Here is a 115,225-nt window from a genome sequence, read left to right on the forward strand (position 1 = left end):
ATTACCAGGAAAACCCTCCTAGAACATGAATGAAGACACTTCCAGTTGATTTCAACCCTAGCTGTTGAATCATCTCCAGCCTTTGAGTCTTCCCAGCTGAGGCCCCAGACATCATGGAGCTGCCTCCACTGTATTCTTTCTGAATTCCTGACCCACAGAATCTGTGAGCATAATGAAATGGTTATTTTACATGACTAACTTTGGGGTGGTTTGTTACAAAGAACAATAATTGGTACACTGAATATAGGCACAGCCAATAAACTAAAAAAAAAAGAGAGAACTTTTTATTGCAGCATAATACACAAAAAGTGCATGCATTTTAAGTGTATACGGTGAGTTTTCACAAACTGAACACCCCTGTTCAGAACATTATCAGTACCTCAAAAGCCCCCCTTGGGCTTCCCTGGTGGTGCAGTGGTTGAGAGTCTGCCTGCTGATGCAGGGGACATGGGTTCGTGCCCCGGTCCGGGAAGATCCCACATGCTGCGGAGTGGCTGGGCCCGTGAGCCATGGCCGCTGAGCCTGCGTGTCCGGAGCCTGTGCTCTGCAACGGGAGAGGCCACAACAGTGAGAGGCCCGCGTACCGCAAAAAAAAAAAAAAAGCCCCCCTTATCCTTCTTTCTATAATTAATAGTAATCTTTTAAAATATATATTTATTTGACCGTGCTGGGTCCTAGTTGTGGCACGTGGGATCTTCGATGCCGTGTGTGAGATCTTTATTTGCGGCATGCGGGATCTTTTAGTTGCAGCATGTGAGATCTAGTTCCATGACCAGGGATCGAACCCGGGCCCCCTGCATTGGGAGCGCAAAGTCTTAACCACTGGACCACGAGGGATGTCCCATAGCCTTCCTTCTAATCACTAACTCTCCCTCCCCAAACCCATCCAAGTGTAACCAGTATCCTGACATTTAATAGCATAGATACATTTTGTTTTTCTACCACATGTAAGTGGACTCACACAGCATGTAGTCTTGTGTCTGCCTTCTTTCACTCGACATTAAGTGGGTTTTGTCCATATCGATGTATGTAATTATAACTTGTACATTCTCGTTGTATTTTGTTTGGGAAATACACCATAATTCAACCATTCTGTGGCTGATGGGCATTTGAGTGGATACATTTTTCCTTGAACCATTTTGACTTATGGTTTTCAAAATTTGCAACCAAAAGAATCCTAACTAATATAAGCCCGCAGCTTTTTACCAATCAGACCCTTTCCTCTTGGGCCTCACGCCTTTTGGACTCTGATCAGTTGCCTCCTGTGATCTGGCTCACAGTAGCTCCTCCCACTTCTCTCTCACCACTCTATGATGTGGACTTTGCACCTCTATTACTTGTGACCACAAATAGCTTCAGACATCTCTGGTCCTTAATTCGAAGTCAGGATGGGGTGGGTTGGACAAGGCCTGGACAAGCAGGGCTACCAAGAAGTTCCATGATCATTGCTGTTTGTCAAGAACCTTGCAAATGATTGCTAACTTTGCAATGCTCACTTCTTGCCAGGCACTCCTCCATGAATGTCATGCGTGTTGAGTCATTTAATCCTCACAACAATCCTGTGAGGTATTATCTCCATTTTACCGATGAAGAAACTGAAGCATAGAGAGGGGTCAGTCACTTGCCCAAGGACACACAAATGGAAGCTCGAATTCCAGTCAGGCAATCTGACTTGAGTCTAGGGATTTCCCTGGCAGTCCAGTGGTTAGGACTCCATGTTTCTACTGCTGGGGTGTGTGTGGGGGGTGGGGGGACAGGGGGGCGGGGGGGGCGGGTTCGACCCCTGGTCGGGGAACTAAGATCTCGCAAGTGGCAGGGCATGGCCAATAAATAAATAAATAAAACTCAAGTCCACAGTCTTAACCATTATTTTACACTGCTGAATGTGAGACCTCATTTTATCCTTCTAAAAGCCCTCAGAGATAGGAATGATTAGTATTCATTCCCATTTCATGGATAAGGAAACAGGTGTGGGGATTTTAATTAACTTACCCAAGTTCGCTCAGCTAGTGAGTGGCAGATTCTCCAAACTGGAAGAAACTCGAAGAGTGAAAACATCAATTTGACTAGAACACAAATGCTCTGCCTGCACTTTAAATGTGGGGAAATCTTGCTGTGCTCCAAAACCCTGACTTTCCTCACCATTTGGTCACCACCAGCAAAGTTGCTGTCTACTTTGAGATTCTTGCCTAATTCTTCTGTATATTAAAAAGAGCAGGTCTTCCCTGGTGGCGCAGTGGTTGAGAGTCTGCCTGCTGATGCAGGGGACACGGGTTCGTGCCCCGGTCCGGGAAGATCCCACATGCCGCGGAGCGGCTGGGCCCGTGAGCCATGGCCGCTGAGCCTGCGCGTCCGGAGCCTGCGCGTCTGGAGCCTGTGCTCCGCAACGGGAGAGGCCACAACAGTGAGAGGCCCACATACCACACACACACAAAAAAGAGCAAATCAGTAAAGATATCTACCCTAGTTGATTTAAAAAATTCCACACAATAGGAATTAAATCTCCCAAATACTGTAAGTATTTGTTTGATATTTGTGCCTGCTTTTTCTTTGTGGGGGGTGGGGTCAGCACTTAACAGTAAACCATTTAATTCTCATAGCTCTGAAGGTTGGGAAGTCCAAGATCAAGGTGCTGACAAATTTGGTGTCTGGTGAGGTTGCCTTTCTTTTTTTTTTAAAGCAGGTATTGATATATATTGCTCTTTAAAACTTTACTTCCTCATCAGCTCCTGGTTGCTCAAAGAGGCCTATCTCTCCTCATTTTTCCTGGCACGTCAACTGATAGCAGATGATGCTCCATTTTTCTCATTTTACCTTAACACAAAAACTCTTTGGGTTTCCTATTTCTTAGGCTGGGATCATGTGCATATGTATAATGCAATGCCTCCTTCCTTTCCTGCTTATCTTTCCTAAAATCTGATAGCGTTTCAGTCCCACTAAATTCTAGGTCAACGCTTCCTCATTTCAGATGCACCTTGTACTCATTGGGCTATCAAAACATTTCAGGTAAATATGGCTGTAATTTCAAGCGCCATAATCTCCTACTCAGAAGTTTGGAGCTAGAGATCAATATATACTTTGATTATTAGAGTCAGCCCTGGGCAAAACTACAAAATAAGCCAAAGTTTGTCCTTGGCAAGCTCCTTCCTTGGCTTCTGAACTTTCTCTCCACCTGTTCCTCTTACTTCTCATGTGCTCCTACTTTCTTCACTTGCCTTTTCAAAACTTGCTCTCAAGAAAGGATTTGGACTAATTCACACTAAGGTACTAGTGACAGCGGAAACTCAATATGATCTCTCTTAGGGTATTTGCATTTTAACAGGGTATAAATCATCAGCTGGGCTTCCCTGGTGGCTCAGTGGTTGAGAGTCCGCCTGCCGATGCAGGGGACACGGGTTCGTGCCCTGGTCCGGGAAGATCCCACATGCCGCGGAGCGGCTGGGCCCGTGAGCCATGGCCGCTGAGCCTGCGCGTCCGGAGCCTGTGCTCCGCAACGGGAGAGGCCACAACAGTGAGAGGCCCGCATAGCGCAAAAGAGAAAAAAAAAAAAAAAGATACAAAGTGGATACAAAGCATTCTGAGAGTGGGCACTGCCAATGTCAGAGTCATTACAATACTGTGGATATGTTCAAAGTCCTTTAGCCACATGGAGCAACTTTGGTCCACTCACCATAATCAGCAGTAGAACTGTATGGGGCATAGACCATTTATTTATTTCTTCAACAAACCATTATTAACACCTACTGCATGCCAGACATTGTTCTAGGTACTAATGGTACAGCAGGAAACAAGGCAAAGTGCCTATCCCCATGGAGTTTATGTTCTAGGAGGGGGTGGCAGACAAAGAACATATAAAATGTGTTAGGTGGTGATAAGTGTTATATAGAAAAAAAAAACAAACAAGCAGCAAGCAAGTGTTCGGGAGGGGTGGGGAATTAGGGCACACAGTGGTTGGTACTTTACACATGGTGGTCAGAGAAAGCCTATATTACAAGGTGACACCTGAGCAAATGAATGACGTGAAGGCATGAATCATGTGGACATCTGGGGAGAATACTCAGCACAGGTAACAGCAAGTGTGAAGAACTAAATATGGAAGGATACTGGCCCTGTTGAAGAAACACCATGAAGAACAGAACTGGAGATTAATGAATGAGGAGAAGTGGATAGGAGCCCATCGGACCAGATTATGTGATAAGTAATTGAAAGGACCTTGGCTTTTACTGACTGAAATAAGAAGCTACTGGAGCATGTTGTGCAGAGAAGTAACATGAAAAAAATCACTTTGACTGACTTGTGGAGGAAGGCAAAAGTGGACTAGTTAGAAGGCTATTACAAAAACTCAGGTGAAAGATCATGGGGGAATCTAACCAGTGTGGTAGATGTGCAGGTAGAGAAAAGTGGAGATAGTCAGATTGTGAACTCATTTTGAAGGTATAGCCAATAGGACTCGTTGATGAATTGGATATGGGGTGTGAAAGAAGACCCAAGGATAGCTGCAAGGCATATGCCAGTAGTACTTTATTTTATTTTTTTGTCATACAGAACTTCCCCGACGAGGGATCGAACCCTGCAGTGGAAGCACGGAGTCTTAACCATTGGACCACCAAGAAGTCCTGCCAATAGTACTTCAAACCCCTCTGCTTGCTAGAGGGAAATTTGTTAGAATGAAAGGATTGCCAACAACCTCCTGGGCAGTTTGTAAAAAGAAGAGCTGGGCCATCCCAAGTTCTCTCTTCAAATTCCTTTCAAATTAGATTTTTGTTTTTTCTTTTTGGCCAGGCCTCACAGGCCTGTTGCAGGGTGCCCACACATCCTGGTCTGCACGCTGGGACCTAGACTTCATGAACTGACGTGTGGATAACTAGGCTCCGCCCCCTCACTCACGAGAAGCTGAATTAGTTCTCTAAATTCACAATGTAAGTTCTACCTTTTCAACAACTACTTCAGCAAGACAGTCCCTCTACCCGCCCCCGCCCAAAAAAAACTCCTCTCGTCCCAGATGCAGTATCTCTCTTTTAGCCAGCGCTGAATATACTGCCCAATTCAGTATCCTTTATATCCCTAATTTTCACCCCTTATTTGTCACGAAACTTCTTGGCATCCTAACATTTGCTCGTGTTAAACCGGTTGGTCAGAACTGTCTCTGTTTCGGAAGGCAAATTTCAGCATCTGACGAGTCTTATTCTCAGGAAATGCTCCTGCACGACCAAACTAGACTCTTGAGCCCAATTCAGCACCGTTTCGTCGCTTCGCTATAGCCGGCGCAGAAATGCCTCAACTGCCGGCTGCGTTTCTCTTCGGTCAAGCCAGCCAAAGCCAGGACTTCTTACGACTCCAGGGCGGAAACCCCAAGAAACGCCCCTCCAGCCCCATCACCACGCCCGCCGTCCCAGAGCCTTGCAGAAACTCGCCTGAGCCGCATCACGTGCCTGCTTTGTAATCTCCCAGTGGGCAGTGGCGTCTGATCACCTGACGCGCGTGACCAATGCCTTGCGTCCGCGCTCTGGGCTCCTGGTTGCTAAGTGACCCCAGCTCCCGCTAGTTTGCGCTGCTTGGCTTTATCCCGGGAGGTAGTGGTGGAAGCTTCAGACCCGGCCCAGGCTCTTGGACACGCCAGTGGAGGGTCTTTTGCGGCTGCTGCCTTCTCTCTGGCGGAATCCCCGATGGTGGCCCCCACACCCTTGCGCCTTCAAGGCTTGAACCTGGGCTTCCGGGCATCCGCGATCAGGCGGGCTCCGGCTCCTCTGGGACTAACCCGGCGGCTGGGGTGCCGCAGGGCCGCACTGGGTGGACCCGGTCCACACTGCCTTGGCCACCTCAGCCTAGAGAACCGGCTCAGACTCTAGTTCCGGCAAGGATGTGACTGAGGCAGTGGCTGGCTGAGAGACAAGTGCCTGTTAGTAGTCCCTGGCGTGGCTTCCTGTAGTTTCCTTCCTTGTGGCTTATGTGAAGACTTAGGCTTGATTGCTTTGGCCAGAAAAGAGACATAGGAACTCTGTGTGCTGTGCTTTCCTGAAACGACTGTGTCTTGAGTACTTGTAGACTGAAGGATAACAGATTTCGATTAAAAAAAAAAAAAAAAAGATACTCCCAGAAGTCAAAAGAGTCAAATACTTAAAATTTTTTTTTTATATATTTAGCAATTTTTTTAAAAAAGCCTTGTCTTTGGGATATCTAGTAACATTGGCAGTCTTTTTGCTGTTCAGCATTTTTGTTTGTTTTTGTTTGTTTTTTGCGGTACGCGGGCCTCTCACTGTTGTGGCCTCTCCCGCTGCGGAGCACAGGCTCCGGATGTGCAGGCTCAGCGGCTATGGCTCACGGGCCCAGCCGCTCTGCGGCCTGTGGGATCTTCCCAGACCGGGGCACAAACCCGTGTCCCCTGCATCGGCAGGCGGACTCTCAACCACTGCGCCACTAGGGAAGCCCACTGTTCAACATTTTTAATCCAGAAATACCGTGTTGTGCCTGGGACTTGTGTGCACTGCTTGTTAGAAAGTTTGGTATTTCATGTGTTCCTAACTTATACTTGGATTGGGTTTCACTTATTTCATTCTAATCATCAACTTGTGAAATAAGGTGGGCAGGTTTCGCTTTTTTTTTTTTCATGCATAAGGAAACATGATCAGAGAAACTATTTGCCAGACACCAGTGCTTCTCGAAGTTGAATGTGTATAGCAACCACTTGCGGATCCTGTTAAAATGCATATTATGAGTCTTCAGGTCTGGAGCAGGGCCTGAGAGTTTCTGTGTGTCCAGGAAGCTCCCAAGTGCAGAAGAAGCTGTTGGCCTGATGCATTGCTCAAATAGCAGTCGTCCTAGGTAATTGCTATTCCTAGTTAATGGCACAAATGCCTCCTTTCTGTATCTGATTTTATGCCCAAACAACAATTTCTTAACATCTGTGAACTTTCTGTACATATGAAGGGAAAATCATAGGATGGAAATGACAAACAGCAGATAGTCTACATAGAATTTGTATCCAGTACTCATTTCAGTTATTCTGTTAGTTTGATCTTCTGAGGATTTAAAATATTTGAGAGAAAGGGCTTAAAACTATCAGCCTTTTTGTTGTTAAAAAGGCTTTTAAATAGAGAAGGTGAAATTTCCCCTGGCATTGAAGGACATATTTAACTAGGAGGACCCATATTCGGAGTTGAATCCCACTGAATCCCCGCGCATTCCCAGTCCTTTGTTTCTTTAAAAGCTTCATCAAGTTAGAACACATGTGCAGTTCTGAACACAGAGACTAAGCATTGAAGACTAGCCAATTTATCCTCTGGTTAAAAGAGAAGAAATTTTAAATGGAATAAGAAAAATTAGATATCCAGGAACCTAGCACAATGATTTTTAAAATTAATTAATTAATCTATTTATTTATGGCTGTGTTGGGTCTTCGTTGCTGCGTGCGGACTTTCTCTAGTTGCGGCGAGCGGTGGCTACTCTTCGTCGCAGTGCGCAGGCTTCTCATTGCAGTGGCTTCTCGTTGCGGAGCATGGGCTCTAGGCTCACAGGCTTCAGTAGTTGTGGCACGCAGGCTTAGCTGCTCCATGGCACGTGGGATCTTCCTGGACCAGGGCTCAAACCCATGTCCCCTGCATTGGCAGGCAGATTCTTAACCACTGTGCCACCAGGGAAGTCCCCACAATGATTTATAGAATTGATGGTGCTTCATATATATAAAAATTAATGAAAATCATTATGTTGTCATTAATGAAAGATTTGAATGTCCCAAGTAGGCTCTTTGACTCAGGTATGGTGCTGTAGTTTTCTTAATGTTTCTTGTGCTTGGGGTTCATTGAGCTGCTTAGATCTACGGTTTTCATTAAATTTGGAAATTTAAAAAAATATTTATTTATCTATTTGGGATTTAACTAGATCCCTCATGCTGCAATCCACTAGTTGCGGCATGAGGGATCTAGTTCCCTGACCAGGGATCAAACCTTGGCCCCCTGCACTGGGAGCTCGGAGTCCTAACCACTGGACCGCCAAGGAATTCCCAGTGCTGTATATGTTTGTATTCCTATAAAACTTGAGGTTTGTTCTGGGGTGTTGTTAAATTACTTTGGAATTAGTTTGATTTTTTGCGTCTTGCTTTTTTAAAGATTTGTTAGATAGGATGAGAGCAGTGCTGACTCGAGGACTGATTATTCCCCCTCAGACAAGACCTCTATGAGTACTCTTCCCAATGCTCCATAAATTATGAATTTTTCTTTTTTTCTTTTGGCCGTGCCACGCAGCTTGTGGGATCTTAATTCCCCGACCAGGGATTGAACCCGGGACCCTGCAGTGAAAGCGCCAAGTCCTAACCACTGGACTGCCGGGGAATTCCCAAACTATGAATTTTTCTAATCTGCCTAGTGGGAATAGGCACTATTCCCAGCCGGGTATAAGAGTCAAGAACCTTTCCCTCCAATCCTTTCAAGTGGTTCTTTCCCCAGCCTGGGGAAGTTTTCTTGTGCACAGGTGCTAAGCAGTACCTTGGTGAATACTAGAAGAAATCTCTGGGGTTTTTTCTTTCTCTGAACTGCTCCCCCATCTCTGTCATTCCGTCCTATGAACTCTAGCTGCTTTGGTCTCCTTGGACTCAGCTCTGTATGCCGGACTCAGGGACTCCACTGAGCTCTGCCTCAGTTTTCCATCCTTGCACTGTAGCCTGGAAACTCAGGTAGTTCTGGGACAGTAACAGGGCTCGTCTCATTTGCTTCTTTCTCAAGGATTACCATCCTTTGTGGTCTGATGTCCAATGTATAAAGACCATTGTTTCATAATTTTTTGTTCCTCCTTTGGTTGTTGTAGGTGGAACAGTAAGTCTGGTCCCTGTTTCTCTATCGTGACTTCTGGAAATGGAAGTCCAAATATCACACCAATTTTACCACTTTTATCACTCAAACCCATTGAATATTGAAACTCTTAAGTTAGGTTGCATACTGTTGAACTCACATCCAGTTGATTCCAGGAGAAGACAGCTATTCTCGTTTTTATATTCCTACAGACTTAACCAATAGCCCGGCACTTGGCTGACACTCAGTAAAAGTTGGAGTGGATGAATAAACTATTTTGAGCAAACAGCTGTCGATCAGCTTGTGGTGTTTTCTTCCAACATTTGTTGATGGGCTTTTGCAATTTTCTTCTTGCCTGCCAGCAGCAAATGAAAGCTAGGCAAAGTGGAAATTTCTGGGACTTGTTATTCATGATTGTAATTATCCACAAAAATGTACCCTTTAAAAAAGTTTATCAACAGGCATGAGGGAAGTTTTTGGGGGTGATGGACGTGTTCTAGAACTGAGTTGTGGTGGAATGGTTGCACAGGTTTAGAGAAGAAATCATTGAATTGTACACTTAAAAAGAGTTGATTTTTGTGGCATATAAGTTACACCTAAATAAAGCAGTTAAAAAAAAAAAAAACGCTTATCTTGAAGATTCCCAAGGCATCTTAAGGTGAAAAAAGGAAGTTGCCAACCATTTTGTATAGGCTAAACCCAGTTTTGATATTATCTTTTAAAAAAATATTTATTTATTTATTTGGCTGCACCGGGTCTTAGTTGTGGCACTTGGGATCTTCATTGCGGTGCGTGGGATCTTTAGTTGTGGCATGCGGGATCTAGTTCCCTGACCAAGGATGGAACCCACGCCCCCTGCATTGGGAGCTCAGAGTCTTAACTGCTGGACTACCAGGGAACTCCCAGTTTTGATATTTTCAAAAATCTCATATGCATTGAAATGTAACCTTGAGCAGGTAGGGATAGACTATGGTGGACTTTCACTTTGTACCCTACACATGTATTAGTTTTGTAATCAGAAAAAAAATAAAGATTTTAAAAGGAAGATTGTATTTTTTCATTAAAGGAGAGAGAAAATCAAGTAAAAGGCAAGAAAAAAAAAATGTGTATTTGACCCACCCACAAGGCAGTAGACAGATTAGAAATCAGAAAGCCTGATGATGATTCTTGTTCTGTTTTTGAACTCCAAGCTAGGACAGATTACTTAGCTGCTGGCTATTGTTCCAGAAACCAGGTTTAAGTAATGAAGTGCATTTTTTTTTTTTTTTTTTTTTTTTTTTTGCGGTACGCGGGCCTCTCACTGTTGTGGCCTCTCCCGTTGCGGAGCACAGGCTCCGGATGCGCAGGCTCAGCGGCTATGGCTCACGGGCCCAGTCGCTCCGCGGCATGTGGGATCTTCCCGGACCGGGGCACGAACCCGTGTCCCCTGCATCGGCAGGCGGACTCTCAACCACTGCGCCACCAGGGAAGCCCTGAAGTGCATATTTGGAGTCTGAATCTTAAGTGTCAAAAGTGGAGCTCTGAAATGAGTTTGAAAGTAGCTATGGGAATAATGTCAATGCAGGGGAATCCTTTTATCCTCTTAGCTATCCAATAAATTATGAGATTCCCTCCCTCCCAACCACTCTGACCAGAGCCTTTGACAGGTAAAATAATCTCTAATTAGGGATTCTAGGGAGGAATTTGCTTTGTAATATGCAGTAACATCACTGGCTTAGCACTTCGGTTTCCTTGTTAAATATAAATAATATGTCATATTTATTTTATAGGATAATTGGAAGGACAAATGAGATAAAATATAGCAAGTGTTGAATTCAGAAGGAAATTGGAATGTAAAAACAAGTCATCATGAAACAGAACAAATACTGATTTTATTATACTACAGGAAATAGTGTATCACACATGCTGTATTTGTATGAGATCTCTATCTGTACTTCAAGCATTGATCTTTATCCTCCAAACACGTATATGAAGATGTTCTGGGTCTTCCCTGGTGGTCCAGTGGGTAAGACTCCGCGCTCCCAATGCAGGGGGCCCGGGTTCCATCCTGGGTCGGAGAACTAGATCCCACATGCATGCCGCAACTAAGAGTTCGCATGCGGCAACTAAGAGTCCGGGTGCCACAACGAAGATCCCACGTGCCTCAGTGAAGACCCCGGGCAGCCTAAATAAATAAATATTAAAAAAAAGAGAAGAAAAGGAATGCATCGGAGACTGACCGGGGCTTTGAAAAATCTAAACCTTTTCCTCAAGAAAAACTCAAATGGTGCAAAGATTACATTAAGATAGCCTATTGTATTATCAAATTGTTGAGGTGTCAGGATGAAATCTGATTGACTAAACCATCTAAACTGTATGTCACCTGATTGAGCGATTGAATGAGAGCTCTGTCCATTTTCTGAATTCTCCTTTCTTTGTTAGATGATCAAGCAGAAGTTTTCTGTGCCCTCTCCTGGTTTGACTTTGAAACTGCATAACAGTGATCTTTAAACTTCATTGGGTGGGGCTTTTCTTCAGTAAATTCATGCTCTCCCTCCCCTTCCTCTTGCCTTCGAAGGCTCATTTTGAACTACAGAGAGACAGGGGGCCGCAAGAACTGTTCATCATTCACTCACCTACTAAACATTTATTATATTCGTTTTTTTTAAACAAAGCACTGCCCTTGGAGGTCAGCCAAAAGGAAGAAGGAGATATTGGAACTTAAAATTTACTAGAACAGAGCTTCGGAACCTTTTTCCCGTCACGGCACACATAGAAAATTACACAATTTTAAGAAAGTAAATGGGAAAAGAATTTGAAAAAGGATAGATACATGTATATATATAACTGAAGCAGTTTGCTGTACACCTGAAACTAACACAACATTGTTAATCAACTATATTCCAATATAAAATAAAAATTAAAAAAAAATTACACAATTTGTATGTCCCACTGAGGTAAAGGGGAAGAAGGGGGAGGAGGGATTTAGGGGCATCTATATGGGATTTGGTAAAAAAAAAAAATTCCATTTTCTACATATTGTATCATTATGATTTGAAAAATAAAATGAAAGTATTAGAGACAGCATTAAATATTGAGCTTATATAAAGTTTCCAAATAAAATATTTTCCAAATTTTCACTTTCTTCTGTGAATGTAACTATTTTTTCTCTTTTTTAATTTTATTTAAAAATTTTCTTTTGAATGTAACTTTTAAATATCAGGTTATGCTTAAAATGGTTACATGCAATAATGACCAGAACTTTTCAAGAAGGATCTCTTCAAGTTCTTTTTTTTGTTTTTGTTTTTTATTTTATTTATTTGGCTGCGTCAGGTCTTAGTTGTGGAACTCAGGATCTTCGTTGAGGTGTGGGGTCTCTTCCTTGTTGTGCTTGGGCTTCTCTCTAGCTGTGGCGTGCAGGTTTTCTCTCTCTAGTTGTGGCACGTGGGCTCCTGGGAACATGGGCTCTGTAGTTTTGTGGCACGCGGGCTCTCTCATTGAGGCACAAGAGCTCAGTACTTGTGGCCCGTGGGCTTAGTTGCCCCGCAGCATGTGGGATCTTAGTTCCCTGACCAGGGATCGAACCCACGTTCCCTGCATTGGCAGGTGAATTCTTTACCACTGGACCACCAGGGAAGTCTCTCTCTTCAAGTTCTTGATAGCCATGAACAATTAGAAACTCAAATAGATAATACAAATTTAAAATTTTAACATTAAAAAACATAAAAGTTAAAATATTTAAAGAGGGCTTCCCTGGTGGCGCAGTGGTTGAGAGTCCGCCTGCCAATGCAGGGGACACGGGTTCGTGCTCCGGTCCGGGAGGATCCCACATGCCGCAGAGTGGCTAAGCCCGTGAGCCATGGCCGCTGGACCTGCGTGTCCGGAGCCTGTGCTCCGCAACGGGAGAGGCCACAACAGTGAGAAGCCCGCGTACCGAAAAAAAAAAAAAAAATTAAAGAAATGTCTATTTTCTTTCATTAACAATTGTACAATTGAAATTTCTTGTGATAACATTAATGGATCTTGAATCCAATCAAACTCTTTTGTGTCAAGCATTTAAAAATAATGACACGGGACTTCCCTGTTGGCGCAGTGGTTATGAGTCCGCCTGCCAATGCAGGGGACATGGGTTCGAGCCCCGGTGCGGGAAGATCCCACATGCCGCGGAGCAACTAAGCCCGGAGCAACTAACCACAACTACTGAGCCCGCGCGCCTAGAGCCCGTGCTCCGCAACAAGAGAAGCCATCGCAGTGAGAAGTCCACGCACCACAATGAAGAGTAGCCCCCGCTCGCCACAACTAGAGGAAGCCCACGCACAGCAACGAAGACCCAACACAGCCATAAATAAATAAATAACAACAACAACAAAAATAATGACAGCTCTGACTTAAAGCACATTCCTTCAGGGGTGATATCCACCTGGTATTCACTGTTAATGGCCAGCTGGCATATGTTCTTTTTTTTTTTTGGCTGCATTGGGTCTTCGTTGCTGCACACGGGCTTTCTCTAGTTGTGGTGAGTAGAGGCTACTCTTCGTTGTGGTGCGCGGGCTTCTCATTGTGATGGCTTCTCTTCTTGCAGAGCACGGGCTCTAGGCGCGCGGGCTTTAGTAGTTGTGGCATGCAGGCTCAGTAGTTGTGGCTCGCGGGCTCTAGAGCGCAGGCTCAGCAGTTGCGGTGCACGGGCTTAGTTGCTCTGTGGCATGTGGCATCTTCCTGGACCAGGGCTCGAACCTGTGTCCCCTGCGCTGGCAGGCAGATTCTTAACAACTGTGCCACCAGGAGAGCCCCTGGCATCTGTTCTGATTGGTCAATATCTGTTCCGTCTCAGATGTTAAATATTTTTAATGTCACCCTGCCCATAAGCATTGTTAAAGCAGTCACACCCTGAAGTTAGCTTGGACACCAGCCAAAAATGGACAGAAATATCTGATACTATGTGAAGACAGATTTGGGTCAGCCATCTGGGGCTGCTCTGGCCAGAGCCCTCCAACCAGTGTCCTCGCCCCTCCAGCCCTGACCAGCTGCATCTCGGGTTGCTGCTGCTCCCCCTTGGCCCCTGGAACTCACTTCCTCTAGCAGGGCCCTGGACGTTTGTCTGTAACGTGCAGCGGTGCACTCTGCAGCTGGCCTCTGAAGTTGATGGCCAGGTGGTAACACATGGCAAGCAGCAAATGCTGCTGATCCTTCTGCCTACTTGTAGAGATTGAAAGGCAGGATGACAGACTCTGTTCTGCTTGGATCATATCCGCAGGAGCTCCCCATGGGCTGCATGCACCCAGAGGTGTTTAGTCTAGCTGGCAGCCCCAAGGGCCATGGGATCTTTATGTTGTATCCAACCTGTAACCCAGTTGCAATATACCAGTGTACTATGACCATGGTGAGGAAACTCTGCAGTAGAGGAAATAAAACATGCAATGATAACGCTACCTATTATTTATCAATGGATGGTTTACAGTGCTTTCACAGTGGACCTCATTTAACCCCCATAAGAACCACCAGTAAAGATTATCATCCCATTTTACAGAGTAGGAAATAGTTTCAAAAGGGTGAGTTGCTCAGATTGACATGTTAGGTCCACCCTTCCCTGACTGGGGTGTCTTAATGATGTACACATTGGTGGGCTAGGTTAAATGATGAGTTATTGGAGTGACAGATTTACTTGAAAGTTTTTGGGTAAGCTGTTTTTTTTTTTTGGGCTGTGCCACACAGCTTACAGGATCTCAGTTCCCTGACTACTAAGCCACCAGGGAACACCCTAGGGAAATTTTTTTTTTTTTTTTTTTTTTTTGCGGTACGCAGGCCTCTCGCTGCTGTGGCCTCTCCCTCTGCGGAGCACAGGCTCCGGACGCGCAGGCTCAGCGGCCATGGCTCACGGGCCCAGCTGCTCCGTGGCATGTGGGATCCTCCCGGACCGGGGCACGAACCCGTGTGCCCTGCATCGGCAGGCAGACTCTCAACCACTTGCGCCACCAGAGAAACCCCCCCTAGGGAAATTTTAACTGGTAAATTATATAGGTGTTTCTTTGTTTGTTTTTGTCTTGTTTTGTTTTGTTTTGGCCGGCGTTGCACGGGATGCGGGATCTCAGTTCCCCGACCAGGGATTGAACCCATGCCCCCTGTAGTGGAAGCTCGGAGTCCTAACCACTGGACCGCCAGGGAATCCCTTAACTGGTAAATAATATAAAATATTTGGAAATTCTGCCAACAATGATTGAGATTCACTGATAGTGGACCCAAGATTTAAGTTGTTTCTTTAAAAAAAAAAATTATTATTTATTTATTTTGGCTGCTCTACGTCTTAGTTGCCACACACGGGACCTTTGTTGCAGCATGCAGACTTCTTAGTTGCATCATGCATGCGGGATCTATCTCCCCGACCAGGGAACGAGCCCGGGCCTCCTGCACAGGGAGCGTGGAGTCTTACCCACTGGCCCCCAGGGAAGTCCCAAGATTTAAGTTGTTTCTGATTCCAGATCCCAATTTATCCCAGGTAGAAAAGTGTTAAGGTTTTATGAGAGTTACAGAGAGAGTCGTGTAAGCACGGGTTTCAGCTGAACATTGGACATGTGGAGATGGGAGCTAGGGAGAGAGCATTCCAGCAAAGGAAAGGAGGCAAGAAAGTGGGGCTGTGTAAGGTGAACAATGGCTGGAGAGATAAGGGCGTGAAGATGCATAACTGGAAATACGATTAGAAAGTGGATTGGCTTCAGGAAGCTTTATCTGGCAGGAAAGTCTATGTGATACTAGCTGTGGTGAGACCAATTGGAAAGCTAGAGGTGGGAAGGCTTGAACCAGAGTAGCCGTGGAGAGCTTTCACATGGGAAACCATCACGACTTACCAAAGGATGGTGGGGGAGAGGGGCAGGATCAAAGAGAGGGACGTGGGAAGTTGCTGGCTGAACTTGTAGCCCACCTGAGGTGTTGTCAAAACATCCAGGTAGGGCTTCCCTGGTGGCGCAGTGGTTGAGAGTCCGCCTGCCGACGCAGGGGACACAGGTTCATGTCCCGGTCCGGGAGGATCCCACATGCCACGGAGCGGCTGGGCCCGTGGGCCATGGCTGCTGGGTCTGCGCGTCCGGAGCCTGTGCTCCGCAATGGGAGGGGCCGCGGCGGTGAGAGGCCCGTGTACCGCAAAAACAAAAAAAACATCCAGGTAGGGAGTTAGCAAATGGGTGACTGGAGCCCAGGGCTGGGATACGGGTTGTGAGTTATCTGCCTCTAGGTGAAAATGGTTACCTTGCTATTGGAAGAGACTGCCATCAGAGAAGGGGCCATCGGAGAGCAGGGGCACAGCTGGTCAAAGAAGCCACCTGCGGAAAATTGAAAGGAAGGGCGTGTTCGGCAGCAGCGAATGATGAAGAGGAAGGTTGGAGCTGCTGTCACATAGTGCCTGGCACATAATAGGCACGCAAATACCTGTGAGAAGAATGAAAGGAAAAAAAGACAGTAAGAAAATGATACATTCAGGACAAACCATATGAAAGAAATAGTGGTAGAATCTGGGCATAAGGGTGTTAAACTAGTAAGGACCTACCGTATAACACAGAAAACTCTACTCACTCGTCTGTAATGATCTATATGGGAAAAGAAGATAAAAAAGAGTGGATAGATGTATAGGTATAACTGATTCACTTTGCTGTACACCTGAAACGAACACAACGTTGTACATTAACTAGACTCCAATAAAAATTAATTAAAAACTAAAAAGGTGTGAAGGGAATAACCAAGAGATTCTTGCATTTGCTCCAGAAAATGGCAGGGACCTGCTCGGCAGCCTGTGGCCACACTGAGTACCTGTTATTGATCTTTAGGAGACTTTGCCTCACCCTGCAGGGTGGTGTGAGTTCATGTGTGATTTTATATAAAGGGACAAATTTAATGCAAACTCGGGCCTTTCCCATTCAATCTCAAGTTCTAGAGATTAAAATATATATAATACCACAAAATGGCTCCCATAACTACATTACAGATCACTTCTTCCCCCCCCCCCAGGGATAAAGAGGACTGCACATGTGGGCTCGCTTCTAAGTCCTTTTTAAAAAAGGTTAGTTTAGAAAGACTCTGCTTCCTGAGACTCCCGCCCAGATATTTCTTGGTACATTATTTTTTAAAAAGTGCTCCAATTTCTCTCGCTTAGAGAAAGGTCTTTCCTCTTCAAATCTTTCAGGTTTTTGTGGAATCTCAGTTCCCCAACCAGGGATCGAACACGTGTCCCCTGCAGTGGAAGCCTAAAGTCTTAACCACTGGACTGCCAGGGAAGTTGCATTAGGTGTTACTCTGGGAGAAGGAGCTGCCAAGGGCCTGATTTCGGTGCGGAGGGACCCACCTGGGCCAGTGCGGTGGACGTCGGTAGGGAGTCCCGGGCCTGGCTCTAGTTATGAAAGGAACTAGAGGCCGAAGTCCAGGAGGGTGTGCAGGGAGAGAGCGGCCCGATCCCTGGGCCCCCCCCCCCCCGCCCGTGATCTCCAGGCGCCCCTGCCCTTTGAGCCCGGGGCGTCTCGGGCGCTGGCACAGTCGCTCCGGCCGCTACGGGGACCAGCGGGGCGGGCGGGATGCTGCGGCTGCTGGCGTCCGGCTGCGCCCGGGGCCCGGGGGGCGGCGGGGGCGCGCGGGGGCTGGTTCTCGGGGGTCGCGTGCGTCCTGCGGCGGGGCTCTGCGATCCCGGCAGCAGCCAGAGCCGCCAGGCCTCCGACGCCCCCCGGAACCAACCTCCCAGCTCCGAGTTCGTGGCTCGGTCAGTGGGCATCTGCTCCATGATGCGGCTGCCCGTGCAGGCCTCCCCCGAGGGGCTGGATGCCGCCTTCATCGGGGTGCCGCTGGACATTGGGACCTCCAACCGGCCCGGGGCGAGGTAAGCCCCGAAGGACTCGGGGACACGTGTTGGGACAGCCTGGCGGTCACTGCGCACACAAAACTCATGGAGAGGCGCTTTCCCTCACCCAGGGTCGAGTTGGAAGCCAGTGCCTGGCTCCAAAGTGCCCCAATCCTTTGAGAGACAGCTGGTTTCCCTCAAGCAACCCTGAGGGCTCAGCCGTGTCATCCATTGGTAAAGAAATGGGGTTTAAGGACTGAGCCTTCTCCCTGCCCCGTTCCCTGGCCTAGCTGGATGGTGGCTGTGGGTACCCCAGTTTACAGAAGCAGGGGACATTAAGTTTGAGAACAGAAGCTGGTTGCCCTTCCCCAAACCTCTAGATGTCACGTGACTCAAGAATTTGCTCCAAATAAGGCAATTTTTTCTTCTTTTTTTGGTCGCGCAGCCTGCGGGGATCTTAGTTCCCCCACCAAGGATCATCGCATGCCCCCTGCAGTGGAGATGCGGAGTCTTAACCACTAAACCGCCAGGGAAGTCCCCAAAATAAGGCAGTTTTCCTAAGATCAAGTTAGAGGAAGTAAAATCGATTTTTCTAATTATTGAACATCAGCTATTTACGATTCCGCAGCAACAGTTTAGGAAATTGAGGCTCAGGGAGATTAAGAAATTATCTAATGCCATTTAGTAAATTGGTGATTGGTGGGCTTCTACGTCTGTACCTTTAACCTCTTCACTATATAGGCTAGATCAGTGGTCCTCAACGTGTGTGGGACGTTTTCCCCCCAGGGGACATTTGGCAGAGTCTGGAGGCATTTTTGGTTATCACAACGTGGGGGAAGGGCTGCTACTGGCATCTAGTGGGGAAAGACCAGGGTTGCTGCTAAACGTCCTGCAATGTATAGGATGACCCCTACCCCCTGCAGCAAAGATTCAGCCAGCCCCAGCGCAGAGCCTGGGAAGCCCTGGCCTAGGCAGAGCCTCTGAACCTTTAGGGATGGCTCACAGGCTGATTCTTTCTCCTCCAGATTTGGACCCCGAAGGATCCGTGAAGAATCAGTGCTGCTTCGGACAGCCAACCCTAGCACAGGAGCCCTCCCCTTCCAGTCCCTCATGGTTGCAGACCTAGGCGATGTGAATGTCAATCTTTACAACCTTCAGGACAGCTGCCGCCTAATTCGAGAGGCCTATCAGAAGATTGTAGCAGCTGGCTGTATTCCTCTGACCTTGGGTAATGTCATCTGCAAGGGAGAGGGTAGTTCTCTGAGCTCAGGGTCTATTTATCATGAGCTGGAGTACGGTTACTTCTCCAGGGGGAGCCACTGGCAATATGGAGACAGTAGGAAAGGGAACATTTTTAGTTCATTTATTTTAACCCCTGGGGAGAGGATATTTACATTTTTGGACTAATGTGACTGACAGGGATGGACCAGGGTGAAGCAAGTGAGGCACTCACCTTGGTGCAAAATTTAAGGGGTGCCAAAAAGTCAGCAATACATATTACTGATTTCCCTTTCTTTTTGCCTCAGGTTCCAGTATGGCTCAGAACAGCACAGTTGCTGATCCTATCTTTATTTAGAGTTTATCATGGGGGACTTCCCTGGTAGCGCAGTGGTTAAGAATCCTCCTGCCAATGCAAGGGACGTGGGTTCAAGCCCTGGTCCGGGAAGATCCCACATGCTGCAGAGCAACTAAGCCCATGTGCCACAACTACTGAGCCTGCGTGCCTAGAGCCCATGCTCTGCAACAAGAGAAGCCACTGCAGTGAGAAGCCTGCGCGCCGCAAGGAAGAGGAGCCCCCGCTCACCGCAGCTAGAGAAAGCCCGTGCATAGCAATGAAGACCCAACGCAGCCAAAAATAAAAATAAAAAAAAAGGGACTTCCCTGGTGGCGCAGTTCCCTGGGACTACCCAACGCAGCCAAAAATAAAATAAAATAAATTTATAAAAAAGAAAAATAAATAAATAAAATAAAGTAGCGTGGGCTTCTCATTGCGGTGGCTTCTCTTGTTGTGGAGCACAGGCTCTAGGCACACGGGCTCAGTAGTTGCAGCATGCGGCCTCTGAGGCACACGGGCTTCAGTAGTTGTGGCTCTCGGGCCTAGTTGCTCTGTGGCATGTGGGATCTTCCCAGACCAGGGCTCGAACCTGTGTCCCCTGCATTGGCAGGCGGATTCTTAACCACTGCACCACCAGGGAAGTTCCTATCATGGATCCTTTTTTTTTCTTTTGCATTGATTTTGATTTTTTAAAATATTACATTAAAATAATATTTATCTTGATTACTTAGTTTTTTTTGTTTTGTTTTGGCCACACAGCTTGCAGGATCTTCGTTCGTCCCCTGGCCAGGGATGGGACCCAGGTCCCCTGCAGTGTAAGCGCAGAGTCCTAATCGCTGGACTGCCAGGGAATTCCCCAATCACTGAGTTTTTTTTTTTTTTTTTTGGTGTCCCTTCAATTTTGCATCCGGCAAGTGCCTCTATCCACCTCACCTTGTCCCAGCCCTTGATGCCAGGCCCGAGGAGGCTGCCAGCAGGGGCTTAGTTGTGACTTCTTAAGTATTCAAGGACGTTGTTTCAATGACTTTATTTGAGAGAACTGCAAGGGGGTCTTTTCCTCTCGTCAGGGTCTATGTCAATCTATAGAGCAGCTTTCCTCTTACCCTCCCCCACCCCGCCCCACTCTCACTGTAGCAGTTCTTTCTCTTCCTGTTCACCAATAGTCAAAATAGTACCTTTTTCTAAATATCCAAATTTATTTTTGCCAAATGAGAGGGCCCAGCCCGCAGAGCATAGTGGTAAGGAGTGGGGTTTCTGGCTGACGTGGTTTGAAATCTCAGCTCCACCTCTCACTAGCTCTTGATGTTTCATTTCCTTATCTGTAATATGGGAATAAAAATACCACCACCTACCTTCTTATATTGTGTCAGGGGCATATAACAAAAGTGCATATAAAGTGCCCAACTTTGTGACTGGCATGTTTTCAGCTTCCATAAATATAGCTGTTGTTGTTATTAATAATTATCAATGGTAATATTTTTCTAGGCCTGTGCTGTCCATTGGTAGCCCCTAGCCACATGTGGCTATTTAAATGAATTACAATTAAATAAAATAAAAAATGCAATTCTTCAGTTGCGTGAGCCACATTTCAATAGCCAATGGCTAGTGACCACCATGTTGGCCAGTGCAGATACAGAACATGCGTGTCACTGCAGGAAGTTCAACTGGACAGAGCTGGTCCGAGCATTTTCCCTATAAGCCTTAATTTAATTTCCTCTTTTAAATGACAATGTAATGTCAAACATTTAGTGGCCATTTCTCCACCACTGAACAAGATCATATTTTAGCTGGGGTTATAGTTCTTCCAGTCTAATCGAAAGGGTGGCAGAATTGGGCAGATTAAAGATCGTTCTAGGTGATACACGGTCTTCGAATCTTATCCACGTTCCAGATGTTTTCTTCTTTTTTGTCTCCTTGAAGGTGGAGATCACACAATCACCTATCCTATATTGCAAGCGATGGCAGAAAAGTAAGTCCCAAAGGCCGGAGCTGGGGAATGAGTTGCTTTCTGCTAGATGGCGTCAGGTGACCTCTGCTGCCTCAGGTTATTGGGGACGATAGGAAATTCCCCACTGAGTTGCTTCTATGGATCAAAATTAAGGTCAAGCTCCAGGTGTGTCTGTCAGTCAGCAGATGGGAGCCAAGACAATTTATTATTAACACCCTGGCCACCCGCCCTTGCCCTAGATCTGCCCTGGTATGCAGCCTCAGCATTTGCCTGTGTTTTTGGAAGATGAGCCCCTAGTGAAATACACAACCCCAGTTAACTTCAGTTTCTGTTTTGCTTCAGAGGCCAAATACAAATACTGACAGGCACAATGGTGTTGCTTGCTGAGGAGAGGCCCTGTTTTTTCCTGAAAGGGCCCCTTTCCCAGAGGATGAGAAGATGAATTTTTCCAGTAGTGAAAATCTAGCAGGGATTGACTAATTTTGGTTAGTTAGTTTGAGAAATAGACAGATGGGCCAAGGTGGTGAGCTCCAGAATTCATATAGAGGAAAGCTATGTGGGTGGCATTCTGGTTGGAGGTGGGTGGGTGGGTACAAGGCTTTTCTGGAAGCTGTGTTTGCCTGGCACTGATTTGGATTGTCTGTTTTTTTGGGGCGGCTGGCAGGGTTGATGGGGATTATAGAGAGAGAGCTGAGTAGAAGCTGCTTCTTGGTTACCGCAGTTGGAGAAAGGGTGGTGCTGATTAGTTGAGCCTTCAGACGAGCTCACCTGAGCCGCCACCCTTTACTTTCATCCTCCCAGCCCTCTCCATCTGTAAGTGAAGAAAATTCTGGGTGATAGGTAGGGAGTGTCAGCTAAAGCACGTGACTATCTTCTGCTTGACTTCTCTGAGCTTATTGTCCTTCTGAGAAGCTAAGTGGTTTGAAGACAGAAACCAGTTGCAAGGCTGGTAACTGATGCCAGGTCCCCCCTCCACGGCTATGAATCGTCATCAAGTTTTGGCGGCCTGGAGGGTGGTGGTGTTCAGGCCCCACCGGGAGGCCTGGCTTCTGAGCCGCCCTGTTGTCATCAGGCATGGGCCTATGGGGCTGGTGCACGTGGATGCACACACGGACGTGGCGGACAAGGCCCTGGGTGAGAAGCTCTATCACGGGACGCCCTTCCGCCGTTGCGTGGACGAGGGACTCCTGGACTGTAAGCGCGTGGTACAGATCGGCATCCGGGGCTCTTCCATGACCTTGGATACCTACAGATACAGCCGGAGCCAGGTGACAGGCCGAAAGCCCCTCCCTCTGTCCCCGGCCCCAAAGTGCCTTCCTCTCCATTGCCCACTCAGTGGAGGCTATGGATTCAAAGGGACTTTGCTAATCAAGCTCCAAGTGGGGACAGAAGGGTGAGTTTGCGTCATGTGGAGCAGATAGGAGCGGGGATGATAGTTCACGAGGCAAAGGAGGCCGCTTATCGCTGGGGAGGGGGACAAGCAGAAACAAACCAGGCCCTTGGATGCTGCTGGCTTGGAAAAGAGTGGAGGAGGTCCAGACCCAAGGCGATGGGTCTGATATGGGGATGATAGTTCCCTCCTCATGGATATTGGGGGTCAACTTTGAGGTGCACATAAGCTGAGCACGGGGTAGGCCTATAGGAAATGCCCAGTAAATGCTGCCAGGCCCAAGTGTCAACTTTCTGCTCTTCAATTCTTTCTCAGGGCTTCCAGGTGGTCCTGGCTGAAGACTGCTGGATGAAGTCGCTGGTTCCTCTGATGGGAAAAGTGAGGCAGCAGATGGGAGTCAGACCCATTTATATAAGCTTTGATATCGACGGCTTGGACCCTGCCTATGCCCCAGGGACAGGGACACCCGAAATTGCTGGTCTCACCCCTAGTCAGGTAAGGAGGCTCCACCAGCGACACTTCCTGTGGGTGAGGACACTTAGCTCCCCACTTTCCTGGGACCTGAACTGAGCCTCTAGACATCAGGATGGGCTTTTAAAATCAGAGCACCTGGGCCTTTATTGTGCTCAGGGCCGATCACACGTTTGGATTCTCCCTTATTGATGAGTGACTGATTTTGGCAAGGGCCCTCATTTCTTATCTGGGATATAAGAGTCCGTTATTTGGTCTTTCTGCCTCTGGTCCACCTGTTCATGGGGACAATACTGTAGTGCCCCCTGTTCAGACACCAAACTTACCTTTTCGGGGTTAAATTTTAAAGGTATGCACAGTGGGATTAACACCTCCTAGGGTAGTTCAAGAGTTTTAGAAACCCCCAAAGAAAGCTCCCATGGTATGCTGAGCATAGCACAGGGAGGCAGAACTGGAGGGTGGCTCTACCTAGAAGGAAAGCTCCAGGGGTGGACCTTTGTTCTGTTCACTACTCTCCGAGCCGAGGAGAGTATCTGACATATAAGTAGGAGGTACTCACAGATACTGGAGTAAATGAATGAAGACTGCTTGAACTAATCAACTATCTTCTATCCTCTCAGAAAGGAGGATGGTCATAACAGCCTCTCTAAAGCCTTTCCCAGTTCCCGTCAGTTTTCTAGAACACACTCCTCATTCCTCGGCTTCGCATCCTTCCTGCTTTTCACCTGCAGAACGGAAGCAAAGTGATGCTCTTCCTGCCACGCCCCTCACTCATCCTATCTCCAGCCACGTCTGACTACTAGTACTTCTTCCGTCTTGGCGCCTTTGCATGTGTCTTTCCCTCTCCCTGGGCTGCCCTCTCCCTACTCCTCTGCTTGGTCAGTTCCTTGAGCTAAGTGTTTCCACCTTGGAGGAGCCTTCCCCAGCCTCTTCAGGCTGCGACACGTGCTCAGATTATTCCTGAAGCCCTTCATGCTGGCATTGAAGCGATTGGTTTGTCTCTGTGATCCCACCAGGGTGCCTGGTGGTCAATGAATGTTTATTGAGGGAAAGCGACAGTTCCAAGTCGAAGGGCAGGACCGTGTTGGGAGAAATCCATGGAGGCCTCTACTGGTTGCTTTCTGTTGTCAATGATTACCTCTCTGGACAACTCAAGCTTCATCTTGGACAGGCTCTGGAGATCATCCGGGGTTGTCAAGGACTGAACGTGGTGGGTTGTGATCTTGTGGAGGTTTCACCGCCGTACGATCCTTCTGGTGAGTAAGGGAGACAAATGTGATCCGTAGGCAGCGGCTAGTTTATTTATTTGTTTATTATATTTTTTATTTTTGGCTGCGTTGGGTCTTCGTTGCATGCGGGCTTTCTCTGGTTGCGGCGAGCGGGGTCTACTCTTCGTTGCGGTGCGTGGGCTTCTCACTGCAGTGGCTTCTCTTGTTGCGGAGCACTGGCTCTAGGCGCGTGGGCTTCAGTAGTTGCAGCACATGGGCTCAGTAGTTGTGGCTCGCGGGCTCTAGAGCGCAGGCTCAGTAGTTGTGGCGCACGGGCTTAGTTGCTCCGCGGCATGTGAGATCTTCCCGGACCAGGGCTTGAACCCGTGTCTCCTGCCTTGGCAGGCGGATTCTTTTTTTTTTTTTTTTTGCGGTACGCGGGCCTCTCACTGTCGCAGCCTCTCCCGTGTGGAGCACAGGCTCCGGACACGCAGGCTCAGCGGCCATGGCTCACGGGTTCAGCCGCTCCGCGGCATGTGGGATCCTCCCGGACCGGGGCACGAACCCGTGTCCCCTGCATCGGCAGGCGGACTCCCAACCACTGCACCACCAGGGAAGCCCGGCAGGCAGATTCTTAACCACTGTGCCACCAGGGAAGTCCCAGCGGCTAGTTTAAATTGTATTAATCTAGTTAATAAGTAGATGGATGGGTCCCTTTATGTAACTCGGGAACCGGCTGAGTATGTCCTACAGTGAAGAAAATAAACCTATTACTGTACACCATACAGATGTGAGCTAATGAACCCTAACAAAACCCCTGGGAGGCGGCTAAGGATTGATAGCTGGCCCACCCGTCAGCAGAAGAGAGAGAAACCAGCGTGCAGTTCAGCGATAGGGCTGCCCAGTGCCATCTGCCTTGGATATTTCATTGAAAAGTGAATTCTCAAGGCATAAATGGTATTTATTAATATTGATAAAGTGGGGGAGTTAGCTGGTTTAGGAGAGAGATTCAAAGCCAATGCCATCCCAATAATTTTAATCTAGAAAAACTTACAGGGTTAGGCCCGTTAGCCTTAGAGGATAGATAGTAAATACGATACACACCAATATGATAGGTTTTCCTTTGGGGGAAATCTGTTCTCAGAGTAAACAGAGAGCCTTCTGAATTTTAAAATACCTTTTCTGAATGATGCTTGATAGAACGCTGGGGAAAGCATGTCCACGGGGCGGTGGGGAACCGCAGAGGAGCGCGCAAGGCAGGACTCTGGGAAAGGAAGCACAAAGGGACAAAGGCTGAGGAGCCCGAGGGGCTCGGCCTCAGGAGGCGGTCTGTGTGGTGTTCACGCTTGGGTTTTTCACTGCTTTGTAGGAAACACAGCCCTCGTGGCGGCTAACCTGCTGTTTGAGATGCTGTGTGTTCTCCCCAAAGTGACAGTCGCCTGAATGTTGTGCTACGATGTTCAAGATAAAACAAGAGCTTACCTGGATGACAAATTCTCCAGAACTTATGTGCAAGCAATCTGAGTACTAAAGAGTTTATGCCAATAAAACGTTCTGCTAAAAGTGTCATTAGTGGCTCTACAATCTGGGCTTACAGTAGAACTCTAATCCAAACAGCTAATATTCCTAAGGTGTTTGAATTAACTTAAAAAAAATGCACTTGTGCTTTTTTTATTTTTTCTTTTGATGAATGATGATGGAGGATAAAGGGGAAAGGGATGGAGAATTTAGTTTATCTATAATCTGGAGGAATGAGATGAAAAAACCCTATGAAATAATACTGTAGAAAAACATTCCATATTTCTATAGTATCTTCCTTTAAAATACAGCCCCTACGCTGAGGAGCATCTTGGTTTTAGGACCATCGTGAACACAGAAAAAGTTTGAAAGAAAAAATAACAGGCAGATCCTAATAAAGAAACTTCCCACTCAAAAGCCCAGGAAGATGCAGGAATGTCTTCAAAACCAGGTGACATCAGCTGGCTCTTAGTGGCCTTGCCTTAACCCGCTCCCTCTGAGCCTGTTTTGCATTATCTTCTCTTCAAGCTGACCCACCCTCTATGACAGCAATTCCCCAAATCTGCAGTGGAGGCGTGATGACCTTAAGCATGTGTTGAGTTACATGCGAATTCAGTTTTGTTGATAATGTGTCCATGGTCAAATCATCATCTCGTGACATAAGAGCTACCCATAATCATCACACATTAAAATAGTTTATTTCTGTTTCCAGTCTGTAATATTCTTAAAACAAAATAACATCAGCTTCAGTGCCTGTTCACAATACAAAACAAAAACAACATAAAAAAGACACCATTTGCCAAATAAGTTATTTGTTCCTAAGAGTATCAAAAGTGCAAAATATTCACCTTCTTTTCAGGTCTGTCTCGAAAGCATCATCATCCTCCTTGACAAACTGAACAGATTCGGCAGCAGACACGCTGCGTTTGTTTCAAGGGACAATGTCAGGTATTTGGACATGACCAGCGTTTCAGCTGTAAAGAATGTTTTGCATCAGCTTTTCAAGAATTTTACTTAGAAAAAAATGTTTGAGTGTTTGCTCCTAATCCCTTTCCCCAAACAATGCAAATCACTTAAAACACATTCAGATCCCACTTCTTTTTATAGCAGGAAAACATTTACGTACTGAATAAGGAGGGAATCAACCTATTATTTGAAACCACAACCAAGTTTTCATGGTCAATAAGCGATGGCAGCAAGCCTGTGGCGCCCAATGGGAGTTAGGGCAGGCCTGCTCGCTGACATGTTGCCTAGCTGGAGGTGATGAACTTGGTGGTAGACAGATTGTGCCACTGACACCTGGGCTGATAAAAAATTTTTTAAAAAATGGGTGCGTATATCTACAAAGGCTTGCTTTAGGCCAGTTGTTGTCCTCATCTGCTAAACATGATGCAGAGTCTGTATCAATCAGAAAAACCTACCTCTGAAAACATCAACTTTGTCAGTTTCAAGACACTCGAAGACTAGGAAGTTAACTTAGAGCCAAAATTGGGTCTGTGTGATTACATATGTAAGATAAATGGTAGCGCTGGCTGACCAGGACAGTGGCTCATACATTTGACACAAAAGTAAACAAATTCATGGAAATGACATTCAGGAGGAAAGGCTTGGGTGGTCAAGGGTAAAGGTCAGTTTAAAAACTTCCCAGTTTCCTCTTGGGGGACACAGATAGCTACCAGCCCCCAAACGGATCTGTAGATGATGTTTTTTGGATTGAAATATTTCCTAGGAACGTTTTCACTATTATCACTTTCCTTTCTTTATACAAATGAAAGGTGCAGCTGTCTGAAGGTGCTTTTTATTTTAATGATACAATTTTTTTGTTTGTTTTTGCGGTACGCGGGCCTCTCACTGCTGTGGCCTCTCCCGTTGCGGAGCACAGGTTCCGGACGCGCAGGCTCAGCGGCCATGGCTCACGGGCCCAGCCGCTCCGCGGCATGTGGGATCTTCCCGGACCGGGGCACAAACCCGCGTCCCCTGCATCGGCAGGCGGACTCTCAACCACTGCACCACCAGGGAAGCCCACAATTTTTTAAAGTGAACGAATCTGGGGTGTTTTTGGTTTTCAGAAATTAAGGTCAGGAATCCCATTAGTACCAGAAATTAAAAAAAATAAAAACCTACCACTGAACCAAAACACGACTCGTATAAGCAACTTGGCCACAAGAGATGCAGAAAATAATCTTGAGGACTTGGTGCATCACAGAGCCAAAAATGAATTCCTTGATCAGTTCTACCTGGGCCAGATGCCACGAGATATGGCAATAAGAATAAACACCCACTTTTAGAGGATCATGTGGAAAAATAAAGCCTGGCAGTGATTTGTTTTTTTAAATAAAGCTATAGATTCCATGAAAACTAGGGATTTCTGGGCTCAAATAATTTGTTACTTGCCACTGTAGCTCAATCCAAATGGCTTAGTTTAAAGCAATTACGATTAAAGACAATATTAACCTATTTTGTCCCATCACTGATTTTGACCCTTCACTTTACAAAAAGGCAACTTGTTTTGACATTTGAACTCTTTGAGGTTGTCCAAACTCCACTGGTGGTGTGCTCTAAAAAGAAAAGGTAAGCTCTCTTAACTGGCTGGTAGGGCCCCGCCTGGGGTCCATCGTTCACTGGAGCTCAGCGAGCTGGGGTGCTGATGACAGGTCTGACCCTGTTACTGGTGAAGCAGTTGTAACTTAAGAGTGAAAACAGTTAAGATGAGACATCAAAATATAGGCCAGAAGCTCAAAGTGAGCAAAACGGAAGCCTAGAACGTGTCTTGGCTCACTTGTCACCAAAGAGGACTTGAAGATACAGCACTTTTGGGGTAACAGTATTCAAAATACAATTGCTGAGAAATTTTAAGTTCCTTGATACAAAGATATGTCTGATAGTTTACTAAAGAGACATCACTGTAGGGAAGAGGTTCCTTGAGCCTGACTCACGGCAGGAATGACGTGTCGTCAGTTTAACATCTACTGGCTTATAGCAGCTTACCTCTACGTTCAGAGAGCAAGATTACAAGTTATGGCTCCTAATATCCACACCCTAAAACTGACAGAGGCAGAAAGGCATCTGAAAACATACAGGTAAATGGCTCAAGGTCATTACAGTACTTCTTGCCACGCGGATCCCTCCCCAGCTACTCTTAGTGTTTGGGAGGGGGCTGATGGGATGCTCAAGAAGGCATCGCTCAGGCACTGCCCAGCCCTCCCTTCTCTAGTCTCGGGAAGAAAACCAAACAGACGTGCAGAAACCCCCACGCAGTTCTAACCTTTTAAAACCGTGGCTGACAAGCTGTTGTAGGAGGATACCCCCCAAATATACTTTTAGCCATTTACTACCAAAAAAACCACTAATGTAAGATCGCTTGGAACTAGGCCTCTTTTGAGACACAGGGCCCAGAAGCTGCGGTGGCTTGTCCCACCGTTACAGCATGCACCGCGGCAGAAGCACGGCCGAGGCGGGGCGGGGGTCAGATGGCCCGACCGGCACACCAGGCTCGCGAGGTCCCCCCAGGCTCTGCTGCAGGGTCCAGCCCTGTGCTTGTCCCACAGCACAGAGACAGGACAGGGGAGGTGGGGGGCGAGCACGGGGCGGGGCGACAAAGGAAGAGGGAATGAGCAGTCTATTTTAAATAGTGTGGCATTCAAATGAGGAAAAAAGACCCAAAGGAAAGTATTCAGATCTGGGGAATTCAGCGTTTGGTGTTTTTCACTCCTAGGTTAGAACAGGACAAAGGAAAGATTCTTCTAGCCACTGTTCTGGAAGAATAATCTAAAATCTATACTCTGTCCATTGTGATAGTTTGAGTCCTGAAAATACCTGTTCACAGGGGCCTGTTAAAAAGTCTGAAGAGTTCGAGCCTCTTTTAGAAATTCTCAGTCTAGTTCAGGCCATGACGGGATATAAAACCTCTGTAAGGAGCCTTCCAGCAGCCGTTCCATCCATAAGGACAACTTGCTCAATTTTCCTTTGATGGGCCTGGATCCAAGGCCAGAATATTTCCCTCGAGATTCACCCAGATGGAGGGAAGAGTCAAGGTCACTGCACGACCCCATGGCTTCCTCCTCTTCGACTGTTTTTTGGGGCTTGAAGAGGCAGAAGTATTTCTTGTGGCCATTCAGAGCCAGTACATAGCCCGTGTAGTCGCGTTCCATGAAATGCTTGTCGTATTGGTTTGGGATCGGGGCCACATCTTGAGCAAATTCTAGTAAGTATTCCAGCCATTCTCTGTGTTTATCTAGACTCAGGAAGGAGAAGTGCAGGCAGCTGCTCCTGTAGGAAGGGCAGAAGGAGGATTTAGGGTATTCCCGACACATTTAGTCGCAGGGAACACAAGGACCTCAGTCAGATTTTAAATAATAGGAAAAGGCTTTGTGCTGGGTGGGGCCTGAATACAGAAGAAACGAAGGATTTCTGCGGGACCTGGAGGGCTTCTACAATGGCAGCAAGAGCCCCTCATCCATTTCCTGTCCCTTGCTGGGCGTCACTCACATCACTCTCGGTGTCTGGCTTCAGGAAAAGGCACAAGAGCTAGAGAAGAGAGTTTCCTGAAAGGACTCAGGGAAGACTGAGTTCAAGCTCTTCTGTTCAGAACCAACAGTCAAGGGGAAGAAAGGTCCCCACACGATGGCTTAGAGGTCTGGGTTGGAAAGGTCACAGCCAACATGCACGGAAAAAGCCCCTGCAGCTCCCTCCTTACCCAAGGGTGCAGGCTCTCCCCCTCCTGCTTCCACAGCCCCTGCCCTCTCTCACATGCACACAGGAGCTCACCCAGTGAACGTGTAGACCTCCAAAGCGAACTTCTGCAGCAGGCCGGTCTTGGTGGAATTTGACAGGATGAGGACCACGTTCATGTGGCCTGGCCTCAGGCGTACCAAGTTACTGGTGTATGTTACATCTGTGAGCTCGGTCACCTCCACAAAGCCTTTTTTAGGAATCTTGCTGTGGAGAAAAACTGAGGAATTAACATCTTGTAGGATAAGGGAATGCCACGACTTTTAAAAGGAACAAGTGGAAGAAAATGATACGTTCTAACCAGACTAGATATGTTATTTACTAGTCTCGAGCCTGGCGCATGGGCAGGGCGGGACTGACCCCCGTCTGGTTATCCCGGGACCGTAAAGAGCCTTGCCGGGGCCGCCGTGCAGTTGGTGCAGAAGCGGCTTTAGGACAGGATGAAGGCCGTCAACACAGTTATGGTGACGCACCGTTCTCTGCTTCTGGCTCATCTAGCATCTCCCTGACATGCTTCTTTGCTTGCTTCCCGCCTTCATGATTAAATCTGGGATTGAGAAACTCAGGGTACTGAGGAGAAGATAACTAGTCCTGCGTCTGAACGCCTAGGCAGTCTCAGTCAGCGCTCGTCAGCTGCGACTCTTGCCTAAATCCACATCTCTCACAAGGGGGGGAGCCAGGGCTCTGAGCTGTACTAGCCCCTCGGACGCTGCTTATCAGACCCCGCGGCGCGCGGGGCTGCTGCTGAGGGCGAGGTGCTGGTGTTTGGTTAGGGCGACCTGCTGGGCTCCTTGGTGAAGCTTGGCTCTGTCCTCCCGGTCTTCTCGTGGGCTTCCTCTTTGTCTGGAGGGCTTGACTCTCGCTCCTCATTTGAGTCACTGAAGTAAGAAAAAGGACTTTTCCAGAAGGTTTGTACGGTCCGGGGCTCACCCTTCAGACACGGCACTGAGCAGACACGGAGGCTCTTACCTGAAAGCCTGGATGATGACGGTGCCGAAGAGGATGAAGAGAGCAGAGAAGACCAGGGACAGAAGGGGCATCATTTCCCGCCTACAATGAAGTTCACAAGCTCTGGTCAGCTCTATGTGGGCTGCTGTGACGTGCCAATGAATGGTTGTAGGTTTCTCCTCTCTGGCTTAAGAGAAAAACCCTAAACAGCCCCAAACCGAAAAGCTTTCACATCAACAAACACCTTTTTTTTTTTTTGGCTGCGCCGTGCAGCTTGTGGGATCTTAGTTACCCAATCAGGGATCGAACCCGTAACCCCTGCATTGGGAGTGCAGAGTCTTAACCACTGGACCGCCAGGGAAGTCTGACACTTTCTAATCTCATACAAACAGAGGTTTTTTTGGGTGGTGGTGGTGAAAGCAGAGGTTTTTCCCTCACTGTTCTAATGCACAGATCACTTATTCAAAAAGCTTTTGTGTCTCAGGCTTGGTGACTAAATTCTGCAGAAGGAAACAATAAGATGGGTAACAAACGATTTAAGTTGTAAACATGGAGGAACATTCTAATGTCAAGGGTAGTATCAGGTGACTAAAAAGGTCTGTGGAATTATTTCCTTTATTTTGATTGATTGATTTATTTTTTCTGGCCAGAATAATTCAGATGTGGCCCAGAGGGGAGGAGAAGGGAGGCAACGTTGACTTCTCAAGATCTCCACTAGGTGTTCTGAAATTTTATTCACCCACAAACACCCATCAAAGGCCTGATGTTTTTCAGGAGCTGGGTTGGCGGCCAGGAAGCACGAAAATGAGTGGGACATGGTCTGTCCTCAGGAGCTCATGGTCTCATTGGGGTGGGAATGGTATAGCCCTCCCTTCTCCAATTAATTCACTGATTCATTTGTGCATCTATTCACTGGACTCCATGTGTGTCAGGCCCTGTGCTGGACACCAGAGGTGCTCTGATGAAGAGGATGGTCCCAGGCTCTGCTAGCTGGAGGGGCAGCCAGGGGTGATCCTTTCTTTCCCCACCAGTGGGAAAGGGTCAATCAGCAAATATAAAAAAAAGGGAAGTCACGGAAAGAAAAAGGGGAACAGTTGTTGAAAATATGTAAACACTCTTCCACCTGCCTATGGAGTCCACACTGAAATCAAAGAAGAGTGGACTCTTCGCAAAAAAAAAAAGCGGTCCTGGTAGTTAACAGAGAGAAAGAAATTCAAACTTGGCAATACTCCTACCAGTTGCTGTGAAATATGCCGTCCCAAGAGTCTGAGATGTAGTCAGAAGCAGAATAGAGCCACCGAAGGAGAAAAATCTGTTGAGGGAGAAAATGGGTGACGGTCAGGCCTGGACCCCGGAGCCCCGGAGGGAGAAGACCCCTGCCTCCAACATGGCACTGTTGCTCTGGGGGCTCAGGAGCCCTGCCCAGTGCCCGCTCTCCTGGCTATGTGCTTACAGGGGCAAGTTCATCGGTCAAGTCGGGGAGCACAGCTTCCGAGGACAGAAGAGCTGGGTCTTTCCGCAGTTGGTCAAGATAACCCAAAAGGATGAATTTATCGCTCTCACTCCCGGTCCAGGGATCCTCCAGGGTTTTATACACCACCCTCCCTGCTGTGTTGCGCCTTTCTAAGATAGACACCTGGGAGAAAAAGAGAGCAAAAACCATGAGAATTCTCAAAAGAATGCGAAGTTACTGTTGCTTGGGTTTTTTCCAGGGAGGATGGAAAAAACGGGTGTAGCGAAGCTCAAACACAGGTATGGATGAGTATACAATATCTGCAAGAGACTGACATTTTTCTAACAAAAGAAATTAGTTTTGTGGTGACTTTCCAGAGCTTTTGCTAAAGTTAAAGCTCCTTCTTCTCAATAGACTTTGTTCTATAACTTCTGACTTAATGCCATAAAGAAGGAAACCTTTGTTTTTTCGAGAGATTTTTTTCCATAATTACCAAGATGATGAAAAAGACAGAGAAGAATTTCATGCTTCTGCAGAGAGTGATGATGAAGGAGGGGAAAGGAAGGTGAAATCAGTTAGGATGAAGTAAAAGAGGCAGAAGCACAGAAGGGAGACATTTGGAAAGCCTATTACTGGTAGCCTAAGGAAGATTCTACAAACTAGGTACTGTAAGACTAGACCTGCCAAGGGGAGAGACTGGTGAAAGGGGCTGATGCTCTTTAATCTTTACCCAGAGGGAAGATGCTTTCTGTGAAGGTCCAAGGCTAAAAATCTAGGAGGTGAAATCAGCATGGTTAAAGACTAGTTTAGGAGTGCTTTCAAAACAGGCTTTGGACAGCACAGCGAACTATACTCAATATCCTGTGATAAACCGTAATGGAAGAGAATATAAAAAAGAATGTATATATAACTGAATCAATCTGCTGTACAGCGGAAATTAACACAACATTGTAAATCAACTATACTTTAATTAAAAAAAAAAAAGTCAAATGGCTTCCAAGCACTCGGAAAACATAAGGCAAAACAAAACGGAACAAACAGGCTTCAGAGATTCCTGGACTTCCTGGAATCTATACTGAAAACTCCTGAGGAAGGAGGACACAGAACTAAGCGTCACGTGCTTGTGAAGAGCTCGAGACCAGGACAGCATCCGCGACTCACCGCTGATTTTCCTTGAAAGGTGTCGCTGTCTGGCAGTAAGGTGTTGGCAAACTCCTGCTGCCGATTGCTGTAGACGTGCACGAACCTCACTGTGTCCTGCGTGTTTGCCAGAGCAAAGGACAGGAAAGCCTCGAAGGGTTTACTCAGCTTGGTAGCCTCCGCGGTCAGTAGAACCACACAGTACCTGCATGTCAACAAAAGAGAAGACTTTAATCCCTGAGGCCACGGCTAGAACCTGAATGGCAAGTGAAGGTGAAAGAGAGGAGACGCTCATTTACAAAGTGAACGAGCATGTTTTAGGAATGAAAGCTTCATGGGGGAACCTCTAATGAGAGAAAATGTCCAAGGCATTAAGGACCCGCTTCTTTCTAGACTGGTGATGCTCTCCCCAAACCAAACTTCACGACATTTAGAGATGCCTTTGAAGGCAATGGTCACTGAACCCTTGATGCAGAAGGGCCTTGCAGAAGGCACCTGTTCTAGTTCTCCCACCGTAGGCAGGGCTGGTTGAGCCTATCTGAGGCCAGGGCCACTGGGCCTCATTCTGAAGGGCTTCCTTTGTAGTGGTGCCAAGGGAAAGTTCATCTAATCATTCATTCATGCATTCATTCTCTCAAATACTACTGAGCACTCAATAGATGCCAGGTAAGACAGACAATGCTCTTGCCCTCATGGAGCTGATATTCCAGTGTGGAAGGCAGATAACAAATAGACAGATGGACAGATCGTGACAAGTAGTGACAAGGGTCATGAGAAAAAAAAGAAGTGAAGGGGAGAGAGTCAAGGGTGGGCTGGGAGTCACGATCCATCAGGCTGGCTGCGCAGAGGTGTAAGGAGATGCCATAAGAGGAAGTGGGGTCTGAGCACTCCAGGCAGAGAGCACCGCAAGTGCAAAGACCCTGAGACTGGGGCACTCCAGCCAATTCACAGTGCTAGGAGGATCGCTGGCTGACATGAACTGACTGAGGGTGGGAGAGTGGAGCGGAGGCAGAGGAGGTTAGGAGGCTAACGCGGTGGCCTCGACGAGAGGTGACAGTGACCTGGCGAGGGTGGCGGTGCTAACGAAGGGGAGGAGTGCGTGGACTGGGGATACTTTCTGAAGGCGGTATAAATAACAATCCTTAAAGCCCAGGATCACCTGCCTTACGGTTAATTAAAGTCTTTCTTCTCTTAGTCTATAAAGGAAACTGAAAAGCCTGGAAACACAGGGAAGTTTTCCTATTTTAAACAATATTTTAGTTGTATTTTCACATAACGTGATCAAAATGTTTTCCTTTCATATCCAGACAGCCTTCACTCATACCCAGACAGCTTTCACAGATGAAACAGCCCTAAATTTAAAGGCACTGATTCATTAATCTGAAAGAGGTATAATAAGTATTTTCCCTGTATTTCCAGACTTTAGACACTCTGTATGAATAAGTATGCCTCAGCCTTACTATTCCCATTTAATTATTTTACCATTTCCTCAGTACTCTCACTTCTCTACTGTTTAGTCATTAACCTGGCTCCTCTCCAAGACCCCCAGAGGCTCACCCTGTGTGGAATACTCTGGTAGGAACAGTAACTCTCTCCTACTCCATGCTTCTCTACAGTGACCCAGGCTCTCCTTGACACCCGGCAAAATCTACTCATCCTTCAGGGCTCAGCTAAAGTGTTACCTCTTAGGGGGATCTTCTCTGGCACACCCGATAATTTGGTCCTAAGGTGCCCTGGACTGTTATACCCCTCACTGTCATAGTTGTTCATCAATATCTGTTACATGAAGAATAAATTCTGATTGTCTCAGGGTCGACGTTTAACTGCCTTGTAGTAAAATGCAACATGCCCCTCTGCTGCACTGATGAGCAGGGGCAAAGCCTTCAGTCCTTACTTCCTCTGTCGGTGAGACCGTTTCACGGGGCAGAGTTCATGGAACAACTTCTGGCTGGTGAGCCTGGCTGCCAACAGATACTTGTTTTGGGTGATAAAGTCATCAATGACCTGTTTCTTCATACCTCGGGCCTGGAGAAAAACCAAGAGACAGTGGATTCCAATTCAGTTTTCTCACTGAAAATGGGCTTTACTTACAGCTTAATAAACATGTAGCTGAGGGAATTCCCTGGCGGTCCAGTGGTTAAGACTCCGTGTTCCCAATGTGGGGGGCACAGGTTCGATCTCTGGTCAGGGAACTGAGATCCCGCATGCCGTGCAGCGCGGCCAAAAAAAAAAAAAACCAAAAAAAACAAGTGCCTGATCCTGGCTAAAGTAATAAAACCACTTACGTCAGACTCATTTGAGCAGATAAACATGTGGTGATCTTTTTAAAAAACGCAGGGCTGGGACTTCCCTGGTGGCGCAGTGGTTAAGAATCCGTCTGCCAATGCAAGGGACCAGGTTCTAGCTCTGGTCCGGGAAGATCCCACATGCCGCAGAGCAACTAAGCCCGTGCGTCACAACTACTGAGCATGCATTCTAGAGCCCATGAGCCACAACTACTGACCCTGCGTGCCACAACTACTGAAGCCCACGTGCTTAGAGCCCATGCTCTGCAACAAGAGAAGCCACTGCAATGAGAAGTCCGCGCACCGCAACGAAGAGTAGGCCCCTCTCGCCACAACTACAGAAAGCCTGCAGGCGGCAACAAAGATCCAACGCAGACAAAAAAAAAGAAAAGAAAAAAAAAAGCAGGGCTGAGAGCAATGACGTAGCTATCTCAGGTCAAAGGAAAAATCAAGTGCTCTTTTCACTGGACAACTTTTATATACTGTTGTACGGTAGCAGATTTAAAAAGTCAATAATTTGGAATTTTTAGGCAAATTTACTTCAAGATTTATAGGAAACTGAACAATTGAAAATAAACTCCCTGGGACTTCCTGGCAGTCTGATGGTTAAGACTCTGTGCTTCCACTGCAGGGGGCACGGGTTCAATCCCTGGGGAACCAAGGTCCCGCATGCCTTGCTGCATGTGGCCAAAAAAACAAAAAGAAAGAAACAAAACCCCCCACAAAACTCCAAAGTAACAATGTTACTGAGTATAAAAGGCGGACAACAAAACTGTAATATGACCACTTTGTTATTACTGACTTTCATATATTTCAAAGGACTGAAATTTTATATATAGTAGCTTCTCTGACCACAATTAAACAAGAAATCAATATAAGATAGAAACCAGAAAATCCCTTTTTGTTTAGAAATTAAGAAACTCTGAATAACTTATTGACCTAAGAAGAAAGCATATCAGATATAAGAAAATATTTTGAATTTGAAGTGATTAATGAAAACACTATTTATCAAAACTTTGGGACTCAGATAAAGTATCAGTAGTACTTGGAGAGTAATGTTAAAATGAATATAATAGAAAAGAAATTAATGAACTAGACATCCATATCAAGAAGTTACAGCAAAAATACAACCGTAGTGGGCTTCCCTGGTGGCGCAGTGGTTGAGAGTCCACCTGCCGGTGCAGGGGATGTGGGTTCGTGCCCCGGTCCGGGAAGATCCCACATGCTGCGGAGCGGCTGGGCCCGTGAGCCATGGCCGCTGAGGCTGCGCGTCCGGAGCCTGTGCTCCGCAACGGGAGGGGCCACGGCAGTGGGAGGCCAGCGTACCGCAAAAACAAACAAACAAACAAAAACAAACCGTAGAGAAAAGGAAATAGTAAAGATGAATATAGAAATCAATAAAACAAAATAAATATATAAGAAGAAGAAATAACAAAAACAAAATTGGTTCTTTGGAAGAGCTAATAAAATTGACAAACCTCTGGTAAAACCAATCATGAAAATAAGAGAGAAGGCACAAATAACCATTATCAAGGATGACGAGGGACTTCTCTGGTGGTCCAGTGGCTAAGGCTCTGCGCTCCCAATGCAGGGGGACCCAGTTTGATCCCTGGTCAGGGAATTAGATCCCACATGCCACAACTAAGAGCTTGCATGCCGCTACTAAAGATCCTGCATGCCACAAGGAAGATCCTGCACGTGGCAACGAAGATCCCAAGTGCCGCAACTAAGACCGGGCGCAGCCAAATAAATAAATATTAAAAAAAGAAAAAAAGGGACCTGCTTGCTGGCACAGTGGATAAGACTCCATGCTCCCAATGAGGGTTCGATCCCTAGTCAGGGAACTAGATCCCACATGCGTGCCGAAACTAAGAGTTCACATGCCACAACTAAGGAGCCTGAGTGCTGCAACTAAGAAGCTGGGGAGCCACAACTAAGGAGCTCTGGAGCTGCAACTAAGGAGCCTGCTGCAACTAAGACCTGGAGCAACCAAAAAAATAAATATTAAAAAAAAAAGGATGACGAGGAGGAATCACTCCCTATGTTGTAGAAACTAAAAATATATACACATACATACATATATATATACACACATATACATTTAAATTTGAAAATTTAGATGAAACAGAAAAATTTCTAGAAAAATAAAACAACATCTGAAAAAGAGAAGAGTTAACTAGTTCTATAACCATTAAAGAAGATGAGTCAGTAGTCAAAAATCTCTCCTTGAACACAAACTCAGGCTGAGATGGCTTTACGTAGGTGGTTTTGACCCAATTTTCGAGGAGGACAATCTAATCTTATACAAAGTCTTCCCGAGAAGAGAAAAAGGGAGAACACACCCCATCTCGTTTCATGATTCAAATCCTCACATGGGCATCTTGAGAAAGAGAAGTTAGAAGTCAATCTCATTTCTGAACATAAATGTGAAAGTCCTAAACAAAATGTTAGCAAACTGAATGCAGCAATATACTGAAAGCGAAATATAAGTAATGATCCTGTTGGATTTATCTCATGAATGCAAGTTAGGTTTAACACTAGAAAATGATTAATATGATTGAGCACATTACAGAACGTGAAAGAAGCAAACTCTGGATAATCATAATGGATGTGTAAAAAGTATCTGATAAAAATCAACACCATTCATATCAGAAAAATTAAATTGGTCTAGTGTTGGCAAGGATATGGAGCAATGGAACACTCACACGTGACTGGTGGAAGTGTACTTAGGAAAACACATTAGCTAGTAAAGTTAAAGATATATATATATATTTAATCATTAAAAAAAAATAAAGCCATATATGTTAACATAAATAACTTTTTTTAAACATTAAAAAAAATAATTTCCAAAACCAAAAAATGTTTAGTGAGAAGATTAACACTGCTTTACATTTTTACAAATCTTTTTAATGTCTGGTTTCATAGGAGAGATAGGTGGATTCTCATATCTGCTTCTATATACAATCGGGGGTCACATATTGTTTTGGTTGAAAACCCAGCCTCACACAGATATATGGTTAGAAAAGGGAGGTTTATTTTAATAGCTTTTCAGATAACTGTGGATATCCTTCTTTGCCACTACACCGAAACTGGACAAATGGTAGTTTCTTAAAAGTTAGTTGCTATGTGGATTCAATGAACTTTTTTTGTTTTTTTTTGGCTGCACTGCATGGGGGATCTTAGTTCCCCAACCAGGGATCGAACCTGTGCCCCTGAAGTGGAAGCGCAGAGTCCTAACCACTGGACCGCGGGGGAATTCCCATCCATGAACTTTTAGTACTCTGTTAAATTAAAATTCACTGATCAAAAATAAAGAAGGTAAAATTCACTGATCGCCGTGCACTTAGAATGGATCTTTTGCTCATGCATGGTCATTCGAAAAATACTGGTTCACTGATCTCCCAGACGCTGACAAATTTTCTTATTCATATGAAAAAATGCATCACATCGATGAACCAATCTCGTAAGCAAGTTTGAGAAGCTATCAAGGTCACGATGGCTGATACAAATTTTTCAAAATTAAAATTTCCTTGGAAGCCTGGATTCTATCGTCAGCAACAGATGCTGTGAGTTGTTTCCCTTAAAGTGCCAGGCTCACTTCATTCATTTTAAAGAAAATGTCTGCCCTAACTCTGAGTAACCATAGTTGTCCGTCAATTATTCTTTCAAGTAAAAAATGATGTTCCATCAAAAAAAAAAAAAAAAAAGAAAAGTTGCCAGTTCAAAACTCCGGAGTTAGGCAACCACACAGACATTTGTCCCCAGGACACCCTCTCAACTTGGCCTGCAGCAGAGCTTTCTGCACACTTCCTATTTTGTCACAGAGAACATTAAAGATACCAGAAAGACGTGGACTTGAGTGTCAATTTACCTATTAATAAAATTCATACTTCTTACTGCTTCATCAAGGCTATTCAGTGAAATGGGAGTTGACCCTCTGTGTTGTTACGGTGAGTGCTTAGGCGTGAAGAACACACGGCCACCGGCAGCCTGGTGCCCGGGCCTTGGTGTGTGCACTTGGTGGTTATGCACTGGAAAGTTTACCCACCATTGCTTTTGCACCATCGGTGCAAGCGTCAACACAGAGAAAAGACAAATTATGTCTTAGTGGTTCCTGTGAAGACAGCTTTGATCTCACAGTCTCTCTTAAAGGGTCTTTTGGACCCCCGCCCCCCGCCCCCAGGGGTCTGTGAACCACATTTTTAAAACTGCCGTCCTGTAGAAACTTGTGATTGGGTACACCGGGATACATGGGATGTCCACAGCATCACTGGTCCTAAAGCCCCGAAATGTCCATCAACAGAAGAATGAATAAACCCATTATCATGTGGCCATAGCCACTGTACAGCAGATGAAAACAAGTTAACTAGAGCTAAGAGAAACCACTAGTGCTACTAGTGTTTGCTAAGCCCCTTGCCATTGGGAGGACTCAGTTTATGTTAAGAATGCAGTTTTACATTCATAAAGAGCAAACTGGTAAAGCATCCATTGTACCAGCAATTTTGTTAATGTATCTGATTAACGATTTTCCCCAGGGAATAAATAAATAACAATTCCCAAGAGTACAAGCTATCACTAAAAAGCAATTTGGGAAATCTTACAGATTAATCTTGGATTGAGATGACCTTCTTTCCTCTCTTCCACAACTGGCATTTGTTTGCTTCCTGACCCTCTCTTGGCTCCTTCTTAGTCGCCATCAGGCATCCCTTCTTTTTTTTTTTTTTTTTTTTTTTTTTTGCGGTCCGCGGGCCTCTCACTGTTGCAGCCTCTCCCGCTACGGAGCACAGGCTCCGGACGCGCAGGCTCAGCGGCCATGGCTCACGGGCCCAGACGCCCCGTGGCATGTGGGATCTTCCCGGACTGGGGCACGAATCCGTGCCCCCTGCATCGGCAGGCGGACTCTCAACCCCTGCGCCATCAGGGAAGCCCTCCCCTCTTTTTATTTGCTGGTGATTGTCCAGAGTTTTGTCCTTGGCTGCCTTCTCTCCTTACTTTACATACGATGCCTGCGAGATCTCCCCACACTAAAGATTTCACCCTCTAACCAGTCACTGACGATTCACAAATCTCTATTCCAGCCCCTCCGCCCTTCCTTGGATCTAGAGCCCTGCCTGATGGGCATCTCCCCTTGGGTTTCCTGAAGGCAGTTCTAATTCTTATGTCCACAACTGAACTCATTACCTTCTTCTTAAACCTGCTCTCCCTTCCTTACTATCCACTTTCCCCATCTGGTTCTGTCACACACAACACCCTAGTCCCATAGTCTCAGGACCCCTTCTACATCCACAGGGCACCCGGAGGAACCCTCCATCTTAGTGAGACACCTACTACAGTGGACGGTCTTTTTCCTCTCCTGACTGTGAGTCAAAGGAGGACAAAGACTAAACTGGATGTCGGAGCTGTTCTGTATTTAGTGTTCAGCAGGCAGGCAGTGAATGTACTGAATAAAGGATTTTAGAGAATTCCTCCTTCTTCTCGTTCTAGCCTCCTATAAGAGAAAGTATCAAAGGGTTCTTGACCATTTAAAAAAAAATAACATTAAAAATATTAAAAAATACATGTCCATTATAGGGATTTTTGAAAACCTAAATATTGAAATAATACCTAATTCCGCCATCAAAAGATAACCATTAATGTTTTGATGTATTTATTTCTAGTTTTTTCCTGTGTGTACACATGCACACATGCACTCACTTTACAAAATTGAGGTCAGTGAATAAACTGCATATACAATTCTGCATCCTGCTTTCTCTGTAACATCATGTTAGGAAAATTATACCCATCATTAAGTATTCTCGAGTTGCCATTTTAAATGGCTATATAATAGTCTCTGGGATGTACCAATAATTATCCTGCCGTTGGATGTTTATATTTCCACCTCATTTTTGGTATTATGAATGATACTCAACATCTCTGTATGTACTTCTTTGCCTGAGTTCCTATTCCTTTAGGATAGAGCCCTAAAAGGTAATCTCACCTCCCTCAGGTCTTTCCTCGTGTCACCTTAATGAGGCCCTTCCTGGCTGCTCCACCTTAAAAATGTGAACCCTCTCCCATAATACCCTCTTCCCTGTTTTATTTTTCTCCTTGGCACGTTATCACTATATAAATACCACGACAGAGTATGTTATGCTGATTGTCTGTCGTCCCCACTAGAACACAGGATGGGGAATTCTGTCAGTCTTGTCCAGGGCTGCACCCTCAGCACAGAAAGCGGTGTTTGGCACACAGCAGGTACTCAGGAGTGCTCTTCTGCTAGGCAGTTGATGTTTTATCACCCAATCGCTTTTCGGAAAACTTTTGAGGCTTCTTCCAGCAAGGCAAGAAAGACAAGCCCCTGTTTCTCTGTAGTGTCAACTCTACTGAGGATTTTTCCTTCAAAAATCTTTAACAATTTGATGAGAGAAGAAAATGTTTATTTTGCTTTTCTCTGATTATTAGTGAGATTTATTTTTTTAAAGGTGTTTATTAGTCACTTGAATCTCTTCTCAGGATTTTGTTCACTTCGTTTTGGGGGGAAGTTTTAAACATTTTTTTAAAAATTGAGGTAAAATTCACATAACATGAAATTAACCATTTTAGTGTACAATTCAGTGGCATTTAGTACATTCAGCGTTGTGCAGCCCTCATCTCTATCTGGTTCCAAAACATTTTCCTCACCCTAAAACTCTGTACTCATTAAGTGGTCATTCTGTACTCATTAAGTGGTCATTCTCAAGAAGTTTTCGGTTGATTTCCTTGATTAGAAGAAGCTCATTAGAAATTAAAGATAATGATCCCTTTTATATTGGTTGTAATTACTTCCCTTATTGTTTAATCAAAAATTCTTAAGCATTTATATAAAAATTTAAAACTTATAATCAAGTTATTAAGATTTTCCAACAAGATTTTCCCCAATGTTTTCAGCCCTTCCCTATCTTAAGATCAGATAAATATTCAGCGTATGTTCTTTAACTTAGTTTATGGGTTTTTTTCTTTTTTTCCAGTGATGTTATTTAGTTAATTAATTAATTAATTAATTTTTTGGCTGTGCAGCGAGGCATGTGGGATCTTAGTTCCTGACCAGGGATCAAATCCGCACCCCTGCAGTGGAAGTGCGGAGTCTTAACCACTGGACCGTCAGGGAAGTCCCTAAAGGAAGAGATTAAAACTAGTTTCTTCTCCTCTCCTGCTGTGCTCGATTTTGCTGTTTATTTATATGACATCTTGAGATAAAATGGGAGGGCCATCTTGAAACAAGGTGACACTCACATACCTGGATAACATCTGCAGGCTTGTGTATGTGTTCTTTAAAGATCAGGATGGTGGGGGTATAGACGTTGACGTTGTATTGCCTCGTCATCTCTTCCGCCCCTCTCAAACCGACGTACACGTACCCAAATGACAAATAATCTTTATACGCGAAAGCAGTCAACTGTTAGGGCATAACAGAGAGGAAGAAATGAAATTGATAGCACAGCATCTAAATTAAGTGTGACTTGTTCTCATCAGTGGGTGGAGATGAACGCTAGCTTATACAGCCCCACTCAGGCTGCTACACCCTCGTTCCCTGGTAGGAATGCTATGGTGCTCCATGAACAAAAACTGTACCAACAAAGCTAAACAACAACTAATTCTTTTTTTCAGACAGAGCAAGATATTCATCTTACTGAAATCTGTACTGGGTGGGAGGTTTGAGGAGTTAACTGTACCCTAATTAGGTAAGATGGCAGTGACTGTGCCAACGGTTTAGCGCTTTCCTCTCCCATCTCATGTCACAGTGATAACCAGAGGTGTGCTAGACAGAAGTATAGTATATATTCAGAGGGCAGGTTCGGAATCAGACAGGCTACAAGGGAATCGATATTCAACATGGGAGACCTTGGGCAGGTTACACAACCACTCTAAGCTTCAGTAAAAGTAGGGATAATAATCTGTATCACTGGGTTCTTCTGAAGATTAAATGCTATTATGTGTGTGGAAAGTACTAGCACAGTAATAGCATCAGTAGGTCCTCAATGTATGGTGGTTAAAGCAAATTTCTGGTCTTCAAGCATTTCTCTTGGGATGAGCTATTACCCACAAAAAAGAAAATCACCAAAATAAGAGAAAACATTACCCAGCACCTAAAGTACCTTGTAGAGCAGTGGTACAACGGGCATTTGGTCAAACAGAAGGACATGCGGTTTATTCTCTTGCTGCCAGCCAGAGAGGAATCTGACATAATTTTTACTTGTAACCTTAAATTGAATAAAGGATGTTAGTTTCAACATTTAATTCTTAACAACTGCATTATAATCCAGTCAGGAGATAATTAAACAAAATCAAATATGTGCAAAAGATTGTTTTGTAAAAAATAAAAAATGCAGACAACTAATTTTTTGCCTTTATGTGACTAAAATTAAAAGAACAGAGATATTGATTTCATATTTTCATGTGATCCAACCCTTACAGAATGAAATCATAATCTTTTCTGAAACAATTACTGACCATACTATAAAAAAAATGAGCTTTCAAAGTTGGTTCTTGCTCAATTATAGACTGCACTTGTTAATCTATTAGAAGATAATGCAACAACTGCTCTTTTAAAACGGCTTGAATAAAAATAAGTGGGCCCATTCCACCTATACATTACATAAGTTCATTCACTGCCATCTGAATTGCTACTTTTGTGTTTCCCTGTTTATGCCTTAAAATAACCCCAAGAAAACAAATTAAAAACTTGAATAAATTAAATTTCTATCTAGAAAATGTTCATAGTAGTTCAAAAAAGTTTATCTTTCCACTTTGCTTCCAGAATGATCTATATAAAACTGCAATCTCATCATTTCACCCCACTGCTCAGCCCCTTTCAATGGCTCCATCACCTGCAGGCCAAGTCCAAGTTCCTTAAAGGAGACCCTCACAGTGAGATTCCCATTAACTCCTTTAATCCTGTCTTCTCCCACTCACTAATGACTACTTCATACAAAGCAGGCTACCTCTGTATGCCTGGAACTCATTCCCCTCTCTCTCCTCACCTGGCAAACTCAGTACAGGGGTCATTTCTGCCAGGAAGCCTTTCTCAAATCTCTAGGATGGGCTCTCTACATATAGGATGGAAACAATCACCTACTAGACTGCGAGCTCCTTGGAAAGTGTCCTCAGCACTTATCATAATGTCTGACATACAACAGGCATTTTAAAAAGGTTTGAGGACCTGTCAGGACCTATCATCATTTTAGGAGGCTACAATGCTCTCTGACAATTTCAAGGTAACTCCAACAAATATTTCTTCTGTGGGTAATGATCCTGGTGGGACAGGCTGTGTAGAAATAGGATGGAAGTATCTGTATGTTCACTCTCCTTGGTATTATTAGAAGAATGAATCATTTTCATTTAAAGCAACATAAGAATCTTCTTCTAGTTCCTGTGATCTCTAACCTCAGATACTGAGGGAAAAATGCTTCTTAAATATAAAAATCATAGTTTATAGTTTGTGGGAATTTCTGTGCCTGGTTTCTCTAGCTCAATCTTTTGTTTGTGAAGTTTATTCACACTGTTGCATCGCTATATGTTTTGAAAGTTCCAAAAATAATATCTGATTTCATGGAATCTGGTGTTTTCAATAGATATGATCATTAAATATATAACCAAATATAACTTAATTTGAATACTCTCATAAGAAAAGTATCTTTAAACGAACACATGCATGAGTTGGAAAGACCTCCTTCATCCCATGTTGTGATCTAATTTTTTGTTGAGAAAAGAAGAGGCACTCTCATTTTAGGCTCAGATTCCTATGACAGTGTAAGTCTTCCCAGCGGTTTTGACAAGGATGATTCTTTCAGTCTCTCTACTTCATCTGTTTCAATTTTCAGTCTCTGGCAGACTTCATTTAAATGATTTAGTTAGAGTAATTAATTAATTTATATGTGTCTTGCCCTGCCCCAAATGAAACTCAGGTCTGAGGATGACCACAGGTAGAGTTCAGGGCAGCCAGCAGTCCCAGGAGCCTCTTAAACTACTTCTCAGCCAGGTACTTACTTTCTCCACCAAGTTCCCTGGAAGAAGACTCTCTACAAACTGTCGCAGGTTCTCACGGACAACTGCATTATGGAAGAAGGAGATTTTCCCATTTATGATTCCTAGGATAGCTGGTGTGCTGTGTGCTCCCAGGTGATGGGCCAGGCGTCTCTCGTAGCCAGCGTGGACCACGCCGATTCCTACGCCTGAAAAATATGGAAGACCTCCGTGAAGACTTTTTATGCCCTCATGGCAGGTGAAGAAATGCTGCTAAGTAATTTTCTGGTGTGAAAATGAAATCCCGACTTAGTAGGAGGGGATATCTTTCCTGATAGACTGTCTAGCATTCTATCACTGCCGGAATGCTAAATTGGTTCAGTTTTTCTGCATAGCCATCTAGCAATGTTTAAGAAGGGCCACAAATCTTTCTATCTTTCAGTCCGTTGTTTCTAATTTTGGGAGTAGATCATGAAGAAATACTTCAAAAGAAAAGAACAATCTGTCCACAGTGTTCCTATTCATAAAGAACACCACCTGTAAGCAATTCAAGGGATCATCAACTCTGCAATGGTTGAAAAAACCTAGAATCTAACGATGGGCTAGAATCATAATCTTCTCACCTTTCAGAGCATGTCTCCCTTTTACATAAACTATTTTATAGAGATTTTGTACAGATTCTCAGAAAGAGAAAGAGATTAGGTTAAAATTACTTGGTCATATCCCACATAACTATTGTTAACATTTTGGTATCTATCTGTGCCTTTTCTTACGCAAATATGTGTGTGTGTGTATGTATACACACAGGTATAAATAAAATAAAATGGGATCATCTGACACTTATTTCACTTAGTATTTGAATAACTTTTCTTGTCTTTCATTCAACCACTGTATTTGGAGGGCTAGCTCCTCTGCTAAACATTGGAGATACAGTAAATGTTAATAGGCAGTAAATATGCTTTTTCTCTTGGGTGTCTAACAGACCTCTAAGTCTAAAGTTTTCAAAAACAAACTCCTGATCTCCTCCTCAAACCTGTTCTACCCTGGCTTTCACCATTTCCATTGACGGCGGCTCCCTCCTTCCCGTTACTCAGGACGAAAGTCTTAAGAGTGATCTTTGACCCCTCTCGTCTCTCACACCCCCCATCCGATCCATCAGCAAGTCCTGTTGGTCCTGTCTTCAAAATACAGCAGGAATCCGACTGTTTTTCTCCACTTCCATTGTACCCCGTCTCTTATGCATCTTCATCTCTCTCCCCTGAGTTGCTGCAATAACCTCCTCAATGGTGTCGTGTTTCTCCTTGTCCCCCTACTGTCTGTCCTCAACACGGTAGCCAGACTGTTCCTTCTAAAACATAAATAACGGATCATGTCGCTCCTCTGCCCAAATCTGGCAAAGCCTCCCCATTTCAACTCAGAATAAAACCGCAATCTTCACAAAGGCCGACAAGACCTCTGGGATTTGGCCCCTGGCCCCCTTCCTCTCCCATTCCTCAGGCTCACTTGCTCTAGCCCCCAGCATCCCTGTTCTTTAAACACACTGGCACGTTCCTTCCTGCCTTTGGGCCTCGGTGCTGGCTGGTGCACCTCCTGACATCTGTGTAGCTGGCTCCTTCACCAACCGCAGGTCGTTCTCAATGAGGACGACCCGACTCCTGTATTTAAAACTGCCCTCCCCACACTCAGGATCCCCTTCAAGTCCCTCACTTTCCCTTTTCCATAGCACTTACCATCTTCTAACACACCGCCCAAGTTCCTCATTCTGTGGATTTTTTTATTGTCTGTCTTCCCCTGTTAGAATGTAAGCCGTTTGAAGGCAGGGGTCTTTGTTTAGTTCTCTGACGTACTCCAAGCACCAGAACAGAGCTTGGCACACAGTAGGAGCTCATCACTGAAACTGGACCATCAATCTATTTAACCCATTCTTTATTGCTGCACATTGAAATGGCTTCTGGCTTTCACTATCATAAGGCATGTTTCGATAGACATCCTTGTACATCTCTGTACACACATCTTTGTGTACTTGTGTGATAACTTCTTAATTGAAAAATCCCCCAAATGGAATTGCTGAGTAAACGGCAGCGACTGCAAACTTAATACTTTAAAATTGCTGAGTAGGCTAAACAAATCTATCTGCTTGCCACCTGACTGTGAGTATCTCAAGGGCAGGAAGGGAGGCACCTCAGACATCACATAGTCCACTCCCCTCATTTTACAGATAAAGAGACTCGGAGAGGTGAACTGACTTATCCCAGTTTGCAGAGGTGATAAGATTGCAGAAGAAGAATCCCAACTTGATGTTCTAGAGTCAAGTCTAGTACACTATTCTATCACTAGAGGTATTAAAAATAACCACTGAACAATGTCAGTAAATGAAAGTGCACCTAAGACTGTGTGAGCAGGAGAAAGAACGAGAACATAGCAGGCACATACCTGAGAGACCCAGTCTCATGTAAAGCGAGAAGAGACGTCACCTAGCAAGGTCAAGTGGCCACACAGCAAAGGTCCAAGGGGGGAATCAACGTGTCTTGAGCCCTTTCTAAGACAGGCAGCATGCCTACAGCTTTATATCCGTTATCACTTTTCACATCCACAAACCCCGAGTGGTTAAGTATTGTCATCTTCATGGATGAGGAAGCTGGTGCTTGGAGAGGCTGAGCCAACCTAGCTGGCATCCCAGTTAGAGTGCAGTAGGACCAAAATTTGAACCCAGGCCCAGCCGACTGCAAAGCCTGGCTCCTTTCTGTCTCCAGCACCCTCTTCCACCCTCGGCTCTGAACGCTGGAGGGATCAATTTCTTAGAGACGGACCCACCATCAATGACTACATAGGCCAGAAGCCACCGTATTTAACTGATCCTGGGGAATATGCCTTCCCAGTAACTGCATCATTCAGCGGTGCCCTCTACCAGACTTTGGGACTAGAATCAGTAATTAGAATGGTGGCTGGTGGGCCCAGAATCAGGACAAGGGATGCAGGAGTCTTGGGAGAGCAAAGGAAACTGAAGAGATCTTTTGCGCTTGCTGTTCCCCCCCACTCTTCCCTCAGATATTCCGGAAGCTCGTTCTCTCGCCCCTATGGGCCACCTGCTCAGTGAGCCCTTCCTCATCTGCCTGATTTAAAACTGAAGCCTCTCACCCCGGCACTCCCTAGCACCCGGCCTTTTTTATCACACTCTACCACCATCTGGCGGGCTGTATATTTTGTTTGTTTGTCTCTCTTCACTAGAATATAGAAGCTCTATGAATGTAGGGGTTTGGGGCTATTTTGTTTACTGCTGTATCCTTAATATCTAGAATAGTTCCTGGCACTCAGTTTTTTAAAAACAAGTAAATGAATAAAGTATTCAAAGTCAGATCCAGATTCAAATTCCAGCTCTGCTACCCATTAGCTGTGCAACCTTAGGCAAGTCATTTAACCTCTCTGAGCCTCAGTTTCCTTATTTGTAAAATGGAGATAAATTGTTGTGAGGACTAAATGACATAATATAAAAATGAGCCTAGCCCAGAGCCTGGAATATAGTGGGTGCCTAATTAATTACAACTCTTATTATTAAGTATTATTTCATCCAGACCGTGTGAAGTCTGATCTAGAGACTTGTCTCTTATGTGAGTGGAATTTTAACCTCCATGAGTCTCTCTCCCTTCCTTGTGTGGAGTGGGATAAACAATGTTACACTCTCACTCTTTATGTCATCCTCCCCCCACCTTTCCTATGCTCCCATCAATATAGCTTTTTTCTAGTTAAAACAGAATACAAGTGATTGGTTTCATTTATTTTACTTAAAATTACCATTGAGTCCTTGGAATTACCTACATCACCTTCATCAAACATAAGCATTTCTCAGTCCATAAAAGGCTATTCCTTGGATCATTTCTACAAAGGACTTCGATTCTTAATATTATACCGATTTCTAAACTCTGAAGGAATGTTACTTCTTTCCTATAGACTATCACACGAATTAGAATAGCATAAAGAATGATACATATTTGGTGTTTAAATTTGTGGTATTCTTCCTCTTGAAAAGATACTTAAGATTATAATAAGAATACCGAAATTCCTTAAAGTCCAGACCTAACTAATCCCTTCCTCTCCCTCCATCCAAGCTGGGAAGGAAGAGTCAGAAAAGTCGACAGCACTGTTTTCTCCCTAAGACTCAGGCTGGGAAGTGACCACTATGACTGGTGGTGACTTAGGGTCTCTGAGTTACAGTGGACAACACAATTTCTATCGTCTCCTCCTCTGCCTTGAAACTCTCTACACTCCAAAGTTCCAGGTTCATAAAGCGAGTTCAGCAAGTACAGTTCTCCTATGCTTATCCTGATTCAGCATAACCTGGCTGGATAACAAGGACACACCAGAATCCACACGAACTTAGTAGCACATTTAAAAGAAAGGCAAAGTGTGTTACCGTTTTCAGAAACATTTGATTTTTCTACGGATCAATGTTTCGGGCTAATTTGCAGATCCCGGGGAATTAAAAATACAAATACCTTCTCCTCTTTTTGAGTTTGTAAGAGGGTGTTCTTTCTGTAAAGTACTAAAGATCTCTCTTTTGAGGTGTCAAATTATATTTGCTTTCATTATGCAATCCTAAACGTGTATCACGTCTTTTAGGGAAATTCTTTCATTTTCCCCTCTGTCGCATACACATATTCATCTTTCTTTCAACTTTTCCATATGCCTTAAGGGATGGTACAGAGCCAACTCAAAGAACATGGCACTGTCAAATCTGGCTAAATACAAACCTGTTAATAAACAAACTACTAAGGTGCAAAATGATGTGAAACAACACAAAATCAAGAACACAGAGCTTCAGGAGGAAAAAAAAATAACTAGTATCTAGGCAGACCGTTTTCCTACCCAGTATGAAGTTGTTATACACTTAGCTATTTTTAGGAATAATTCCTTGAAAGAGAGGAATTATTCTTTCTTTTAAAATAAGAAGTCATGGTGGATAAACACTACATGATCATCCAAATTGGGTTTCCCTAAAATGATATCTGATTTCAAGACACGCAACCTCCTTGACGCCCTGGTAACTGTCTGCAGCTCCCAGCGAGCACTGAGTGTGCTGTGATGATTCAGGTGTGTCTCTTAGTTGAGTTTCCTGGGTGCGAGGACCAGGTTTTACTTATTTCTGAGCAGTGCATCACAGTGGTTAAGACTGAACTCTGGCGTTAGACTTCTGGGTCCATATCCCAACACTGCTGCTTATCAACAGTGTGACCTCAGTTGTTCCTTAACCTTCCTGGGCCTCAGTTTCCTCAACTGTAAAATAGGGATAATAATAGTCTCTCCCTCGTTGGGTTACTTTGGGGATAAAGACAATCCATACAAAGCATTTAGCACAATGAAAAATAAGTAAAATGCTAAAAAAAAGAGTTATAATATTTACTTCAGTGTTTAATATGGTACTTGGTCCATTAAGAAAAAAGTTCTTCTTTTTTTTTTGGCCATGCCACGCAGCTTGCGGGATCTTAGTTCCCGGACCAGAGATTGAACCCAGGCCATGGGAGTGAAAGCACTGAGTCCTAACCACTGGACTGCCAGGGAACTCCCAAGAAAAAAGTTTTAAATAAGAACATGCAATGAATTCCTTACCATCTTCTACTTATTCCTGTAGTACTATATTATTCTGTACTTGCGAATGTGAGGTTGGTGTGAATTTTCCGGGTACCTATTTTCTCTTCAATTAACAGTAAGCTCCTCAAGGTCAGGGGCAGTGCTGACTATTTCTGGACCCTCCTCCACTGCATGGTTGTCTATAAATGCTGGATGCTTTTGCACACTAGTTATTACCAAACTGCATGACCGTAGATTCCATCTAAATAGCTACAACATTTCTCCTCTGGGTGCAACTGTTCCATTTCCTTCATTTACTGCAATTCAGCATTTTATGTTATTCTGAGATAATGTCCAGGCTTCCCCAGACCACCCAGCTAATCTTTAAGATTGTCCGCTCTTTCTGTCAACTCAGAATAGAAACATTTTCTGCAGTAACTGTCTTAAAGGATAATGCTGCCTTGCTCGGACAGGGAGCGGCCATGGATACTGGCCATGGATACATGGATATCTCATCTCAATGTCATCTAACATTCCAAGTGGAACCTGACTGTCAGGAATCTTCAACAAATCCGAATGTTCCAAAGAGGAAAACCAAACTAATTTAATACATTTAGTCAAAACATGCTTTCGAGGAGACTTGGGGGGTGAGGTGGGGGAACAGACTAAATTCCTATAAACATTGCTTCTATGGATCTAAATCCATCTTCTTCCATCCTTGTCATTTTGAGTGACTTATTAGGATTATACAGCACAGCAACCCCAAAGGATGGCAAGACCTTCAATCATCACAGATTTAAGGACCCTGAAAGGAAGCAGGGCATCATGTTCTCCACGTGGATTATAGAGCCAGACTCCCTGGGTTTGAATCTCAGCTCTGCCGAATACCAACTGTGGGACCTTGGACAAGGTACCAATATGAGCCAAGTCTCTATAAAAGCAGGATGACAACAGCAGCTGCCTCGAGGAGTTGTTTGAGTTGATACTCACATTAGTGCTTGGCATACGGTAACCTGTCAATAAATATGCTATTATTATTATGCTTATGTTATCATTGTCATGTCATTGCACTTGGTATGTCCAAACCACAGTCATTATTTAGAATCACTTCTCCCCAATTCAACTCTTCTCTGTATTTCCTGCCCATCCAGTTGCTCAAGTCAGAATGCAGAGTCAACCTTGACTCCCTCTCTTTTCCTCATTTCTCACATTTAAATGGTCCTCAGGTGCCAGGTCCCTTCGTGATCCTACCCCTGAAATATCGGACACTTGGCCCCTCTCTGCTCCTACTGCCCAAGCTCAGGCCAATGGTTGCTGTCTTGCCAGGACTGGTAACCTCCCTGCCTCTATTCTCACCTTCTTTAATTTGTCCTTCACGCAGCTTGAACAGTTAGCTTTCTAAAGCACAGACCTGATTAGATCACTCTTGGCTTTACTACGTACTATACAATAAAGTCCAGCTTCCTTAGCCTGGACTTCAAGGATCCTTACCACCTGGCTCCCAGCATGCTCTTCCTGCTTCCTCCACTCTCACCTGCACCCAAGTCACACCCTGCTGCTGGCTCTTCTGAGGATGCTCTTTGTTGCCCTGCCTGCACTGTTCCCTCTTGCCTGAATGTTACTCCTCCATTTCCTGTCCAGCCAGCTTCTAATCATCTAATCATCTTTAGCTAAAAATAAGGCAAAGGTCAGTGCTTGACAGTCTATGAGCTGAAGAAAACTAACATTTGAGAAAGATTTTTAAGAGGAATTTACAAAATAGGTGCTTTCAAAAATTTTAGTTTGGTAAACCAGAAAACCCCGTTAACCAGAAATTCTCTAAGGTTCATTTATTAAGTACTTCATATATATCAGGCACTTAAAACACATTTTTTTCTCATTTAATATTCATAACAATCCTGTTGGTTTGACATTATAACCCCATTTTAGAGCTGAAGAAACTTAGGCTAAGTAATTTGTCCAAGGACACAAAGTAGTAAATGATACAGCTGAGATCTGAAAACTGGTCTATATGACTCCAAGGCATGTGTTCGTAACAGCTGACCACTGTGCTATGTTGCCTCACGTCATGTATGTTTGCCTGTTGGCTCTGATCTGACCTTGGTGTAAATGCATTACCGTTCTAAATTATGCACTGGGTCAATGTTTACGTTCTGCTATGGGGTTTTTTTTTTTTTTTTTTTTTTTGGCGGTATGCGGGCCTCTCACCGTTGTGGCCTCTCCCGTTGCGGAGCACAGGCTCCGGACACGCAGGCTCAGCGGCCGTGGCTCATGGGCCCAGCCACTCCGCAGCATGTGGGATCTTCCTGGACCGGGTCACGCACCCGTGTCCCCTGCATCGGCAGGTGGACTCTCAACCACTGCGCCACCAGGGAAGCCCTGCTATAGGGTTTTAATGTCAGCTCCTAGACTGAAGAGGTTAAATGATTTTCAGCACACCACCTGGCATGGCACAAAGTGCAGCTGTGCTGTGTGATGAACCCGGTGGCTTCCGCCTGACCTCGGCCTCTCATTCGTTCATCAGACGCCACAGAAAGCATCTGCTGACCACCTGCCACACGTGAGACAATGTGCTAAACTTACTCCCTTGTCTTCCAAGAACTTGATTACATCTTAGGAAAGCATTCTGGCAAATCTGACTACCTGAGTGCCTCTGGACAACAGGTTGAAATGTCTGCTTTAGAATAAATGAACTGATGGCTTTCAGGGGTGCATGCTCTCCAGAGAAATCCAGGCCCCTCAGCCCCTATGGTTGAGTTTGTCCCTTTTTAGTTACTCAATAGGTCTGCTAATGCCTATAAAACACATACATATACACGCACACACATTTAATTCAGTAATTCCAACTTTTAGGAGTTATTAAAATAAATATCCTTCCTGGATCAGTAAAATTTTCCTGGCGCTAAGTGGTGCCTATGAACAAAGGAAAGGCTAATCTGTGATTGAGAGTGGTAACCTATAACCATTAGAATACTATGGGTTATAGGCTGAATTGTATGCCCCCAAAATGCACAGGTTGAAGCTCTAATCCCCAGTACTTCAGAGTGTGATTATATTTGGAGATAGGGCCTTTAAAGAGGTAATTAAGTTAAAATGGGGTTGTTAGGGTCACAGAAAGAGTGTGATACACCAGAGCCAGACACATGCATAGAGAAGACCATGTGAACACACAGGGAGAAGGTGGCCATCTGCAAGCCAAGGAGAGAAGCTTCACAAGAAACCAAACCTGTCAACACCTTGATCTTGGACTTCTGACCTTGAGAACTATGAGAAGATAAATTTCTGCTGTTTAAGCCTCCCTGTCTGTGGTATTTTGTTATGGCTGCCCTGGCAAATTAATACACAGAGTGAAATCACAAACACCATAAGGATAACCTACAGATCCTACCAGCATTAAAACTGGTGCTCGAGGGCTGCTTTGTTCAACCAATAATTTTTAAGTTTTTCCTCTATATTAGGCCCTCAACTAGATGTTAGCAGACTATATAGATAAAGCTTCCAGTTAGTAACGCTAACTTGATGAAAGTGGCTTACACATTTCCCCTCTCTGAAAATGTGTCCCCAGGAAAACACCAGTCACCATGAATTTGTGAAGAGAAGTCACAGTAACTGTTCCTTCTCCCAAATATCCCATAAAATTCAAGAGATGTAAAAGTCACCTTCTCCTATACCAACATCTTCCAAGGAATAAAATGATCTTACCCAACCCTTCCAGTTCTTGAACTACTTCCTTCCAAACAGGCTCAATATGGATACAGCTAAAGCACCAATCTGAGGTGATCTTAATGAGGTAGGGTTTCTTGAAGCTATCTGGAACCACTTCGTTCACATAATGTGAAAAGTGCAATAAATACTTTTCATCAATTGAGTCTCGCCGTTCAGAATTAAAAGGGAAGTGAAAAAATGGTTCATCAAAATAAAAATTCTCATGGAAATGGCGGAAGCGATACTCTCGCTGCTGCTTCTGGTGGCCCTGGTTCTCCCCGGCATCTCCGTAGTGGTCATAATGTGATCTCTTTTCTTCATTGGAAAGAATCTATAAAGAAAGGGAAAAAAAATTAAGAAATCCGGGAAACGAAGAAAAAAAAAGAGATCATCTAAAGGACTTTCCTGTAAGCAGCTTGGAAGACATAGGAAAAAAATAAATGTAAAGATACAACACAATTAGATGTTTTAAACACAATCACTCAATATACCATGAAACACTTCTCTTAATAGAAAAATTAAGTATTTCAGAAACAAAATACTTCAGTTGTGTAGCTACTCATGATCATCTTGGCTTTAAAGATTCTGAGCTATCACACTACTAAACACGTCAATAAAGCAAAGAAAACTTAATATAACTTTGATCGCTAGGGCTCAACCTCGAGAACGTTGACTCAGTCATACCATCTAGGTTGGAGTCATTCAAACGAAGGTATGGAAAGCTGAGAACACCAAAAAGTAGCCACAGGATTGAATTCTGTGACTGTATGTTAGCTGACTTTGTCTTACTTAGAAGTAACTTTGACGTCTAAAATTCAAGAACCTGTTTTAGGATGAAGCATCATTCTATAAGCCAAGCACTGTCTGTGGAAGAACATTACCCTACACAAATCAGGAAGCCATGGACTTATCTTTCTTGCATATTCCAGACCAACTTACTTAACCTGATACGTTGGAAAACTGTTAAAAACGTTGTGTTTAAATGTATTTGTAACCTTAATTCACTTTAATAAATATAGGCAAATTGTTCTGTGATTCTTTAATATAAGTTTCTAGTATATGTGCTGCCAAAGTGAGCATGTAACATAAGGAAATAGAGACATACGTTCAGGGTGACTCTAAAATTCCATTTAAAGCCTTTAAAATAGGCCAGTTTTCCTAAGAGCTGAGTGTTCAGGTACTAGTTTCAACATATTGGATGTGGCCAAATATGTTGTCTCTACCATCACCTAGAAACGGGGTCAAGGGCATGGGGAACATGCCCTCTCCGAGAGGACTTTACCAAACTGATCACCTAAGATATATTTTATAAGAGCTAAAAGATACATCACAAAGTTTGCCACGATACCTCGTAAGCTTTGCTAATCTGAATGAACTTGTCTTCTGCTCCAGGATCTTTGTTTTTGTCAGGATGCCTGAAACACAAAGGGGCAGGCAGTGAGGACGGATTTACTGTTCTACACATGGTCAATTGACATCTTCGTACACACAGAGGCAAAGGGAAGGGCATTCTGTTAGGACAGTTTCTTCAAAATGGGAGAAGCAATTAGTTGCTTCACGTGACTACAGTAAATAAACTGTGAACAAGCAATTTCTTCCCAAAGCGCTTCAGCTGGGCACATGTTCAATGCACCAGATAGCACTCCAGGCTCTCACTGAGGAAGGGTGGGATGTGTATCTGTCTTTACACTGCTCCCAAACACTGCTGGAGCTCAAGGGTCAAGTCACTTATCCGTAAGAACCAACTTCTTTTCCCAGGATGGCAGCATTTCATCCCAATGTTAGAATGGTATCAATGTAGGTATTTCTTCTGACAACTCAGGTAGACAAAGCAAACAGTTTTTAGGATATTCCATGAATTTGTTTAGTAACAACCATGTTCCAAATGGTATCTTGCTGCTGATGTTCAAATTAGAACATTTTAGTTTTCACTATTCCCCTGGTTATCCCACCTGCCTGATTGCCTACTTACAAATGGATAATAATTACAAGGCCACATGTTTTAAAATGTGAGAAAAATCTAGTTTGTACAAAGTGATTTCAACTAATATTGGAACTAATATTTGCTATTATACACAGTTGGCAATTAACTGTATCCATCTTGCTGCCATATATTATTCTGTAATCTTCTTGTACTGGTACCAATTTCAGCTTTGGGGATTCTAAAGTTTTGGAAAGTAGGGGCTGGGTTTTATTTCCTTAGAACCGCTTAAGATCTAAATCAGTGTTTTATACCAACTGATTTTTCAATGTTCATTTTATTAAGAGATTCTATTACAGAGCTTATTTTTTTGTAATCACTCCTGCTAACTTCTAGTACATTTCCTCTAGCAAAGGTTCTGGAAAGAAACAATCCACTGGGAAGCAAATGACTACTAAAAACAGCACCAAGTATATCGGAATAAAAAAAATTTACAACTTGACCAACTTATTCTAGCAGGAACATGTTTGAATGAATTACACCAATATTCTGACTTCTCTAAAAATAAAAAACCTTCAAATTATTGGCTGTTGAATTTAGACATCATTCCTCCCTTAAATATTTAATCCTGTTACGAATATTAGTAGGGAAAAAAATCTCAGCTAGATGTCAATGAAAATAATGACTTAAGGAAACAAGATGGTGGTTCCAAAGTATGTTTCTGGATGACTGGAAAAAAAAAAAGTGCTTTCAATGTTCCAACTTAGGCCAAAGGTTGAGAAGATAAAAATTATGCAATTGCACAAATGAAGATTTAACATACAGAACTCTGTAGGGGAAGAAGGGAAGGGTAGGAAGGAGCTTTTAAGGAGACTGAACCAAAGACAGACTATTGAGACCTGGGTTAAAACCACAGATCCTGAAACAGAGGAATCCAAGGCCCAAGAACAAGGAGGATACCATAAGACGGTTTTAGCTTATAAGGAATATTTTCCTTATTACAGGAAGATACCACAAAGTTGAAAACATTTAGAAAAGGATAAATTCAGCTCTAGGAAAGTACCATCTAATGCTATTTTCAGTGTACATGAAACATTTCACAGACTACAATATTATACACACCCTTTAAATTTCAAAGTGAAGAAAATACTGTACTTGGTATCTACTGGCTGTCTAACGCTACCTTTAAGGGAAAAAAAACAAAGGTAGAAAAAGTAATATAGGAAAGTATCAGACCAATCAATTACTGTTGGGGTGAATGACTACATTATACCCATTTGCTTCAAATCAAATTTTATGATGCCTTTTTCTTGGGGTGGGAGGAGTTATTCTGCCGGTGTAGATGACAAAAGAAAAGTACCGATAATAAAACTTAATTATTGGGAGAGAAACAGTTTTTCTGAGATAAAAAGTAATTTAATATGGTTTCTGGACTACCTGCCCTTTGTTGCAAAACCTCTATATATCCTAGCTCCCCCCATCGCCTCCTCGGAGCAGTTCTCTCAGGATTACTTGAGATGCTGCCTCTCGGGCTTGAAGCCCTAAAAATTCTTGCCAAATAAAACTCTCAAAAAAAAAAAAAAAAACCCACCAGAGGTTTCACCAAGCAAAGGGAAAGCTCTTGAGCAATGTAAGAAATACTATTAAGTGGTGAAACAGCAGAGGAAGGTTACAAATCCAATTCAATAATGAACCATTCCCCACTGTGACAGCTCATTCTGAAAAGACAAACTGGGAAACTGCTATTTTCAGTGTACAGCTGACCCTCGAACAACATGGGGCTCAATGGAACTGCACAGTTCAAATCCATGTTGTTCAAGGGCCGACTGTATATGAAACCATTATGAAATGAAACAAACTCTTTCATTGATAAAATGCTGCCATGGCCAAAACAGCAGAAAATAATAGTACAGTGAAAATACAAAGGTGAAGTCAAATTTTAGACTTTCATCGGATCAAACTTTAGACTTTCTATGGTGACATATTATGCCTAGAGAGACTCTAATTAAGGAGGAGAAGCGTATGATTTATTTAATTAATATCATAACACCTTTTTTAGCTCTGGAAGATAGAAAAGTCACAGCTGTACATTTTAATAGATCCCACATAACCAAGCTATCATTTCTGCTTTCAAATTGTGTCAAAGGCCATATCCTGTCCAAAAGAATATTGCTACCTTGTGAATTACTTCAAAGGCCACACTGTGTCTAAAAGAATGTTGTTACCTTATGAATTGCAGATTTATGTATTTTGCTTTAAATACAAAGAGGCAAGCGTCTGAAATGATGTAGAAAAAAAAGCAACTTTGCTGTAGAGTCCCTGGAAAGAGGCCATGCATAATCAGAGATTGTGTTTTTAGTATCCAATTCTGGGTTCCTCATGATATGAATATATGGTCTAAGATAGTTACATATTCAAAACATTCAAAAGTATATTTTAAACTATCTTTCACCTTTACTGCAACCAACTGAATACTCAGACGCATCTCTCACTGAAGAAAAATGGTGTCAGGCACAGTCATGCACAGCCTGCAGTGTCATCTGCACGTGGCAGCTTTGCTCCTGCATAACTTCCTACCCACCCAGACACTAACCCACTCACTCTCGCTTCTGCCCAGATGGGTAAGTGATTAAAAAAGAAAAAAGCAGGGCTTCCCTGGTGGCTCAGTGGTTGAGAGTCCGCCTGCCGATGCAGGGGACACGGGTTCGTGCCCCGGTCCGGGAAGATCTCACATGCCGCGGAGCGGGTGGGCCCGTGAGCCATGGCCGCTGAGCCTGCGCGTCCGGAGCCTGTGCTCCGCAACGGGAGAGGCCACGACAGTGAGAGGCCCGCGTACCGCAAAAAAAAAAAAAAAAAGAAAAAGAAAACAGCAATAAACTACCTGCTGGTGCGGAAGGTCAACCTATGGAACCCACAGGTAATACAGACTTACCAACCGTGAGCCTAGTTCCTCCCCGGAAAAACAGGGACAGCAATATCCGCCCCCAAAGGGTAATTATAAGGTTTAAATGAGATAAACAGCGTAGAACCTGGAGCCTAGCATGCAGTAGGTACTTGATGATGGCTCCCATCCCAGACTTCCTCTCCTTACTTCTGGTTGGTCCACCCAGCTTTAGCCGCCTGTATCCTCACCATCCCTTCCTCCTCCTGCTGCTCCCCTCCAGCTATATAATCTAGCGCTTCTACTGTGTCATGTCCAAGGCATCGGTGGAAGAAACTGATGTTTGTCCAAAATAAGGTTTAAATTTATTGCTAGCCTGCTAAATCACAAACACTTGCTTATTCCCCAATGTCTACAGGTAAAATTAAGAGTTTTCTATGTGATAATTTTTTAAAGTAATGTACTCAGTTCCTGAATATTCTTACTAAATTGAGGGCAAAAGCTCTTACTATAAAATTTTTTTGAAAGCTTAAAAATTAATAATCTAGACAATAGGACTGGATAGTGTTCCGTTTAGCAACGGCACTCATAAAGAGCTACTTTACGGGGCTTCCCTGGTGGCGCAGTGGTTGAGAGTCCGCCTGCCGACGCAGGGGACACGGGTTCGTGCGCCGGTCTGGGAAGATCCCACATGCCGCTTAGCGGCTGGGCCCGTGAGCCATGGCCGCTGAGCCTGCGCGTCCGGAGCCTGTGCTCCGCAATGGGAGAGGCCACAACAGTGACAGGCGTATCGCAAAAAAAAAAAAAAGAGTTACTTTATGAATCACGGGAAGGGCAGCTTATCCACTCTTGACTATATATATAAATATATATATAATTTATAATATATATTAAAAATATATTTATTAAAGTTTCCTCCTACTTACTTTAACATTAAATAAGTGAACAGTATCAAGGCAATTCTTTAAGCCAAAGAATTCCTAACAGGGGGTTTCATAGTTAACAGAGGCTTTGGATCTCATCACTAAAAATTCTAGAATCACACGAATACAAGTCCTTCCACATAAAATACGTTAGACAAATATATATTATATATTTAATGAACACAGAAACAGAGACAAATAAAAGCTAACCATAATTTAGGCTTCATTCTCCTGCTAAAACTGCTTAGCTTATTTTAAACTGCTATTTCTTTGTTTCACCTACCATTCCCGGGCGAGCTTCTTATAAGCCTTTTTAATATCAGCCTGACTGGCTGTTCGGCTGACCCCTAGGACTCTGTATGGGTCAAAATCCAACGCAGACAGAATTTGCAGGATCAGAACCAGAACTATCAAGAACTGCCAGGAAATGCTCAACTTTTTCACTTCCATTTCTCTTCCTTTCCAGAGCTGAAATGATTGAAGAGGCAGTAAGTTTTAGTGGTAGAAATCTGGAGAGTCTTGCTTTCTAGGTAAAGGTATAAGATATACAGATGAAAAACAAAACAAAAGATACTTTGCAGGAAAAGTGCCAAGCTGTTTGACCACATCTTCTTAAATGAACAATCTTGCTACTATTTTTGAATATCACAAATAAGAACTATTATAGATGAAGAGATGAGCAATAAGAATAGCAACTCTCCAAAATCCTTGTATCAGAAAAGCTTCAGAAATGACTGAAAACGAATGAGAAGAAGAAATAATAAGCAAACGTGGGAAAACATACACAGGGAAATCAAGGCAACTACATCTCAAATACACTATTTCACTTATTCTAACAATAATAGTTTAAACTTAAAATATGTGGTTAGAGAATACCTCACTGAGCACATGCTAAACAAATTCATGAAATCTTAAGATTTACCATGTGCAAAACTACAAAATGAGATAGTTGTGATGCTCTTGGGAGTTAAACAAGTATAAGAATGAAAGTGAAATACTCTAAAAAAAAAACTGCAGTTACAACTTTTTGTGCCCCAATTCTATTCTTTCTCACCATGCCCATTCAAACAAGAAAATAAGAAGCTGTTCTTTAATCACTAGCAATACCGTCATTACAAATGGAGACCTCAGATGAAAAAAAAGTGGTGAGAAAAATTTTAGTTTGCCATGTGAAGGGGGATTAATGGCAAAGATCGTAGACCAGGCATGGTCTTCAAATGTTAAAGCTCCAGCTCTGGTGAGTGCAGTGACTGAATTCACTGTGGATTTTGGAAATAATCCTGGCTGGTAAATGAACAAGGTAGTGCTGTACTGCAGGGACATTTACACTCCAGGAGTATGATCTTTGTGATATCACACAATGATTTTTCAAGGGCCATATCTTGGTTTCTCACAAATCACTAAAATTTTAAGGATCAAGTATCTAATATGACACCTTACTTAAGGGAGGCAAAGCTGTAACATTGTGGATTTTGACAAGTGGGAGTCTAAATCCTCAAGAAATTGACTAATCTGATGGCCACTGTTTAGGACTGCAAGCATGCTGAATAAAATCCTAAAACAAACCCGTTTCTTTTCTGTAAAGGCAATCTATAACCTATTCTCTCACAAAACACATACAGCACGCTAAAAACTGAGAAGGTGATGTAGCTACTAATTAAGCACATGGACTCTGGAATCAGACTAACATTGGGGTCTGTCCTCTACCACTTTATGACCTTGGACAAATTACTTAACACTTGCTAAGCCTCATGTCCTCCTTCATAAAATGGGGGTAAATAATACCACCTTGAAAGGATCAAAATGGGAGTTAAACGTATGTAAAGGATTTACTGAGCACGGGGTCAGCAGCCAATAAGCGGTATTTACTGCCATTATTTTTTGTACCATGCAGTGCAACCAGTGCCTTATTCAACTGTGTCAGTCGCCTCCACTTAGAGGGCCCAAGTGCCGGGGGGCTGTGTTCTTTTGCTGACAGCTCGACGGTGCCGGCCTCAAGGCAGGAAACAACCTGCCCAACAGGTAGGCTATCGCCCTCGGGCAGTATACCCCGGACCAGGCAGCCGGTCCCAAAGACATGGTTAGCTCTGAGCCCCGCCTCGAGCTCCCCCCGGAGGTCGCAACCCTCCAGGAGACAGCCGCATCCCTCGCCGCCCCCGAGAACCCTGGGCCAGGCCCTATCGGCTCCGGGTTCCCCCCGGGCCCAGCGGGGACCGGGAACGAGGAGGAACTGACGGGAGATCCCTGAGCCCGCCCGGCCCCGCCGCGTCTGCGGCTCCGCGCGTCACGCCGGGAAGTAGTTACCTGGAAAGGGCACCGTCCTAACCGGCTGCAACGTCCGTGCTCCACTTAGTCCGCGGTGCCGAGAGCCTCCGGTCCACACCAGCGCTCGCCGGGGCCTGGGGAGGGGAAAGAGGAGGGACGAGCCGGAGGGCAGTCACGTGGCACTTAAAGGCCCGGCGCACCAAAGGCGCGGACTGAACAGTTCTAGGGCTTCAACTTTGAAAATCTGTTTTGACCCTTGCCACCCGCCGTCTGCGCGTGGACCTGGCGCGGTTGTCATAGGAACGAGGCTCGCGCTCCGGCTGGATCCAAAAGGATGGTGGCGACCAAAGAGGCTAAAACGTCCTTCCTAGCGAGGCGAAGTCGCGATGCATGATGGGATGCCAAAACACCTCCCCTTCCCAGGGAGGAGTTTCCACTTCTACCAGGAGATGGCCCTTGTCTAACAACAGTTGCTGGGGTGGGGAAGCAGTCGCTGGTCCCTATATTCTCTTTAACCCTATTCATAGAATCCTAGAGCGTCAGAGTTGGAAGGGACCTTAGGGATCGTTTCTAGTCCAACTCCACCGTATCCTGATGGGGGAGATTGAGACCCAGAGACGGGCAGGGACTTGCCCAAGGCTTAGAATCCAGGACTCCTAATCCTATATAACCAAAAGCGATCTCCACTCTAGAATGTACCAGGTCCTGTCCTAAGCACGGGAAAGGGATATGTGTATGGTGATGCTGGTGGGGGCGGTGGAGGAGGGGCACAAGTGAGTGAGGTAAACTTTCATTGAGCCAATGACATAGGTTCCTTGGGGATGTAAAGAAAGAGATTTCATGTCCTCCTGCCCTGCTTATTTAGTCTTTATCTCCTTTGCATTTATCACTATCTAACATACTGTATCTTTTATTTATTTACATTGTTTATAATCTGTCTCCTCCCACTGGAATGTAAGCACCTAAAAGCAGGGCTTTTTGGACTTCCCTGGTGGCGCAGTGGTTAAGAATCCACCTGCCAATGCAGGGGACACAGGTTTGATCCCTGGCGTGGGAAGATCCCACACGACGCGGAAGAACTAAGTCCATGCGCCACAACTACCGAGCCTGCGCGCTAGAGCCCATGAGCCACAACTACTGAGCCCACGCGCTACAACTGCTGAAGCCCATGAGCCCTAGAGCCCGCACGCCTAGAGCCTGTGCTCCGCAACAAGAGAATCCACCAAAATGAGAAGCCTGCGCACTTCAGCAAAGAGTAGCCCCTGCTTGCTGCAACTAGAGAAAGCCCGCGCGCAGCAACGAAGACCTGACACAGCCCAAAATAAATAAATAAAAGCAGGCCTTTTAAAGTCTGTTTTGTTCGTCTCTATATTCTTGGTGCCTCTACAGACCTTGGCACAGATAGGATCTCAACAAATATTCGGGAATAAATGGATGAATGGGGCTGAGGTTTCACTGCTCAAGAGAATACATTCTAAAGTGGATTCCCGGTTGTGTGTGGACCTTGAGCTGGGCTCGGGTTTAAATCCCACCCGCCTCTGCCACTTACTACCTCTGTGATCTTGAACAGTGACTTCACTTCCTACAGCCCCAGCGTCCACATCTGGGAAATGGAGGAAAAGACTATCACCCTGGTAGGATTGTAGTCAGGGAGAAATGAGGTAATACAATGTAAAGTGGCTAGCACAATGTTTTTTTAATTGAAATATAGTTGACATAGGAGCAATTTTTGAAATGAGGAAATGAGCCGTACAAACGGATCAGAGGACATGATTTCTGCCGGGTTTTTTCTTTGTGGGAGGTGCTAGGGTGGGAGGGAGGGAAGAGGGGAATGGGAGACCTATAAGGTGGACTTGGTTGCATGAGACAAGTTTGGCAAAGTAAACCAGGATATCTGGGCACGGGGCGGAGACTTATGGTTTCATTGGGGGCAGGGCAGGGGGCTAGAGGGGAATCATGCCCAGGAGAGGGTCGAATGGGGCGGGACAGACCATCGCTCCAGGCATGACAGTCTCTTACTAGAAGAGTAACCCACTCCGAGTCTGCGAAAGCGAAGTGGTAATGAATTCTCGCAGGGGCCCTTGACGGAGCTGCGCGGGTGTGCCCTGGGGGCGGGTCGCACCCTGCGGGCGTGGCAGGGCGCGGGGCCGGAGCCGAGGGGCTAGAGGTAGTGAGGTGGCGGGGCCGGAGGGCGGTGCAGTAACGCTGGGGTGGGTTTCGAGGGCGGTGCCTGGGGGCGGGACCCAGGGGCGTGGGGAGATGGGGGCGGGGCGGAACGCGGTGGCAGGTCCCGGGGCAGGTCCTGAGGAGAGGGCGGGGCTCGGCGGCCGAAACCCGGAAGCGCTCAGAGGCGGCCGGGGCCTCTGCCGTCTGTCCGACATGGACGAGGCTGACCGGCGGCTCCTGCGGCAGTCCCGGTTGCGGCTGGTCGGCGAGCTGCAGGTGGCCGCGCTCTGGGACGCTCTGCTGAATCGCGAGCTCTTCACCCCCGACATGATCGAGGACATCCAGGTGCGGCCCACCACCCCCCCAGCCGGCGCCCCCAGCTTCCCGCGCCGCGCACACTTCAGGTCACAGACGGGGACAGCGAGGCCGCGCGGAGAGGGTTGCTGAAGCCACACCGTGACTTAATGGCCGAGCTCCCGCCCTCTCCTCTCGCGTCTGTGCCATGCAGTACCCGCTCCATTTGGGGAACCATTGTCAGGGAACCCCGTTTTCCCGGAGGGCGTCGAGCCCACTAAATTGCCCAGAGGAACCAAACAACCCCAAACGCCTTTTCGAGGGTTTGCTAAAGCGATTCCATCAGAGTACACCGTTAGCTGCTGCAGCGGTGTACTGTTTTTTCCTCTTCTAACGTGGAGGTTCAGGAAACCCATTTGGGCGGTCAGACTGCCTGACACTGTATCCTCTTCGATCTGCAGTGTCCTGGGCTGTGAAGTGGGGACAACAGCAGTACTGTCCTGAGGGCTAAAAGAGATAACGGGTGTGAAACAGTAAAGTTTCAGGCACAGAGTGAGGGCACATCATATGGTAGCTGGCTGTGCCCTGTCCTCCTTGGCCAGCCCCTCATGAGTTACGATTATGTTTTGTAAGGGGTTTGGAGATGAGGGGCCTACTGCAGGTAATGAAGAGAATAATAAAGTCAAACATTTGAGGTTCTCTTTAAAAGCACTGTCATGTCTTTGCCTTATTTGACTCTCCCCACAGGCCTGTGAGGTCAGGAGGGAACAGGAGGTTTTTTTTTTTTTGCGGCACGCGGGCCTCTCACTGTTGTGGCCTCTCCCGTTGCGGAGCACAGGTTCCGGACGCGCAGGCTCAGCGGCCATGGCTCACGGGCGCAGCCGCTCTGCGGCATGTGGGATCTTCCCGGGCCGGGGCACGAACCCGTGTCCCCTGCATCGGCAGGCGGACTCTCAACCACTGCGCCACCAGGGAAGCCCACAGGAGGTATTTTTTTACCACAAGATACAGTGGGAATGTGTGGCTTCCTCTAGGAAGCCCTTGCACAGTGCCCTGTGGGCTGCTTGCAGGCCAGTTTCTGCATCATCCAGGAACTTGGCCTGATCCAGTGAGGAAGTCTTTAATAGGATAAATATCATATGGAAAATTGCCAATGAATAATAATATTACAAGAAGTCTTATGAGCATCTGCTGTGTACTGAGGAGTGGAAGTGATTTGAGGCCATACCCTTGCCATCAGGGACATTCACAGGAGTCATAAACTCGAATGTCATTGGAGGCCCAATGGGTGGGCACTAGAGCGGGCAGCCTCTGCCCTGCCCCCCAGCTCCAGATGAGTATGGTTATACCAGAATGTTGGCCCAGTGTTGCCAGGTTAGGGTTTTTTTTTTTTGGCTACGCTGTGTGGCTTGTGGAATCTTAGTTCCCTGATCAGGGATCAAACCCAGGCCCTTGGCAGTGAAAGCGCAGAGTCTTAACCACTGGACCACCAGGGAATTCCCGAGAAGCTGGAAATCTTGATTTCGATGTCGAGTTCCCTGATTTTAAATGTTAGCAAAAATAGCACAGGGAGCTCTTCTCAATATTCTGTAATAACCTAAAGGGGAAAAGAATTTGAAAAAGAATAGATACTTGTATGTATATAGCAGAATCACCTTGCTGTATACCTGAAACTAACACAATATTGTTAATCAACTATACTCCAATATAAAAAAAAATGTTAGCAACAAATTTGGAATTTTTAAAGAATGTCTTCTGAACAATGGGCCACCATTTTGCCGCCCCTAGTATGGCGGAGCCACATGGATCTGGGCTGTCATCTGGCTTTGTTACATATTAGCAAGTTGCAGCACCTTTCTTAGACTCAGTTTCTCTCACCCATAAGGTGGGGATAATTGTAATTTAACCCCTTAAGTTTGTTGAGGAGGACTAAATGAAATGATGCATCTAACACAGTGTCTGTGAGTGTTCAGTAAATGTTGAGAGAAACCAAAACACCACGATTTACTTGCAGAGAAGTAAGCATGCAGCTAATTTTGCTAATGAGAATTACCTTCTCAATGAAGGTCTGTGCTATTCAATATAGGAGCCATTAACCACATGTGGCTGTTTCAATGTAAATATCAAGTAATTAAAACTGAACAAAAAATGCAGCTCCTCAGTCATATGACCCAAGTTCTCAGTAGCCACGTGTGGCTGATGGCTGCCATATTGGACAGCACAGATAACATTTCCATTATCCTGGAAAGTTCTCTTGGACCACGGTGCTGTAGGATATTTGAGGACAGGGTGATGTCTTATCCCTGTGGAGCTTGCCCAGAGCTGGGCCTCAAAGGACAACCAGCAGATAACCTGATCGCCGTCTCGTTGTCTGGTACCACCATCCTGACACCTGTCAACCTGGACCATTCCTGCAACTTCACAGTCCACCCGATCAATGCCCAAGTCTTGTCCATTTCCGCTCCTTATTTCTCTGGTATGTCCTCTCGCTTTTCTCCATTCCAGCTGCAAAGTCTCTGCCACCAACTGACTTGGCTATGGCCCACTCCCTGCCATTGTCCACCCTACCCCCAGGATGATTTTTAAATTTTTATTATTTATTTATTTTTAATTTTTAAATAAATTTATTTATTTATTTTTGTCTGTGACAGGTCTTTGTTGCTGTGCACGGGCTTTCTCTAGTTGCGGCGAGTGGGGGCTACTCTTCATTGCAGTGCATGGGTTTCTCATTGTGGTGGCTTCTCTCGTTGCAGAGCACGGGCTCTATGCGTGCGGGCTTCAGTAGTTGTGGCACGCGGGCTCAGTAGTTGTTGCTCGTGGGCTCTAGAGCGCAGGCTCAGTAGTTGTGGCACTTGGGCTTAGTTGCTCCGCGGCATGTGGGATCTTCCCGGACCAGGGATTGAACCTGTGTCCCCTGCATGGGCAGGTGGATTCTTAACCACTGTGCCACCAGGGAAGTCCCAGGATGATTTTTTAAAAGGCATCTGACTCTGTCACTCCCTTCTTTTTATTTGTTTATTTATTTGGCTGCACCGGGTCTTAGTTTCATCACTCGGGATCTTCGTTGCAGCTTGCGGGAACTTTTAATTGCGGCATGCGAACTCCTAGTTGCGGCATGTGGGATCTAGTTCCCTGACCAGAGATCGAACCTGGGCCCCCTTCATTGGGAGCGCAGAGCCTTAGCCACTGGCCTACCAGGGAAGTCCCCGTCACTCCCTTCTTAAAACTCTTCAGTGGCTTCCACAGCTTTCTTGACACAACAGTGCAAAGGTCTCCTCTCTCACTTTGTCTCCCCCCTTATGTCTCTCATTTCTCTGAATTCACTACTCACTTCCTAATGTTCCCTGGGGTCTCAGCTAAGATAGCCCCTCCTGGAGGCTTCCCTGACGCCCCAAGGCTGAGTTGAGTGCCCCTGTGCCCTTCCAGCCCCATGTGCTTTCCCTTCTGTCACTTCTCTCTTTGCTGTGTCGTTGATGTGTCTGTTCACATCCCCCGCTAGACGTTTGGTCCCTGAAGACTGCGACGCTTTGCTGCTGCATTTTCAGCACTTGGCACGGTGCTGGGCACACCGCAGACACCTCCAACATACTGACTGAAGAGATAAAGACTGGCAGGTGGCACACGCTCAGTGCAACTACAGGCTCAATGTTTGCAGAGGTGCCTGATTGTTTAGACTTAGGTAGATGGGGAATGGGGGGACAGGGTGAGATTCGCAGGAAGGCACGTGGATAATAGTGCCATGTCTTTCTTTCCAAACAGCGGGCAGGCTCTGGGTCTCGGCGAGATCAGGCCAGGCAGCTGATCACAGATCTAGAGACCCGAGGGAGTCAGGCCCTTCCTTTGTTCATCTCCTGCTTAGAGGACACAGGCCAGGAGACTCTGGCTTCGTTCCTGAGAACCAGCAGACAAGCAGCAAAGCAGGATCCAGAGGCCATCAGACCCCTGAACCTCAAGCCTGTGGTGCTCGGACCAGTGAGCCTCAAGCCAAAGGAGCTGAGAGGGGCGGAGCAGGATCCGTCGAGGCCGAGCCCAGGAAAACTCGCTCCGGTGGTGCTGGGGCCTGAGGAGCTCTGGCCAGCCAAGCTCAGGCCCGAGGTTCTCAGACCAGAGGCCCCCAGGCCAGTGGACATTGGTTCTGGAGGATTCAGCGAAATCCGTGAGTACCAAGAGTGGGTGGTAGGTGGGTGTGCTGAGCGGTCATTGAGGAGTGACCAGTGGTACAGCTGGGTAGGGTGAGGCTTAATTTAATTTTGCTGTTGTCTTTCTGAGTACTCGTAGGGGATGGGTGGACTGTTCTGGTAGGTCTTCAGGAGAGCCCCTGCTCTGAAAAGCAAGTGTTGAAGTCTGTTTTGGATGTTGGAGGTTTTGATCAGTATTTCCAGATCAAACTATTGTTTAGGATTTTGCCTTTGGCTCCAGGTGGGTGGTATGGACTAGCCCAGGCCTGGGGGCAGGAGGGAGGCAGCTGCCCCAAGCAGGCACCGTACATACCCTTACCTCCTTCCCTCACAACAGCCCTGCAAGGCACAGGAAACTGAGGCTCAGGGAAGTTAAGTCATCACCCAGGGTCACAAAGCTGCATCTGGTAAGATGCAGAAATCCGAAGAGTGCAGCTGGGTGGTTTTTACCTATGTGTACACACAGATAACCAAACCCCAGATCCTGAAGACACAGAACATTCTGTGGGGGTGGTGGGGGGTTGTGGTGGTGAGATGAATTGGGAGATGGAGGTTGACATATATACACTAATATGTGTAAAATAGATAACTAATAAGAACCTGCTGTATTAAAAAAATAAAGTTAAATTTAAAAAATTGCATTTTCTACTTAAGGAATTTAAACAAAACAAAACAAAAAACAGACATAGAACATTCTGGTGTCCTATCACACTCTCTTGTACCTCTTTCCAGTCTATTCCCACTCTTACCCCATCCAAGGGAATCACTATTCTGAGCTCCGTTGTCATAGATCCCTTTTGCTTGTCCTTGAACTTCAATATAAATGAAATCCTATGTAAACTTTGAGTCTGGATTCTCTTGCCATCATTATGTTTGTGAAATTCATTCATGTGGTTGTGCGTATCAGTAGTTAGTTCTTTTTCATTACAAGGTAGTTCTTATTCTGAATCATCCACAATTTATTTAACCATCTCTTGTTGATGGACATGTGGTTTTTTGTTAGGGCTTCGTTTCCATGGCAGCACATGGAGATCCAGCACATCCTTTTTCATGGATGCCTAGTGCGCCATTGCATGGATGCTAATAATAATAATAGTAGTAATGGTTAACCTTACTGAGTGCTTACTTTTTGCAAGGCACTGTCTGGAGTGCTCAATAAATGATATATTTATTTATTTATTTATTTTTGGCTGCGTTGGGTCTTCGTTGCTGCACGTGGGCTTTCTCTAGTTGCGGCGGGCGGGGACTACTCTTCATTGCGGTGCTCGGGCTTCTCATTGTGATGTCTCCCCTGTGTTGGGGAGCACGGGCTCTAGGCATGCGGGCTTCAGTAGTTGTGGCACGTGGGCTCAGTAGTTGTGGTTCGCGGGCTCTAGAGCGCAGACTGAGTAGTTGTGGAGCACAAGCTTAGTTGCTCTGCAGCATGTGGGTTCTTTCTGGACCAGGGCTTGATCTTATATCGCCTGCATTGGCAGGCGGATTCTTAACCACTGCGCCACCAGGGAAGTCCCCTCAATAAATGATTTAATTTAATCTTACCAACTCTCTTGTAAGGTAGGTGCTACAGTTTTCCCAATTTACTGGGTTTTTTTTTGTTTGTTTGTTTTGTTTATGTTTTTTGGCCGTGTTGCTCGGCTTGCAGGATCTTAGTTCCCCCACCAGGGATTGAACCCAGGCCACGGCAGTGAAAGTGCAGAGCCCTAGCACTGGACTGCCAGGGAACTCCCCAGTTTACTGTTGAGCAAAGTGAGTGACAGATTGAGAAATGACTTGCCCCAAATCACGTAGTTAGTGAGATGTGGAAACAGGACTGCAGTCCAGGCTTCCCCACTGTCTGCTCTGCTGTATGGTCTCACATGTACTTTGCACTGTATTTCATTTATCCGACCTCTGTTAATGGACATTTGTGTTGTTTCTGCAGTGGCCTTGCATGTTCATCTATCTCCGACTGGGGATACATTTCTAGAAATGGAATTACTGGGTTAAAGTGTACATGTTCCCATCTGATAGATGCTGCCAACTTGGACTTCAAAAACATGCCATTTTATAATCACACCAACCATAAGTGAAGGAGACCATTTTCCCACACGCTTCCCAACAATGAGTATTAACATTTTTTCCTATGTGATGGGCAAAAAGTGGTGTCTGTTTTCTGTGCTGGATAACTGCATGATTTTGGATGACTCATTAACGCAGAGAAACAAACATACATACTGAGGGTCTGGGGAAGAAGACCAGTCCTGGAATTATTCTACCATTAGGGAGGGAGGGAAAATACAAAGTCCAACTGTTGCTATCTTGTTCGGGGAAATGTCAGTGTGAGTCATTTAGGGCCAACAGTCTTGACTTAAAGCTTCCTGGTCTTGTGTGAGTTATTTTATTTCCTGTTTGTTGTGAATATTTTTTCCCAGTGGGAGCTTAAATCTGAAGGGTAAATGATAATAACAATAATAAGTTCACTTTAAAATGTATATATTGATACACAGTGCTTTTCAGGTCATCAGAACAACCCTGTGCAGTGGTAGACAGGGCAAGCTCCTCTGTTATCATGCCCCATTTACAGGGGAGGAAGCTGGGCTCTGAGAACAACTCAGTCACAAAGCAAGTTCAAGGTCAGAGCTAGGACTTGGGCCTTGGTCTCCTGGCTTAATAGAGCGACTGCCCCATCCACCCATGATCTGCTGAAGGATGTCCCTTTTAGGAGCTGGGCTGGAGGCTCCTAAGTACTGCACAGGAATGTTTCCCAAGGTCGGTTTCATGGTGACCCACAAAGGAAGAGTTCTGTAGTCATACCAGTGGATGAGTAGGATTAGGGCCATCAGCTGGACTTCTCAGAGCCTTTAATAAGTTAATATGGGAAAATGTGCTCTAGGTCAAGGTTTCTCAAGGGGGAGGGGCAATCTCCCCTCCCCACAAGAGACATTTGGCAATGTCTAGAGACATACTTTGTTGTTACGACTGAGGGTGGGTGAGTGCTGTTGGCCTCTAGTGGGTAGAGGCCAGCGTTGCTGCTAAACATCCTACAATGCACAGGACAGCCGCATAACAAAGAATAATCTGGCTTAAAATGTCGAGAGTGCTGGGGTTGTATATACATACTGCTCTGGAGTATGAGTGTTAATAATAATCATAGCTGAGCTCACTTTTATTAAGTTGTCAAATGTGTCGGGTTTTATGTACCTCACATGTACTAATGAACTGAGGCATCACTGCAGCCCTATGAGGTTGGTAGTTGCTCCTCTCATCCAGTAATACAGATGGGAACTGTAGCAGCCCCGAGACTGAATAACTTGTCCAATGTCACGCAGCTGGTAAGTGGTAGAGTAGGGATTTGAACCCAGGGACTCTGGCTCCAAAGTCCAGATCCACTCCATCTACTGCCTCATAAAGAACTAATTCTCTCATTCTCTTTCTTGTTCCTGTTTTTGTGCCATTTACTCATTAGTTCACTCAGATATTTACTGAGTACTTGCTGAGACCCAGGCATCAGCCTGGTGTTGGGGACGCAGCATTAAACAAAGCTGCAGAGTCCATGCCTTCACATGGGAGGGTCAGACATTCAATCCATGCCTGCATAGCTGGGTCTTTAATCACCGCTGTGGTTAGTGCCTCAAAGAAATTGAATACAGTGCTTTGGGGGACTTACCAGAGTGGGTGGCTTTGTCTTTTGATGTTCGGTGGGAAATGCCTTTTCCTTCAGAATGGAATTAACTTTCTTAGTTTTGGACATGATGCCTTGTCACTGCTTGTCTCAGCCAGGACCGCTTGCAGGGGGCGGGCTGGGAGAGCTGTTGGTGGCGGCATGAGTCAGGGTTCTCCAGAGAAACAGAATATAGATATAGGGATGTATAAAGAGATTTATTATAAGGAGTTGGCTCACGTGATTGTGGAGGCTGAAAGGTCCACAGTCTGCTCTCCTAGAGACCCAGGAAAGCCCACGGTATATTTGTGGTCCAAGTCCAGAAGCCTGAGAACCAGAGAGCTGATGCTGTACATTCCAGTCTGGGGGCGGAAGACCCATGACCAGCTCAAAGTCAGGCAGAGAGTGAGTGAATTCTCCCTTCCTCCACCTTTTTGTTCCATTCAGGCCCTCAACGGATTGGACGGTGCCACCCACCGTGGGGAGGGTGATCTGTTTACTCATTCTGGAGATTGAAATGCTCATCTCATCCAGAAACATCCTCCCAGACATACCCAGAAATAATGTTTAAGCAAATATCTGGGCACCCTGTAGTCCAGTCGAGCTGACACATAAACATAAATTGGCCATCATGGTGGCCTGCTTACCTGGGCTAAAACTTTCTTGAAAGTTGGCTTTTTAGCCCTACCTGGTCTCCTGGCCCCTTCACCGTGGAGCTGGTGAGTGTGTTCACCTTCTATTAACAGTCAAGCTCTCTGAGTCTCCAGTTCCCCTCTGGCAGCTGGGGATAAATGACAGTCCTTTGCAGCTGCAAGGCCTGCTCCGAGGAGTCAGTGAAGCCATTCTTGGAAAAGACTTCACGTGGGGCCTTGCCTTGGGCGAGCACTCAGGCTGGTTGGCTTCCTTCTGTGATTTCTGAGTTGGCAAGGGCCAGCGCTAGGACATCTACCCCTCCTTCCCTTGGGCAGCAGAGAGGATGTGCTTCCCCCCTTCTCCTTGTGCTGGAGACATGGGCATATGCCCAGTAATGCTCAGGCTATGACTGATTCTTTTGCACACACACTTGTCCATATGTGCTTCTTGTCCCCACGGGAGCTGTCATTTTGGGAAAAACGGCTTTCACGCATGGTACATCTGACCATGTCGTCCTCCGTGAGGGTCCGCAAGCGTGCCATGCTCTTGTACCCCTCCCTGCCTTTGTTAGTGCTGTGACTGCTGCCTCGAGCCTTCCCTACCTCTTTATTTTGGTACCTTTGTCTGTTTACTCCTTCTACATGTCCCTGTAGCCTATGGACCTCTCAAGAGCAACCATTTTGCTTTGTGTACCTTTGAAAATTTTTTATTTATTTCTATTTTTTTTTTATTTTTGTAATTTTTACTTTTTTTTTTGGCCGCGCCATGCAGCACGCAGGATCTTAGTTCCCCGACCAGGGATCGAACCCCTGCCCCCTGCAGTGGAAGCATGGAGTCTTAACCACTGAACTGCCAGGGAAGCCCCCCCCTTTTTTTAAGTAAAAAGTAAAAAAAAAATTTCAAGTTTTATTTAGGTATAATTGACGTATAACATTGTGTAAGCTTAAGGTGATGATTTGATACATGGATATACTATGGAACGATTACCACGATAAGGCTAGTTAACGCATCCATCAACTCACATAATTAACACTTTTTGTGTATGTGTCATGAGAGCATTTAAGATTTACTTGCTTAGCAACTTCCAACTATGTAATACAGTACTGTTAAATATAGTCACTATGCTCTACATTAGATCCTCAGAATGTATCCATCTTAAAATTGGAAGTTGGTACCCTTTGGCCAACATTTCCCCACTTCCCCAGCTAGCCACCACTATTCTACTCTCTGTTTCTATGAGTTTGGCTTTTTTAGATTCCACATGTAAGTGAGATCATATAGTATTTGTCTTTCTCTGTTTGACTTATTTCATTTAGCATAATGCCCTCAGGGTCCATCCATGTTATCGCAAGAGGCAGAATTTCCTTCTTTTTTGTGGCCTAATAATATTCCATTGTATATATACCACATTTTTTATCCATTCATCCTTCTGGGGACACTTGGGTTGTTTCCATGTCTTGCCTATTGTGAATAATGCTGCAGTGAACATGAGGGTGCAGATAGCTCTTCAAGATCCTGGTTTCATTTATTTTGGATATATACCCAGAAGTGGAATTGCTGGATCATATAGTATTACTATTTTTGATTTTCTGAGGAACCTCCATACTGTTTTCCATAGTGGCTGTACCAATATACATTTCCACTAACAGTGCACAAGGGGTCCCTTTTCTCCACATCCTTGCCAACATTTGTTATCTCTTGTCTTTTTAAATAGCCATTCTAACAGCTATGAGGTATATCTCACTGTGGTTTTGATTTGCATTTCTCTGATTAGTGATGTTGAGCAACTTTCACGTACCTGTTGGCCATTTGTATGTCTTCTTTGGAAAAATGTCTATTCAGTTCCTCTGCCTATTTTTTAACTGGATTATTTGGGTTTTTTGCTATTGAGTTATATGAGTTTTTAATATATTTTGGATATCGATCCTTATCAGATATACAGTTTGCAAATATTTTCTCCCCTTTTGTAGGTTGCCTTTTCATTTTGTTGATTTTTTCTTCTGCTGTGTAGAAGCTTTGTAGTTTGATGTAGTTCCGCTTGTTGATTTTTGCTTTTGTTGCTTGTAATTTGGTGTCATATCCCAAAAAATCGTTGCCAAGACTAGTGTTAAGGTCTTGTGTTTTCTTCAAGGAGTTTTATGGTTTCAGGTCTCACATTTAAGTCTTTAATCCATTTTGAGTGATTTTTGTGAATGGTGTAAGGTAGGGGTCCAATTTTATTCTTTTGCATGTGAATATCCAGTTTTCCCAACACTATTTATTGAGGAGACTCTCCTTTCTCAATTGTATGTTCTTTGCTCCTTTGTCATAAATTAATTGTCCATATATATGTGGGTTTATTTCTTGGCTCTCAGTTCTGGTCCATTGATCTGTGTGTTTTTCTGTCAATACCATGCTGTTTTGATTACTATAGCTTTGTAGTATAATTTTAAATCAGGGAATGTGATACCTCCAGGTTTGCTCTTTTTTCTCAAGATTGCTTTAGCTGTTTGGGGTCTTTTGTGGTTCCATATAAATTTTAGGATTATTTTCTATTTCTGTGAAAAATGTTGTTGGGATTTTGATAGGGGTTGCATTGAATCTGTCGATCCCAATTTTATGTTTTTGATGTCACAATTTATTTCTTTTATATTGTGTATCCATTAACAAATTATTATAGCAATAGTTATATATAATATTTTTGTCCTTTAACCTTTATACTAGAGTTAAGTGATTAACACTCCACCACCACAGTATTAGAGTATCTGATTTTGACTAGGTACCAGTGTGTTCTATATTTTCATGTGTTTCCACGTTACTAATTAGCATCTTTCATTTCAGCCTGAAGACTTTCTTTCTGCGTTTCTTGTAAGGCAGGTCTAGCAGTGATGAACTCCCTCAGCTTTTGTTTGCCTGGAAAAGTCTTTCCATTCCTGAAGGACAGCTTGGCTGGGTAAAGTATTCTTGGCAGGCAATTTTTTTCTTTGAGCACATTGCATATATCATCCCATTCTCTTCTTGCCAGCAAGGTTTCTGCTGAGAAGTCTGCTGATAGCTGTAAGGTGGTTCCCTCGTATGTGAGGAATTTTTTTCTTTTGTTGCTTTTAAAATTCTCTCTCTGTCTTTGATTTTAGACAGTTTTATTGTAATGTGTCTTGGAGAAGATCTTTTTGGGTTGAAATTGTTTGGGGATCTGTGAGCTTCTTGAACTTGGATTTCCAAATCCCTCCCCATATTTGGGAAGTTCTAAGCCATTATTTCTTTAAATAAGCTTTCTGTCCCTTTGTCCCTCTCTTCTTCTGAGACTCCAATAATGCATAGATTGTTTCTTTGAATGATATCCTACAGGCTTTACATACATAGGCTTACTTCATTCTATTTCATTTTTTTCCCTATGTTTTCTTCTGAATGGGTAATTTCAAATGACTTGTCTTCTATACAGATTCTTTCTTCTGCTTGGTCACGTCTGATGTTGATGCTTTCTGTTGCATAGTTCATTTCATTCATTGTATTTTTCTGAGCCACCGTTTTTGTGTGTGTATGTGTTTAAGATTTTCATCTCTCTGTTAAACTCCTCATTTTGTTTGTGTAGAGGTTTCTTGATTTTGTTGAATTGCCTTTCTGTCTTTTCTTATAGCTCACTGAGCTTCCTTAAAACAATTTTGAATTCTTTATTGGGCAAATCATAGATTTCCATTTCTTTGGGGTCAGTTACTGTGGAAAACTATTGTATTCTTTTGGTGGAATCTTGTTTCCTTGATTCTTCATGTTCTTCAAAGTCTTATGTCACTGTCTTTGCATTTGAAGAAGGCGTAACCTCCTCCAGTCTTTACTCTTCAATGTGTCCTATATAGTTGGATTTTTGCACCAATCGTGTACTGGAACTTCTCTGCTGGACTCCTGGACTTCCACAAAGGCACTCTTGTCTGTGGGTGATTGTGAAAATTGGTGTTCTTCGGGAGGAGGAAGGCGGTAGAAAACTCTTATTCTGCCATTTTGATGATGTTACTCTCTCACTTTAGGGATCATTACTGCTAATTCAGGAAATGAATACATTTTTCAGTTGTAGATAATGGTATATTTTTGGGGTGTAGTGGAATTTTGGAAATGAGCAGTTGTTAAAGATTTAAGTCTGTGGCCTAATAGGAGTCTTCAGGCTAGGTAAAACCATTTCCAATTTAAAAGATGGAATGTAAATGCATTTCTGGCATGACTTTTATTTTTTTATTATTATTTTTTTTTGTGGTACGCGGGCCTCTCATTGTTGTGGCCTCTCCCGTTGCGGAGCACAGGCTCCGGACGCGCAGGCTCAGTGGCCATGGCTCACGGGCCCAGCCGCTCCGCGGCATGTGGGACCTTTCCGGACCGGGGCACGAACCCGTGTCCCCTGCATCGGCAGGCGGACTCTCAACAACTGCGCCACCAGGGAAGCCCCTGGCATGACTTTTAAACTGGCAAAAGAATAGTTCCCAACAAGGTCCAGGCCCACTCTGAGCAATGAATGGCACCATAGTTGGATCATGAGAATAGTCTCCAGTGTGACTTGGAGATGGTCAATGTGTTCTATTTGTTTAAAAAAGAAAAAGTCCTGTAACCTTGTAGGCTGGTGGCCAGTTGACTTCTTGCTAGTTGAAATGAAAACTCTTTTGATACTGAAGGAAAAATGACCATCTTTACTTATTTATTCATTCTTCAACTATTTCCTGAGGACCTACTGTATGCTGGGCTCAATGGATTCCACAGAGAGGGAGCAGACCTGGAGCTTCCTTATGTCTTTCTGTTCTAGAATTTCACATAAATGGAATCACACCATATATACTCTGCTGGCTTTTTTTTACTTGGCCTGGGTTTTTGCGGTTATCCATGGTGTTGGCATGTAACTCATTCCTTTTTAGGCTCTGTGGTATCCCTTTGTATGGCTGTATCACAGTTTGCTTACCCATCAATTTGTTTTTTTTATTTTTTAGTCTTTTAACAACTTTTATTTGTGACATACAGCAGCATTAATCATCTTTATCATGTTGTACATTACATCCCTAGTACTTACTTAGCATTTTAAATTAATTAATTAATTAATTTATTTATTTTGGCTGTGCCGGGTCTTAGTTGTGGCACACAGGATCTTCGTTGAGGCATGCAGGATCTTTAGTTGTGGCACACAGGCTTCTTAGTTGCGGCACGTGGACTTCTTAGTTGTTGCATGCATGCAGTATCTACTTCCCCGAACAGGGATTGAACCCGGGCCCCCTGCATTGGTAGTATGGAGTCTTACCCACTGGACCACCAGGGAAGTCCCCCCATCAACTTGTTGATGGACGTTTGGGTTGTTTCTGGTTTGGGGATTATGAATAAGTCTTCGGTGATCATTCACGGGCAAGTCTTTTTGTGCCCATTGTGCTCATTTCTCTTGGGTATATATATACCTGGGAGTGGAGTTGCTGGTCAGAGAGTAGGTGTGTGTTTAACTTTATTGGAAACTTCTAAGCAGTTCCCCAAGGTGGCTGTGCCACTTGGCTCTCACCAGCAGTTCCTGAGGGTTCCTGAGTTCCTGCTTCTCTGTGCTTCTGTGGGAGCTGTCCTCACAGTGTCCCTTGCCCTTCCCCTGTTGGACCCCGACATTCACATTTTCCTTCTTTCTCTCTCTCCAGGTGCTCAGGACAGAGCCAAGGGAAATGCCGACTTGGTGAGTCTTCATGTGATTCGGGGCCAGTTGTGTTGGCTTTGGGTTCTTCGGCTCTCCGCTTCCCAGATCCTTCCTGCAGCTGTGTCAGGAGCCCAGGGAACTCAACCCAGCTGGAGAGAGGGTCCCAGTCCCAGGCCTTCTACAGCACCCTGGCCCTGGTGCAGCTCTTCCTGCGGCAGATAGTCTAACTCTGCTCTTTCCTCGTCTGTGAAGTTTAGATCTGACGAGGGGTGGGCATCAGAATCGGCTGCAGCAGCCACCCCACACCAAGTCAGTCTCTGTCTTAGTCACAGCATTTATCGTGTGACTCCTGTGTGTCAGCCCTGGGCTTCGTGCTAGGACACCTGGGAACAGACCACTCGAGTTTCTAGCCCTCATGGAGCCACCAGCCTAGCAGAGGCTAGTCACACAAAGAAATATATAAGTATAAATACTGTTACGTACCATAAGCAAAAAGAACAGGCTGCTGTGAGAGAGAATTACTAGGGAAACGTTGAACCTCTGGAGGAAGTGGCCTCAGACTCTCCGAGGGTGGCCCGGGTGAGCGTCTGCTGGCAGATCTGACCACACGATTCTCAGGTGCTCCCCTGGACTGGGCGACCTCTAGGTCCTTTTGGGATGAATGTCTAGGGGAGTTGGATTTCTAAGCTAGCAGCTCCTATCCCTGAATACTGCGATGGGAGCTAATCTTTGGTCCCAAGTTTAGCTGTTCATCTGTCACACAGCTAGTGCGCACCCTAGTCTGCTTCGCAGTCTGGAATGCTGGGTGTAGATCCCAGACCCCTCCTTCAGAGGGAGGCAGACTGCATGCTCTGTCCCATCTCTCTAAACTGTCTACCCCATGAGTGAAACCCAGGGGGTCGCCTTCTCTCCCGAAGAGTGCAACGAGACCCCGGTTTACGCTGGTCCCCGTGCTTGGGCAGGCATACGTCCTGAACGCAGACCCCTGTGGACACTGCCTCATTATCAACAATGTGAACTTCTGCCACGAGTCGGGGCTCGGGACCCGCACGGGCTCCAGTATTGACTGTGAGAGGATGCAGCAACGCTTCCACTTGCTGCATTTCGTGGTGGAGGTGAAGTGTAACCTGACTGCCAAGGTATGGTCCCTGTGCACAGAGAGAGATGGGGGGCGGGCGGGGTAGTGTCCTGCGAGGGACCCTGGAAACAAATGACTCCCCAAGATGAGCCCTTCGGTCTGTAGGACTGTGAGAGGCAGTATGCTTCAGTGGTTACCAGTGCAAGCTTCAGACTCAGAGATCCGGGTTGAGGACTGGCTCTCCCACTCCCTGTGTGACTCCCAAGCCTTAGCTTCTTTGTCTAGACAGCGAGAACCATGCTCACCTCCTAGGGTCATTGTAGGAGTAAATAAAGAGTGCCTAGCCCAGCATCCCTTCCCCAAGGATGGTGGCTATTGTGATTGCTGTGACTGTCATTACTTCACTATTGGCCCTGGGAGCAGGGGGCAGGCCCGGGACAAGGACCTGATCCATCAGCGGTCTGGCTCACCTTCAGCCCTCTCTTGTAGCAAATGGTCCAGGCTTTGGTGGAGCTGGCGCGGCGGGACCACAGTGCTCTGGACTGCTGCGTGGTGGTCATCCTCTCTCATGGCTGTCAGGTAGGCGACCTCACCTCCTTGGGCAGGTGCCTGGGAAGCCTGCCCTGAGAGGCTGTGCAGAGCCCCGTCCTTTCCTGTGTCCAAGACACCCTGGCCCTGTAGGAAGAGCCGCGGGGCCCTGTCCACCTCTTGTTGTTTTCTCGGGAGCCATTTGCCCTCTGAGGGGTTGATGCTCCTCCTGGGTGGCACGGTGTCCCTTGGAGAAGCTGTCTGGGAGAGGCTGGAAAAGACAAGCTGGATTTTGTTCAGAGCTGGGCTCAGCTCATAAGAGCTCCCAGTTCCTGCCTCGGTCCTGCTCGGTGTTGTTCCGGGCCGTTTGCTGCTGGCTGGGAGTCGGGACACTGGGACCCACTCTGGGCTTGGCCACTAATGTGCTGGGTCATTGTGGCCACGCCCCTCCCCCTTCCTGGGCCTCAGTTTCCCCATATTTTGAGTTGAGGGGTTGGACAGAACAGAGGTAACAACCCCTATGGGTTGCACAGTGTTTTCAAAACTGGCAGCTTTAGCACAAATATCAGGATTTCCGGCTTCTCTTGAAAAGCCCCAAAGGTCTGACCTTCTCAGGCCAGCATCCTCATGGAGCGAAGCTCTGGCCTTTGGCAGGGCAGGGGCTGCCCGTTTGGTTCTTTCATTCACAGTGTGGTTCCTAGACCGGCAGCCTGGGCATCACCTGGCAGCTCTCGAGAATGCGGACCCTCATTCAGAGCCTGCACCTTAACGAGATCCCTGTGCACATAAAGTTTGAGATGAATTCGTCTAGAATAGCAGTTCTCAACGTTTCACTGCAAGAGAGGTGCCTGAAGGACCAGACTGCTGGTCCCACTACAAGGGATTCTGATTTAGGAAGTCTGGGTGGGGCCCAGGAATTTGTATGTCTTACAAGTTCCCAGGTGATGTTGATGCTGCTGCTTCAGGGACCACACTCTGAGAGCAGCCGATCTGGAGGTAGCTGCCCAGTGTCCTCGAGTTAGGCTATCTGGTGCTTATAGGCATGTGAGTTTCAGACCCCTGCAGTAGAGGTGGACAAGGGGCTGCCCGGAACCGACCTGCTGTAACTCAGCCTTGTGCCCCTGGGTGGGACCTTCTAACTGCTTGGCCCCCACAAAGCCTCCGAACAGGCTGTTGGATTCCTACCCTGACTTCTTGGGTTTGTCACCAGGATTCATGGTTTTCTAGGCTAGCCACCTCCAGTTCCCGGGCGCTGTTTATGGCATGGATGGATATCCCGTGTCTGTCGAGAAAATTGTGAACATCTTCAATGGAACTGGCTGCCCCAGCTTGGGAGGGAAGCCCAAGCTCTTCTTCATCCAGGCCTGTGGCGGAGGTAGGCCGGTCCTCAGCCTCCCTGCCCCTGTGAGTCTAGTGGGGAAGCAGCCACCGCCTACTTCCTTCTCCATCGCTCCCTCGATGTCCCAGGGGTTGATCCAGGCAGCTGGGGGCGTCCCAAACATGGTCACTGCTCTCCGAATGTGGCACCCCCACCTAGCTGGAGTAGCTTCAGCTCTGTCCAGCCTTTAGAGGTTTGCGTCTTCCGTCCCACAGTGCCATAGCGTCAGGGGATCATTCAGCTGTGGCCACTTCAACCCCAGAGACTTGGCAAAAACAAACAATGCAGAGGAGAGAGAAAACCTCTTTCATTTTCCTTATCATCATTCCCCTGACCTCCATCAACCAGACTCCCTTCCCCCTTTCGCAGAGAAAGGGAGGCCATTGCTGAATTAACTACTGGAATTCCCAAAGGCTTAGGTTCTGGGGATTCAGTAATTTTTAAGGATTATTTAGATTGTTTGTAGTTTTGCTATATGTCCTGATTTTAAACCTGAGCCCTACTTCAATGTTACCAGGTTTTCTTATAAAATAAAACAAGAGGGAAGAGAGAACAACATTATGTGTCCTGGATTATGGGACATGATGGCATCTCCAGGGGCAGGGATGTCTGAAAGGCACATCACTTCCTTGTCCCTTGGCCTGATCTGCCAGAGAAGCGGGCATTGTTATACCACAGAGCTGTCAGCTTGCATGCCAAGTGTGCACACCAGTGACCTGTGACGTGGGCACCTGAGGCATATTCTTCTGCACACGGGGGTTTGTCCCATACTATTCCACATTGGCGGGGGACTCATGGGAGAGATTGTCTAGGAGGGCAGGCTCTGGTCATATGATTCATCCAGTAAGTTTACTGACCACCTGCTGTATACACCAGGCTGTAGAGATGCAGAGGTGCGGTCTCTGTCCCCTGGAACTTATAATTTGACGGGAACTGTGTTAAGTCACTATCATGACCCAGGCCTATAACTTGGCCACGAGTGCTGGAGAGCACTGGGTTAAATCCTGCGTTAGCTACTCCCTGCACAGCCACGGGCCAGTTAATGTCTAGAAGTCTTGGCAAATAGGGATAGCAACAGAGCCTGGCTCTTAGTGTTACTATCGCTCACATACTAATCAGTGTGGCTCTTTTTTTTTTTAAAAATAAATTTATTATTTATTTATTTGTTTATTTATTTTTGGCTGCGTTGGGTCTTTGTTGCTGCATGTGGGCTTTCTCTAGCTGCGGCGAGAGGGAGCTACTCTTCATTGCGGTGCGCAGGCTTCTCATTGCTGTGGCTTCTCTTGTTGCGGAGCACGGGCTCTAGGCACGCGGGCTTCAGTAGTCGTGGAACACGGGCTCAGTAGTTGTGGCTCGCGGGCTCTAGAGCTCAGGCACAGTAGTTGGGGTGCACGGGCTTTAGTTGCTCCGCGGCATGTGGGATCTTCCTGGACCAGGGCACGAACCTGTATCCCCTGCGTTGGCAGGCGGATTCTTAACCACTGCACCACCAGGGAAGCCCTAGTGTGTCTCTTAACACACTTAACACATTGCCTGGTTCATTTTCCTAACTGGAAACATGGCCTCCCTCCTCCTGCTGACCCCAGAGGACTCAGTGTCACATAAGAGCCCCACCCCTGTCACCAGTGCAGTTATCTCAGAGTGATGATGACAGGTAGATGGAGAGGCTGCTGTTCTTGGGTTGAAATCCTTTGTAACTTGTCTTTCTTCTTATGATCCAGAATGTGTGGTCAAGTGATGTGCTTACTCAGAAGTGTGTGGTCCCTCTTTCTCTTGTGAATCAAAGGAAGAACAGACTGAAGGGTGAGCCGGGGTGCCAGCTTTCTGGGGAAGATAACCGGTCTTCTGGGCCAGGGCCCACCCCACTGTCCATTCTCAGCAGCGAAGGAGGATCTTTGTGGTGTTACTCTTTGGACTCCTTAGCAGGGCCGCTGGGCCCTTGATCTGGGCCCGACCTCTTTGCCTCCCCCGCCTGGCACGCTGTGCCCATCCCAGTGCTGCTCAGCTTTCCCAGGACACCAGGGTCTGGCTTACTCCTCAGGCTTTCTATGTGCCATTCCTCTGCCTTGTCTCCTGGCCACCTCTTAATCATCCATCCTTCTGGTTACAGCTTATTGTCACCGCTTCCAGGAAGCCTTCCCTGAACACCTCCTTCCTTGCAGAAAGTCAGGGTTCGCGCCGGCTGTTGTGCTCCTGCAGCCCCCGTTCTTCCCTTGTCTTAGCACTTTCTCCTTGCATTCAGATGGCCTCGTCCCCTGGTCAGCTCTCTGAGGGCAGAGCCAATCACATCCACCCTGCAGCTGGGTCCCCAGCCTGGCACAAAGCCCACAGTATGCTTGCATCTTATGTGCATTCTAACTGTTTGAATTTGAAATAGAACCATACAAAAATATGGTTTGAAGTAATGTGGACTCCTGCCATTAAAAACAAAACCAAACAATTCACTGACAACAGCAGGATTCCAAAGCTGGAACGCAGTGATTAAGGTGCCACTTTCGGAGCGGCAGTCTCTGCTTAGCTCCCTGCTGCGGGATCTTGTGTTTAACGCTGTTGCCACATGGTGGCGCCACCATCAGCTGAGGACAGAAATACCCAAATGTCAGTGACAGTTGTTTGGTGTCTGGTGACTGGTGTCGTGTTGTTTACAGGTCTCTGAATGTCTGCCCTGGATTTTGGTGACTCTTGTGTTGCTATTTTAAGATTCACTGTTGTTACAATTTAAATCAATTAAAAAATCTTCTAAATGTCATCCGCCCCTTCGTTAAGAGGTAGTGCGGGCACCAACACGGAAGAGCGTACCTCAAAGTCAGTAACTTTGGTGTGAAACTTCAGTGTTAGCATGATGAACTCAGCCAGAGCCGAGTGGCCTAAATTTTGGGGTGACCCCTCCAGAACTTTAGAGATCATGCTGAGAAGCTGGAAAGGAAGAATAATGTACGACAGTGGTTGTGGATTTTATGTGCTGAGGGAACGGCTCCTCTTCCCACTGTGAATTCTTATGGGGTGTTATTCTTCCTTGTAGGGAGTTTTGAATCAATAAGCCTCCTTAAGAAGAAAACAATGGCTTAAATGCATAACCCATAGGCGAGGCCTTCCCAGCAGATTTGTAGGAGGATGACACGTGGATGGAGACACAGCCAGCATCCCCTGTCTGACCCCTTCTTCCTCTGACCCCGATCCTCCCCTCTCAGATCCCATCGTCCCATTTTCACAGGCAGCCCCCACCCGTCTCCTTAGGCCCTTCCTACGGCATCCCCCACTGAAGCGCTCCCTCCCCCACGGCACCCTGCTTCCCCCGGCAGACCCAGCAGCAGCCCCAGATTCCCCTCTCAGGTCCCCTCCCCCGTCCGACTTCCCCTAGGACAGATTCGAGAATCTCGACCAAGCAAACAACCCGAAGCAGTGACCTGAGGCAGCTATGCCAGCGTCCAGCTCTCACAGACCTAAGAGGCCCCCTTGGCAGGCTTGGGAAGCAGCAGGTTGAGAGGCGCAGAGGCCTGGTCCCCTGCGCCTTAGGTGTGAGACCACAGACAAATTACCGAGTTTTCTGAGCTTTAGTTGTATGGGGTGAGAGGTCAATAGATTTTTTATTTTAAAGGTTTTATTTATTTATTTATTTATTGGCCACACTGCACGGCAAATGGGATCTTAGTTCCTCGACCAGGGATCGAACCCGTGCCCCCTGCAGTGGAAGCACGGAGTCTTAACTGCTGGACCGCCAGGGAAGTCCGATCAGTAGATGTTGGGGTTATTATTATGGGGTTTCCAGAAGCATCTTTGTCCTGTCTCTGCCCCCTGTGGATGGGACCCCAGCTTCCCTGGGTGAACTGTGACCTCCCTCCCTCCTTGCTATTACCCACCGTGGATCTAGCCACACAAACCCTCCAGCTCTCCTGCCCAGAGACCTGCCCGACAGGTGCTGTTTCTCCCACCAGGATTGCTCTCCCTTCTCACATGGGAGCCTGGGTCACAACCGCCTGCTCCAGAAACCCTCCCCTGCGGAACCCCGGGCCCCTCGGCCCTCTGCCTGTCTTTGCTGAAGCTCTTTTCAGCTGCTTCCTTTCTGAAGTAACACTTTGTACTCTGCAGTGAGCTCTGCTTTGGAGGAACTCATCCCAGGACATGTCCTGCAGCGTCACCGCCCCAGTGACTCTGTGGCTGCGCTGTGTGTGGCCCGAGTCCTGCCCTGACTCCTAACCCTCTGTTTTCCAGGCCTGCCACTGCTCTGGGGCAGTTTGGGTTTTAAAACAGAAAAGACAGAAAATATGGCAACTTAAAGAAAGAAACATCCAGAATCCTACGAGCCCGACGTGGCAGCCTCATTTTCCCTTTTACCTCTGGATCTTGGCCAAGAGGCGTGGTCTGCGTTTCTCATTGAACCTTATCCCTGAAGCATCACCCCACGTCTCCACAGTCTCCACTGTCACCGTTCAAATGGCTTATAATCTTGCATTGTAGTGATACGCACTCACTTACTAAACCAATCCCTTGTGTTGGCCATTTCGGTGGTATCCAATTTTTGGCTCACATGACCACCAATGTCTTTGTATTGAGGGCTTTTGGCTTCACTTGAATTATTTCCTTAGGAAATTACTGAATCAGGGGTGTAAACATCTCCATGGATCCCATTACCTGTGACTTAATGCCTTCTTTGGTTTCCATAAAAGGGTTTGAGGTAACTTAAGGAAGTACAAGTGATGTAGCAGAACAAAATACAGAGAAAAAGAAAATAAGGAGGAAATAGAAATGCAAGGAAAGAAGAGGAGTAAGTTTGGCATCTAGAAGTGCATCTCGTGAGGTTCTGCATGCTTGCTAGAGGTGGCCCGCAGATCGGCTTTGTGCTTTCCAGCCGCTGAGGCACGATAGGGTGAGGTAGAATCGCTAATAAGATCCACCTTATTTGGTATTCGTAAGACAGAAGTGCCAAGAATGACAGTTTTTCTCCCCTGGGTTGTCTTAATAGGGGACACTGTAAGATAGTGGACAGTTGCCTCAACTGTATACCTACCAAAAAATAAAAGAGATCAGTTTTATATCTTTTGTTTTTAAAAAATTTTATCTATTTGGCCGTTCTGCACAGCATGCAGGATCTTAGTTCCCCAGCCAGGGATCGAACCCGTGTTCTCTGCATTGGGAGCACGGAGTCTTAACCACTGGAATGCCAGGGAAGTCCTTTTTTTAAATTAAAAAAAAAAAAAAATCCAAGTCTCAATGTAAATTGAGGGCAGAGTTTTTTCAGTTTGGGTGTTTAGCTCCCCAGACAGGATCCCATCTTCTTCTTTTTTTTTTTGGCTGCACTGCTTGGCTTGCAAGATCTTAATTCCCTAACCAGGGATTGAACCTGGGCCCTCGCCGGTGGAGGTGCGGAGTCCTAACCACTGGTCCACCAGGGAATTCCCCCATCTTCTTATTTTCTGTCTTCCTCGGTGCCCATGTTGGTGCTCTGTACCCCAGGGGTAGTCCGTGGGTATGTGTCTCTGCCATCTGTGTCATAAACCATGATTTTAAAGAAGCCTTTATCGTAACCTGAGGAAAATCCTCATGATGCCCTGATAAGGGAATAAAGCATGATTAGTTGAACCTGCAAATAAGCAGGTAAAAACAAAACACAAAAGATTGGAAGGAGGTGCAGCAAACCATTAGCCATGGTTGTCTTTGGCTGCTGCCAACATGGCCAGGCTTTGTTTTGTTTTGAATCATAATGTTGAGATTTAATGTGTGTTTGGGGAAGAAGCCACAAATATGGTTACAAAAAAATCAACAAGGACAAAATGATCAAAGTGCATAATAATTGGTCGGTAAACTCATGAGATCAAAAGTAGTTCATGCTGGGCTTCCCTGGTGGTGCAGTGGTTAAGAATCCGCCTGCCAGTGCAGGGGACACGGGTTCGAGCCCTGGTCTGGGAAGACCCCACACGCCACGTAGCAACTAAGCCCGTGTACCACAACTACTGAGCCTGCGCTCTACAGCCTGCAAGCCACAACTACTGAGCCCGTGTGCCACAACTACTGAAGCCTGCGCGCCTAGAGCCTGTGCTGTGCAACAAGAGAAGCCACCGCAATGAGAAGCCTGTGCAGCGCAATGAAGAGTAGCCCCCACTGGGGCTTCCCTGGTGGCGCAGTGGTTGAGAGTCCGCCTGCCGATGCAGGGGACACGGGTTTGTGCCCCGGTCCGGGAGGATCCCACATGCTGTGGAGCGACTGGGCCCGTGAGCCATGGCCGCTGAGCCTGCGCATCCGGAGCCTGTGCTCTGCAGCGGGAGAGGCCACAACAGTGAGAGGCCCGTGTACCGCAAAAAAAAAAAAAAAAAAAAAAAAAAGAGTAGCACCCACTCGCTGCAACTAGAGGAAGCCCGTGCGCAGCAACGAAGACCCAATGCAGCCAAAAAATAAATAAATAAATTTATTTAAAAAAAATAGTTCATGCTCATTAAAAAACAAACAAAATCAAAGTCCTCAGAGGTGTATAAAGGTGAAAAGTCAAAGTCCTGGGCCCATCCCTACTCCCATTCTTGTTCTTCAGAAGAGCCACTGTTAACAATTGGTGTTTCCTTCCAGACTTTTCTCTTTCTCTCCTGTCCATTTATCCATTATATCTATGCCAAACAGGTCATATGTTATATACTGTTCTGTGACCTTTTGGGGGGTAATTTCTTCTAATTTAAAAACTTTGTGATAAAATACACATAACATTTACCATGGGAAGCAGTCTTAAGTGTATAGCTCTGGAGGGGTATTAAGTACATTCACGCTGTTGTGCAGCCATCACCACCATCCATGTCCAAAACTCTTTTCATTTTGCTAAACTGAAACTCTGTACCCATTAAGCACTAATCCCCATTCCCCGTTCCTCCAGCCCCTAGTAACCAGTATTCTGTTTTCTGTTTCTATGAATTGGGTTACTCGAGGCACCTCATGTAAGCAGAATCATGCAGTATTTGTCTTTCTGTGACTGGCTTATTTCACTCAGCATAATGTCCTCGGGGTTCATCCATGTTGTAATGTGTCAGAATTTCCTTCCTTTATAAGGCTGTATAACGTGACTTTTTTTTTTAATCTATATGCTGTTTTAATTAATCTATTTATGGCTGCGTTGGGTCTCTGTTTCTGCGTGTGGGCTTTCTCTAGTTGCGGCAAGTGGGGGCTACTCTTCGTTGCGGTGCGCGGTCTTCTCATTGTGGTGGCTTCTCTTGTTGCAGAGCACGGGCTCTAGGCGTGTGGGCTTCAGTAGTTGTGGCCCGTGGGCTCAGTAGTTGTGGCGCATGGGCTTAGTTGCTCCACAGCATGTGGGATCTTCCCGGACCAGGGATTGAACCCATGTCCCCTGCATTGGCAGGCGGATTCCCAACCACTGCACCACTAGGGAAGTCCCAGTGTGACTTTTTTTTTTTTTTTTTTTTGCGGTAGGGCCTCTTGCTGTTGTGGCCTCTCCCGTCGCAGAGCACAGGCTCCGGACGCGCAGGCTCAGCGGCCATGGCTCACGGGCCCAGCCGCTCCACGGCATGTGGGATCTTCCCGGACCGGGGGCACGAACCCGTGTCCCCTGCATCGGCAGGCGGACTTTCAACCACTGCGCCAGCAGGGAAGCCCCTAGTGTGACTTTTTAATGACATAAAATTTAGCATTTTTAACTATTTTAAATTGTACAATTCGGTGACATTAAGTACATTCACAATGTGTGTGACCATCATCACCATCTAATTCTAGAACATTTCATCTTTCCCCAAAAGAAACTCCTTACCCGTTAGCAGTCACTCCATTCCCAGCCCCTGGCAACCAATCTGCTTTCTCCTCTCTGGATTCGCCTCTTCTGGACATTTCATATAAATGGGATCATATTCTGTGGCCTTTGGTGTCTGGCTTCTTTCACTTAGCATGTTTTCAAGGCCCATCCACATTGTTTTCTGTATCAGTACTTCATTCCTTTCTAAGCCTGAACAATATTCCATTGGATGTTTATACGACATTTTGTTTATCCATTCACCTGTCCCTGGACACGTGGGTGGTTTCTAGCTTTTGCCTGTTGTGAATAATGTAATGAACGTTGCTGCACAAGTTCTTGCTTGAGCACCTGGTTCCCATTCTTTTGGGTGTATACCTTGTAACTTATTTTTATAGCTGTTTTAAACATTTCTGCATTCTTGCCCTCACCCCCAGCTTGACTTAATGAATGTGGAAAACTCTTGTTATAGTAAAAGTAAAGCTCCTGTTTTGATTTCCTGCCCATGTTTGTCCAGCACTAGGCCCCTGGCTCGAGAGGAAACCAGGCCTCTCAGGCTGGTGGCACCTCTCAGGCTGGTGGGAGCTCTGGTCTGGGTGTTTTCACTGGCAAGTGTTGTCTGTTTCTGTTTCCTGCAGAGCAGAAAGACCAGGGGTTTGAGGTGGCCTCCACTTCCCCTGAAGACAGGACCCCTGACAGCGACCCTGAGCCAGATGCTACCCCGTTCCAGGAAGGCCCAGTCACCGTCGACCAGCCGGATGCCGTGTCTAGTTTGCCCACACCTAGCGACATCTTGGTGTCCTACTCCACCTTCCCAGGTGAGTGGATCGTGTGAGAGCTTGTCCTTGCAGCCAGCAGGTCCCCCCATCTGCCCTAGAAGCAGCTGTGTTGTGAAGAAAAGACCTGCGTGTGAGACTTCGTTCTGCCTCTCGTGACCCTGAGTAAGTTACTTCACCTCTCCGAGCCTCAGCTCAGGGCGAGGCAGTCAGGGTGCCTAGAATGCAAAATGTGAGGAGGCATGCATTCTTGCGTTGGTGTGCCTCACGCGCTTCACCCTCGTCCTGGCCCTGCCTCAGTCTTCTCATCTTTAAAATGGGTATATCCATTGTACCTTAGGGATCGTCATGGTGATTTTAACAAGGTGGCTGCTCCCCCACTGAGCACAGTGCCTGGCACATAGCAGGTGTGACAAGTGTTAGTTTCTTTCCTTTCTTATCCCTCGGGAGAGTCACTTGACTTCTCCGAGCCTTGGTTGCCTTGTCAGGAAAATGGGAACCGTGACCAAAGTCACAGGGTAGTGATGAGGATGAAATAAGATCACGATGGGACAGAGCACAGAGATGTAGGCTGCTGCTGGCTGTGTACATCAGTCAAAGTGTGGAGGTGGGCCCGTCTGCATACGTGGGGAGGGGCAGCTTCCCAATGAAGTTCAGCCTTTCTCCTTCGGCAGGTTTTGTCTCCTGGAGGGATACCAAGAGTGGCTCCTGGTACATCGAGACCCTGGACAGCATTTTTGAGCAGTGGGCTCACTGCGAGGACCTTCAGACACTCTTGCTCAGGGTGAGGCTGGTGGGAGGGCCAGTGTGTCCTCCCCAGGGCAGGTGGTGGGGCTGAGCAGGGCCCCAAGCCCAAGCCAGAGGTTTCTTCTGCACCGGGCTTGCCCTGAGAGTTGATGCTTTTGCTCCTTCTAATGCGAGAAATTACTGCCTGCAGTGACATTTGCCCATCATGCAAAAGACTGCTTTCCCCAGCCTCTGAGGTCCCAGGCTGACACCTCTGTCCGCCCACTGATGGAGCCAGTCCTCAGTGCCAGGGTGGGATGGCCCAGTGCCTGGGCGTGGCCCTGAAGGCAGGTCGCGGGGCCTACACCGTTTCCCCACTGCACGGCCTTCTACTCTTGACCCTCGAGAATCATGAATCCTTTTAGTGTCTCCCCTTCTGGAAGGCCGCAGTGACAACAGGGAAGGACAGCCGGATAGGGCCCCACTCAGAGCAGTTACTTTCTCCAAGCGTCTCAGAGCACGCATGGGCCCCTCCTGCTCTGCTCAGGTATTTTGTGCCGTGAGAAGGAGCTATAAGGGCTGGGACCTCCTCCTGGGGAGGCTCCCCCCCCCCGCCCCAGGCTCTGAGCTTTGCTGAGCAGAGGAGAGAAGAAAAGCAGGTGCAGGGCCACCACGCAGCTCGACTCCGGGGGCGCCATGAGCCATGGCCACGGATGAGCGGGTCTCAGAGGCAGCTGGGGGCCCATCAGGGCTAAGCAGTGCACTCGGCTCGTGGGCCCAGTCTCTTCTCTCAACTTTCCTTCATGCAAACCTTTCAGTCTGATTTGAACTTTGTGAATTTCTGAGCTTTGAAATTCTGAATTTTGAGTTTTCTAAACTTATAGTTGAGATGCTTGTTCTCTAACCCCTCCCCTATCCCCCCGCCCAGCGTGCGCATGTGCACACACACACACACACACACACACACACACACTCAAGGAGGCTGCAGCTAGAGTTTTTTTTTTTTAATTAATTAATTAATTAACTTATGGCTGCATTGGGTCTTTGTTGCCGCGCCCGGCTTTCTCTAGTTGCGGCGAGTGGGGGCTACTCTTCGTTGCGGTGCGTGGGCTTCTCATTGCGGTGGCTTCTCTTGTCGCAGAGCATGGGCTCTAGGTGCGTGGGCTTCAGTAGTTGTGGCACGTAGGCTCAGTAGTTGTGGCGCATGGGCTCTAGAGCACAGGCTCAGTAGCTATGGTACACGGGCTTAGTTGCTCCGCGGCATGTGGGATCTTCCTGGATGAGGGATCGAACTCATGTCCCCTGCATTGGCAGGTGGATTCTTAACCACTGCGCCACCAGGGAGGTCCCTAGAGTTGTTTATAAAGTTCTGACTCGGTGGGGACTTCCCTGGTGGTCCAATGGTTAAGACTCTGTGCTCCCAATGCAGTGGGCCCGGGTTCGATCACTGGTCAGGGACCTAGATCCCGCATTCCGCAATTAAGACCTGCACAGCCAAATAAATAAATAAAAATAAATAAAATAAAATTCTGACTTGGTGGACGCTCCCCCAGCCCTTCTTTGGAATTCTTACTTCAGTCAAGAGAACTCACAGGCCTCCCTGTGGTCGTGTTTTCACAGGTTGCTAATGCTGTTTCAGTGAAAGGAGTTTACAAACAGATTCCTGGCTGTTTTAATTTCCTCCGGAAAAAACTTTTCTTTAAAACGTAATGAGGCTGGGGCATCTCACCCGGCCTTACCTTTCACCCCCAAACCTTCCTGCTCCAGCCCTGGTGGCGGCTGAGGCCTGGACTTTCCTACAACTGTGGCTGACACCCATTGAAGGATTCTGTAGCCTGTAGAGGTCTGCTCTTTCCCCCCCCGGGCTGCAGACAGGCTCCTAGCAGCTTTCAAACTGGAGCCAAATGACCGGCGATGGAGGAAGGAGAGCAGAACGCCGTGGACACCACGGGGCTCTTCACCAGTGGCCCGTTCCTGCCTAGTGGCTGTGGCCTGTGACCCCTGTGTTTTCTCCACATCAGGGCTTCTCAACCTCAGCACAGCTGACATTTGGGGCCAGAGAGTCCTTAGTTGTGGGGCCGTCCTGTGCACTGTGGGCTGTTTAGCAGCATCCCTGGCCTCTCCCCACTAGGTGCGAGCAGCACCCCTTCCCCGAGTCGTGACAACGAAAACTGTCTTCAGACGTTGCCAAATCTCCCTGGTGGGCCCCCGCTGGAGAACCACTGAGCTACAGGACATTTTGGTGACAAACAGACCAGCATCTCTTAGATCAGCAGTTTGGGCTGCTAGAGTCTGAAGAGTTAGAATCTGTGAATCCTAAATGAAGTTTTAAAAATTATCAAGTTCTGTCTATACTGCAGTGTTCTTAAAAACAAAACAAAACAAAACCTTAGGTGAATGTGGACTCTCTTTCACCTATTGCCCCCCCCCATTTTGCTCTAACTCTTTATTCTTCCTTATATAAAGGCGACTTCGGAGTTTTGGGAAACATTTCCCCAGCTCTTATTTCTTTTGACTTTCCCCCCTACCCCATCACAGGAAGGTGACTGGGGTGGGAGCCGTGTGTTCGGGGAGGTTAAGTCACCTGTCCAGGGAACACAATTAACCAGTGGAGAGACCTGGCCAGGCCCAGGTCTTCTTGAGTCCAGCCCATCCCTCCAGGTGCCTTCCTGGCTGCAGGACCCGCACCCTTACCCCCACCGCCAAGGCCTTTAAGCTGCCTCGACCCCAGCCTGTTTCTTGCTTTCAGGGCCCTAGATATGAGGACGATTTGCTAATAAGACTCTCACCAAGATGTGATTCATGTAGTTGTCATTTTATTATTATTTTCCTCTTGTGACCTTTCCAAGTCCGAAACAGTCCCGGGGACTTCTGGTGGTTAGTTATTTTCAATCACCTGCAGGACACACACAAGAAAATAATCCGGTTAACCGAGCAGAGCAGAGCCTTGCTTGCAGGTTCCCGGCTTTCTCCCTCCCGGCTCCGCGCTGCCCGTGTGAATCAGGCGGCCCGCGTTGAAGCAGCTCTCTCTAGGGGCTCTAATGATGCTCCAGAGAAAAGATGTCCTCACAGCTTTACACTGACCTGTTGGGGCTTCCTGTAAAAAGGAGTCTTAGCCTGGAGTGCAGTTTGGACTTCAGGGCGGGGGGCCTGGGAACTCTTAAAAAATTATACGCCGAACGTATGGACGGGCATGTTTGTAGATCTCGTTTGTTTCTCAAAAGGTTTGAGAGCCCCTAAATTGTTAACAATCCCTGCTGTTGTCAAGGCACCATCCCGTGCTGGGAGTGGGGCTGTAACCCGTTTGCAGAGGCGGTTTGGCATCTACTAAACATCCTAACGTGCCGACTCCGTGATCCAGTGACGCTGCTGGATCTGTGTAGCATAGATGCGCTCATCAGTGTGCAAGGATATACGTCCAAGGATGTTCACTGCAGCCATGTGAGAGTGGAAAATAGGAAACAGATGAAAGCTTCATTCATTATATTCATACTATGGAATTTTATTTAGCTGTTCAAAAGAATGACATAGATATGTGGGCTCACATGTAAAGTATGATATGGTGTTAAGTGAAACGACTAAGCTGCAGAACAGTAATGGAGAGTCAAATCCTATTTTTGGTTAGAAGACAGTATGTTTATATGTACGTATATAGATATTTTATAGATGCACCGAAATAAATCCAGAAGACCACACACCAAGCCACTGGCTATGATTATCTCTGGGGGGTAGAACTGCAGATGTCATACAAGGGGGATGTCTACTTTTTTACTTGATATACTTTTAATACACTTGATATGCTTTTAATATTTTTACCAAGAGTATGTATTACCTTCTAAAATAAAAATAAAAATAAAGCTGGTGAATGCTGAAGATTCATGTGTTGCTGTCATTCAGCGAACATCTGTTGAAAGGATGAATGCCCTTGGCCACCTGTCTCCTATCGCTTCCCAGCCCCTGACCTTGGCTCGTCACTTGTCTGGGTTTGGAACTCCAAGCTACACACGGTGTGCCCCTGGGCTGGGACCACTGCAAGGCTCCACTGGCCCCTCTGCAGTTGCCAGGGCGGCCTCTACCAGAGGACAGCTGGCAGCTTGGCTCTGCTGCTCCTGGAACCTGTCACAGGCACATGAGCCTGCCCTGGCTGCTGTCCCGGGAGCCTAGGGCCTCTGCCCGGCTGCCTCGAAAGGCTTGCTTTCCCCATTGATCCCCTCTGACATCTGGCCAGGCTTTCGGCTGAGACCTGCTCTGTTGTGCTTGTGTCTGTGGCTGGGAACAGCTGATGCTGGGACCAAAAGATAGGACAATTGCTCCCGGCCCTGCTCGGGGTCCCCAAGGTGCTGCCAGGGCCAGCCTCATGGTGACTCACGCGGCAGCTGGGGCTGGAAAGGACTCTCGGATTTGGCTGGGAAAAGGCCCTAAGCATCCTCCCATCTAATCCGTCTCGGGCTCTTTTGAAATGCTGGTGCACTTCCAAAGCTGGACTCAGGTTTTCCTCTGGCAAAAGGGGACCAGAGCTTTCCCCCAATGGACAGAAAGAACCTGGTAAGTTAATGGCCACTCTCTTCTTGATTTTACCTTTCTCCAACAAACTTTCCTGGCACTTCTGGTGCCTGTAACCACTTGTTGGTAGAGAAATGCCAGCAGACAGACACATGAACAAGGAGCCCTCAAGTATTAATGGGAAAACCCAGAGGCAGCCACCTGCTTATTTTGACAGTGCCCATTTGACAGTGTTGTTTTCGTCCTGGGACTGCAAGCTCACGGCTGTGACATCATATTTGAGTTTATAATGGAGTGTCGGTTTGATTTAATTAAACAGCTCTCTGTAAATTCAACTTGAAATAATGAAACCAGATGCCAGCTTTCCCTTCTTTGGGGGCTCTGTCACAAACACCACAACCCTGACTTGTTCTGCCTCCTAAAAAAGTGGATGAGTCCTGGTCTAGTTCAAGTCCCATTTTACAGAAGAGCAAACCCAGGTGGTGGCACTGCTGGGAGGTGGGTAAAAAAGTGCCCCCGATCGGCACGGTGTCCTGCTTTTCCCCTCCAGCATCCATTACCAGGCACGATGCCTCCTCCGCCCTCCCCCAGGTCCCCCCCACCAAGGCCTGCCCTTCCTGTGACAACTCTCCCTGTATCCATGGCTGCTCCCAAGATTGGTGCCAGTTTTTGGGTTTTTTTTTTTAATAAAATTTTTTTCTGGTTTTCATTATAAATGAATGTTTATTCACTGTTTTTTTTTTTTTTTTTTTTTTTCGGTACATGGGCCTCTCACTGTTGTGGCCTGTCCCGTTGCGGAGCACGAACCCGCGTCCCCTGCATCGGCAGGCGGACTCTCAACCACTGCGCCACCGGGGAAGCCCTATTCACTGTTTTTTAAAAATAGGAATTGAGCTGGTGTGGAAGTTTGTGAGGCACTGGTTTTGAGCTCACAGGCTAAAGTTCTCCGGGGACACATTCACAGTCATAGTGGGATCAGCTCAGCCCCATTTACCTGGACTGCCTTGGTCTGAAACAGAAAGTCCTGCATCCCAGGCAACTTCCCAGTCCAGCGCAAACTGAGATGATTGGTCACCCTACAGAACAGCTGGGGGACCCTTTAGAATGACTAATTTCCAATAATTAAGGCTGTGAGGATCTCAAACGACCAGGTTTTGGGCTTTGCAGATAAATATAGCATTGGGCAGTGGGGTCTGGGCCTACACGTAGATAAGCAAAACCAAAATACCCCATGAATCCTAGGGAACCTGCTATTAATGCTGGAGGAGTAACCTTTATTTTCAACCTCTTTGGACAAGACCACCCTCTATGTGCCTTTTCACTCAACTCACACAGAAATGTTGGGGCCTATGGGGAATCCTGCAGGGGTTGCCCAGGTCTGCAGCCTCCTAGCTCTCAAGAGGAGGGAGGGGGTCCTCAGAACTCAGGTGGGCATGGCCCTCATGGGGCCAGGGCCAGGGCAGGGCCTGGGGGGCACAGGGCTGGTCCGGTTCTTACCGAATTGATCCGGTCAGTGTAGTTGGAGACCCGTGTGAAGACGGAGGGCTTGTGGTAGTAGTTGCAACCAAGGGAGGACCCGAAGCTGACCACGCCGTGCACTTGCCCCTGGCCGTTAGCCGCCTGGCAGTTCAGTGGTCCGCCGGAGTCCCCCTGGGGAAGGCCAGTGTTCTGTCAGGAGGGACCTTTGAGCTTGGGTGGGGCGATGGGAGGGGAGGGGAAGGGGCCACCCTTCAGAGCCCCGTGTTTTACATGTTGGCAGTGCATTTATATTGTTCCGCGGTGGGTTGCCGTATTCTCGGAGGCCAGGCCTTGCGGTCACAGCTCAAGACGGCACCATAATACCAACAGGAGCTGTGTGTGTGCCTGGAATGGTGCTGGCACTTTATAGGCCTTATCTCATTTAATCTTTACCAAAACCTATGAGGTAAGTGTTGCAGCATCCCCATTTCATCAAAGAGGAAGACAGAAGCCCTCAGACAGGCTGTGCAAGCAGTAAAGTGGAGGAGCTGGGACGTGACCCAGAGTTAGAATGCCACGCGCTCAATCACCACCGGCCACTTCCTCCCGTTGACGGAGTGTCCCGGGGGCCCGTCTGCCTGGGCAGAGAGTGTAGGGGCCCAGTGTGATCTGAAGGACACGTGAAGCTCCTTCCCGCTCTGTCCCCACTCTGCTTCGAAGTCCACCACATAGCAAGTCCTTTTGGTTAAGACACTGTATCAGAAAGGCTCTGTGGCAGCTACCATGAAGGGATACGTTGGGTCATGAATGGGACTAATTCAACAGATAAACTTGAAATCACCTTAGAAAGGTCCTAACCCAGCAAATATGTCCCCTTGGCTCCCTTACTACACAGAGGAAAGAATAAGAGAGATGACAGTCGTGAGAGACCTCAGTGAGACCCAAGGAAGGACTTCCCAGCAGTGAGAGGGTGGACACTACTACAAAGAGAATCTCAAAATATCTTTTCTGGAGACTGCAAGGACAAAGGTCAGGGTTCAAGTGTGTGAAGCTGTTTCCCAGTGCTTTGCTAGCAGCTGGGAGGATGGAGTCCAGGACCCTGAGAGACTCTCCCCATCCTCAGCCTCATTTTATCAGTGTGTGTGTGGGGTCACCTGACTTCCTGCACTCACACTGCAGCTGGGGATCACACCATCACGCCCAGCACAGATCATATTGGTCTTCACAGTCCTGCCCCACCAACCAGGTTGGGAGCATGTGGCAGAGTCCACAGCCAGCAGCTCGCCCTGCTGCAGAATGTCAGGAAGAGCTCCGCTGGCTGCATGAGACAAGAGAGAAGGTGTTACAGGGACAAAGGGGCTCCTGAGAAAAAAGCAAGTAGTGGATGCCCAGCCTCTTTCTTTATGGTCCCTCTTACTTCCCTCCATCCATAGGGTTGCCATGGGAGCAGCCATGTTGCCCATACTGTATCCTCACAGTTGATTGGGTAGTGTTCTGGCCACAGCTGATTGGTTCAGGGGTGAACACCTGACCCCAGCTAAGCCAATGAGCTCCTTCTCTTGAGAATTTGGGGGTGGGACTAAGAAATCCCAGCCGGAGAGGATATAAATCTGGGAGCTGTTGGTAGTGGCTGCCATTTTCTTCTAGGGAGAGAAGGATGAAGTAGATCCACGAAGAAAAGAAATTCTGAGAGAGGGTTTCCTGAGTTTCTCATAGTCTTTCAGCCCCTGATTCTCTCCTGTTCCTGAAGCCTGGCTGTCTCTGGCCTTGGCTGGGTCTCTTAAATCCTTATAACCAACTCTCCATTTTGTTGTGCTGGCTCCATGGTTTCTACCACTTACCTTAAATATGATGGTCAGCCTGCTGGCATCTGGAGACCCAGCTTGGGAAAAATATTTGAATGCATTGAAAGTAGAGCTTTCCTAATGGCTCCCAACGACACTGCCACCATCACTTTCATTACTATCATCACTGCTACTCATGTCAAAGACCAATAATACTCTTCACCTGCATTTTATTAGGCCGTTCAAAATACTAAACTAATCCTCACAGTAAGTATTTATTCCTATTTTGGACATTGGGGCAGATGGGACATTGAAGCCAAGAGAAATTAAGCAGCTTTCCCAAGACCATCCTAATTAAATCTAGTCTAACCTGTATTATATTTTGCAAGTGTATAAGCATTTTCACATCTCTTTTGTCATCTCTTTTAACCTTTGCCAACCGTATTTCCATTTTACAGATGAGAAAACTGAAGCTAAGTTTACACAGCTAGTGACCAACAGAGCTGGGGATAAATCCAAGCATTTGGACCCTTCCCTGGCTCTTGCTGCCTCCAGTGAAATACTTTCTGCCTGGGTGTTTTCTGATAAATGAACCAGTGGTTGTGCTTGTATCTCAGTAAGCATGAGATACACTTCCCACTTCTTACTTCTGCTGAGTTTCCACGTATCCATGTTTTTGCAGATAAGCCAGGCAAGAGGGTGATACTAATTTGAGTGTATGTGTGTTGATGTACCTCTGTAAAAAACGTGTCACTTATAGATTTATGTCATTATGAAAAAAAAATAACCACTTATCTGCATGAGCCTTCCTAGAGCTTTCCAAACCTCTGGTGATTTTACAAGGGGAGGGCAGGTCCTCTGTTCCTTCTTGGTGGCCTGCTGTCATTGGATTTCTGACCCTTAGGGCTTATGTCAAAAGGAGACCCACATGTAGCCAGGGTCTGAGCAGCAAGGTCAGGAGGCACGTGGGACAGATGAGTTTTGAGATGGGGAGCAGAGAGTCTGATGAGGGCCCCAGGGACCTTTGTGGAGCTCTGGAATCCTGAGGTCACAGAGTGAATGCTATTTTGGACTCTGGCTTTGGGCCATAAAAAGGGACTTCTGGGGACTTCCCTGGCGGTCCAGTGGTTAGGACTCTGCACTTCCACTGCAGGGGGCATGGGTTCAATCCCTGGCTGGGGAAGTAAGATCCCACATCCCACATGCCGCGCGGCATGGCCAAGAAAGGGGAGAAAAAGAAAAGGGACTTCTGTGCCAGAAGTCATGTAGTCAATGTAACCCTCATTCTGTCATAGTGACAGTGACAACAATTAACACACAACACCTACTATGTGCCAGGCGCTGGGCTAAGTGCTTCCCATGGATTATTGACAACTCTGTGATACAGGTGCTGTTATTATCCCCATTTTACAGATGAGGAAACTTCAGTGTGGAAAAGCTAATTAAGTAACGTGCCAAAGGTCACATAGCAAGTAAGTGGAGGAGCTGGATTCGAACCCAGGCAGTCTGAATTCCTTTTTTTTTTTTTACATCTTTACTGGGGTATAATTGCTTTACAATGGTGTGTTAGTTTCTGCTTTATAACAAAGTGAATCAGTTATACATATACATATATCCCCATATCTCCTCCCTCTTGCTTCTCCCTCCCTCCCACCCTCCCTATCCCACCCTTCTAGGTGGTCACAGAGCACCGAGCTGATCTCCCTGTGCTATGCGGCTGCTTCCCACTAGCTATCTACCTTACGTTTGGTAGTGTATATATGTCCATGCCACTCTTTCACTTTGTCCCAGCTTACCCTTCCCCCTCCCCGTGTCCTCAAGTCCATTCTCTAGTAGGTCTGTGTCTTTATTGCCATCTTACCCCTAGGTTCTTCATGACCCTTTTTGTTTTTCTTAGATTCCATATATATGTGTTAGCATACGGTATTTTTCTTTCTCTTTCTGACTTACTTCACTCTGTATGACAGACTGTAGGTCCATCCACCTCACTACAAATAACTCAATTTCGTTTCTTTTTATGTCTGAGTAATATTGCATTGTATGTATGTGCCACATTTTCTTTATCCATTCATCCGATGATGGACACTTAGGTTGCTTCCATCTCCTGTCTATTGTAAATAGTGCTGCAATGAACATTTTGGTACATGACTCTTTTTGAATTATGGTTTTCTCAGGGTATATGCCCAGTAGTGGGATTGCTGGGTCATGTTATAGTTCTATTTGTAGTTTTTTAAGGAACCTCCATAGCCACTGTTCTCCACAGTGGCTGTACCAATTCACATTCCCACCAGCAGTGCAAGAGTGTTCCCTTTTCTCCACACCCTCTCCAGCATTTATTGTTTCTGGATTTTTTGATGATGGCCATTCTGACCTGTATGAGATGATATCTCATTGTAGTTTTGATTTGCATTTATTTAATGATTAATGATGTTGAGCATTCTTTCATGTGTTTGTTGGCAATCTGTATATCTTCTTTGAAGAAATATCTATTTAGGTCTTCTGCCCATTTTTGGATTGGCTTGTTTGTTTTTTTGTTATTGAGCTGCATGAGCTGCTTATAAATTTTGGATATTAATCCTTTGTCAGTTGCTTCATTTGCCAATATTTTCTCCCATTCTGAGGGTTGTCTTTTGGTCTTGTTTATGGTTTCCTTTGCTGTGCAAAATCTTTGAAGTTTTATTAGATCCCATTTGTTTATTTTTGTTTTTATTTCCATTTCTCTAGGAGGTGGGTCAAAAAGGATCTTGCTGTGATTTATGTCATAGAGTGTTCTGCCTGTTTTCCTCTAAGAGTTTGATAGTTTCTGGCCTTACATTTAGGTCTTTAATCCATTTTGAGCTTATTTATGTGTGTGGTGTAAGGGAGTGTTCTAATCTCATACTTTTACATGTACCTGTCCAGTTTTCCCAGCACCACTTATTGAAGAGGCTGTCCTTTCTCCACTGTACATTCCTGCCTCCTTTATCAAAGATAAGGTGACCATATGTGCGAGGGTTTATCTCTGGGATTTCTATCGTGTTCTATTGATCTATATTTCTGTTTTTGTGCCAGTACCATACTGTCTTGATTACTGTAGCTTTGTAGTATAGTCTGAAGTCAGGAAGCCTGATTCCTCCAGCTCTGTTTTTCGTTCTCAAGATTGCTTTGGCTATTCGGGATCTTTTGTGTTTCCATACAAATTGTGAAATTTTTTGTTCTAGTTCTGTGAAAAATGCCAGTGGTAGTTTGACAGGGATTGCATTGAATCTGTAGATTGCTTTGGGTAGTAGAGTCATTTTCACCATGTTGATTCTTCCAATCCAAGAACATGGTATATCTCTCCATCTATTTGTATCGTCTTTAATTTCTTTCATCAGTGTCTTATAATTTTCTGCATACAGGTCTTTTGTCTCCTTAGGTAGGTTTATTCCTAGATATTTTATTCTTTTTGTTGCAATGGTAAATGGGAGTGTTTTCTTGATTTCACTTTCAGATTTTTCATCCTTAGTGTATAGGAATGCCAGAGATTTCTGTGCATTAATTTTGTATCCTGCTACTTTACCAAATTCATCGATTAGCTCTAGTAGTTTTCTGGTAGCATCTTTAGGATTCTCTATGTATAGTATCATGTCATCTGCAAACAGTGACAGCTTTACTTCTTCTTTTCCGATTTGGATTCCTTTTATTTCCTTTTCTTCTCTGATTGCTGTGGCTAAAACTTCCAAAACTATGTTGAGTAAGAGTGGTGAGAGTGGGCAACCTTGTCTTGTTCCTGATCTTAGTGGAAATGCTTTCAGTTTTTCACCATTGAGGACGATGTTGGCTGTGGGTTTGTCATATATGGCCTTTATTATGTTGAGGAAAGTTCCCTCTATGCCTACTTTCTGGAGGGTTTTTATCATAAATGGGTGTTGAATTTTGTCGAAAGCTTTCTCTGCATCTATTGAGATGATCATATGGTTTTTCTCCTTCAATTTGTTAATATGGTGTATCACGTTGATTGATTTGCGTATATTGAAGAATCCTTGCATTCCTGGAATAAACCCCACTTGATTATCCATCTACGCTATCCTGCTTCTCCAAGGCAGCAGCCATTTTTTCCAGACTCCCTGGATGATGAGTGGGGAGAGAGCCCCTGACTGGACAGGGGTGACATTGCCTCCCTTCCCTCCCTTGGGATCCTTGGGGTTCCCAGCACCCACTTACTCTGCAGCCTTCCCCAGCCCGTGACATAGCAGATGTAGTTGTTGGGTAGAATGGCGCCAGTGGGCGGTAGGCAGCTAAGCTGGATCTTGTCAGTCAGGGCGATGGGGTTGGCCAGTTTGAGCAGGGCAGTGTCGTTCCTGGGTTTGTCAAGAGGCAGAGCATAAAGAGAGGGTTGACTGGTCCTGCCCCAATTATATTTCTGATTTTAGCCCCAGCGGGGACCATCGAACCCCCTCCTCGGCCAGCCTGCTGGTGAATCTTCCTTCTGTTGGGGCTATGAGGGATTGGGGAGCAGCTGTGGTTAAACCCCAGGATTGCATTTTGTCCCTGGTGGAGCTTGGAGCCCTAAATTCCCCTGAGGCCTTTCAGGGGACTATACAGAACAGGGAGGGCAAATAGGTTTGTCTTGCAATGTCTACTCTGATGGATTAGTTTGTGGCTGCCTGGCAGGCTGTGTTGACAAGGATTCTGAGGCTCTGTCCAGGGTCAGCAAGGAAATAAATCCATAACTGCTTGGTAATGTCTGTCCCAGCCATATGCTTCCTATGTTTGGTTTAGAAAACAGTAGATGTTCAGGCTGAAAGGCCTTTTTACCTTTACTCTTTACTCACCCTTCCACCTTGAGTTCTGCTGCCAGATTTATCCATTAGTCTCACGTCCTTGTCTAGGAAACCTTTAGTGATTGGCAGATTACATTTTCCACGATGGCTGCAATGAGATCTCCCATCCCATCGGTGCTTGTTGCAATGTGATGTTGACACTCTGTCCTTTGAGAGGAGGGGACTGGGTTTCTTCCCTCTGGTTGGGGGGTGGGGGACTGTGATATAGAGGAAGTGACACCATGTGACTTCTGAGACTAGGGCATGAGAAAATGCAGCTTCTGTCTGGTCCTTCAGGATTCCTGTTCTTTGGTCCTAACCTCTATGCCGTGAAGAAGCCCAGGCCACATAGAGAGTCCACGTGTATGTGAAAAGGCCCTTCTCCACTCTCTGCCCACCCATCTCCTCCCCATCTCTTAAGGCTTCCCTGGACCCATTCTGTGTCATTTTACGGCTTTCCAGCGTCTTGTCTGTGTGTATTTCATCTAGTTGACAAGTCCCTTTGGGGGCAGAGACTGACTTATGACTCACGGACACCCCGCATCCTTTGTGCACCATCATCGGTGCTGGACCACAGCAGGCTGCCCGGATGAAGGATCACAGGGTGTTATGGCCACAGGGCATCCGCCCGCTCTCTCCAGGGCTGTGATGCAGAGTCTTCTGGACGATATGGCAGAATGAACTTTCTGGGCAGCCATTCAAGAGTGGCACCTTGGGCTGCAGAAGAGCCCTTGCATGTGGATAAATTATGCAGATTTGAAGAGATGGCTGGGGCTCTTCTTTCTAAAGGCCCTTCTGGAACTGCAGATCTGCTCTTGGGGATTGGGAGAGGATGATGGATACCTCTGGGTTTCGGGAAGGTGATGGGGAAGCAGGAAAAGGGAAGACAACTTTCTGTCCCCAGAAAGTGGGGACAATCATGACGACAATGATGATGGAAAGTGTTTTGAAGACGTGCTCAGATCAGGCCTCTGCTGGGCACATCACACCTGATTTAATGCTACTTTCTGGATCTGTATCTTCAGGCAAGTTCCTTCACTTCCTAGGTCGTGGTTTCCTCATCGGTGAGTTGGGGATAATAACAGTACCTCCCGCCTGGGGCTGTTGTGAGGAATAAACGTGATAACGCTCAGGAAACACCTAGCACAGTGCCTGGCACAAGGAAAGCACTAAGTGTTCGTTGGCGTGATTGTGCAAACTAACTCCTGGGGGTGGAAGAGAGCTCACTGGGAAGGGGACCTAGACTGTGAGGTTCTGGAGGGTTGGCGACCCCCACCACTCCTGCCTGTCCTTGTGGAAGACCAGGCTGGCTGGGCACAGTCTCTGTTGGTCACTGGAGTGCCTATGCTTGCTTGTGTGATCAGAAAGGGGGAGTTCCCTGAGCTGCAATGAGATGCTCGGGTTTAGGCAGCCCCCTAAACCCCGCAGGACTGGGGGCCTTGTGTGTTTCACTCACTGTTGTTTCCTGGTGCCTAGAACAGGGCCTGGCATATAGTAGGTGCTCAACAGATACCTGTGGAATGAAGGCGTGAGTGAACCCATGGCTCTGAATTTTGTTTAATACCACCTGGATCTCAGGATTAGTGATGATGAAAGAAGTTTGATGTTCCAGCAACTATTCCCTGCCCCTACATGTGCCCGCTCCCTGGGGTAGGGGGTGGAGATTCAGGGGTGAATCAGGCATGGCCCAGCCCTTGCAAACTTCAGGCTAGAAGGGGAATTAGATGTGAATTCATCTCTAATGCACCTTGAGAGTGGGCCGGGCGGGAGGAAGGGGTTGATTCCGCCAGTTTTCTGACGGGCAGAGAACCTTCCCTGCCTCTTCTTCCTCTCCCTCCTTTTTTCCACTTCCTGGGACCACTCCCCTCTACTTTGATGGCTCAGACATAGATCCCAGCACTTACACCTCTTTACTGCACCATTATTGTACTATTACTGCTAATAGCCCACACATATGGCTTCTATCATGTGCCAGGACTTTTTCTAAGCGCTTTACATACATTATCTCATTTAATCCTCGCAACAACCCTAGAGGTGGACACTATTACTGTCCTTATTTTACCAAAGAGGAAACTGAGGCACAGAAAGGCTAAGGAACTCGTGCTGGGCCACGCGGTCAGTATTCGTATCTAAGCCTCCAGGCTCCAGAAGCTCGACCCCTAACCACCACCCCTCACTGCCTCCCAGCCACACTTCTGGCCGTGGGCTCCTTGAGAGCTGGCGTGGTGACCTGTGCATCTCTGTGCGTCCAGCACCCAGCACGGCATGTGGGACATGGCGGGTGAACATAGGATGGTATGTGCTTGTCTACGAGGAGTTGGGGGAAGCGGAGTTGCCATCTCCTTGCAGGTTGGGGAACAATCACTGGGGGGCTTTGCAGAGCTCTGTGCCCCTTGCCAGCTTCCTGTGTGTGTTACCCCAGGCTGTCCCAGCAGAGTATCAGGGAATCTTTGAAAAATGTCAAAGGCGTGTTGGGAGGGGACACAGAGTAGGGGACAGCAGAGGGACTGTGTCCTACTCCACTCATAGACTCCACTTATAGTGGGACCTGCAGACCTATCCCTGTGTCCCCAGGACTTGGCACAGAATAAATACACGGTCAGTGAGTGCCTGCGGTGGACAGGGGAGCTGCAGGCTTAACTGGCAGGAGATCCAGGTCGCTCTGACAGTCTATGCCTCTCCCTCCCCTAGTCACAGCCCAGCCCAGGCATCTTTGGGGCCGAGAGCTCCTCCCCACTCCCTACAGAAGGAGCAAAGGATGGGGCAGGGTTGCACCCACTGCCTTCTGGGAGACGCCCTATCCCCGCTCTGCACCCCTGCCAACCCACCCCCCAAGCGCACCCAGACAGAACACACCCTTTGGAGAGCTGGTTGGAGTTCCAGTCCTCTTGCACCACAAGCTTGGAGACCTTGACGGCCAGCGAGCCGGGCTCATGGGTGGCGAGGCAGTGCTGGCCCAGCAGCACGCTGTAGGTCCTGGAGGAACTGGGAGAGGGGGCCAAGCGGGGAAGGTAAGCTCTGGGCTGTCCTTTCCTCTCTCTGGGCCCCTATGGGCAGGGACACCCCAATCAATGCACTGTCTGGAGGCCTGGCTCTGGCCAGTGCTGGGATGGGCCCAAGTCAGTGCCTGCCCCAAGAGCTACTAGTTGGCGCTGGGAATTTTTCTTCCCTCTGGGCAATCGGTTAGTTATAATAACTATAACCAAACAGTAATTGCAACTATATTATACCAACTGTAAACTATGATATAAAATAAAAATTATAATAATATAAACTCTGTGTTACTATCGGGGAAGTGAGATGGATACAGAGATGACAGAAGTCATTTATCCTCAAGGGCATCTTTTAATTTAACCCCTCACCTTCCATTTTTAGATGGGGAACCTGAGGCTCAGGGAGGAGAAATGGTCCAGAGTTTTGCAGCTCGTTAGTGACAATTCAGAGCTAGAACCAGGACTCCTGATGCCCAGGCCTCTATTATTTCCCCCCGCCTGCCTCCTAGAATTTGTAAATCAGGTGAGGAGAAGGGACCTCTCCTGGCTATGAAAGCATCACATTGGCCCAGCGGAAACTCCAGTGAGCACCAACCGGTGTGAGATAAGCAGAGGCTGTAGGGAGGGAAAAGGACAGGTGATCAACGAATGTCACAGAGCCCTTCCTGTCCCTTGTGGGCCTTTATAATGGTGCCAGTTCACTTTTACTGAGCACTTACTAAGAGCCAGCCCCTTTAATGCATCATCACATTTAATCCACACTAAATTCTGTTACCTGATTTTTAGCAGGTGATGGTATTGAGGCTTGGAGTAGTTGTTCAAGTTGCTCAAGGGAACCCAGTTCCAGATCCTGAGGCCACATCTAGTTCCCCCAAGAGGACAGGAAATGGGCCTCCTCCCTCTCCATAGTCCCCCTCAGCGCCCCGCAAGGGATACTTAACCCATGTCACGTATGGGCCCATCAACTGACCAACAGATGGAACTATACATTGGTGAGAACTTGTTTCTCTGCTGAGGAAGTGGTTATGTGCAAGGCTCCTTCACACAGGGTGGCTCAGGCCATCTGGGCTCCAACTCTGAGGGATGAGCATTGGCCAGTGGGGTGAGTGGGCTGGGAGACTGGGGAAGAGTACTCACCTGATGTAGTGGGCAGCTGTCAGGACCCAGTTTTGGCCTGTCAGAGACCCTCCGCAGGTGTGGCGCCACTGGCCATTGGAGCTGTACTGCAGGGAGACCTGGGAAGAAGTGCAGGTGCTCTGGTCACTGAAAGGACCAGGCTCCTCTGCTCTGCAGCTTCCCAGCCCTGAGAGCGGGGCCAGGGTCAGGTGAGCAAGGCACTCCCCTCAGGTACAAAATCTAAGGGGGCACCAAGAAACTCGGTAATCAGGATAAATAACATTTTTAATAATCTTTAGAAAATTAGCACAAAAAATCTCTGATGAACAAAATGTCAAAAATTTAAATAAAGACAGTATTAAAAAGTAATTGTTGGGCTTCCCTGGTGGCACAGTGGTTAAGAATCCGCCTGCCAATGCAGGGGGCACGGGTTCGAGCCCTGGTCCGGGAAGATCCCACATGCCACGGAGCAACGAAGCCCGTGCGCCACAACTACTGAGCCTGCACTCTAGAGCCCGCGAGCCACAACTACTGAGCCCACGTGCCACAACTACTGAAGCCCGCGCGCCTAGAGCCCGAGCTCCGCAACAAGGGAAGCCATGACAATGAGAAGCCCGCGCACCGCAAGGGAGAGTAGCCCCCCGCTCGCCGCAACTAGAGAAAGCCTGCACGCAGCAAAGAAGACCCAACGCAGCCAAAAATAAAATAAATAAAAAGTGATTGTTTTGAACATCTTTCGGCAACATGACTTGTTGGGGTTTTTCCCTTCTTGGGAGCTATTTCTTTAGGACATATTCCTCCAATTTAATATGTGTAAACCAAAATTTTGATTTCCCCCCCCGCCCCAAGTCTGTGTTTTCCCATCTTGGTAAATGGCAACCCCACTGTACCTGCTGCTCAGGCCAAAACACTAGGCAGTGAATTTGCTGCTTCTCTTTCTCTCATATTCCTCATTCTAATCTACCAGCAAATCCTGCCAGCTCTACTTCCAGAATATGTAGACAGAACGCATCCCTCTTACCACCTCAACTGCTGGTCCCAACCATCTTTATTTACCTCTCACCTGGATTATTATTGTCGCTTCCTATGTATTCTCCCTGCTCTCACCCTGGCCCCTCCCTCACCCCATTTCTCAACACAGCAGCCAGAATGATCCTTTTAAAATGTAAGCATGATTATATCTCTTCTCTGCTCGAACAGCCAGTGGCCCCCCCTATTACACAGTGTGAAACCCCGAACTGAACAAGGCTCTACAAGTCTCTACATGACCTCCCTGACCTTATAGGTTCCCACTCCCTTCTGCTGTAGCCACATTGACCTCCACGAGGTTCTGGAAATACACCAAGCCCACTTCTGCCTCAGGGCCTTTGCACTTGCTGTTCCTTCTGCCTGGACTATTCTTCTCTTATGTATTAGCATAGCTTTCTCCTTCACTTCCTACGGGTCTGTGCTCAAGGTTTTCTTCTCTTTCTTACCTAAAACAGAGTATGCACGCTCATGTGCACACGTACATCCTTACACACGTATGCACACATATGAACACACACATCCCTTTTCCTCTGGTCCTGCTTTATTCTTCATCATAGTATCTATCATCACCTGACATTATGAATTTACCCATTCAATTGTTTATTGTCTCTCCCACTTTAATATAAGCTCTGTGAATATTTTTTCCCACTGCTGTATTCCAGGTGCCTAGAACAGTACGTGTCTCATGGTGGGTCCTTAATAAATTGAACAAGTGAGTGAATCAGCAAATGAATGAATGAATAAATGAATGAATGGATGAGTGAGTGAATGAATGAAAGTAGACTCACCAGGCAAGGGTCTGGTCTTTCCTGCGGAACTTGTCACCTGTTGCTCTAGTTTTTCCCTCAAGACTAAACCCACCGATAGGAATATGAACATACATAAGTGTACCTTACCCTACAGCTCCTCAACTTTTAAAAAATATTTTTGTATTTTTTAAAAATGTATTTTATTTTATTTATTTTTGGCTGCATAGGGTCTTAGTTGCTGAGCCCGGTCTTTCTCTAGTTTCGGCAAGTGGGGGCTACTCTTCATTGTGTTGCGTGGGCTTCTCATCGCGGTGGCTTCTCTTGTTGCGGACCATGGGCTCTAGGCGCGCAGGCTTCAGTAGTTGCAGCATGTGGGCTCAGTAGTTGTGGCGCGTACGCTTAGCTGCTCTGCTACATATGGGATCTTCCCGGACCAGGGATCGAACCCGTGTCCCCTGCACTGGCAGGTGGATTCTTAGCCCCTGCGCCACCAGGGTAGTCCCTCATTTTTTTTTAAACAAAAATGTGTTTCTATTTAGATTTGATAGTTTAATAGGTGTGGGTTGGAACTTTAAGGCGGTTGCATTTGGCACTGTTTGGTCCTCTGCCAAAGCTGTCCCATCTCCTTCCCCTTCCTTTCAAGTCCTTGCCAAGGCCAAGCAGAGAGGAGGGAGGTGACAGCAGAGCATTGTGTGCTCTGACCAGGGTTCCCGTGGAGGAAAAGCAGGAATGATGCCTGCTTTTCTCCAAACATCCTCATTTCTGATTATCCACGTGGCATTTTCTTGTTTGCTTGACATTTAAGGGGCCTTAGATGAACTGGCTTTTTAAACAATGCTTAAAATTAGACAAAATTAAAAAAGACACCTAAAAGGATGTCCCCACCCCCAAAATCTGAAAATAGGCTGAAACCATCCTACAGATGTGAAAATTTGAAATAATATGGAAACATAATTTGTGGGTAGCTAAGTGTGGCCATATAATTTGTGGGTAGCTAAAGAGCAAAGGTTGAACCAAATTTGAATCTCCAGTTTCCGCCAGGCTAACGGGGTGACTTTGGGCAATTATGTAACTTTTCTGAGCCCCTGTTACCTTATCTAGAAAATGGGGATCATAATGCCATAATGCCTGTCAGGGGCTCTTGGGATGATTAACAATTACAATAGCTAACACTTTAAATGTCTAATAATTTGAACACTTACTATATACTAGATACTGTTTTGAACTCAGAGTGTGAATCAGCTTACATCATAATCACAGCAATCCCATGAGGCACTATTACTATTCCCATTTTACAGATGAGTAAACTAAGGCAACCAATAGAAATTTGTACAATGTGGTCCACGCCATAAGGGCTGTTGTACATTTTTAATATTACCCACCGAGAAAGGTAAATTGAGTTGCTCCACTCATACAGCTACTATGTGGTAGAGCAGGGACCGTCTGGCTCCACGATCTGTCTGGAAACTTCACACATCCTACTTTAATTTTGAATCACATAGCACTTTATTTTCGAGTGTCTGGTGGGTTATGATCTAGGGTCATAATCTTGGGGTGAGTGTGAAACAAAAGAGACCTCTCAGGCAACTCAGAGCAAATTATATCTGTTTAAAATTTTGATCTTTTGTTATGGAAAAGTTTGATTTTTAAAAAATATTGCATTTAAATATTCATTTTGGTTACTGAGTTTTGTGGTGCCTCCTTAGATCTTGCACCCAAAGTGAGTGCCTTGCTTGCCTCACCCTGGTCCCCACGCTGCTTGACCTGCCCACCAACCCCAATAAAAAAATCTCCCAGGGAAGCTGAAGCAGGAAGTGTAGAGAGACACTTCCAAGACCAACATGAATCAGTTCCCAAGGCAAGGATGCTTTTGTACCAGCAGTGTCAGCGGGTCCAGAGGATGAGGAAATATTTTGGTAGGCAGCATTGATTGGTTCTCAGCACAAGGGTGACCTCTGCTTAAGGGGGAGGTATAGGATCGCTCTTGCAACTTTCCAGAAAAAATATATTATGTGAGTGTGAGAGAAGTGCCAAAAGAATTGGCAACATACACAGAGCCAAGTGTATAAATTGCGAACTATCGGTCACCATCTATTAATTGAGGGGAAGATGAACGGATGTTGCCATTCCCTCCGTGAAACATACTGACGGCGCTATGGGGCACCCTGAACGCTCACCACTAGCACTCACCCCAATTCAACCTTTTTGTTCCCAAACCTGTGTATGCCAGCTGTGCTTGTATTGTAATTATGTAAATTGATTAAACATGTAACCGATGAAATGTGAGTTCAAAAAATGAGTTGTGATTTATATGGAAACTAAGTTAAATGCTTGGAAGAGACCAGATAACCCTGACTTTTGAAAAATTGCTGTGAAATTAGGCATCGAAGAGAAAACGGAAAAATTGAGAAAATAGGTCATAAAAATCTGGAAGAGCTCATTCCGATGGCTTCTTGAATGTCTCACAGTCATTGCTCTACTCTAAAGAAATGGAATTATAGATGATGTGTTGTGGGGGGTGGTTTACACAAGACAGACTGGTGAACAAATATATATGTACAAGTTTTAAATTAAAATAAAATGTTTAAAAAATGGATGTGTGGTTTCTAATAATTTCGCTATAACCAACCTTTCAATTACTTAGCCCAATCACGTCAGATTAGAGAGATTTTACAATATTTATTTATGTCAATGTCAGCCTCATGTATTTTCTTCGGGAGTCCTACCACTAACAGGTCCTGGTAATTTGTGCCCGTGCCCCAACCAGAATTTTTAGTCTCCATATCACTAGGATTATTTTAAGGTAAGGAAGCATTTACTTTCATTGGTAACATCTACTTGTCTGTAGTTAAGAATTAATTTGCAGGACTTCCCTGGTGGCGCAGTGGTTAAGAATCCGCCTGCCAATGCAGGGGACATGGGTTCGAGCCCTGGTCCAGGAAGATCCCACATGCCGTGGAGCAGCCAAGCCCGTGCACCACAACTACTGAGCCTGCGCTCTAGAGCCCGCGAGCCACAACTACCAAGCCTGTGCGCTGCAACTACTGAGCCCACGAGCCTAGAGCCCGTGCTCCGCCACCGCAAGGAGAAGCCCGTGCACAGAAATGAGACCCAACGCAGCCAAAAAGAAAAGAAATAAAAAATAATTAATTTGTACTGGTTGGTTCCTTAAAGCAAGGAATATTTGCATAGGGGGTGATGAATGGTTCATAGGATAACAGTACATGCGTAAGCAAGCATCTGATTGGTTAACAGAGCAAGACTGTATTTGTGAATTTGTGTGTATGGGTTGTGGGGTAGGGCAGGTCTTTATCAACACTGGAGAAGGCACCTCTCCCTCCACCCCCAAGGTTGACCAAGGGCACAGAAATGTATTTTTCATTGGCGAATTTTCCCATCCTGCTCTCTGAGTCCCCACCAATCCTCACCTTTGCCAGTGCAGTAGACCCCGTGGTGGAGGGCAAAGGGGTGATGTGAGGTAGGTAAGGGCAGGGGGGCAGAAGTGGAGGGGTGGGGGGACTCCCCTGCCAGGGACAGCTGTTGGCTCTCACATCTTCACCTCCAACCACCCTGGGCAGGTTGGGCAGGTAAGCGGGGAGCCCACAGCTGAGAGCTGTAAAAAGAGAAAGGGTCGTGAGCCCAGGAAGCAATGACCCCAACGATGTAACCTACACTTGCTGAATTCCCAAATCCCAAATAGAGAATCCCTGTTCTGGAGGGATCTCCACACGTTGCAGAGTCCTGCCCTTTGCTCCACTTATTTGGAACTTCACTCCAGCTTTCTTATAACCACAGGACTGAGTCCAGTGGGTACAGGGAGGTCCCATCCCCAGTCCCACCAGGAGACTGAAAATGTGCCTCTGGGTGACAGGACTTACCTCCAGCCACCAATGTAGGCAGCAGTAGGGCTCTGATCACGGTGTGTCTGTAGGAGTCCGACATGTGTGGCCCTGGCTAAGGTCCTGGTTTTATGAGTGAACTTATCGGCCAGAGATACACTAGGAATGCAAGATGGGGATTTTCTCCAAGCCCAATGGAAAAATGGCCTGTGTCCAAATATTTTTTTCCATTTCCCCCACCTGTCACCCTGGCACTACTTTGAAAAAATGCCAAAGGTAGATATTGAAATATGGGTTCTATCTGCTTTTAAGAGATTATGTTATGTGTTAGGGGAAGAAGAAAAATATTGTTGTTGGTCCTTGGAGTTGTGTTTTCATAGAAAAGATTAGGTTGGGTGCTGAGCAAACAGCATTCTAGGCCAGTGGTTCTCAATGGAGCTGGTATTGCCTACCAAGGGGACATTTGGCAATGTCCAGAGACATTTTTGGCTGGGGATGGGGTATTACTGGTATGTAGTGGGGAGAGTCTAGAGATGCTGTTAAACATCCTATAAGGCCCCCGGCAGCCCATCATAACAAGGAATTATCCCACCCTGAACGTCAGTGGTGCTGAGGTTGAGGAAGCCTGTTCTAGGCCATGCTATGGCTTGCTGTGAGACCCTGGACAAGCCATGGAAGTCTCTAGGCCTGGGGCCTGCCCTTCTGTGAACCAGGCAGAGAAACGTGTGCCCAGTCTGTTTTGCAACAATGTGGTGAGGATTTGAA

At 46.2% G+C, this 115,225-nt stretch overlaps 4 protein-coding genes and 1 long non-coding RNA gene across 7 annotated transcripts; 2 read left to right on the plus strand and 3 right to left on the minus strand.

The window, feature by feature from the left end:
• Positions 1–10,746: 10,746 nt before the first annotated feature.
• Positions 10,747–16,341, minus strand: LOC309834142. Its single transcript, XR_014297839.1, has 3 exons — positions 16,326–16,341; positions 16,002–16,075; positions 10,747–10,947 (listed from the first exon to the last, which is right to left on the minus strand). It is a non-coding gene; the product is annotated as an uncharacterized lncRNA (long non-coding RNA).
• Positions 16,342–17,317: 976 nt separating this feature from the next.
• On the plus strand, positions 17,318–25,718 carry AGMAT (agmatinase (putative); the record flags this gene model as incomplete). Its single annotated transcript, XM_082673736.1, has 7 exons — positions 17,318–17,616; positions 18,603–18,805; positions 21,053–21,101; positions 22,153–22,348; positions 22,786–22,965; positions 24,113–24,197; positions 25,519–25,718. 7 exons carry the CDS (start codon positions 17,318–17,320, stop codon positions 25,590–25,592), a joined length of 1,086 nt encoding a protein of 361 aa, XP_082529862.1. The 3' UTR covers positions 25,593–25,718.
• A 373-nt stretch (positions 25,719–26,091) lies between these two features.
• On the minus strand, positions 26,092–63,602 carry DNAJC16 (DnaJ heat shock protein family (Hsp40) member C16). The gene is made up of 15 exons (XM_082651259.1): positions 63,505–63,602; positions 61,484–61,668; positions 56,824–56,890; positions 55,473–55,806; positions 46,230–46,414; positions 44,339–44,443; positions 43,480–43,638; positions 35,834–35,964; positions 33,961–34,144; positions 32,800–32,982; positions 32,582–32,658; positions 31,368–31,448; positions 31,178–31,276; positions 30,435–30,605; positions 26,092–29,936 (listed from the first exon to the last, which is right to left on the minus strand). Exons 2-15 carry the CDS (start codon positions 61,648–61,650, stop codon positions 29,540–29,542), a joined length of 2,340 nt encoding a protein of 779 aa, XP_082507385.1. The 5' UTR covers positions 61,651–61,668; positions 63,505–63,602; the 3' UTR covers positions 26,092–29,539.
• Positions 63,603–65,826: 2,224 nt separating this feature from the next.
• Positions 65,827–96,019, plus strand: CASP9 (caspase 9). 3 transcript variants are annotated; one of them, XM_082660852.1, is made up of 9 exons: positions 65,827–65,976; positions 69,685–70,081; positions 80,004–80,038; positions 80,917–81,138; positions 81,567–81,656; positions 82,833–82,980; positions 91,342–91,521; positions 92,154–92,263; positions 93,826–96,019. In XM_082660852.1, the coding sequence occupies exons 1-9, from the start codon at positions 65,845–65,847 to the stop codon at positions 93,913–93,915; spliced, it is 1,404 nt and encodes a 467-aa protein (XP_082516978.1). In that variant the 5' UTR covers positions 65,827–65,844; the 3' UTR covers positions 93,916–96,019. The 3 variants fall into 3 exon arrangements, with proteins under 3 accessions (XP_082516978.1, XP_082516979.1, XP_082516980.1); XM_082660853.1 differs by having other exon boundaries at positions 80,962–81,138; XM_082660854.1 differs by lacking the exon at positions 65,827–65,976 and adding an exon at positions 69,286–69,582.
• A 2,129-nt stretch (positions 96,020–98,148) lies between these two features.
• On the minus strand, positions 98,149–114,563 carry LOC309835802 (chymotrypsin-like elastase family member 2A; the record flags this gene model as incomplete). The annotated part of the gene is made up of 7 exons (XM_082675495.1): positions 98,149–98,358; positions 99,339–99,484; positions 104,136–104,272; positions 107,591–107,719; positions 108,865–108,962; positions 114,146–114,234; positions 114,500–114,563. 7 exons carry the CDS (start codon positions 114,561–114,563, stop codon positions 98,149–98,151), a joined length of 873 nt encoding a protein of 290 aa, XP_082531621.1.
• Between the last annotated feature and the right edge of the window lie 662 nt (positions 114,564–115,225).

This window comes from Grampus griseus (genome assembly GCF_964374135.1).
Source record: "Grampus griseus genome assembly, chromosome: 1".
Lineage (NCBI taxonomy): Eukaryota > Metazoa > Chordata > Mammalia > Artiodactyla > Delphinidae > Grampus > Grampus griseus.

Excerpts from the sequence above, each read along its gene's own strand:
- DNAJC16 (XM_082651259.1), bottom strand. The coding sequence starts at position 61,650 with ATGGAAGTGAAAAAGTTGAGCATTTCCTGGCAGTTCTTGATAGTTCTG. Across the intron at positions 43,639-44,338 it reads TTGTACCACTGCTCTACAAG|TTGACTGCTTTCGCGTATAA; the intron begins GTACTTTAGGTG and ends ATGCCCTAACAG. Across the intron at positions 35,965-43,479 it reads AGCCTGCAGATGTTATCCAG|GCCCGAGGTATGAAGAAACA; the intron begins GTATGTGAGTGT and ends GTTTTTCTCCAG.
- CASP9 (XM_082660852.1), top strand. The coding sequence starts at position 65,845 with ATGGACGAGGCTGACCGGCGGCTCCTGCGGCAGTCCCGGTTGCGGCTG. Across the intron at positions 65,977-69,684 it reads ACATGATCGAGGACATCCAG|CGGGCAGGCTCTGGGTCTCG; the intron begins GTGCGGCCCACC and ends CTTTCCAAACAG. Across the intron at positions 92,264-93,825 it reads TTCAGACACTCTTGCTCAGG|GTTGCTAATGCTGTTTCAGT; the intron begins GTGAGGCTGGTG and ends GTGTTTTCACAG.